The sequence below is a fragment of the Gigantopelta aegis genome, chromosome 6 (genome assembly GCF_016097555.1).
Source record: "Gigantopelta aegis isolate Gae_Host chromosome 6, Gae_host_genome, whole genome shotgun sequence".
Lineage (NCBI taxonomy): Eukaryota > Metazoa > Mollusca > Gastropoda > Neomphalida > Peltospiridae > Gigantopelta > Gigantopelta aegis.
In genome coordinates, this window is record NC_054704.1 from 13,758,626 (window position 1) to 13,902,804 (window position 144,179).

Consider the following 144,179-nt stretch of genomic DNA (forward strand, 5'->3'; position numbering starts at 1 on the left):
GCACATTTATTAGATATATATTGCAAGAATGTCTCATGCGTTGGTGGGCATCATGCATCATGACTGGTATATCAAAGGCCGTGATATGTGCTATTATGTCTGTAGGATGGTGCATATAAATGATCCCTTGCTACTAATGGAAAAAATGTAGCAAATTTCCTCTCTAAGACTATATATTAGAATTACTAAATGTTTAACATCCAATAGCCGATGATTAATAAATCAATCTGTTCCAAACAAAACAAAAATCTCGTTTTTATGTCTCGTGCATCAAAGAAAACGAATATCTGATTAACGACACCTCATAATATTTTAAACCTCGGCTATGTGGTGTTTAACATAATGTTTAGTTTTACATTTCGTTGAGAGGGAGAGTAGCACCCGCCTCACATGCAGCTTCCGTGTGTCTGTGTGCTAATCTACTATGGAAAAGTACATAAAATGTATATCTGGCTTCTTGATGGGTCCAATAGCCCATATACCAACCGTGGATCCCCCTTCAAATGAAACCTTTAATTAGTCAGTCCAGACTAATAGCAAATAGTGTTTGAAGCCAAATCACAAAAAGCATTAATATCATTAGCATCGTCTTCATTGTACGAATAAAGTATTTTGTTTAAAGTGTCAATTGGCAGGATTCGAGCCTACAGCTCCCATTCGGATGTCATTTGACAGCGTGCGACCTTAACAACTCTGTCAAGTCTTCTTTACCATGACACAGTATCTCCAAGGTTCCACCGTACAAGGAAGAAAACGGTGTGTTCATTACATGCCTTCATACGTATCTGTGCAGTAGAATCGAACCCTAAGACAGTTTGTGTTTTTAAATATTTGATATATGTAGACGCAATAACGCAATAAAACCACACAATTTCCTTACATGTCCCCACGTAGCTGTGAACACAGCTTCTGTTGAAACCGTCATTAAGATGCAAACCCAGCAGCCATCCATCTTGAGTAAGACAGCTTACCCCTTTGATTTCTAGGACAGTACATAATATAAAATAATTAGTTTCTTGTTATTGCGGGAGTTTATGTTGATGCATTTAAATGATGAAATACCTGCATAATATCCATTACTGTAACTAAAACTGGTTGTCCGTCTTTAAGGTCATTGTAGATTCTAAATCCAAGTGCCACGGATCCTGCTATCAAAGCTAGAACTGTTGTAACTTGGGCAGTCCTTTCAAGAACTGAAAACTCTTCTTGTACTCTGAAAACAAATACACAAACAAATCTGAATATAGAGCATTAGTTTTAAATAAATGTAGTTTTTAAAGCCTATATTTGTACAAAAGCATGTTTTATATGGAATGGATATTTGAAATTAATATTGTATCATCACGTGTTTGTATTATACATTTTCAGATTATGTCACGGTTACAGACATTAAAATAACAATAAAAGTATTTGTACCTTTGTATTGAAACATAAAGAACACCAGAAAACCGTTGGCATGGATATCTCACAATGCAAAAATTAATGAAACTACATTAAGAGATACAAAGCAAAATAGCTGTCCTATCCTGTTCAGACCTACCGTTGAGTGGCCAGGTTCATTTCTTCTTCTGATGATGTGATGCTGGCTGATTCACTAGCTATGATCTCTTCCATTTGGACCCCTTCATTTACTATTCCAACCATATCTCGAGCTTCAGTAGCAAACAGTTCAATCACCTGTGGATCATCGGCTCCAGCAATTGCTCTCCTTGCAAAGTGAATGTTGTAGAAGCCTTTTCCTACTTCACTCAGTTCCTCAACAATTCCCTTCCAGCCGGATATGCTGGACACAGCAAAGTTAACGGTGTTGAAGATAGCTGCAACTTTCATTTCTGTAGATAGATCTTTCCACCCCATTAATGTCCTGATTGTTCCATAAAAAGCCATTCCCCAAGATCCAATAGCAAACGCGTTGCTGATGAGTTTTGCAGATAGAAATAACTTGGGATTTCTCATAAAAAAGGAGGTAATTGCCTCACTGTGCCTCCACCAGAGTGTGCCACCTTTTTCCTTCCAAATGCTAAGAAATTGAGACATCAGCCCATGGATTTGTTTGGATAACAACCATGCTACATCTTTTGGAGATTTGTCAGTTGTGTTAATTTTTAATTCTTTTGCAGCACCTTGTATAACTTTATCCATGTCTTCTACATATTCTTTACTGAACTTGGGATCTTTTGCCAAGACTCTTTCAATTAGGTTTTTGTTACTCTCATCTAAGAAAGCTAACATATCCATTGTGTTGCTTCCAATGAAGAAATTTGTTCTTTGCTGCACATTTCTAAGGATGAGCTTGGTGTAAAAGTCAGTTCCATATTTTTCTGTTGGTGCCAGACATTGAAGCACCATACAGTGCTTTTGCACAATAAGAGTTGTGTCTTCTATATTAGTTGCTGATGAAAATCTGTTCAGTTGAAGTGGTTGTGTAAGATAGTCATACAGCTTTTTTGCCCATCCCTTCGGGTCAGGCGAGTTAATGTAGAGTTTTAATTTTGGTGTCAGTTCTTGGAAAGCTATAAGAGACGTACGGAAATACATGTTTGAAAAATCTTTATTTTTTGACAAGCATCCATCTTCTGCACCTGCCCAGAAGAAAAGCACCTGGTTTCGTTCAACGTCAGAGAATTTTTCTTTTTCCAAAGGACTGTCGATAAGTCCGCTTGTTATATACCCAACCCCATATTTGTCAGTAAGCACAGTTTTGTATTTCTCGGCTACTTTATCCAAGCCGTGTAGTAAATCTGGTTTGGTAGCACCAAGGATATTTGTTCGCCAATCGTCCTTAATAACATAGAGCATAGATTGCTTGATATAGCTAAATGTCAGGTTGTGGGCCTCAACTTGAGAAGGAGGTGTGATACTGATTAAGTCTGTCAAACTTAATGCCTCATTAAGGCTTCCTGAAATAAATTCTATGTTAGGCGTCAGTGTCATTGCCACCGATTGATTGCTTAAAGGTGAAGCTGGGGCTTTCTGAAGGTTTGTAAGATTGCTGCTAGCCATGCTGCTATAAGCAGCTTTTGTTGGAGAGGAAAAGGACATGAACTCTGGACTAGATTTGATTTGCTTACTGGTAATTTCTCTTTTCGAAATATGTTTAAAGTGAGATTGCAAATCTCTGTTGATAGGTTGCTTACCCGTTGTCAGCTTTCCATTCCACGTAAAGGTTCTACCTTCGCCACCTAACATATTTGGATTATACTGAACAGCTTCTCCAGTAAAACCAGTATAGTCCTGGAAAAAAACGCCCGACAAACGAGAAAATCCAATCCATGATCTATACTCTACTGGAATTGAAACTTCAAACTTTGCTTTGTTGTATTTACTGACACTGAATAACATGTTCTGCCCAATGTCAAAAAGCTCAAACGCTGGATGCATCCCATCCACTTTGCCTGTCAAGGTATGGTGCATGGGACTTTCGTCGTGTCCAAAATGGAAGGATCGGATTCCCCCTTCACCTTCGTATTTTAATGTATCGCATGTTAACAGTTCGCAAATATAACTATGGGCTGACAAATGAGCATTAAAGGATATTACGTACGGCTGTGTTAAATCAAGACCTCCTGGTGACAGGATTAGTTTTCCATAGCCAGATAGCCTGTGAGGGTGAAAATGGATAACACCTTCTTCTATTCCTCCGTGAGGCAATTCTCTTGTCCATGCCAACTGGTTCTCGGTTATTTGGGAACTTGTCTCTACAATGACATCATCTATAAAGATTGTGGTGGTATCAACTCGAATGTTTGATGGAAGACTTTCTAATAACTGCCAATGGTCCTTTGGTATTTTTGAATGTTCGTCTGCATACAGTGGATATGTTATATTCATATCCTCAAGGTACACGGCATCCAGCTGGATAGAGTGCTTCGGTGGTGTCTTCAGTGGTTTTTCGTATATATCTTCATAGCTGTTCTCGTCAGTTGCTTTAGCACCAGCATAGCCTGGATAATCAACATACGCAACATATTTATTTGCATGACATGATGACAAGTCTTCGCGTATTTTGATTCCATAGACTGTACTTTCTTTTGGTAAACTACGAGACGATAAGTTGATTATCTTCTCCCACATATACGTCATACTGTGGGTGCGATTATCATAGTTGGTTAGCTTTTTGACACTATCTCCAACTTGAAGTTGACCAATACTCAGCGATGGATTGCCAGACTTTGCTGTTTGAGGATCAATGGCTTTCCACCCTTCCTGGGTCATGAATGGGTGATCTGCAGTAAAAAATGGTTCTTCTTCGTTGAAACCATATATTTTTCTGTTGGTTTTTGTTACAAGACTAACTTTGGTGGATACAAACCCCAAGCTTCTGGCATTACCGACAATAGTTTTGTTGTTTAGATTTTCTATCGCAACAGTTTCTCCACCTTCTACCACAATCTGTGTCCCTGGCAAAAAGCATCCACCAATCCCAGCCTTTGGGACAAACTCTGCTTTAAGTGACCCCGAGTCAACTGCCAATCCATATGCTTTGGGTCCTTCGGGATTAGATAACCACAATTTCACACTGGTGCCATATACTACAAGATTTGGTCCAACTGTTTCGGGAAGATTACAGACTTGTTCCACTTCTTTCAAAAACGCTTCTTCCCTGAAATCTGAGATAGCAAAGGTCGACAGGATATTTTCATCAATTACTTTCTGCTTAAACATTTCCATCGCTTTGACAATCAGTGGATCCCAAAGCTTGGTGTACGCAAAGTAAGGTTTGAGTTCATCTTTGTTCATCAGCCATTGCTTGAATATATCCATGAACATCACAGAAGCGTCAATGGACTTCAGTGCTGCCGTCCATTTGCCAAAGGCTAAATCTTTATTAGCATCCTCCTTTGCATCAAACACCTGCAAATATATGTGACCATTTTATTTTAATTTATGTTCGTGCAATAACTAACTGAAGTCTAACATCTTATCCTGGACAGACCATATATTTGTTTTCAGTAATAATATATATAATCGAATTTGGTCTAGCAAGTTTTGATTCGGCCCGACTGAATTTGTAGCTTGGTGTAGTGGTCTTATAATGTTGATGCAACTGTTCTGGACTTTTTTATTATTATTATTTTCGTTATATATGGAGGATAATTTACAATATTACAGGCATTAACCACACTGTAAAGTACACATGATACATACTTTATAAAATATATTAATACGTGCTAAATTAAGAAAGGGTCAAATGGGAAGGTCTAAGGTCATCTACACCCTAACCCCACCCCACACTAGACCCCCACCCCACACCAGACCATAACTACCACGCAAAACAACCTACAACGAATCGTTACACAACTGACAGTAATGACTATATCAACCAATAAAACAGGTACATGAGTAACAAAATGATCCCAAACACAAATCCAGATCTTAGTCCAGATAACAACCTTCATACAAGTAAGAATGTTACTAGTCTTCAGTTCATTTTTCCAATATCTCTCATTCGTGACACTAATATTGTAGCTGAACTGCATATGCAGTATATACGATGAAATGAAATATAATCACAAGGGTCAAATTAAAAGCAAGCCAAATGGTACGGACCTACAACACATTGCTGTAAATTGAATGATATTCATGGTTTTCAAATAAACATGGTATGGTATAAAAGAAAATACACAACCAGTCCAAAGCCTCGGTACTGTAGTGTTTAAGGCACTGGATTCGCATCTCGGTACCGGCTCTCAGCAGAGTGAGTTTAACTCAATGGGTAGGTTTAAGTTCATCACACCGACTTCTCACCTACTAACAACTAACCACTAACCCACTGTCCTGGACATTGGATTCCCATCTCGGTACTGACTCCCATACATGTCTCAAGCACAAGGTTACTTGATACAACAAACACACACACACAAAAATACACTCACGTTTGTCAGGACTTGTGGTATTAACTGCTCTATCAAAAGTCAGGGTGTACCTCGACCTTTGATCCAACTGGACATTATTTGGTTTAATACTACCTGTAAGGCCACTATACCGACTTCTCTTTCACTAACCATTAACAACCAACCACTAACCCATTGATAGCTGAGGAGTTTGCGCATGGCAGCGTGCTTGAACGTTAACTGGATATTAGTACGAAAATATCTATAAATAAAACAACAGTCTGAGTCCAGTCCTGATAGAAGTGCCTACCTGACAGAGCTTCCAAACCAGTAAGGGCACGGCAATGCTTGCAACAGTCTCCTTGTGGTCATGGTCTGACCAAACACACGAACATTCAGCATCATCGAAGAAAACGCTGGAAATCCCGGATATTTGGAGTCCTCTAATGGCGTCCTTCAGCATGGATACAAGCTCGTGTTCCATACTGGAGGAGAGTTTCTCCATACTGTCCATCAGGTCCCCTACAAACGGTTTGCTCTCATCATGGCAAGGTGTCCTTGGAGCACAAACAGTTGAACTTGTTGTTTCCATAGCTTTGTAATACAGTCAATGTTTTGGTAGATAAAATAACCAAGTAAAGTAAAGTAAACTAAGCGAAGTGAGACCGATACAATGAAAGTAAAGTGCACCTAAATAAATGACTGATATATGCGAACCGAAATCAAGTGATGTCGTTGCAAGCTAAGTGAGTATATATACTACATACACTGGATGTCAGTAAATTTAAACTGGCAGTCAATTAACAGATGCCGTCACGTAAACTGAACATAGGGTGATAGATTTGATTTATGTGTATCATTGTTTATTTGTTTACAGGTCTTTAGACATTTGCAATTAGTGATGTCGCCTCAGAGTGTTACACGCCGCTTAGTTATGATTAAACTACCAATGTAATTGTAAACTGGAATTTATGAGTAAATTTATTACAGATAATTAATTAACGCTGTATATATGTAAATTTGTAAGTACATATATCATTGTTAATTGCAGAATACTATGTTCGCTACATGAACTTACAGTCTAGGTTAATGTTGGGAAGTAGTTATACAGTCTCAGAATCGTGGGTGGGTTTTTTTATTGTATATCTTCAAAAATATGTTCCTTTTTATTGATAATGTACTGATTCATTTGCTGTTTTAATAATAATAATAATAATAATAACAGTAGTGATAGTAGTAGTAGTAGTAGTAGTAGTAGTAGTAGTAGTAGTAGTAGTAGTAGTAGTAGTAGTAGTAGTAGTAGTAGTAGTAATAGTAGTTGTTGTAGTGATGTGAGTGGTAGTTGTAGTGGGAGTTGTGGGAGTGGCAGTGGTGCTATTGGTGCTATTGGTGGTAGTGGTGGTAGTAGAATTAGTGGTTTTAGTAGTGGTGGTATTGGCGAAAGTGGTAGTGGTAGTGGTTAGTAGATCTTGTGTCTACAATTTAACAGATATATACATTTGTATTTCTAGATTTTGGAATTTTAGAATATTTAGAATAATAGTGATGGCTACAGTTCATGGTCTCTCTAATAAAACATGCTGCTCTCTCTCTAATACACGTTTTTAAACGCTGTGGGTATTTTTAAACAATAAAGTATTTTTGTTGACAGCAATCCTTTTGTTGTACCGGCCTCGGTGGCGTCGTGGTTAGGCCATCGATCTACAGGTTGGCCGGTACTGGGTTCGGATCCCAGTCGAGGCATGATATTTTTAATCCAGATACCGACTCCAAACCCTGAGTGAGTGCTCCGCAAGGCTCACTGGGTAGGTGTAAACCACTTGCACCGACCAGTGATCCATAACTGGTTCAACAAAGGCCATGGTTTGTGCTATCCTGCCTGTGGGAAGTGCAAATAAAAGATCCCTTGCTGCTAATCGGAAAGAGTAGCCCATGTAGTGGCGACAGCGGGTTTCCTCTCAAAATCTGTGTGGCCCGTAACCATATGTCTGAAGCAATATAACCGTAAATAAAATGTGTTGAGTGTCGTTAAATAAAACATTTCTTTCTTTCCTTTTCCTTTTGTTGTTGTTTGAATCCTGTTAATATATAGCTACTACATTCATTTGGTTATGGTCGATCATTTGCAAGTATAACCAAAGCATACTAACATGTATATGCCACTAGATATTTGATGGCATTACAGAAGTCAATTTTGTCCATTTTCTTGAACAAATAATACTTAGTCACTTTGATGCCCACATAAATATGCTACCAGGTTTTTTGGTTCAAATGCAGCCTATACGCATACAGTATCGTTCATAATACATGCAAATAGTCAAGGGTGTTCTATACATTATTTGTAGTTAAACTCAGAACTTTTCAGTCACCCATAATATCACTTGTGATTTGCATGCATATGTCCATTTGTCACAGCAACTACTTGGTCCATGTCATGCAACTTTATATGTAGATATTTTTTAGACAAATAATTGGTTTACCATTAAAACTTAGCAGTTGGTTTCAAAATGATTGTTTTAGGTGATGCTAAATATATAAAGTGGTCACATATTTGTTTTTGCAACAATTATGGAATCTTAGATTCATGCAATGATACAATTTCTCTGGATTAAAACGTGAATGCAAAAATTGAAATGCTTAGTATATAGCAAACCCTGTTTTTAAACTATAGATTACTCTTTTGGGTAATATATAGAATTTAAGATATCGTCACTTCTTACTCTTGGCGGTCATTTTCATGACCATCATGGATTTAAATACCTCAGTTAGCACGAGGTCGTTATAAATGAATTCCTTTGCCCGTAAAATGAATTCATTAGCATACAAATATCTTCCTAGTTGATGTAAAATGCGATAAATTACGATTTCCTTGTTCTAGCTAATACATCGGGGGGCCATCTTGGATTAAACGATGCTGTGATGCCTTAATTAGCAGAAAATACTTCATAATGAATTCCTGGTGAATGTTGACAATCTCAGTTCAGTTTGCGTGATTAAAATTAGCTATATATGGACATACAGATTAATACAGAGAAACGTTATTAAATGTTCAGAAGAATACTCACTCTTTTCTAAAACTCAATCACGAATTCACTGTATGCTTGCACTATCTGGTTGCCACCCATTTTGGCATTAGTCAACTCTTGTGGTCATAACCGGTGTACAGGGAAGTTTAGTACACATTTTCTTTTACAGTTATGCGAAATGATCAACTTTTGAGTAACCGTTATATACGAATGCACAAAAACAAATGTCACTGGTGAAAATAATAGACGATTCATAACACATTGGCAGGGGATCACGCTGCTCATTTCAGAGATAACAGGTAGCGTCTATGACTATCCTAGTTCTACACAAAATTTGAGTATTTTTTGTACAGGTACCCCATACACAAGGCTACTTGACACAGTTGTACCAGATGAAATAAAATTGCATAAATTTTTTGCCCAGATGAAACTATTTTTTACAACCAAAACACTCACATTTATCACCAATCACAGGACTTGTGGTGTTAACGGCTCTATCAAAAGTTGGGTGCACCTCGAACTTTGATCCATCCAGAAGTTATTTGGTTTAGTACTACCGGCAGACGTGTTACATCCGAAAGGTTCAGATTAATATAGATTATCAGGTTACGGTTTGATATCGTGGTTATTTGGCGAGGTTTAGGTAACGGTGTAACAGGCTACCTTTAGCCAAATTTAGCCAAATAACCACAATATCAAAACGTAGTAACCTGATATGGTTTGGGTTTTTTTTTTATCATGCTACCCCTTTTAAGTTATATGTTTAATTCAAAACGCTGGCTAGTTCCGAATGGGAGAGAACAATGGAGAATTGGAAAAATAAGAGGTAATTTGATATTACGGGAAATGTAAATGTTATATCTATTTTGGCGGTTCAACAATTATTGCTGTAAATGGATCTTTGAAAAATTTGAAAATTACCTTAAAATTGAGAAAACGCACAATTCTTTCCTAGTAACATGATAACACTTCGAATTATCAGGTAGGAGTTATTAGGTCAATAGGAATCATAATTGCATGACCATTATTAATAATTAGGCACCTATTGTAATACAAAACCAGTTATTTTTCTTGAAGAACCGTGTCTTCGCTATAAAACAGCTATATTGGGATATGTAGAACGCGATGAGGCGATGGAATATGAAGTGTCACGCGAAGAGACTGATGCTCGCCAGATGTACCACTTCAGTGTTCTTTCAAAATCAGCATCCGGACAGAATGTTGTTGTCGGACAACATATGTTGATATTGTGGTCGTCGCACTGTTTTAATCCTGTCATCTAAACTCCAGTGTGTGGATGGACTTGGATGTCTACGATACTATTACTATAGCAAATTACAGGTACCGTGGTCCGGTTGTTGGCAATACATTGTCAGGTTGTTGATCCGACAGGATGACATGTGACTATAAATAGCACTTTCTTTGAAGAGACAAAAGTGAAGAATTGGCAGTTTTAGAGATAACACCATCGTTGTCGGTGGCAAGAGTTTTGTGGAAGAGGATGCATGTTCACTTCTTGATCAGTATCATCTATGAATGAGGCCAGGTTTAAAAGAATCTTACAAACAAATTAATACAAGCCGATTAAGCCAATCAGTTGACTGCAGAAAATACAACCATTTGATGCAGGCATGCTTCCGACATACAAACATGCTTTGTGCCAATGTTAACGTGTACAATCATGTAGAATATCTAAGTGGTCTACAAGAAGGAAGGAAGGAAATGTTTTATTTAACGACGCACTCAACACATTTTATTTACGGTTATATGGCGTTAGACATATGATTAAGGACCACATAGATATATAGAGAGGAAACCCGCCGTTGCCACTTCATGGGCTACTCTTTTTCTATTAGCAGCAAGGGATCTTCTATATGCACCATCCCATAGACAGAATAGTACATACCACGGCCTTTGTTACACCACTTGTGGAGCACTGCCTGAAAAGAGAAATAGCCCAATGGGGATCGATTCTAATTTGACGGCACGTCAAGCGAGCGCTTTACTATTGGGTTACTTCCCGCCCCTGGTCTACAAGAGGACATTCAACCCATATATAATGAAAGAAAGAAAGGAACAGACAAATAAATTAATTAATTAATTAAAATAAATAAATAAAAAATTTTAAACCTGATATCTACATATATTTGCGCAAGTTGCTGATTGTATTTAATTTTTGACACTCTAAAAATCACTATTATTGAAGTTTGAGATCGATTTTATCAACAAGTTTCTGCAGTCGAGCTTTTATTAAATTACATAATTTTAAGAAAACAAAATTAAACAAAGCTTCATTTTGATCGACTATTTCCAGGTGAGTGTTTGCTTAATTAGATATGTGATTTGTGTCTCAGTGTGAGGAGTGTGTCTATGGAATCAAGCTTGATATGATTGGCTGCCTGTCCGTCTGCATTCAAAACCACTAACAAAAGAAAAGACATTTTTTCGCGGTCCCCTGTGACGAAATGTGTATTGTCGAGCGTTTCTTAATTGCGAACTCCGACCAGTGGTAACAACAACAACAACAACAACACAACTTTCTGTGAACTCAGATCACATAAAAATGATACATGAGCAAATAACTACTACTGCATGTACAATACAAATTATTACAGCCCTACCTAATAAATAAATAAATAAATAAATAAATAAATAAATAATCGATTAGCTTGGGGATTTAAAGTTTTTAAACCACAGGCAATAAATTTACAGATATTATTTAGTAACTTAATATCATATTACAAAACAGTTTACGGTATTTAACAATATTTGGTCTAGTAAAGAAACACTTTTGTATATAGATGCATCTTGCTTTATTGAAAAAATGTATTGAAAGAAATAGTGATATTCATCACCAACGACATCTTCATTACATAAAAAAAACAAAAAAAACATTTACGTCCATCTCTAGGAATATTTTCCAACCTTCCAACATTGATTGGTAGATTATGTAGTACAATACTTAATAAAAGTAGATCTATTGTTTTCATTTAGTAGTTATAAATAAGGTTCCAAGTTAATGATGTCTTTAAAAATCCTGCAATTAGTACCTTTGCTTGAATGATAAATAATATCTTTCCATGTTTGCAAATACTGGTCCTTCAGTGTTTCATAGATAACGTTACTCAAATTACGATAGTTAACATAATTTTGGGATCACCATACAAAACTAAATCCTGTTTCATTAAAAATAGTTTCAATAAATGTAAACCGATTATATGAATAGGTTCCATTAGCATAATCTGAAAGTAATGCCTTATATATTCCATGAGATAACTTATTTACATTATTACCATATACCATATTACGCCAATAACTAATCATTCTAGCTTTCACACAGATAATAAGAGAAAATCTTCCAAGTTCACCATATATCATATACAAAGGTGTACTACGTTTTACGACAAGAATACTTCTCAGGAACCTAGTATGTACACTTTCGATAATGGAACAATTTTCAAAACCTCATATTTCACAACCGTATAATAAAATAAGAAAAATGGTCTGGTCAAAAAGTCTAAGTCGGCAATGAATAGGCAAACTGAGGTTACATATTCGAGATTTAAAGGGACAGACCCTAGGTTCAACCCATGAAAATTAACACTAAATTTATTTAATCTTCAAACCTGTAACACATTTGGATCAAGTTACAATTGAGAGAAACATAAGTTCGTGACTTTGAAATAGTGAAATACCCTCTAAAATAGACTAAAACTCGACTCCATAACTGTTACTTCTCAGACGCACGTGCGTTTTTAAAAATATAAGAAATGCATTTTGTGATGACCAAAAACACTTCGAATGTACGGAAATTGATAATCTAAACCATAGAATATAAGTAAGGTATGATTTCAGTTATCAAAAACTATAATAGTCAAACATATGCTTTAGTGTTTAAAAACTAGGGTATGTCCCTTTAAGCAAAAACATTGCTTTTGTGGCTTGTTCCACGATACGTTTCTTTACAAGTGAATATGTGTGGTTCTTTGAACAGTACAATCCAAGGTATTTATAACAATCAGTTACTTCTAACATGCTATTATCTATAGTAAACACAGAAGGTCTACGACTTTTTGACCCCAAAACAACAACTTTTGTCTTTGCTGTATTAACAGTCAGTTTCCATCTAATACAATAATTATGGAATACATTTGTCGAATTTTGCATATCAAAAATATATTCAGCAACAATAACAGTGTCATCAGCATAAAGTAGAATAAGTATTTTAAGAAAGTCTATTAAAGCATTATCATCTGTCTTAACACCATTGCAATTTTCATTATTTAAATAGCTTTCAGGATCATTAAGATAAATGGCAAACAATAAGGGAGACAGAGTTTCTCCTTGTCTTACTCCGAATTTTGAATGCTAAGAAATGCACCACAAATGTAGTTGTTTTGACAGAACTTGGAAGAGTTCCTTTAAGTATTATGCGAAAAATTAGAATAGTTAAATATTGGTTGAAATTACTACAAACCAGAAATTGTATCTTAAAATCGTTATATGAAGATATGTTAGAACACATGAATCCCTCTAATTGGCTATACCAGGTAAGATATTTACTACTATCAATAGGTTTCGGAGATGTTTGGTGTAGTCAGCATGTAGATAGTGCTAACTCATTTTTAAAATGTTTAGAAATACGTCTAACGGACCAGTTTATTCAAGAGAAAGATGCTACAATAGACAAATCTCCAAAATGTACATTATATAAACTGCTGACAGACACTTTTTGTTTGCAATATTATCTTAGAATATCAATTCCTGAATGTTATGCCACGCTTATTACAAAATTTCGTGTATCTTCCCATCAATTGCTCATTGAACAAGGAAGATATTATGGTATAGAAAGATCTGAAAGAAAATGTAAATTGTGCAATAAGGACGATATAGAAGACGAATATCATTTTATTCTGATATGTCCATTGTATACAGGTTTACGAATTACTTACATAAAAAAATATTATTGGTTCAAACCATCTATGTTTAAAATTGTACAATTATTATCAGTTCAAAACAGAAAAGAACTATGTAATCTCGGTAAATTTCTCAAACATGCAACCTTTTTACGTTCTAAGCATATATAACTGTCCATCCTCCAAATACACAATCACCCATTGTATATATACTCTTCAAAAGAAGAAACGCAAAACCACATTGTCGTAACATTTGGAGAATTGATTTAATTATTGAATGGCGAGTCCGATAATTACCAAATGCTGCAGGATTGTTCACAATTCACTCTAGTCCATTGTGAGTAAGTGATAGGACACACCACCAAGGTCAAGGTCATCTGGAGTCAATACCGGGTGTGGCCTCCGCGTGTGTTGACAACTGCCTGGCACCGCCTGCCCATTGAAGCAACCAGAGTACGGATGACGTCCCGGGGGATGGTGGCCCACTCGGCCTGCAAGGCTGCTGCCAGCTCGGGCAGGGTCTGGGGCTGTGGTTGTCGCTGTCGGAGGCGTCGGTCCAACTCGTCCCATAGATGCTCAATTGGGTTCAAATCCGGTGATATCGATGGCCAAGGAAGGACATTAATGTTGTTGTTCTGTAGGAAAGCCGTTGTGAGACGTGCTGTGTGAGACCTGGCGTTGTCATGTTGGAACACTGCGTTGGCGTTGGCCATAACTGGAACGATGTGTGGCCGGAGGATCTGGTCAATGTAGCCCTGTGCATTCAGGTTGCCCTGCACGTGGACCAGGTCAGTTCTGCCAGTGTGTGAGATGGCTGCCCACACCATGACACTACCCCCGCCGAATCTGTCCACTTCCTGCACGCAGTTTTGCCGCATAACGTTCACCACGACGCCTATACACGCGACATCTTCCATCATGACGTCGGAGCAGAAATCGGGACTCGTCACTGAACCACACCGGTCTCCATCGCAGTTGAGGCCATTGTCGATGAATCTGGCACCACTGCAGTCGGAGTCGACGGTGTTGTGGTGTTAAGATGACACCTCGAACTGGACGTCTGGCACGAATTCCTACCTCACGTAGGCGGTTCCGTACGGTCTGGTCGGATATCCTGCGCAAACCTGGTATTGCTGCGGCTGTGGAGGTGGCAGTAGTCAATCGTTCCCGAAGGTGGCGTACCCGGATGTAGCGGTCCTGCCGGGGGTAGTGACCCGTGGTCGACCGGATCTAGGGAGGTCACGTGTTGATCCATGTTGCTGGTAACGGTCCCACAGTCTGGAGATGGTGCTTGGGGACACATGGAATGCCCTGGCAACGGCCGTTCTGGATTCGCCTGCGTCTAGTCGGCCGATGGCATTGTTTCTCTGCGGTTCACTGAGACGTGGCATGTCCTGGATTGTCAAACTGTCGGCCAGATACAGAGGCCAGGCAAGCGAACACCCTGCACTTTTATACTGTCGGTGTTCATGTTGCACGCGCAGACAACGCACGTGCAGTGGTGACATGGTTTGCACGTGGCTGCGTTTTTGCGAATATTCACATTTTGGAACTTTATTGTACAGTAGCTGCGTTTTATCGAATGTAACCGTGGGAATGTGTTTGGGACATGCAATGACCTTATATTCACAAAGCATGAACCGGTAGGAAACATAAAATCGGAGTTATAACCCATTTGTACCCTTTTGCGTTTCTTTTTTTGAAGAGTATATTATCTGTTTGTATCATTGTTGATAACAAAACCAACCACCGAGGTGGTTCGATCCTGCGACGTAAGCACCTCGAGCGATAACTCAACCGACTGAACTAAACCCCGCCCATAGTAGAAGAAGACACGTTGTTTGATCATTGTGTCACATGCTTTACATAAATCATAGAACATAAATATATGAATATATGAATATATACAAAGGGTAGAAAGTAAAACATAATTTAGAATGTGTTTCTTATAAAATGCTGATGCTAAATTTCAATTGGGTTAATTAGTGTATGCGGACGGTTGTTCCATTTGAGTAGAAGACAATGGGATATCAGTTCTATTGTCTTCACTGATTGACGAGTGCTTCGGTAAATTATGAGTAATCATAAAAGTAATCGCTGATTACGATTCCATTATTACATTATCGATTGCATGGCATTTTCAAACATTGGAATCGATTACGATTGCGATTACCCCATCTCTGATATATATACATGTATATATGTATGTCACGGGGATCCTATAATACCCGTAACTGAATGAAACACGATTATCCAAATATCTCTCCTAACTGTATATCTATTAGATCTCTCTGTAACGGGCGGTTATACCCGCGTGTGGCTCGTCTAGGTATGATCAGAGATACGATCTTATATAAAGTATATATAATATAGCACGTTTAGTTCACTAGAAAACACAACAAAAACACAATACACTTTGGAATCTGTATTAACCGACGCTGACAAATGTACAGCCGCAGTAGTTAATTAACAACAACAAATAATAACAACCCAGAACTGATCACTTAATTAGTTAATCTCTAGGTGTCTAGTTTACACAATATGCTAATCACTTCACCTTGACACAACACACGTGTGATAATTGAGAAACGCTTCCAGGGGAACTTAATTAATAAAGGAATTACAACGCTATTCTTAACTGGTTAATTTTTAATTAACCCTTAGTACTCATTCAGTAACGTGTGATAATTGAGAAACGCTTCCAGGGGAACTTAATTAATAAAGGAATTACAAGTCTATTCCTAACTGGTTAATTTTTAATTAACCCTTAACTACTCATTCAGTAACCTTGTAACACAGAATTAATACTGGTACCTATCACAATAAAGACAATAACCTACAGTTTACCTAGGTCCTCTAGGATGACTGGCTAAGCCTTATATATATAGAACAGTGAGCCTACAGTTTACTGCGTCAGATGACCGGCAGCACCGTCTAAATAATATTGGTATAATACAGTATTAAAATATTTAAAGTCACATCAATCACATCAAGGTTATACAACAAAGCAGAAAATATATAATTACCAAGTCCAAACGGACGCACTCCCTGGAAGCCTTCCAATATGTTTCTCCCCAATATCTCTAAAACCCTAGCTATTTATCATAAAGCCGAATATCGCCTGGGGCACAACGCGGTATCTCACGTATCATGAGATATTTCCCCAACTCCCAGAGATGCCTTTTTCTCTTAGAAGACCAGACTGGCTGTCGCCATTCCGCGAGCAATCCCCTGGTCATAAACAGCACTACCGGAGTTATTACGTAACTACTGGCCACTTGGCCTCCACACCTGAGATAAGTGCATATTGGGATGCACGGTCGCGCGAAGGTATTACGTAACAAGGTGCCCACCTGGGCTAAGTGCATATTGGAACTGCACACGGCCCTCTAAAACAATTAATATCGCCACAGGCGAAAAGAAATTAAGAGCATGTTCCGTCACAATGTTTTTAAAACGTTTTGGTTAGTGGGTGTTGGAGTGGGACAAAATGTTAATCTTTTTTCTAAAAGTGTGTACTCTATATCCCGAGCTCACTGACTTACAATTATATATATATAATTATTTGTTTTACATTCATTTGATAATCCAGTCATTATGATCCCCCGTTTCTAATACTACTAGAGTAGTAGACAATGGGAGATCAGTTCTATTATCTGATTGACCAGTATTGGTACTAACTATACACACTGTTACTGGAGTTGATGCTAAACATATGTAAATTTAGTAAATTATCAGTAATCATGAAAGTAATCGCTGATTACGATTACATTAGCAATGTAACTGATTACGATTGCGATTACATGAAAACATGTAATCGATTACAATCGATTACGATTATTATTACGATTACCCATCTCTGATATATATATATATATATATATATATATATATATATGTGTGTGTGTGTGTATATATATATATATATATGTGTGTGTGTGTGTGTGTGTGTGTGTGTGTGTGTGTCTGTGTGTGTGTGTGTGTGTGTGTGTGTGTGTGTGTGTGTGTGTGTGTTTCCACTTCAAATAACAAGAAAAAGGGAATTTTTAAATATTGGATAAAATTACGTAACACTACAAATTGTATTCTAAGGGGTAAATATGAAGAAATGGCACACTATAACGATAATTGGTTAACTAACATTAGACACGAATTGTATTCACTTGGATTGAACTATATTTGGAATGTATCGTATGTTGACGACAATATCTACATTATAATCAAAGAAAGGATATTAGATACTTTTAAGCAATTATGTTACAGTAAAACAATGACAACATCTAGAGGACTTTTATATCAACATTTATTAAATGAATTTAGATTACAAACGTATTTAAGATTGCTAATGGAAACGCGTTATATAAAAGAAATTTTTAAGATTCTCATAAATTAAATGTAGAATCTTGCAGGTATCGAAACATTGAACGATCAGAAAGAATATGTACTCTGTGTAAAGCTAATGCCATAGAAGATGAATATCACTTTATAATAGAGTGTCCACAATACAAAGATTTGCGTTGTAAATATATAAAAATGTATTATTATAAGAGGCCCAGTGTGTATCGTTTTATACAGTTATTAACCACCGGTAACAATAAGGAATTGAATAACCTAGGCAAGTATTTAGTGCAAGCGAATACAATTAGAGATCGGTTAATGCAGGATAATAGTTAATGTAATAAATTTAACTTATATCACTTCATTTGTCCATGATTATATATAAACCATACCCACCATTGTTTTGCACGTGTGTATTTTGTATAACTATGTTGTATTATTTATGTTATGTATTCAGCTGATGAGTTGTAAAACTCAAAGCAAATAAAGAACTTGAACGTGTGTGTGTGTGTGTGTGTGTGTGTGTGTGTGTGTGTGTGTGCACACAGAGAGAGAGAGAGAGAGAGAGAGAGAGAGAGAGAGAGAGAGAGAGAGGGAGAGAGAGGGGTTGGGTGGTGGGGGGGGGGATATTACACGAGCTTCTATGTATTATCAAGTTTAGGTCCCGAGTGAAATACGTTTCCTTTGTCACGAGCTTTAGAGAGAAAGAAAGAAATGTTTTATTTAACGACGCACTCAACACATTTTATTTACGGTTATATGGCGTCAGACATATGGTTAAGGACCACACAGATTTTGAGAGGAAACCCGCTGTCGCCACTACATGGGCTACTCTTTCCGATTAGCAGCAAGGGATCTTTTATTTGCGCTTCCCACAGGCAGGATAGCACAAACCATGGCCTTTGTTGAACCAGTTATGGATCACTGGTCGGTGCAAGTGGTTTACACCTACCCATTGAGCCTTGCTGAGCACTCACTCAGGGTTTGGAGTCGGTATCTGGATTAAAAATCCCATGCCTCGACTGGGATCCGAACCCAGTACGTACCAGCCTGTAGACCGATGGCCTAACCACGACGCCACCGAGGCCGGTCAAGCTTTAGAGAGTGCCATGGAGTTTGTGTATGGTGACATGAAGAAATGTAAAATGTGGTATCAACAGAAGAACAAAGCAGCAGTGAAGCTCCCACCAGATAGCGATTCTCTCGGATAGCATTGCATGCACTCCAATTGTCCCCACCTTCATTCAGCTCTGCCATTCCTTTGTCACATAACCACTTGGTTATTTTGGCTGAGCTTAGTCAGTGCCGTGACGTTTGCAAGATCTGTCTAGTACTCTCACGAACTCTAACTGTGGGTCATCCAGTACACAGATGGTAATAGAGATGTTGACAGCACAGCATCAAATTATTATTTTTTTAAGACCGATTACAGTTATGACAAATGAAATTCAAGTTTGTGAAATAGACTAGGTCTTAGCTATGACCAATCGTACAACACGAACATTTCAATTCGAGGGTATATAAAATTATTTTGAAATACATTGCGCTATTTAATGTTTCAATACAGCTGTCATGTTCTCCGTATTAGATTTCAAGTTCAAAATGACCTAAGATTGCAAAATCAACCCATCTAAAACGACTGCGAATCTCCTGTTTGGTGTAAATAGATACCTTACTTATTATTTTATCCCAATTAGTTCAAAGGCTCCAGCATATTTAGCAGCGGCCATCTTGGATTTGAAGATCAATATGACCTGAAATTGTAGAAATGAATTCACCTAAATATTGTACATCCTCCCTTGTGTGCAGATAGTCGCCTCGTTTAGGATGTAGCCCAGATATTTCAAGAATTCCGGTATTTTTAATTATCAACACGATGGACAACGGCTATCTTGGATTTGAATGTCAAGATGACTTTGAAATTGCAAAAATAACCTCAGCAGAACATTAGGCACCCTGTGTACTGTGAATATACACTTTATTCATGATTCTAATTTACATAGTAAATGAGATATGGCTATTACGAAGTACATAGAGTCTAAAGATTTTTTCTATAGGTCCCAAAGACTTGAAATCCACTCTCAAACTTTGGTTCCCAAACAATGGTCACGAGGCAGCTAAATATGACCAAACTAATGTTATCGTGTAATGTGTTTATTGTGCACAATAAGACATATTTTCCTTTAATGCTATAACGTTCCTAATACCCGATTTTTCCGTCCGCCTGTCGCCCGTTATCTTTTGCTTTGATGTCCATCCTCATGGAGTTTTCAATGGATCGTTCTGAAATTTGGTACAATGATTCTCTGGAGCAGACTCTACAAACTAATAAATATTATATATATAAAAAATTTTTTTATTAAATTAACATTTCTGTTTACCATTAAAAATGTCAAAATCTATCCACTTCAAAAGTTTTGATTGTCTTCAATTTAACAGATCTAGATGGCCATTGATCTGACTCAGGACGAATATTGTGAAGGTTATGCAAAAATCTGTGTACAAATATATAGCAAATGTATATGTGTTACATACTAAAACTTACTCCAGCAACATAACATAGATTGTGCTATACAGTTTGTAACCTTCCTCACAGAGAGACTGGCACATTTGATTGTGATTTGGGTAAAAGGTATTGTGCAATGACTTTAAACAATACAATATTTTTTTGTTGATCATAGTGCAAAGTAGTTCCGTCCCCAAAATCAGTATTGTGCAGTGCAACAGTGTTCGAAATTAGCAGTATCCCGATATCCCGGGGATACCAGAATTTAAGTTTGGATACCAGACTTCAATAACCCAGTATCCCACCAGGATACAATATAATGCTGATTTTTCTTTTTTTTTCCTGCTTTTTTTTTTTCTCGCAAAAACAATGAAAGTCGTCATTTACTGGTGAAGTTTTAGAGCTCCTACCCAGTCTAATGCTGCACTGGATCAATAGCAATGTAGCAATAGACTGGGAACGAGAACAGTGTCGTCCAAGTTTGTTACGATGTAATTTATGAATTTCATTTAAGAGGGATACTAAATTCTCAGGTGGGATACCAGATTTTGAAATGTTAGTATCCATCTGGGATACTGCCCAAAATTTTAAATCTCAAACACTGGTGCAATGTTGGCTAATATGTAGCGGGTTTCATAAAAGAATAATAACCAACATTTTGACAGTTTTACATTTTGCCTAAAACACATCGACACTGGGTCTGGGTACTGCGAGTGTGGCAAACACACCGTTTCTATTTTGACGTCTGGGTTTGTAACTGGAAAGCGACAAAGTTGTGAAATAAAGCGGTTCATTTCATTATTTTCTCGCATTACGTGGGATTGCGTGATAAAATAATCGGTTATTGTTTTATGATATCGGTTTTATCCTGTTTTTCGTAGGATAAAAGCAATATAGCTTAAGACAGTAACCAGTTAATATCTATATATTTTTTCTATTAACACCGACAATAATTGTGAGAATTAATTCCACATTGAAAAAACAATCAAAACAATCAAACAAACAAAATTAAACTTTTTAAGTTCAGTAGAGGGCACATGTAATTGCAAATATGTATAAAACCAGGTTATTAAATTATCTATAGATGTTACCATCATTTTAGTATGTATAGTAGGTTATTAAATTATCTATAGATTTTACCATCATTTTAGTATGTATAGTAGGTTATTAAATTATCTATAGATGTTACCATCATTTTAGTATGTATAGTAGGTTATTATTTCACTTCAACTTATTTCCGTGCTTATATCTAATTGCGGTTCAAGTACGGTGTCCTGGGCAGACACATAACCTATCTGGGCTGTCTGTCCAGGACAGATGGTTAGTTGTTAGTTAGTAGTGGTTAATGAGAGAGAAGTTGGTGTAGTGGCCTTTTGGTTTCCAAAGTTCAGATTTAAGCAAAATAGTGCATAAAGAGTTCAAGAATTACCCATACACAAAAACGAAATGCATGTATAATATTTTACATACTATTCATATCGAGTGCAATATATTTAATATTCCTATGGCAAATAACCATTTGGGACACACTGTAATGGCGCATTCATGAGATTGTTATTTTTTGGCCATATCTAGACCACAAATTAGTATATTAAAATATTTAGAAGCTTTTTAGGTACAATATGGTAACATCATACCATTCATAGTTAATATCTCTGGTTTTGGTCATATTTGGCAAAAACATATTGGCCAAAATGGCAGTTTTATCGAATGTGGGATCAATAAAACTGCTATTTTAGGAATTAGCCCCACATTTTACATAAAATAGGCTTGTCAAACCTTCTTTACTAAAACTTCTGATTAAAGCCATCGACCTTTTAGACTATACGTTTTTTGCGATTTCTCGTTTTAAAAATAAGGTATTTATCAAAGTGAAAACTTAAATATCAATATACAACATAATACCATTAGTTATGTGGTTGTTTGACAGGGCGTACGGGATGGTACGCCCCTCCAAAATCTATATTCCCTAAGGCGCAGCCGAACGAAATACAGATTTTGGAGGAGCGTACCATTCCGTACACCCTGTCAAACAACCACATAAAGAGTGTATTACCTTTTAGATCTGTTTTATAACTAAACAAAAATTATACTAACAGTCAAACTTTTAAACAAAGTACACACACATTTGGGCTGTAGTATATTTTAATAACATCAAATTCCTCAAAATGTATTGGATTTTTTTCTAACAAATAAGATGCAAGGTATTTGCAGGGTTGTTTTTGTTTTTTGTTAGCAGACGATTTATAAACAATGGGGGACAACTCTTATCGCATTATCTTTCGTGTTTTAAACGTTTTTGATTATGCTGTAATTGTGTCGGAAAAAAATATTTGTCGGATTCTACTAACTTTTAGAACCTGTAAAAAAAGCATGTCAAGTTATTACTTGAAATATTTTCGTGATAATTAACCTAAGTTCTAACACGGTAACAGATGGCACAGTGATATAGGCTAGCATTAGCTTTTGATACGCGAAAAACTACAATCTAGCGCATGTTTGGGGTCAAACTCGCACAAGAAATCTTTAAATAAACAGTAAAAATAAAATTTACCTAGTTGTGGTATTCCGATTCATAATGAATTCAAAACTTTGAACATATTACACCAGTGAGGCGTATTGACCTCAGTTTGTATTTTCGTACAACCAGTCAAACAAATCACGTGACATTTCGTACAACCCGGCAAATCCTGTATTTTCCCTCAAATCCTGTATTTTCACGCAAATGACATTGTGTAATTGTGGTATGCATTAGCTTTTGACCAACCAAAACGCATGTAATTTATCGAAAAAGGTAATAAGATAGTTTCCTGGAAATTATTAGTATCCCGTGTTACGTATTTGCCCCGCTATTGGAGTCCAAAAAATGTGACGTGGTTGTTTTTGCGGTTTTATTTTTCCTCTTTTTTTTTTTCTTCTTTTTTTTGGAGGTGGTGGCTTTTTATGGTTTCTTGCTTTATTGTGTTTGTTGTTGTTGTTGTTGTTGTTGTTTTGTTGTTGTTGGGTCTCTTTCTTCTTCTTTTTTTTTTTCTTTTTTTTTTTTTGGGGGGGGGGGGGGGGGGGGGGGGGTATGTTTGTTGGGGCCGGTATGACTATTTGATACAATGTATGATTTTTATTTTGATAAAGGGTGTGGATCGCAGGAAATTATGATCATCTATGGCCTCAGGTTTTTCCTGTCGCAACTAGTGTACCATGATGGTTACAGGTATGGTTACAGGTATGTATTGTCCTGTCGATGGGAAAGTGTATATAATAGATCCCTCGCTGCTTTATCGGTAAGTGTTGCCGAAGTGACGGTAGAGGATTTCGCCCATCTCTTTCTGTCGATCAAATGTGGGAATATGTCAATATGTCGTAGTTTAAAAATGACCTGGGCCGAGTTCAGCCAGACTGAGGAGAAAAACGTCCGCTAGACTGGTGTATGCGCTTCACGTTAAACTAAATGACCACATCGGGAACCAGTCAAATAGTTCGCGAACGTTAGCTGGCTAAGCTTGGGTCTGATGTGCCTTTAAACAAATACTCCTTTCCTGCTGATAACCGTATTTGAATACGCTTCTGTATTGACACGCTATATAAATAAAGTTCACTTTCAAATAGATCAATAAAATCATCCAGTCTATTGATATTTTATGCTAAGTGAACGAGTCGTCCTCTTCGTAGCCATTTTGAAAGCGTTGTGATTTATTTTGTTTTGGGTGGGTGGGGGGGGGGGGGGGAGGGGCACCAAAAGCACATGATCACATGAATATATTAACTGAGCTAACTTTTTTGTGTTTTTTATCGCTACATTGTGCTCTGGATGGGAAATGGTACCGGGGTGCGAACTCAGTATCTACAAGCTTTATTACGTCCGATAGCTTAACCACTACCCTACCGACACTGGCGTAGCTTAACCACTACCCTACCGACACTGGCGTAGCTTAACCACTACCCTACCGACACTGGCGTAGCCAGGATTTTATATTGGGGGGGGGGGGGGGGGGGGATTTTATATTGGGGGGGGGGGGGGCAAACTACACTGTGTGTGTGTGTGTGTGTGTGTGTGTGTGTGTGTGTGTGTGTGTGTGTGTGTGTGTGTGTGTGTGTGTGTGTGTGTGTGATTTTATACAATTGAATAGGTTGTTATCTTTTTTAAAAGGTTTGATGGTGGGGCCATGCCTACCCCCCATCCCCGTCGCTACGCCACTGTCTGCCGAGGCAGATGTCGTACTAGTGGTGTCGTCGTTGTTTACCTATCGTATGCTAGGAATATCACACTGCACGACTACGTACGCTGTCGACGCCCTCGGTGGTGCAGTGGTTAAGCCATCGGACTACAGGCTGGTCGGTACAGGGTTCGCAGCCCGGTACCGGCTCCCACCCAGAGCGAGTTCTTAAAGGCTCAGTGGGTCACTACACCTTCTTCTCTCTCACTAACCACTAACCAACTAACAACTAACCCACTGTCCTGGACAGACAGCCCGGATAGCTGAGGTGTGTGCCCAGGACAGCGTAATTGAACCTTAATTGGATATAAGCACGAAAATAAGTTGAAATGAATAAATGAATAAATAAATAAATAAATAATGCTATCGACAAGCTGTTAACAATCGTCGGGCCTATCGGACGACAGGCTGATAAGAAGTCTGGTGATCGGGTGTTTTGTTGTTTTACCGGCCTCGGTGGCGTCGTGGCAGGCCATCGGTCTTTAGGCTGGTAGGTACTGGGTTCGGATCCCAGTCGAGGCATGGGATTTTTAATCGAGATACCGACTCCAAACCCTGAGTGAGTGCTCCGCAAGGCTCAATGGGTAGGTGTAAACCACTTGCACCGACCAGTGATCCATAACTGGTTCAACAAAGGCCCTGGTTTGTGCTATCCTGCCTGTGGGAAGCGCAAATAAAAGATCCCTTGCTGCCTGTCGTAAAAAGAGTAGCCTATGTGGCGACAGCGGGTTTCCTCTAAAAACAGTGTCAGAATGACCATATGTTTGACGTCCAATAGCCGATGATAAGATAAAAAATCAATGTGCTCTAGCGGCGTCGTTAAATAAAACAAACTTTACTTTTGATGTTTTGTTTGTTTGTTGGGGGTGGGGTGTTTCTCGTGGTGTGTTTTTTGTGTGTGTGTGGGGTTTTTTTTGGGGGGAGGGGGGTTTGTTTTGTGGGGGTTTTTTTAATTAGTGATCGTTATCATTACATATTTCATTCAATACAGATTCAACCATTAGAAGCAGATGGCACACTTGTACATGTCGGGCCGGCGATTCGGGGCATACCGCTAATAATGGCTCCTACTAACCGCCTAATTAATCCGTGGGCTCAGACCCCAAATGTGGCCAATTGGTGCCACCCGAGGGCATCAAACGTAACTAAGCTTTTTTGATAGGGTATGTATCTTGATCTCAAAACAGCATGATGGACTTTTCTGCAAGGTAGTTTAAGGTTAGAAACTGAGTTTTAGTAAAGAGGGGATATTTTTTCCTGAAAATGTAACAACGTTTCTCTGTATTAATCTGTATGTCATTATATAGCAAATTTTAATCACACAAACTGAAATACCCTTGTCAACATTCACCAGGAATTCATTATGAATTATTCCCAGCAAATTAAGGCATTACAGCATCATTTTAATCTAAGATGGCCGCCATTGCATTGGCTAGAACAATGAATGAATGAATGAATGAATGAATGTTTAACGACACCCCAGCACGAAAAATACATCGGCTATTGGGTGTCAAACTATGGTAATGCAAATAAATAAAGTGATGATCAACATCAATATAAAAATTCAAGGTTTAAACAAAAACAGTGTAAAGAACTGTGCAAAAATACAAATACAAATATCACAGAATTTTACGGACACCGAATCCTACTCTAGAACAAAACTTTTATCGCATTTTACATTTGTTTGTATGTTATGTATTGGCCATTTCTCAAAGAGAATGTTACACCCCAAAATCCATGATAATGGCTAAGAGTACAAGTAAATCTTACATACCCCCCCCCCCCCCCCCCCCCCCAAAAAAGAGAAGCAATTACACATAAAAAAAACCCCAGGGTTTTCTATATGGAAAGCGTTTCAATTCTCGCATTCTCGTTCTAATACAGAGACATTTTATCAATGCATGAAACCAAGATTCTATAATGGTTGCAAAAACAAAGAAATGACTACTGTATATGTTTACCATCACCTAAAACAATAATTTTGCTGACGGGAAACATCATTATTACTGATATGTGCCACTACATTAACATGGTGAATGACCTAAACTGCATGTTAATATCAGCCATATACTACAATTGGGCTCTGTTGAAACAGAACATGAAGATAACACGAGACACATTAGTTTAGCAAAGTGGCAAGTGCAAATGCATACACTGAGGTGACAAATCAATGTTATGAGCATTGTTTTAAATTTTCACCTTGAAGATGTATGTTATAATATTTCACTATTATAATGTATTCTATTGGATTCCTTGACCCCAAAACATAGGTATAGACTCCAAGATCATGGTAATCGGGGCACTTAGAGCCGTTTTATAGGCAAAAACGTGTTTTGTGGCGGCCATTTTGAATTTTCAAATATTTGGCGGGAAATGTTAGAATGACGTCGTGGTTCCCGCATATTCAACCCCCATGCATGAAAACTCTAGGTCAATAAAGAATTGAAATATATTTGCTACGAATAAAAACAACTATGTTGATTTCTTCTGATGATCATCGGAGTTACGAAATATAATATCTGACATCCAGTAGCCGATGATTAATGATTAATCAATATGCTCTAGTTGCGTCGTTAAAAATAAATAAACTGCAACTGTCATTTTGTTATTCTATCTGTATCTTGTACAGACCTCGGAGTATTGAAAATCTGCGTGACCCATTTATCATTTACGCAGAAATAAACCCAGATAACCCATTTCCTTTTTGCATAACCCGTTATATCCAAGTAAATGGTGATCCAAATTTTGCGCAAACAAAAAATTGGTTACGCAAATTAAATTTCTGCGAGCAACGCGTGAACGAAAGATTGCTCTCGCAATTTTCAGAGGCCTGTTGTAGGCTATATATAACAAACTGTAAAGCAACACCGTGCTGCATATCTTTTTTTATTTATTTTTATTTTTATTTTTTACCCCCAACGTATATTTGTACCTGAATTATTACTAAAAAGTCATCAATATACACACATGATAATATAAAGAAAGAAAGAAAGAAAGAAATGTTTTATTTAACGACGCACTCAACACATTTTATTTACGGTTATATGGCGTCAGACATATGGTTAAGGATCACACAGATTTTGAGAGGAAACCCGCTGTCGTCACTACATGGGCTACTCTTTCCGATTAGCAGCAAGGGATCTTTTATTTGCGCTTACCATAGGCAGGATAGCACAAACCATGGCTTTTGTTGAACCAGTTATAGATCACTGGTCGGTGCAAGTGGTTTACACCTACCCATTGAGCCTTGTGGAGCACTCACTCAGGGTTTGGAGTCGGTATCTGGATTAAAAATCCCATGCCTCGACTGGGATCCGAACCCAGTATCCACCAGCCTGTAGACCGATGGCTTAACCACGACGCCACCGAGGCCGAGTAATATAAAGACGAACTGCGCGTACATTTGCTTACTTTGGCAATTCCAGCAGGTGCATTCAAACCTGTTTCTAAAAGTAGATATAACCTATAAAATGTTATGGTAATTTGTTCACAAAGCATTTATTTTGTTTTACAATGTATATTAATAACCTGTATCTCAGAGATGACAATAAATCGTGTCTTTCAGTAGTTAATAGACAAGTAAATGTATTATTTCGTTCAAACTGGAATTTCCTATTCTAATTAATCCAAACCAAACTGGTGGCCATAAAATAGGGAGATTCGCCAAATTAGCGCCAGGGTGTCCTTATAAATCATGTGCTATCCGCTATCCTGTCTGTGGAATGCAAAAAAAACAAAACAACAAAAACAACAACAAAAACCCATTTCTTGCTACTAATAGAAAAATGCAGCGAGTTTCCTCTCTTAGACTATATGTGAAAATTACCAAATGTTTGACATCCAATTGGCGATGTGCTCTAGTGGTGCTGCTCTTCCGTAGGAGTAGTTTGACTCAAGTCTGAAAATAATGTGACTTACTTACTAGCAGTTTTTATTATTGTATCAAATCTACACAACTATGGTCCTTCCCACAGGGAATGCCTTTTTCATATCATGAAATTTACTACAAGTTATTTATTTCTGAGACGATTATTTTTCAAATCGTACCCAAAAATAGTTTGGTGTTTTTGTTGTTTTTTTCGGGGGTTTTGTGGGGGGTTGTTGTTGTTGTTGGGGTTTTTTGGGAGGAGGGTTGGTCAAAAACACTTTTACTTTTCTTCTTACGTCAAACTAAACTGAAATTATTTGCGAAAAAAAAATTGTAGGAGGATGGAATGAATTGTCGATTAACATGGGAGCGTAGTTCTGTAAATACAACGGGGCGGTACGTAGCCTAGTGGTAAAGGGCCCATCTGCCAATGGGCCTATTGGGCTATTTTTAGGCCCAGTCAAGACTAGTATATCAAAGGACGTGGTATGTGCTGTCCTGTCTGTGGGATGGTGCATATAAAAGATCCCTTGCCTTTCATGGTAAAACGTTGCGGGTTTCCTCTCAAAGAATATGTCAGAAATACCAAATGTCTGACATCCAATAGCCGATGATTAATAAATCAATGAGCTCTAGTGGTGTCGTTAAACAAACAAACTTTAACTGTAAATGCAACGTGAACGTGTTTATTTTTCCACAACTGTTTATTTAAAACTTTCTGAGATGTTATTCAATAAATAGTCCTTCCATATTAAACAAAAGGAAAACCTGAATCTTGATATGGCTTGGTTATCTATAATACAAAATGAACATCTAAATGAAAAGCCGTGTTGGTCATGTTGTAAAATTGCAGGATCGTGTTTAGCTGGGAATAAGAGGGTGGTCACCATCCCCTAGAACAAATGAAAGGGTGCTTTAAAAGTGCCCTTTTGTCAAGCTGAAGAACCCCCCCCCCCCCCCCCCCCCCGAGTCTTTCTTATTTCTTTCTCTTTTTTTTCTTCTTCCAACCCCTCCTGTTTTATTACTAATATTTTTAAAGCTACATAATAGCCCGAAGTATTGAGAGTAAACACAGAAGACACTACGTATTTAAATGATGTATTAATAACAGAAAATACATAATATTTATATATGCCCTTCAGTTAGAGCTTTGTTATATATTAAACTATATGTTATACGTGGTACTTCAGTTGAGGTACCAACATATGTAGCAAGATGTGTCGCTCCAACAGTAGCTATATCCGGTGTCTGTCCAAGGCAGTGGTAATCGAGATTGTGTCTTGGGGCGTTTGATTTTGGTAGTGGATCATTATTTGACTTTGAGATTAGTTATTTAAAATCTTTTTAAAAATGTGTTGAGGTATCTTTAATCAAACATTTCTTTTCATTCCTAAATTTTTAATGCAATTTATATACAGTGCTATAACCATTGCTATGAGGTTGATGGTAATGTGTGTGGGACTATCTTCTAATTATATCCTTACCACAGTCACTTACGGTTTAAAAACTGCAAATTTGACATGCCATAAAATTGCATTGAAAGAGTGGGGTGAGACTCTTAAACAAATATATATAGAGAGAGGGAGAGAGGTAGGTGTAATGCTAAATATCTGTAGTGGAGCTAACAAGAAAGGAATAAAATCAAAATATCGCTCCAAGGCAGTGATTAACTCAGTTACGTTCAACTGGAGTGTGCCTTGGATAGTCGATGGAATTTTCTATTCGGCGAGCTAAACTTCACGTTTGTCGACTGGATTCTCTCCAGAAAGTGATCCAGGTAACTGAACAGTGGTTGGTAGTGTTTTCCGCCCTGCATGTGGTGCGCATAGTGTTTTCTCGCGCCGCCCATCAATCGGAACGGCACGACGTGGGACAGACTCCAGGGAAAGTCGTACCCGATGTGGTTTTCGATGAGGAGCAACTGAAAGACGGGGACAAACACTGTCCGGGTCAGCGGATGGCTGTTGAAGACCTTCAGGGCCGTGTTGGCCGACAGAACCAGCGTGATCCGCTCCACGTGCGACAACTGGTTGGTGACGTGACACTCCAGCACGTCGTGGCTGTGGTGCCACTTGTGGACCGTCTTGTAAAGCCAGGGACTGCGATGGAGAGTGTAGTGGATGAAGAAGAAGAAAACGTCGTACAGGATCAAACTCGCCATTAGCTGGAACATCAGCTGCGCAAATGTCGGCGCGTCGACCGGAAGTGCACGAGTGTACTGGATGGTGGACTCCCGTTTTCTATCCCAAATCGAGGCTTCCACTCCACAATATTTCTTCACCATGAAAGTGTCTAAGAACATGAAAGGCACTGCGTAGGCTATCGCTTCTTGAATCATTCCTATAACCGTCTGAGTACGGTACTGCACACTTTTTTCAATTTTGTACTTGTCCAGAGTGCGTAAACAGTCTACAGAATAAGGATATAGGTTTAACAATAGATAGCATCCCATCGTTAACCATGTTTCGAAGTATACAGAATTGAAAAACCATAAAGTGAGTAAATAATTCCAAACACAATTGACGCCCAACTGAATGACGTCATAGTAATACACGGACAGTACAACCAGGACCAGAAGGAACAGTCTTATAACGTTGACTAAGGACGGGTTTCTGAGAGTGTTTTGTGTCGTCTGCATCTTGGAACCAGTTAGTCAGCCCGATTGGATAAGTGCGCACACCTGAAAAAAAGAAATAATATGTTTATCAATTATATTAGAAATCGCATACATGCCTGAAAAAGAAATAATATGCATATCGGTGATATTAAATATTGCGTATGTCTGAAAAAAAATGAAAAAAATGTCGCCATTATATTGTATGCATGGTATATAGGAGAGGGCCTAGTAAGTTGACAAACTTGTGCCCAATCCTTTTGTTGTTTATGCAATGTATTTCAATATTAGAAACTGCATATGCCTGAAACAGAAGTTATATTAAAGGTACCGTATATCAACGCTTACAAATCGCATTCATCTGGAAAAGAAATTATATGTACACACTGTATTTCAATTATATTAAAAACCGCATACACCTAAAAATTAATTTATAGCTAAAATAATTATATTAGAAGTGGATGTTTTGCATCAAATGCACAGTGGATTAAAGCAATTAGCCGTAATCGAATATTAGTCCAATACAAAATATAGGAAATGAATTAAAGCGTTAAAATTAAATCAATATGCTAGGCCTCCTTAAAAACACAAACGTATATAATCAATAACAAAATATGTCTTACGTACGTACGTAGAAAATTAACGATAAAGTATAATTATACTTGTCAAATATCACATAACTTAACCTACAAAGTTGTACTTTTACGCATTTCTAAGCACCCATCTAACTGTATAGCGAAAACCGGTCAATTGTCCGTACAAGCGTAACTTTAACAGTTCATTGAGCAGCGACCATGATTCAGCAATTCTACACAAAAGCCCTGTAATAAGAGGCTATGTTATCGCGGCTCACATTGTTTCGCCCAGTCAGCACATAGATTACCTTCGTATACATACATTTCACAGTGGAATAGTGGCTAAATGTTAGGATATAATAGTGATTACAAGACATATTTTATAGTTTGTGATTAAAATTGAAAAGTATATATATAACCTCTAACCCGAAGTGATAAGTTTATATTACAATATATATATATATATATATATATACACACACACACACACACACACACACACACACACACACATACATATATATATATATATATATATATATATATATATATATATATGCTCCTTAAAAGCTGTATTAAAATTATCTATTTTTATTATTATATTTCAAATCCCTTTACCTTTCCTTGAAGAAAGTTATTGTTTCGTGTGATGAAACATTAAAAAATCCCATTAATAGTGAGCATCTTGAATAATGTAATCCGTATCCCGTGCTGTATGTGCATGTTAAATGGGGTGCGCCGGCAGGATTTCACAATAGAACTGTACTGTGTGGCCAGTGCTAGGGGAGTTTGACTTGTATAGACGCTATCGGGCTGTGCACGTTTAATCGGCACCGGCAATCGCCAGCTGTGTAAACTAATATCGCATTGTTCAAGTATAATTACAGATGCTTGCATCACATTGCATAATATCTAAACCCAAACATATCGGGCGTCTACTCCATTGTGGCATGAGTCTTGACGCGGTGCATGTTTTGGCTAGATGTTTATGCATGCACAAGATTCGGCATGTCATACATTTTAAAGGACACCTTTGTGCATTAAAATTGCGAAAATACATATAAAGATGGCAGGAGAGTGTAGTCGACAGATTTTTAACAAAAGTGTGGTTCAATTCCCATCTGAGATTCATACTTTTATTCTTTCTCGGTAGATCCATTCAACTGGTTTGGTTTTTCTCGTTCCAACTAGTGCACCACAACCGGACAAAGGCCATGGTATGTGTTTTTCTGTCTGTGGGAAACTGCATATAAAAGGATCCCTTTCTGCATTAGGAAAAGTGTAGCGGGTTTCCTCTGAATTACCAAATAATTTGACATTCAATAGCCGATTATTAATTAATCAATGTGCTCCAGTGGTGTCGTTAAACAAAACAAACTTTTTACTTTTCTTTAAGAATTTAAGAATAAGACGTTTATTAGACAAAGGGGAAAGAATGCTGTGTAAATTTTAAACAAACTAGTGGTACAAATCCCATGACTACACGAATGAAGGAAAAAACAAGTAAACTGATCGATTCCGTTTTTCGTCGGAGTAACATATGTGGCAGCAGCGAGATTGCTCTTTCAGTACTAGACCGAATGTCGACATTATAATGTTAGATACCAAATAGCTGTAATTTAAAATGGGCTGAGGTTACAAGGGTTAGCAAATTTAACGGCATCTCAGCACATTTGTAATACGTTATTACTTTCTGAACAGGATACACAACACTATATGTTGGAGGGTGGGTTTTTTGCACACATCTATAGTAATACCATATACATGAATATAAAATGCATTGTCATGCTGGGTCACTATACTTTTAGTTTAGAACCTTTTTTCTCTTGTTTTGGTTTTTTGTTTTGCTGGAGAAGACACTGTATTATTAATATCAATATCACCGTGTGTCCAGATTTATTTACCCTCCCTCACTATCTTACGCACCCTCACCCCTATCCCACCCACCCTCACGCACTATCCTACGCACCCACCCGTTCCGTTATGTGTGGTTAGGTACGGCCTTGGGAGTATTTGGTGCTGTCGACCTATAAAACCATTGTTTACATCGGCTTAGCAACGAGCGGTACACAAACTGTCATCATCTATTATCTTGTCATAAATTCACTTGAACCGCCCCTGCGCGTGCTGTAACCTCACCGTAGTGCAGGGGTGTAACATTCTCTTTGAGAATGGCCAATACAGCACAAATTGAAATTTGAGTAAAAGTCAGTATCTATCTGTGATATTTGTATTTTTGCACAGTTCTTTACACTGTTTTTATTTAAATTTTGACTTTTTATATTGATGTTGATCACCACCTTATTTGTTTGCATTACCATGGTTTGACACCTAATAGCCGATGTATTTTTCGTGCTGGGGTGTCGTTAAAGGGACATTCCCGAGTTTGCTGCATTGTATGACGTGTCCGACTAATAAAATATTTTTACGATTAAACTTGCACATTATGTATAGTTTCTTGTTCAGAAAATCAGTGGCTGTATATTCAATGTGTTTCTGGTCGTCTTAAGAAGTCCAAACTGGATTTTGTCTTCAAATAATTTCGTACGTACGAAAAAAATCTTTTTAAGGAAATAAAATAATATTTAACGACCAGAAACACGTTTAATATACAGCCACTAATATTTTATGCAGAAAAATATATTTGATATGTAATTACAGTTGTGAAAAAGTCTTTGTTAATCGATAACATCTTAACAATTGCAGCAAACTCAGGAATGTCCCTTTAAACATTCATTCATTCATTCATTCACTTGAACCGTGGCAAGCGAATAACTTGTATATAAATTAATAAACAGATTTACATTTACGAAATACCTGTGATGCACTTTAGTTTACCCATGACACATACTTACCTAAATAGTGGTCTTTGTATACAGGCTTGTCATACATACGCAGGTGGTTCTTATACTTGCAGTAAATATTCAAATGTAAACAATGAGTTTAACAGACGAGTCATGTACAGCAGGTTGGCAGTGTTATAACTACATTGGTTTTGTATAGAAATCAAAATGGCTTGGTTAAGTCTGTCCGAGCGTGCCAGTGTAAGGACATCTGCTTTGAAATGGCAATATTAATAGTCGCGGTGTCGGTGTACTAACTTCCTGTTACACCGTGTCACGTGGAGCGCTATTTAAATTGCTTGCCCTTGGATATCAATGGCATATACAAAACCTAAAGGCGGACCACGCCCTAGTCCTTGTGGGGATGCCTCCGATCTCATGCGAATCAGTCTGTTTTCTTCTGTGTCTATTCCAGGTAGTCACCATTGGCGATTCCAGAAGAGGGTCCCGTTCCCCTTCCACCACGTCCTTTTGAAGTTCCCTTTTTAATGGGGGTTTTTGTTGCTGTTGTTGTTGTTGTTGGGGGGGGGGGGGGGGGGGGTCATAAGCTATAACACTAAACTGACCATAGAAACGCGTCTCTGAGCATCTTTATTTTAAAACTTTCCGGATAACATGTCCCCGAACTTGTCCTTTTTAGACACCCCGCCCCTTCTTTACCAAACTTGGATTTGTTCATGTAGTCTCTTTGCCAAACCCTCATTTTATGCTGAACCTTGCTATTCGGTACCCATAAATGTTTTTTTGTCGTTTTTGCAACTTTGGCAAGTGCTGACTGAGGTCCAAACATTCCACCACCTCAAGAATCTAAATCCTACACAGAATACAGAGGAAGGAAGGAGTCAGTGTTCTAGCTAGCAATAGAGGGGCGCTGCGCCCTGCCCCCGTTTTGTGCCGCCCTGCCGTGTGTTTTTTTCGCACCGCCCCTGATTATCGCCGCCCTGCCCTAATTCATTGTCAAACAAAAATACAAAATCTTGCTTTCCTCTCAAAGCGTGTACGTTTGACAATACATTGTTTGGCCACAATTGTGAAAGCCGACAGCAGTTATGTTTTTTTCGTTTCTATTGTTAGTCGATATGACTGCAGACGAGCGGACAGGCAGTCTTACAAAGCTTGAATGCGAAGTAATCCTCACACCGTCACGCACGTAACCACACACCACCTAGCAAACACCTAGTTGAAAGTATACCATCATGATAAACTTCGACAGAACGTCAAATGCGAAATTTATGCGAAGTAAATTTTTGAAAGTAATTGTTGCCTTTGCAAATACCCAGATCAAGATACATATAGTTTTAACTGATGTCAGTAGTCCTTATCAATGACACATTGATTGCATCTTTATAATATGGCACAGAGTAAACTAGCAACACTGGTTATTTGGTCTATGAAGGCATAACTGTGTTTTGTTAAAAGCATGTCTACAAAAGCTATTTAATAAAATCTATCTAGACCTCGACATGCAATAATAGCCGTTTTTAAATGCAGTGAGCAACTTGTTACAGATATATCCTTATGTCAATTTTTTAACTTGTTTGTTTTTTTATTTCTTTATTTCTTTTTATTTATTTCTAATCATTCTCTTTTTTTCATTTCTTGATTTCTTTTAATTTCTTTTAATTATTTCATTTATTTATTTTAAATTACATTTGGGCATGATATTAAATGGTATAAATACTATATATAATACAAAAAAGAATATGATTTTTTAGGTGATCCAACCTTTTGTAAAACATTTTAATAGTTAAAGTTTGATTTTATTTAACGACACCACTAGAGGATATTGATTTATTAATAATCGGCTATTGGATGTCAAACATTTGGTAATTTTTAAATTTAGTCTTAGAGAAAAACCCTCTACTTTTTTCCATTAGTTTCATCGTTTATATACACCATCCCACAGACAGGATAGCACATACCACGGCACATTCCAGTCGTGTTGCACTGGCTGGAACGATATTTTTTTAATAGTGTCTATATTTAGGACATTAGTACAATAATATTGCATATGGCGATGAATGTACTGTTTCATCAAACATCCAAATTTAAGAATAATAGATTTGGGTTTAGAAATTGATTGTCCCCCTCCGTCCAAAAACGTTTTGTAAATTAAAACCAGCATAGATATTCTTACATATATGATATTTATGAATGTAAAAAAATTCCAGATCATATCCAGCACTTGCCTCCAAAATAAGATTTTCGCGTTAAAAATGCCCTACAATTAAATTAGCGCCCTGCCCCATCAAAATCCTAGCTAGAATACTGAGGGAACTGTTTTATTTAACGACGCACTCAACACATTTTATTTTACGGTTATATGGTTACGGTCCACACAGATACTGAGAGATGAAACCCGCTGTCGCCACTTCAGGGGCTACTCTTCAATTAGCAGCAAGGGATCTTTTATATGCACCATCCCACAGACAGGATAACACATACCACGGCCTTCGATATACCAGTCGTGGTGCACTGGCTGGAGCGAGAAATAACCCAATGGGCCAACCGATGGGGATCGATCCCAGACTGACCGCGCATCAAGATTTAAATGTAAATGTTTCTTAAAACAAAATTTTCTTGAAATTATTTGGATTGGCTCCTAAAGTCCCACCAGGGGCGGATCCAGGGATTTTTATTTTTGGTGGACTAAGAGGAAAAGGGCACATGAACCAACTCATGAAAAAGGTAACCCAATCGGGGGGGGGGGGGGGGGGGGGGGGGGGGAGTTATAAAAACTGAGACATTTGAATATATTTAAGGGCGGGTCCCTGGTATAATATCCCATAATTATTTTTAGTTTGGGTTAGGGGTTACGGGAGGGGGAGGGAGGTACGGATATTTGTCCGGATCCCTTCCCTCTCTGGATCAATCTCTGTCCATCACTCATCTTTCTAAATTCTACTGACGCCCCATGTATTCAACTACACGTGTACTTCCTACAGCCGTCACGGATAGCTAACCTCGCTTCGTGGTCAGTTAAATGACCATGTACCCTGGCTGGTCGCTAAACATGATCGGGAAACAGTTATTATAGTCTTAATTTTCTTACCTTATCCTCAGACTAGCTCGGTCCACAAATAGATCAGCAAACTAGAGATACCGAGGCACAATAAAAGAGGGATTCCGTTCACAAACGACATGCTGTTTCGAGACCGGTGACATTTAACGCAGCGAGTTGCGACACTTCCTGGTCACGTGACTGTTCAGTTTACATTTGTCACCGGGTTTCTGCCGGATCTAACCTATTCCCCGTAAAGTTCGTTTGTTGCTATGGCGACTTCTTTATATATCAAACAGACCGCATGTATGACACTCAATAACGATATGTATAAGTGGTCAAATAGCGTGACTGTTCTAATAGTGCTAAACTAGCACGTCTAGATGGCGGTTCTGGGGTGGTGTGCCATCACCCCTTGTCGAGGGTTGTAGCTACTAATAAAAGTACAGTGAACGTACAACAAACGTGTGATCAATATTTATTGAAGCAAAAAACACCACAAAATGGGTGTAATAAAAAGGCAAATGTGAGTCGGTTGGTTGGACAAGCGTTTCCTGGGTAGAAATGCATATTATCGTCTGCACATGCTTATGGGTCGTTGTACGCTCTGGGCTCTCTTTTACACAGCTTTTACATTAAACAAAGATTGCTTCTTGAGTGACACCGTTTAAAGAATGTGTTGAACCAATAAATAATATATTGTGTGTGTGTGTGTGTGTGTGTGTGTGTGTGTGTGTGTGTGTGTGTGTGTGTGTGTGTGTGTGTGTCTGTGTGTGTGTGTCTGTGTGTGTATGTGTGTGTGTGTGTGATGTGTGTATGTGTGTTGTATGTGTGTGTGGGTTTTGTGTGTGTGTGATGTGTGTGTGTGTGTGTGTGTGTGGGTGTTGTATGTGTGTGGGGTTTTTTTGTGTGTGTTGTGTGTGTGTGTGTATGTGTTCTGTGTATGTATGTATGTGTTCTGTTTGTGTGTGTTCTGTGTGTGTGTGTGTGTGTGTGTGTATGTTATGTGTGTGCGCGCGTGTGTGTGTGTGGTTTGTGTGTGTGTGTGTGGGTGTGGGTGTTTGTGTGTGTGTGTGTGTGTTCTGTGTATGTGTGTATGTTATGTGTGTGCGCGCGTGTGTGTGTGTGGGTGTGCGTGTGTTCTGTGTGTGTGTGTGTGTGTGTTCTGTGTGTGTGTGTGTGTGTTCTGTGTATGTGTGTATGTTATATGTGTGCGTGTGTGCGTGTGTGTGTGTGTGTTCTCTCTGTGTGTGTGTGTGTGTGTGTGTGTTCTGTGAACATAGAACATAAATATATGAATATATTATACAAAGGGTAGAAAGTAAAACATAATTTAGTATGTGTTTCTTATAAAATGCTGATGCTAAATTTCAATTGGGTTAATTAGTGTATGCGGACGGTTGTTCCATTTGAGTAGAAGACAATGGGATATCAGTTCTAGTGTCTACACTGATTGACGAGTGCTTCGGTAAATTATGAGTAATCATAAAAGTAATCGCTGATTACGATTCCATTATTACATTATCGATTACAAGGCATTTTCAAACATAGGAATCGATTACGATTGCGATTACCCCATCTCTGATATATATACATGTATATATGTATATAAAAAGTTTTGGTTAGTGGGTGTTGGAGTGGGACAAAATGTTAATCTTTTTTCTAAAAGTGTGTACTCTGTATCCCGAGTTCACTGACTTACAATTATATGTATAATTATTTGTTTTACATTCATTTGATAATCCAGTCATTATGATCCCCCGTTTCTAATACTACTAGAGTAGTAGACAATGGGAGATCAGTTCTATTATCTTATTGACCAGTACTGCTACTAACTATACACACTGTTACTGGAGTTGATGCTAAACATATGTAAATTTAGTAAATTATCAGTAATCATGAAAGTAATCGCTGATTACGATTACATTAGCAATCTAACTGATTACGATTGCGATTACATGAAAACATGTAATCGATTACAATCGATTACGATTACTGAATACGATTACCATCTCTGATATATATGTGTGTGTTCTGTGTGGGGGGAAAAGGGTTTGTGTGTGTGTGTGTGTGTGTGTGTGTGTGTGTGTGTGTGTGTGTGTGTTTTCTGTGTGTATGTGTGTGTGTGTTCTTTGTGTGTGTGTATGTGTGTGTGTGTGTGTGTGTATATGTGTGTGTTTGTTTATGTGTGTGTATGTTTATGTGTGTGTCTGTTTATGTGTGTGTGTGTGTGTGTCTGTTTATGTGTGTGTGTTTGTGTGTGTGTGTGTCTGTTTATGTGTGTGTGTGTGTGTCTATGTGTGTGTGTGTGTATGTATGTATGTGTGTATTTACAAATACTAGTAAACCCCTTACACCCTTTCAAATTTCTGTGTGTATGTGTGTGTGTGTGTTTATGTGTGTGTCTGTATGTATGTGTGTGTGTGTGTGTGTGTGTGTGTTTATGTGTGTGTGTGTGTGTGTGTTTGTGTGTGTGTCTATGTGTGTGTGTGTGTGTGTGTGTGTGTGTGTGTGTGTGTGTGTGTGTGTGTGTGTGTGTGTGTGTGTGTGTGTGTGTGTGTGTGTGTGTGTGTGTGTGTGTGTGTGTGTGTGTGTGTGTGTGTGTGTGTGTGTGTGTGTGTGTGTGTGTGTGTGTGTGTGTGTGTGTGTGTGTGTGTGTGTGTGTGTGTGTGTTTACAAATACTAGTAAACCCCTTACACCCTTTCAAATTTTCGACAACCATCCTTGTTTATTGCACCGTACCGGACGGTTCGACTGACGACATAGGATCAATGTATATTGACCATAAGAAAACGCTTGTAAGAATGTAATCAAGTGTAATACTAAAACGTTTGGTGGAGGAAATGGTGGCCCAAGGACAAGGATTGCCGAGTCACTGGGTTTTATTAATGGCAAACACCAAGGATGTAGTTTTATAACCCAAATGACTAATTTGTTTTAAAAAATTATTATTTATTTATTTGTTTTGCTTAACGAAGCACATTGATTAATTAATCATCGGCTATTGGATGTCAAACATTTGCAAATTTTTAACTCATAGAAGAATGGATTACTTTTCTTTCATTCTTACATAATAAACTATTAATATACAAGAAGATAACAATATGACTGAAAAAAACATGCCGCTTTTAAATCAATGAACTATAATAATTATTATTATTATCAACATATCTACTTATATTATCTATTTATAGATCAGCTGAGCTGATTTCAGTCAGATTGTTATTCAGTTCAATTCAATTCAATTCAATTCATTTATTTGCCAAAGCAATTGCCTATAAGCATAAATATAATTTTACATCATAAATTTACATAATTACGAAAAAACATCACATCGGTTATATATTACAACCCCTGCGACGTGTATATCAAAGGCCGTGGTATGTACTGTCATGTTTGTGGGAATGTGTTTAATAAAAGATACTTTGCTGCTAATGGAAAAATGTAGCATGTTTCCTCTGAAGAATACTAGTAAAACTTACCAAATGTTTGACATCTAATAGCCGATAATTAATTAATCAATGTGCTCTAGCGCTGTCGTTAAAAAAAGAAAAAAACTTTTTCAAAATACCTACATAAATGTGTAATCTAGTGACCCTAAAGCTGCTTGTGCACAGATACTTGATGATATGTAATAAAACAGGCACGATAGCCTATAGACCATAGGTAATGATCCGTGAACACTAACGATTTTCTAACCCAAATCACTTTACATACCAGTGCAGTATTGGCTTAGTGTGTTACCTATGAGTGTTCAGAACTTTATTACGCTCAGGCCGTTACACAACGCCGTATGAGGAATATAATATATAAATACCAAATGCAATAAAATAATAAAGACAATAACATAATACAAATGGAATAAAGTAATGTAATGTCACATTATTGTAATTATTACCATTTTTTTGTCAAAGTTTATTGTCCCCAGAAAATAAATACGGTAATGCCAGGGACTGGGGACCCTGGTATCACTACCTTACATTAATGTTATAGGATACATTATATATATTATTACCAAAAGTGCTAATCAAACGCGCGCGCACACACACACGCACACACACACACACACACGCACACACCCCACACACACACACACGCATGTATAGCTGGGTAGTAAAAGTCATTGTAAATATATATATATATATATATATATATATATATATATATATATATATATATATATATATATATATATATATATATATATATATGCCAGTGTTCTTTTAGGGTTTACTTCCTTTATCAATAATTTCTTTTATTAATTTACATAATTTCTTGAGAATACTTATTTTGTTATTCGTCATTTGTTGTTTAAATTTCAGCGTACTTGGTTTATTATAATAATATGGCTTCAGCAAATGTTTCCAGGAGTTAGTGAAATACGTACATATTGTTACAAGGGGTCTTCTTCCTAGTTCTCCATATAACCTGAATAGTGGGGTTCCTTTTTTAACTGGTAGAATGTGTCTTAAGAATTTTATATGAATAGTTTCAATGATCTCGATGTTTTCGAACCCCATATTTCTCATCCGTATAAGAGAATCAGGAATACAATGTAGTCAAATAGTTTTAATTTGCATTCTACTGAAAAGTTAGATTTAGACAGAACAAAGTACATTGCTTTTGTTGCCTTTTTTGTTTGTATTCAATGTATTTAGTTTGGTAAAAGTAAGACCTAGGTATTTATATTCTTTTACGTTTTCGAGCACATGATTTTCCAAGTGTAAAAACGTTCTTGTATTATTACTCGTGTCATTGGAAATTATTATTTTAGTTTTAGTTGCATTTACTTTGAGTTTCCATTGCAGTATAGTGAAAAGACAGTTAGTGATTGTTGTAAGTCAAAGGCATTTGATGCGAGAAGTGCAGCATCTTCAGCATATAATAAACATAAAAAGTAAAGAGCTGTTTCAGAGAACGTTTCATCTGTATCCAGGAATACCCCAGTAAAAGTTTGGCTTTTTAAATAATTATCTAGATCATTTATTTTAAATAAAGGGAAAACAGGACAGGCGACAAATTTTCACCTTGTCGGACACCGATGTTCCATGAAAATGAGTCTGATACATTTGATAAATTATTTTAAAGAATTTATATACCACCTATAGTCCTTCCCACAGGGAACGCCTTTTTCATATTGTGAAATTCACTGCAAGTTATTTATTTCTGAGTCGTTTCTAAACTGCACACAAAAATAGTATTTTTTCGTTATTTTCAAAAAACGTTTACTTTTATTCTTACGTAAAATCAAACGGAAATTATTTTTTTAAATAATAATAAAAAAAATATAAGAATTTACGGATGATGAAAGTACTGTTATGTCTGTATACTATTAGTACACAATACGCACGCACACAATTGCACATATCGGGTGATTCATACAAGACACTCCACCACTTAAAGCTGATTAGCGGAAAACATATCTAACACAGAACCTTGTAAGTTAGTACAAAGTCACCATATTGTGTTGTCTATTGGTGGTAGAATTTACATTTTTATATACAGTTTACATATGCATATTACCAGTAGACACATATTGGTTGATTCAATAAAAATGTATGTTTTTAAAATGGTGCATGGTACAAAACCTAATATTAAAAATGTTATACTCAATATTTGCTACTTACTAAAATGATAGTCGTTTAATCCAACATTTTTCTACCATGGTTTTTTAACTGGGTTTTTTTTATAATAAACCTTTTTTCGAGTTTTTCTTTCTATGGGCGTTGGGGACATTGTAATTAGTGGGTCATGTCTAGTCAGCTTGCCATATCTTTTTCTCTAACACGGTGTAAATAAAAGTTCATATTGTGAGTGGCGAGTATATAAAAATAGCCGTCCCCGCTCTCTCTCTCTCTCTCTCTCTCTCTCTCTCTCTCTCTCTCTCTCTCTCTCTCTCTCTCTCTCTCTCTCTCTCTCTCTCTCTCTCTCTCTCTCTCTCTCTCTCTCTCTCTCTCTCTCTCTCTCTCTCTCTTTCTCCATGTGATTATTTGTAAAGCAGCCTGGATTATAAACTCGGTTCATTGACAGATATTTATTTTTGAGCCTAGTAAATATGTTTATTAATAGAAGGAGGAAATGTATTGAGGCATGTGCATGAAGAAGACAATCGCTCATCCGTGAAACTTAAGAATTTAGTATTTTATTTTATGACAAACATAAATTATAGCTATTTAAAAATATGGATCTTCTTAAAAGCATTGATCTAAAGTAAGAAAAGATATTTCTTAAATATTTCGCTTTAGCAGTTTTCTGCCCATTATATTGTAACTGAATCCTATTCTGCTTTATTATCCTGTCAATATATTTCTTGAGTCAACTTTTTTTTCAAACGACTTATTGGTTCAACATAAACACTTAGCTGTATATAAATAACTCAAGCAGAAACACATTTTAACTATCTATCTTAAAGCAAACCACAAAACACAAAAGGCTTCAATGAAAACGGATAAATACACAAAACAATGCAATCAACTTACACATTTGATGTTAAAGGTACACCTCTCAAATGGTTACAACACATTCACAATTGACACAAATGAGCTAAGTATGTTTCTTTGCTTCTGCGTCACGACCAATCTCAGTTTAGAGTACACACACGTGTATACAGCAGTGTGTATCTACATCACCTGACACGTTTGCCACTATTTCTGCAAACATTGCAATCAATCAATAAGCGTCTTGTGGTTGGAAGGAGAGTAATGCAATTAAATTATAGAGAACAGACTAATGTTGATTGGGAACAGTCTTAGCATTGATTGGGAACTGTCCTAGAATCGATTGATTGATTAGCATCACTTTTTACAGCAATATTTTCAAGGGAGAAGGAAAGAAAAAGAAAAGATCCATTAAGAACATGCCAGTACATCGTTAAATCGGTGACCGTGACATGTCTAACAGTTTGCAATTGTGTCAAGGGGTGGCGTGAGAAAACTTCAGGTGTGATGCTCGATGGATTAGTGGGAAATGCTGACAATTGTAGTATAGTATTATGCGCACACAAAATGTAATTGGTGTGAGGGCCTTGAGGGTTAGAAGAGTTAACAGTCGTTAGCATAGAGCCAGGGCGAAGATACCTACTGACACAGAAGTTAATTTTTTTTCATTTCTAAAGGTGGATGTGTTTTAATCTTCTATAAAGGTTATACTACATGTATATGTAGTTGAAGTGGCGAAGGCCGGACGCTGATTAGAATAAGCGTACGAGACGGGGGAGGGGGAGCAACACCCCACCCCACCCCACCCCGTCCTGGAGAAAAGATAATCTGAAATTTGGCAAAAACAATAGAGAAATTCGGACAAAATGAGCTGGCTTGAACACTTTTCATCATGTATTTTCATTATTTTACCCACACTATTAGTTGTAACCCATGTGAAAATGCATGACGATTTGTTTGCAACCCTACGTACATAGCTGTTTGGCAGTAATGCTGATATGAATAAACGTTGTGATCTAGATTCGGGTACATATGTTTAATTCGGGCAAAACTCAACCTGTTCCCCCTACAAAAATGGGCCTATTCTGCTCAGTGTGAATATCTGAGTATCGCGTAGTCAGCAGTTTACACCGTGCCGTGACAGACTGTAGGCATCAGTGGCAGTGTGCATCAGATCTCGTCTCGCGCTTATAAAACTTTAAAATGAAAGCTTTATCAAAAGTCTCACCCAAATAAACAGACTGTAATGAAAGTCTGGACATTTTGTTAAAATCCTGGGTCTGGGAAAAAACCCTATGAAAAAACTAATTCATAAAACATTATCATCGGCGAATTTATATATGTATGTATATATAGTGGATTCTGTGTAATCCGGATCTCTGCGTAAACCGGCCCATTTCTAAATCCCCGCCAGCTACCGTTTATCTCTTAGGTATACTACTCGGTCTATGGGCAACCTAGGGAGACACCACAGCATCGTAAAGGTCTCAAATTAACGAGCTACTCTCGATTCACTAATATCAAAACCTATATTAGCTCGGCCATTTACCTTTCGACCGACCGTTCAAAATTGCGCCAAATTCCCTCAATCAAAATTGCGCACCCTTTTCTCTTTGGCATTTAACTGCTCCATTCAAATTCCATAGCATCACCATCACCATCACCCCCACCCGCCAGATTTGATCGGGCTGCTGGTGCTCGCTTGCACCTGCCAGTGCAGGCGGTCCCTCCTCTCCCCTCCCCCCACCTTTCCTGTCATGGACGGATCTTGCGCCCACGACAGGCGTGCGCTACAACAGCTTGTTCTGAATGTGCACGTAAAACCCTATGACAGGACATGACATACTCGGTCTACTCCGTACTCTGGATCAAAAATCAAGAACGAAAGAACCGTTCATGCATTAATTACCTCTGTCGACACCGGATTAGGATTTGACTGAACGACTGGCTGCTTAATTAGTAAAACAATGATCGTCACTTGCCGAGTAATCAGGACGCCGTCGCAAGATCAAATACAAAATGTAATCACACTCGTGTGAAGTTTACACTTATTGCGGTAGGCCGTTATATCTGGATTTTGTATTCAAATAATTTCGTACGTCGAATAAATAATGTTTTAGGAAATAAAATGAAATTTAACCTAGTACAAATATTAGAACGACCACGTTTAATAAGCAGCCACTAATATTTTATGCAGAAATATATATTTGATATGTAATTACAATCGTTAAAAAGTCTCTGTTAGTGGATAACATCTTAAAAATTGCAGCAAACTCAGGAATGTCCTTTTAGGTATATTGTTTATGTCTGTGAAATAATCGATTGCAAGTCTGGCTTGTATGACTGTGTTTTCCAACCATCCATGGGTTCAAATGTCATTGTTGATCGCGAGTTGTCGATCATTCAAGAACCATCACTCTGGATGAACTCTATCTAAACCGGTCCTCTTTGTAAACCGGACTATTTCGGTTTAGACAGAGTCCGCTGTATATATATATATTATACTGACGAGAGTTGCCTCCCCTAAATTACCCATTCAAAGAAGGAGGTTGAAGCAATCTAATTAAAATTAGCTCCACTATTACATGTGGATCTAAAGACAGCCAGTTGGAGCTCATGTCCACCAATTAAAACCTTACTTGCAGAATCCTGCCAGTGATTTAAAAATAATTTGAAAACATTCCGAATTATCCTGAGGGTATACGACATGTTTCGTGTGAATTACGAATGCCTTAAAACATGTTTTATTTGATAAAATAAATAATTTGTAATGTAAAACTGAAGACTGATTTAGTTTTTTTTAATTTTATAAATAAATAAATAATTTTTAATGTAAAATTGAAGACTGATAACCCACCCCGTACGTATTGATATGGTTCGCTGTACTGCGGCCACTAAAATAGACCCGCCCGATATTTTTAGAATTTGTATGCTCCCAAATAACGTTATAAAAGGCGAAGTGTGATTGGTCAATATTTAAATTATTATTTACAGACGAAATGTTACCTGGACATTGGGGACTACGCAGTGTTGTTAGTTTTAAATCACTGGCAGGATTCTGCAAGTAAGGTTTTGATTGATGGACATGAGCTACAACTGGCTGGTGTTAGATCCACATGTAATAGTGGAGCTAATTTTAATTAGATTGGAGGTTGAAGTATTAAACACGTGCCTGAAACCGTTTTGGATATAGGCATGTTAATAAAGTTAAAAGAAAGAAGTATTAATGTTGCAGGTGTGAAGTGTCAATTTTCTTTTCTTAAATCATGTCACAAAGATTATTATCTTCTAATAAGGTATAATATTAAACCTATTGTTAATAATTTAATAAAGTACAGTACTTAGTTATACGTGTGTACTGTCGCCAAGGTATAATCAATATTGGTGTGATACGTAAACACACGTGCACTCACGTGGTTATTTCCCGTTCCAACTAGAAAAACTACACCGCGAGAGCACATTGTTTTATTAATGATCGGCTATTGGATGTCAAACATTTGGTAATTTTGACAAATAGTCTTAGAGAGGAAACCCGCTACATTTTTCTGTTAGTAGCAAGGGATCTTTTATATGCATCTTTTTATATTTACCATTTTGTGACACTCAATAGCCGATATATTTTTATTATTCAGTCATTCATTTATTTATATGCACTATCCCACAGACAGGATAGCACATACCACGGCCCTTGATATACCAATCGTGTTGCACTGGCTGAAACGAGAAATAGTCCAATGGGCCCACCGACGGGGATCGATCCTAGACCGACCGCGCACCAGGCGAGCATTTTACCACCGGGCTACATCCCGCCCAGTGGTAAAGCGTTCGCTTGATGTGCGGTCTGCCTGGGATCGATCCCCGTCGGTGGGCCCACTGGAATATTTCTCGTTTCAGCCAGTGCACCACGACTGGTATACCAAAGGCCACGGTATGTGTTATCCTGTCTGTGGGATGGTGCATATAAACGATCCCTTGCTGTTAATCGAAAAGAGTAGCCCACGAAGTGGCGACAGCGGGTTTCCTCTCTCAATATATGTGTGGTCCTTAATCATATGTCCGACGCCATATAACCGTAAATAAAATGTGTTGAGTGCGTCTTTAAATAAAAATTTCCTTCTTTGTTTTCTGTGACGCAGTTATATAAAAGATTCTTTGCTGCTAATCGATAAGAGAAGCCTGTGTATGTGTAAATAAACATTCATTAATGTAGAGCATGTGTCACTTGTATATGATCAACAACTAATGCTAGTGTCAGACTGTCAACTGTCACGACGAAGTGCGCTCAAAGTAAAAACTAATCGGTCGTAGGAGCTGTGTTACGTGTGCTGTATACACGACGAAAATGGAACTGTAATAGCGATTACACTAGAAACTGGGCAGTCGTAGAAGTCGTGACAGCAGAAACGAGGCAACTTTGTGCTGGCAGTCGGTAGTCATAATGCTCCCTTAACGAAGACTATGGATTATTGTAATAAGCGGACAACTATACACATGGATACATTGGCGTATTGATCTCTCATTAGCGTATCCTGCTGTAGATTTCTGGGTAAATGGGTTCTTACGTCATTCTGGGTAACTGGGTTCTTACGTCACATGTATGCACACACTAGAGTCCGTGTAAACACGGATAATACACAATGTAATCAAAATAGTCATTTTCTGATATATGAAACGGTACGAAATAGCATTTTATAAATAACATTCTGTGTAGCATGTATTTTTAAAAGGTATTTGTTGTATGTATTCTTCGTATCCACGGTGATCTGAGCCAATCTAATTAAAATTAGCTCCACTATTACATGTGGATCTAAAGACAGCCAGTTGGAGCTCATGTCCACCAATCAAAACCTTACTTGCAAAACAAACTTTAACTTTACTTTTTTTCCCGGGGGAGAGATATTTAAAGTTTTTGTTTTGTTTAAAGACACCAGTAGAGCACATTGATTAACCCATCATCGGGGGGGGGGGGGGGGGAGCGTAGGTGCAGGTATGTCTGACTACACAGGTTTCAATGTCTAGTGTGCGCTACATAACAACTGTACACTAGATAAACCTATATTAATTTATTGCGAATAGATAAAAATGGTATTTAGGGACATAACTTTGCGACAGTCGCATAAATTATTGCTACAAATCAAAGTAGCAATGTCTTTACTTACACTGGTTTCAATGTCTCGTGTACGCTGTAAACCAACTGTACACTAGATTAAACCTGTATTAATTTACTGCGAATAGATAATAGTATTTACCGACAGTCACTACCACAGCCACATAAATTATTGCTACCACTCAAAGCAGCAGTTGTTTTACGTTATAAATATTTGAACCATGATACGGAAGTTCTTGATTTAGTGTACCGCCACCTACAGTACTATTAGTGGAGCAAAAGATCAACAATTTTTGAGATAGTCCAACCGCGAGTTCAACAAAGGGTTGGCTACATTTTGCTCTGTATGTCAAAGCTAATTTATCACATTCTACAATGGTTGGTCATAAACTTGTCACACTTTGGTTATATACATGTATTTGTCATATTTTAGTTAATACTGAATTTATTTTGATTCTAAATCGCTTTCTGTATTCTTCAATGACTAACAATTTCATATTTTACTTCAAGAAGATTATTATATGTCTTAAATTTTAGTTTTGGAATACACATTTGTTGCTTGAAGACACTCCTTTAGTCGTATTATTTATTATATATATATATATATATATATGTATATATATATATATATATGTGTATGTGTATGTGTATGTGTATGTATATGTATATGTATATGTATGTATATATGTATATATATATATATATATATATAATTGTCGTATAAAGCATACAAAAGTAATAATTAAACGAGTTGTTTGCATATGATTTGAAATTTAGCATTTTTACTTTTTTGCGTATTTTTCACCTTAGTGGCATCCTTCCATCCAAACCCATGTCAAATTCACATCGACTGATCTAATTTCATGGCCCGTTCGGTCTGTATTATTAAGTTTTAAATTCATCTTCTTTTCATCTGCTCACCCGACCGCCTTCTTTTTATTTACTCGATGCTGCATTTCGCAAGTATCTTTTTGCGTTCAGGTACGCACACACCGTGTTCAATAGTGTTTGTTTGAGCACAACATTTGGTAATTCTGACTCGTAGTCATCAGATGAAACCCGCTATATTTCTTCTAATGCAGTAAGGGATCTCTTATATGCACTTTCCAACAGACAGAAAAGCACTTACCACGGTCTTTGTCCAGTTGTGGTGCACTGCACAATCAACTGAATGGATCAATCGAGGTGGTTCGATCCTGCGACTCAAGCACCTCAAGCGAGAACTCGACCGACTGAGCTAAATCCTTCCCTTGCTCAATAATGCGTACAAAGATAAATTCACAAATACAACCACAGTGAACGTCGCCATCTTTGTCACTTAAAGAAGTGGCTATACGGCGGCCGTGTGTATAGCCTCGTAGTTGGCTTTTTAGGGTTTTTTGGTTGGTTGATTTTGTTTGTTTGTAAACTGTCCCGTAATAAGCACGGGTTACATCTAGTGAGCTAATGTCAGCTGATGTTCACGACAGAGAGAGAGAGAGAGAGAGAGAGAGAGAGAGAGAGAGAGAGAGAGAGAGAGAGAGAGAGAGAGAGAGAGAGAGAGAGAGAGAGAGAGAGAGAGACACACAGACACACAGACACACACACACACACACAGACGAACATACATTACAATCGACGTATTATATCTAGGCAATGTAGCTTCAGTTAATTTTAAATCACTCTGAAATCGCTTGAGATATTTCCTTGTGACATGATTCAGTATTTCTATAAGATACTCGCACTTTGACCCTGGCCTTTTGGTCGTGCTTCTACTCAGGAAATGCTTGGTCAGCTATGCTTATCGCTGGTCATAGATAAAGTACTGACAATGTATAAGATACATAATATAGGATACATAATATAAGAAACCATTGTATATGAACTGTGTTGACCTGGTGTCAGGAAAAACATATTGCCACCCAGTTACTTCTCTATCTGTATCTAGGTCTGGGTTTTGCGAGTGTGGAACCAGTTAAAAACGAAACACACTGAACAGAATGTGACAGAACACACCGTGTCTGTGCTGGCGTGAACTGGCTGTAACAGACGACACGCGCCAGGCCCAGACCCAGCTCAGGTGTGTTTTGGGCTTAAGGCATCGAGGTCTTGCCGCTGGAATCAGTATCTAAGGACTGGTATTTCCAAAGCTGTGATACGTGCTGTCTTGTCTGTGACATAATGATTTGCGTTGTATAATACCAACCGTCTTAAGGTTGGTATAATCTGGCAGGAGCGTCGGAAGCAATTAAAAGTTGGTACGGCCATGAAAGCAATGTATATGGTGAGATCTCCTATGTGAGCGCCATAGGAAGAGAAAAAAAAAACGTGGTTCGATCATGGCCGTACCAGCCGTACAGCTGCCGACGCCCCTGACTAGCTTCTTTAAAATTTGCAACATTACTCCCAAACATAAAACCCTGGCTATGTTAATACTTCTAGTAGTGGCAAACATGTACGAAGACTTACCAAGTCGGGTGGGTGGGGCGTAGCTAATGTTTTTCTCTTGGTGAATACGACTGACCAATGCAAATAAAAAGGCAGTTTAATGTTATATAATGGCATGAATTGATCACGGGTTTTTTTTGGGGGGAGGGGGGGGGGGCAGGAAATATGTGTGTATACTGTTATATAATGGCATGAATTGATCACGGGTTTGGGGGGGGGGGGGGGGGGCAGGAAATATGTGTGTATCCAAACCACCCATTTGACTCAAAGTGTGCATATAGTTAAATATATAAATATTTAAAGTAGTAGATCCAGAAGACAAAACATTATGGTTGAAATTTACACAGAATACCTGAAGGATCTTAACATATGTATACCGATGGATGATCGGACAACGACGACCATACAGTGCCAGCAAGATGTTTGTCAGTCATCGAGTAAAAAGCTTTGGCGCTTTACTTCGCTTAACAGCATATCGCTGAAGAGCAGAATCGAAACAACCTCAAACGGCCTACTTGCCCACCTGCGCTATACAAGTGTGTACGTCAAATATGTATGTGTAAATCGCTGGCACCAGCTACTGTATATTATGTAACCAGTTTTGTATGTGATGTTTAAATATGTTCTATGGATCACTGTTCTGAAATAAAAATCTATTCTTCTTCTTCTTCTTCTTCTTCTTCTTAGTATTATTATTATTATTATTGTTATTATTATTATTATTATTATTATTATTATTATTATTATTATTATTATTAAAACTAATAATGACAGTGCGCCGATCCCCATGTGATTAGTAGTCATGATCATAGGGTTTAATGTGCACATTCAGAGCAAGCTGTTGTAGCGCACGCCTGTCATGGGCGCATGTGTCGACTTTCGCCGGCTCCTCCATCCAGGACAGGAAAGTGTTTGACGGGGTGGGAGAGGGGGTCGCCCGTACTTGCATGTGCAAACAGCCCGACAAGTCGGTAGCGGGCAAGGTAAGATTAATTTTAGGGCAATGGGTAATGGACAACTAGTTTTACGTGCTCATGTACCACTGGGGTTTTGAACACACCTCTTACGAGTAAAGTCTCTGATATGATCAGGGGCCTGACTCGGGACAGGAGGTTTAATTCTAGGACAGTTCTAAATATAGCCAGAAAAGTGTTTTTATTGCCATTTGAGCGGGTTACAGAAATTATATTAATGAAGGGAGATAATCCGTTCCTCCTTGCCGAACAGACAGACCAAGTAGTTACAAACGCTATAAGTATCGTATTGATATAGAAGTAAAGTTCTGTTGCTAAGTAATTTAACTCGAACACTATTCAAATATATAATTTATTCGTCAATATGCATATACATTGTAAAATATGTTAATAGCAAAATCAAACTCATAAGCTCTGCAATATAAACTGTAAGGAGTAATGGCAAAATAATGGTCTCCTTATGTTGACAATTGGTCTAGATAGGGAGGGAGGAAACCCGCTGCCTCCTCATGGATTACTCCTACCGAATAGAGCAGCGGATTTTTTAAATGCATAAACAGGACAGTGTGCCATAGACCGAGCAGCAACTAAAAGACGTGGTTACTTGTTGGATCCACCGAGAACGATCGATCCTCCAACCCACATCACTTAATGTGAAGCATTCCGCCGTTACACACCGATCTAAAACATTTTTATTGGCAGGTCCATTAAAGACTACTACTTCAGATTTAAAAAAATATAATAATAATAATAATAATAATAATAATAAAATAATAAAATAATAAAAATCAAAACCCCGCTAAAATGCACAAAATAAAATAATATAAAAATAAAATAAAATAAAAATAAAAGTAAACCACAAAAAAATGCTCAAAATTAAATAATATATCCTATTGTCCCCTTTTCTTTCTCTGCTTTGAATTCCGTCTCATATCTTCCTAATCTGGCAACTCCTCCTATACATCATTTCATTTCAACTTATTTTCGTGCTTATATCCAATTAAGGTTCAAGCACGCTGTCCTGGGCACACACCTCAGCTATCTGGGCTGTCTGTCCAGGACAGTGGGTTAGTTGTTAGTTGGTTAGTGGTTAGTGAAAGAGAAGAGGGTGTAGTGGCCTTACACCTACCCATTGAGCCCTTAAGAACTCGCTCTGGGTTGGAGCCGGTACCGGGTTGCGAACCCTGTACCTACCAGCCTGTAGTCCGATGGCTTAACCACTGCGCCACCGAGGCCGGTTCCTATACATCAACTTCTTTCGCTGTTCACCTTCACACCCCAGTCCTTGTCTCTCCAACCGCGACAGGTGTTTGTCTCTTGTGACTATACGTGCCATACACCTGTCATTCCCCATCAGCTTTTATCTGTGGGCTTAGTCTAACCACTTCGAGGAGTGTTCAGTAGTTACTTCTGGCATTGTTAAGAGGTACTTGTAACTACCTAATATACACCCCTACTACCGGCGGTCGTTAGTTAGTGCCGTGGGTCAGACCAGCTTTATTAGCAGCAGAAGACTAGGCTGCAGGGAAATACATAGAGACTGCACCTGTGGGTGAAGTTGACACAAGTAGGCGATGGTGTGGTCAGCTCAGAAGACAGAGTTTGAGGAAACTTACAGAAAGTGTCGAAAACTGATTGAAATCGTGGGAGTAATTTGTTAGCTATAGTAATTTTTTTAAAATCGTGTTAAACTTTAGACCTATATAATGTTTAGGAGACAAGAAGTAAAAATAAAATTCATCTTTCGATTTCTTATTTATGTAGGTCACGTCGTGATATTACGTACCTATTATGTTTCCTATCACTATCCTGGACTGACAAAAGGAATCCAAATGAAACGCTGAACATTCTGATATTATTTTTAAAAACACTGAAAGTCCTTGACCCTCTCTGTGCGTAGTTATTCCTTACCAATTATTTGATGGGTCATATTCGAAGTTATCAGCAAACGAAGGACGGGTTCTACAGTTCGTTCCACATTTGTTTTCATACTATGTAATTTACTACAAGTTATTTATTTCCGAGCCGATTGATTTGTAAGTTGCACACACAAATTGTATTTCTTTGTTATTTCCAAAACACTTTTTCTTTTCTTCGTACATCAAATCAAACTGAAATTATTTACAAAACACGTTTTAACAGAATGATGGGACGGACTATAGGTCAATCTTGTAGAGCGCTCGTCTGGGGTGCGTGCGTCGTAGGATCGAATTACCTTAGTGGACCCATTCTCGGATTGGGGTTTTCCCGTTCCAACTAATGCCCCACGACTGGTATATAATATGCTGAGATATGCGTTGTCATGTCTGTGAGAAAGTGGATATAGAAGATCCATTGCTGCAAATGGAAAAATAAAATGGGTTTCCTCTAAAGAGTACATACGAGTTAAAATGACCAAATGTTTGACATCCAATAGCGGATTATTAATAACCAATGTGCTCTAGTGGTGTATTTAAACAAACAAAAACCCACAATTATTAACTAAAATGATATTTGATGGTTTAAGATACACTTAAAACAAAAAAACTATTTTGGAAAATTGTTGGTCGCTTCCTTTGGTCTGGCCAAAATACATCAAAAAGGTCTGCAGAAAAAAAAAAGAGTAAAAATAAAGGCCTATCGTAACCTGAACCTAACCACGTGTATGACGATCATTTCGGGTTGAATTGTACCAAAATATTCAGGCCCGTACGCACCCCCCCCCCCGCACCCCCCCCCCCCCCCCACACACCCCATAGTCTTTCGAGGTCCGTCCTTGGATATGTAAAAAAGAAAGAAAAGTCATTTGACATATTTTGAGGCAAAGAAACATTTCAAATTTACTTCCCAGAATGCAGGAAAATGCATCTCCTGCATTCTAGATTTAAAAACATTTCGGGGGGGGGGGGGCATACCCCCGGACCCCCCTAGCAACTCGATTACGCGCACACACACACACACACACACACACACACACACACACAATATACATTTCTGCGTACGGGCCTGATATTATAAAAATAAGTATATCGATTCAAATCAGGTTACTATAACAACAACCACATTCACAAAAACATCGTAATGGTATGCAAAATAATTATTAAAAACATTTTAAACGGAATAATAAGTAGATGTATATAGATTTGCGCGAGTTTATTCTGCAAAGCAGAAACACAAACGCAGCGAAACACTATCAACAACATTTCCACAAAACAAATTATTTATCACAAATGTCACTAACAATACTTCTATATTCACAGAATTGTAGAACATTTTAATTCTTACAGGTTCTCTGCATCCAAATGAAAAGTTTTCACCCATGCATAACACAAATTATTTACCGAAAGTCAAACTAGTGGGTCCCAATCACACCGCCGTTTGCCGAAAAGGTCTGGTTTTAGATATATCATGGGCGTCGATTGTTGGAAGTTTCGATTTGTTTTCCAGATTTTCAGGATCAATTTGTGATGATACAACTTTCGGTGTGCTACAAACAATTGGTTCTGGCACCGAGGAAAAGTTTATGTTGTCCCCCGTGCTTTCCGTGTTCTCACAAATTGCAGTAGAGATCGATTCAAAACCGGACGTCTCATCTAAGTCGGCGGATATCCAACTTCCGTTTGAAACTATGCTGTTTCCGTGTCGGTTATGTCCCCTGGGAGAACTGGGAGGAGAAGTGACGTAACCTTCATCTGACGCAATGCTCAACATTTTCCGGTTGCATGACGCGTTGTCGTTTGAGCTAGAAATGGAAATGTTGTGATCTGTAGAACTCGATCCAATGTCACTGTAAGACGAAATGTCAAGATTTGTATCGTCTTCCGGTTTACGTTTTGAAATCACCGAAACGGTTAGTGGTGGGGAGGCGGGACTTTGTACGGGGATGCTTTCGATCAGTTTTACAAATCTGTAACTCGTGGAGCAAACAGGCGTAGCATTGAGACATCCTTGTCCCTTGTTCACAGCGTGGTTGCAGTCGGTCACTGCAGCGGAACAGACGTTGTTGTTGTCGTTGTTGTTCCGTGAATGTTCGGACTCGGATGAGCCGCTGACATGGACAGCATTGTCTGTAGCAGTAGCAGTCGAGCCCGACTGCCATCCGTTTTCGTTATACTCGAGACATTATCCAGTGAAAGACTTGGTCTAGTTTCTGAGATGTTTATGGAATCACTCGACGCAGTAGGGTTTAAACGGGTATTATTGTTTATTGCGTCACAACGTGTTATAGTAGCAGGCACACTAAGTCTTCGACCTATATTGTTCATATTCCTGTCGCGGTGGTCAGAAATAAGCGTTTTTGAGGATAAGTCCTTGTTCTCAGAAATAAGCGTTTTTGAGGATAAGTCCTTGTTCGATAAGGATGCTCGGGATGACCCTCCTATGGTTTCCGAAGAACCTCTGTGATTATGGGTGCTACGGGATTCCTTGTTAGTGTTATTCCTAGCATCATAATTTTTGTTATTTTTGGGACGGTCACCTGTTGAATTTTGTATGTTATCACAATGAGTTCCATTCAGCTGTTTATACTTGTCATACACGGGGTTACTTTCCGACTTTTTCGAATTGGGCACTTTAGCACTGGATTGTGAATCGGCTTCTCTTTGATCAGAGGTGTTTCTCTTCTGGACCTCCCTTGGTGGTTGGCTGTTTCCATACTGCATTAAGACAGCTCGTAATGGGTTTGGAAAGTTTCCTCTTAGACTGTTCAGATCTACGTCCTTAAAGAGTCCACGCTGTTTGCTGTCTACACTGGCACCAGACAACACCGCCTCACACTGGATGCTAGCACGTCGCAGCTTCGGTTCGATATTTTCACTATTGTAACTCTTTGCTTCTCTCGGAAACTGAAAGTGAAGACTTGAGTTGTCGCTGGCGACAGAAAAGGACTGACTCCTCCCAAGCTTCCCGCTCGGGTTGTGGACAGGGATGTCATCAGATCTGGATCGCCTCAGACACTCCGTTGATCGGGTAGACTCTAAGGCCTGAGGCTGGGAGCCGTAGAAGCTGTGCATCAGAGAGGTCCACGAATGGTGCTTCTTGAGTCTCTCGTCCTCATTATACAGCTCCTGTTCCAGGAGATCCGAGTCGGCTAGACTCAGAGGTCGTCTGCTCCGTGAATTCTGCGACTGCGCAAACGAGTGACGCCTCTGAGACGTCCAGCTACTGTTGTTGCTGATGCAGCTGCCTCGGTTGTTGTTGCTGTTGCCGATTACGCTGCCGCCGTTCTCGTTTTCGCTGACCTCCTCGCAGATTTTCGCCAGACTGGTAGATGAGGATCTTAAAGACGATACGGACATTCGTCTCTGCAGATTCTGAAACAGAAATAGTACAGAGTGATAATATGAACGACAAAATCGTAACCACAATCAACAATCGTATTTCTGCACAATACAGAATCAAAGGAATGTTTTGTCATATGTGCTTTGCCTATACGGCTTACTTTTGGACATTAAATCAAAAATAAAGTTTATTTTGTTTAATGACACCACTAGAGGAACATTAAATAATGTCTTCATTACATAAAAATTGTTGCTCTCAAATACATTTTCTTTACAAGACAGATCCATGGCATACACAGCATATATCAATCTCCAAAATATATATTTAAAAAACAAAAACAAAACAAAAACAAAAACAAACAAAACATAACAAAACAAAACAAAACAAAACAAAACAAAACAAACAAGAATAAAGATGCTTGAAACAAACAAATAGGTCTATGTCTGCTATAACAAACAAAAAAATATTAGTAATTTTTGAAAAACCTCGCACGTTGTTATAATAATAATGCATGCACGTTTGTTATTCGATGAGTGAATGTCACAACATATGAATTCAAATTGCTGTTATGACATGAAGTTGTTTGTATTATCCCAACCTTCAGAGCGCACTTTTGGAGTTTCTGTGTTGCTCAATATATAATACCAAATGACATATAGTTTATACATGTTATGGTTTCTGAAACATGTTCAATAATAAACATGTATGACATTTCATTAATAATTAATGATTTGTTGGCTAAAATATTGATGGTAGATTCAAATTCAACTCGGGGGAAAAGGGCTATCAAGAAACCAATAAAAATAGTCTTATTAAAGTACATTTTACGTAATTATTAATTTATATATGAATATATGCTAAAGAATATATTTTGAAGCGTGTTTTGTAGATAAGAGGGTGGGGTTTTTTTTAGGGTGTGTGTCTTTGTTGTTTGTTGTTGTTGTGTTTTTGGGGGGGTTTGTGGGGGGTTGGGGGGGTGTGTTAAGCTTGTCCTTAATAAAATGTTTTGCTGGAAACGAAAGGAAAGGATGATTTATTAAATGACATCTTAACACATTTGAAATTATGGCTATAGTTGAGAGAAAGACACAATGCCAATGGCTACTCATACCGGAAACAAACAGCAAGGGTTCATCCAAATGTGCTTTGCCTTACATAAAGCAGTACATACTACGGCCTTTAATGGGACACTGGCTTATATGGGACAAATCAGAGTCCATCATGTGTGATTTCTCTATCTCTGACCTACATCACGCCCCTTATAATTCCGCAAGCTTTGTAAACCTTAAATCTCGATAGCTGATATGGGTTTTTTTCATGTGACACAGGTTTTAAAATACTTAAAATCTTTTGTCGCTGTATTTACGTTTATGATCAAATAAATATTTATTTACAAGAAGATTCTCCGGGAAGACACGATGTATGTCTGTAGGAAGATCGGATAAATAAAAACCAGATTTAGGTATGACAAAACACGCGCGAACAAACACGTGCTTGAAAAAAAAAAACATTCCCTGATTTGTGACATTTTCTCATTTTAATCCCGCATATGTTACCGATTCTTTTCAAGTGTTTCTCGTCAACAGATAGGAAAAGGTCTACAGGGTGATACAAAGATATGTATGTTGCGGGGATAGACGTGTCCACACACACCGCTTTGCCAGCTATCAAAGCTGGTAATCCGCCAGTGACTGGGACTAAATTTGTGTCACGATGGGATTCGCCCGATTCTTTGTTCCGTTTGGGATGCCGTCCAACAGTAACACTCAGTGGTGTTCGGCTGTTTCATAGATCTCAGGTACACCAACATAGAGTAGTGCGTGGGTGGTGGCGGGTTTCCTGTGTGTGTTTGTGTGTGTGTGTGTGTGTGTGTGTGTGTGTGTGTGTGTGTGTGTGTGTGTTTGTTTCTTCTGTCTTTCTCTCTCTCTCTCTCTCTCTCTCTCCACCTCCCCCTCTCTCTCTCTCCTCTCTCTCTCCTCTCTCTCTCTCTCTCTCTCTCTCTCTCTCTCTCTCTCTCTCTCTCTCTTTCTCTCTCTGTGTGTCCTCTCTCGCTGTCCTTTTTTCTTTTTCCTTCTGTCCATCTCTCTCTTCTTTTCTATTTCTTTCTCTCTTCTGTATTCAACTGTCTATCTATCTCGGTCTTTTGTCCGTCTGTATGTGTGTATGTCTCTGTATGTCTCTCTCTCTCTCTCTCTCTCTCTCTCTCTCTCTCTCTCTCTCTCTCTCTCTCTCTCTCTCTGTTGTGTGTGGCTGTCTGTGTGTCTCTCTCTCTGCCTCTCTGCCCCCCCCCTCTCTCTCTCTCTCTCTCTCTCTCTCTCTCTCTCTCTCTCTCTCTCTCTCTCTCTCTCTCTCTCTCTCTCTCTCTCTCTCTCTCATTTTTTGAGAAAGTCTGTACACACTACGTTTAACTCATGGTGGCATACGTGTTATTGTTGGCTAAAATCTATTTCTGCCTGTTTGTGAATTTTTTTTCTTTTCAAGGCCAATATTCAGTAGAAATCGTTTATAGAACGCAAATACGCAGGCATAGTTAAAATTCATCATTTTGAAAAAACAGGTTTCTAAAGGCTTCAGGATGGATAAAAATATAAAAGAATCGTCGCGTTGCGTGTGTCGCATGCCTTCCGAGTGACTCGGCTGGTTTAACTGGGGAATCTGGAATTTCAATGAATCGTTATGTAACTGTCAAATTCCTCTTGTTTGTCGTTTTCTGAGTCAACTTGTCTCGATGGGGCTAAACACTAGCGTGGAGAGGTGATTTTCACATTTCAATGGACCTGTGCACACTGTATGTCTTTAAAACCCTTTTATTTGTGTGTATGCTCTTCTCTTTTTTCCTTTCCTTTTTTTTTACCTTTTTCCTGTTTTCTTTTTCTTTTTTGTTTATTTTTTTTACAAAACACCATCATAAGCGAAAGAGAAAAGCAACTTGTATGCAACTCTATATAGCTGTTTGGCGATATGAATAAATGTTGTTATTCAGATTCAGGCATTTTCGTTTAATTCGGGCAAAATTAACCTGCCTTCCCCCCCCCCACCCCACCCCCCACAAACACGCACACAAATACACAATGGGTGCCCGTACGCCTATAATCACTATTGTGACTGAAAGTGGGAAATTATATTATCAGTTCGCCTCCTATTATTCCCTGTTAAAATATATACTAGTAATACATCTTAAATATTAACTACCCTTGTTAGTGTTGAATGTTACAAGATACAGAGTGGAATAATATATACTAGTAATACATCTTAAATATTAACTACCCTTGTTAGTGTTGAATGTTACAAGATACAGAGTGGAATAATATATACTAGTAATACATCTTAAATATTAACTACCCTTGTTAGTGTTGAATGTTACAAGATACAGAGTGGAATAATATATACTAGTAATACATCTTAAATATTAACTACCCTTGTTAGTGTTGAATGTTACAAGATACAGAGTGGAATAATAAATACTAGTAATACATCTTAAATATTAACTACCCTTGTTAGTGTTCAATGTTACAAGATACAGAGTGGAATAATATATACTAGTAACATCTTAATATTAACTACCCTTGTTAGTGTTGAATGTTACAAGATACAGAGTGGAATAATATATACTAGTAATACATCTTAAATATTAACTACCCTTGTTAGTGTTCAATGTTACAAGATACAGAGTGGAATATTAACTACCCTTGTTAGTGTTGAATGTTACAAGATACAGAGTGGAATAATAAATACTAGTAATACATCTTAAATATTAACTACCCTTTTTAGTGTTCAATGTTACAAGATACAGAGTGGAATAATATATACTAGTAATACATCTTAAATATTAACTACCCTTGTTAGTGTTGAATGTTACAAGATACAGAGTGGAATAATAAATACTAGTAATACATCTTAAATATTAACTACCCTTGTTAGTGTTCAATGTTACAAGATACAGAGTGGAATAATATATACTAGTAATACATCTTAAATATTAACTACCCTTGTTAGTGTTCAATGTTACAAGATACAGAGTGGAATAATAAATACTAGTAATACATCTTAAATATTAACTACCCTTGTTAGTGTTGAATGTTACAAGATACAGAGTGGAATAATAAATACTAGTAATACATCTTAAATATTACCTACCCTTGTTAGTGTTGAATGTTACAAGATACAGAGTGGAATAATAAATACTAGTAATACATCTTAAATATTAACTACCCTTGTTAGTGTTGAATGTTACAAGATACAGAGTGGAATATTAACTACCCTTGTTAGTGTTGAATGTTACAAGATACAGAGTGGAATAATATATACTAGTAATACATCTTAAATATTAACTACCCTTGTTAGTGTTGAATGTTACAAGATACAGAGTGGAATAATAAATACTAGTAATACATCTTAAATATTAACTACCCTTGTTAGTGTTGAATGTTACAAGATACAGAGTGGAATAATATATACTAGTAATACATCTTAAATATTAACTACCCTTGTTAGTGTTCAATGTTACAAGATACAGAGTGTTCAATGTTACAAGATACAGAGTGGAATAATATATACTAGTAATACATCTTAAATATTAACTACCCTTGTTAGTGTTCAATGTTACAAGATACAGAGTGGAATATTAACTACCCTTGTTAGTGTTGAATGTTACAAGATACAGAGTGGAATATTAACTACCCTTATGTTACAAGATACAGAGTGGAATAATATTAACTACCCTTGTTAGTGTTGAATGTTACAAGATACAGAGTGGAATATTAACTACCCTTGTTAGTGTTGAATGTTACAAGATACAGAGTGGAATATTAACTACCCTTGTTAGTGTTGAATGTTACAAGATACAGAGTGGAATATTAACTACCCTTGTTAGTGTTGAATGTTACAAGATACAGAGTGGAATATTAACTACCCTTATGTTACACAGAGTGGAATACCCCTTGTTAGTGTTGAATGTTACAAGATACAGAGTGGAATATTAACTACCCTTGTTAGTGTTGAATGTTACAAGATACAGAGTGGAATATTAACTACCCTTGTTAGTGTTGAATGTTACAAGATACAGAGTGGAATATTAACTACCCTTGTTAGTGTTGAATGTTACAAGATACAGAGTGGAATATTAACTACCCTTGTTAGTGTTGAATGTTACAAGATACAGAGTGGAATAATAAATTTAAAAAACGTTTTTGTTCAACGACACCCTACATTTTGTTATATGTCTGGCACGTGCTAATTGTGACACGTATTGTAGCATGTCAGGTGAGAAACGCGCTGCAACTATACTCCATTAACAGCAAACGCTGTTAACCATTTACCACAAACGCTGTTAACCATTTATCACAAACGCTGTTAACCATTTACCAACCATTTACCACAAACGCTGTTAACCATTTACCACAAACTGCATAATTTGTATAGTCGTCCGTTTGCGACAAAATGGTACCAGTGAACTGGCATGTAATTCCACAATGAATAATGTTAAAACTCATATAAAACATATAAGGCCGAATTTACAGAAATAATAGGCTTCGTAAATTCGGCCCATAAACGTTTAAACCTATACCAAGTTGCAAAAAAAAAATTGGCAAAAAATATCAATGTAAAATTTTATTTTTTTAAGTTTCTTAATAATTGCTATCAAATTCTATAGGTTAAATCTCCATTTTTGATACTGGGGTGAAGGCAACTGATGGAACAGTCAGCAGTTCTATCTTTCGTCCCTGTGTAAACACTATTTATTATCGACTACTAGATTACTAGACGTGCTGTCCCTGTATTAAGCGTAATGCAGACAGACAGACAGACAGACAGATATTTTATACTTGCATTCAATAAAATACACGAGAAACATTCTTAACAAACAATATAATATTATGTGCATAATTGTAGTAATTTTGACGCCAACGTCTTGGAAGAGACGAACACAAAAATCGCACCCGTTACATGAACTTGTTTTATAACCTTGACCTGGTCACCCGACTCGACTGTCAGGACAGGTGCTCATTTTAGAGGAATTCCACTGTGACTACATTACTTATTCTTTTTACCGATAGGCGCTAGTACGATATTTCCAAATCACCTCAACCCTGATGTGGTCATATTGGTCTTGGGCTAATAAATATGATGTCGGTTTAGTTTTTTTAGTTGTTTAGTTGTTTTGTTTTGTTTTGTGTGGGTTTTTTTTTTTTTTTTTTGGGGGGGGGGGGGGTGTTGTTGTTGTTGCTGTTGGGTTGTTTTTTTTGGGTTGGGGGTTTTGGGGGTTTTTGTTGTTGTTTGGGGTTGGTTTTTTGGGGGGTGTTTCGTTTTGTTTTTGTTTTGTTTGTTTGTTAGGTTCGTTGGTTGTTTTTTGTTGTTCTTGTTGTTTTTATTTCTTTTGTTTTGTGGGGTTTGAGGAGTTTTTCGTTTTGTTTATATGTTGTTGTTTGTTTGTGGGGGTTTTATGGGGTTTTGCTTTGTTTTGTTTTTGCTTGTTTTTGTTTGTTCTTTGTGGGGGGTTTTTTCTGCTGTTGGGTTTTTTTTGGGGGGAGGCGGAGGTTTGGGTTAAGATCGCCATATAGAACAGTATATACCGTGGGGGTTTATATATTAATCATGAAGCCTAATTTTTGGTAATGGAAATAAATTGGACTCGACAAGCACAACTCCTACCACCCATCGAACAACACACACGAGCCATATCCTGCTTCAGAGTTCTTTTTAAAATTGTCAATGAATTTTTCTTCTTTAAAGATGTATTAAATTACCTTTGTGAACAGCATAACTGTTTTCCAGCCAACCAAATAATAACTCACAGTCTCTAAAAGATTACACACGTCGGTGGGTTGGATACAGGTAATTCATCTTTCAGAAATACTACTTTATATAGAGAATTCAGGTTTTTTCCCCGGAGTCCTTTTATTTCTGTTGTGTATATCTGGAGTACGTGGGAATGTACGTGAGTGTAGATATATCTTATGGGGTGTGTATTCAAAGGTTATTTATGGGCCGCAGCAAGGGTAGGTGGTCACCTCTGGTCATTTCTTGACAATACGCCAGGTAGACCTGTTGTGAAAGGTCAAAAGAGACACAAGAAACTTTCATAACATATTAAGGGCTGTTCCAGAAAGAATCAGATGGGAGGGTTGGGGACGGTTTATGGAGGGCAAGACTCATAAAATCCTATAGCTAAATACTACATGAGACATGTGGAGTGGGGAATGGAGCTAGACTCTACTACCAAGAATACAATTAAGTAAGTTGTCTTTGCTGATATGAAATTTGAAACAAAAGTAACAAAATCCAAACAAAAGTCAGGCCTAATCAATGATCAGTATATGCCGGTCTGATATATGAAGCCTTGGCAATAATCAAATACGAATACTGATTCTGGGCACATAAAATTGTGAAACACGGTATATATGATGCTGAACTCAAATACCCAGGTACATACTTATGATATCTTATCCAGCATTTGTGGAGGTCTGGCACCCTTAAGATGAACCTTTTTGATAATTATTTAATGGCACTAATGGAATGCCGCATCCCCTAGAGACTGCCCAAACTCCTACAATTAAAACAATGTCTACGGCCAAAAACATGCGGTGGAAAATAAGTGCGGAAGATAATTAAAAACTCCACGGCACTGCTGATAGCTGTTGGCAATTGCAGAGGTTTCTGTCCTGCACATACAGTTGTCAGACGTAAAGGTTCAGTTTTAGGAACAAATCTGCACAAGAGATCCTGTACGCTGGTCTTGTATTGATGCGGATGAAGTCCCTTTAAATCGAACAGTATCAGTAACAAACTGACGATAGCCTGTTGGTAAACAGTACATACAGCATGACTAACCATTGCTTTTTTTGTACAGTTATAGCCTCAGACATTGAATCAAAAGTCACAGCTACCCACTGATGCCACGCTTGACTAATTTAACCACACCATAACACCGCCAAGTCACAATGGTAGGTTATGTGGGTCAGTGATAATCTGTTTCGCCGCTCTTTGCCAAGTCCTGATGTTAAACTTGATAACAACAAGTGACAGATGATTTCAGGGTTATAAACCTCTTTGGGTAACTAGGAAAGATGCGTTGGAGTTAGACGCTCTACTGTGAATCATTAAAAAAAAAATCCTACTAGTAACAAGGAAAGAAAGATACACAAAGGGTCGAAGGTGCCCTTGGATAACATGGTAAGATTAACAGGTCATGTGTGTCTTTGGATATCATGATAAGATGCACATAGGGTCAAAGGTGCCTTTGGGTAACATGGTAAGATGCACAGACGGCCATAGGTGTCCATGAGTAACATGGGGAAATGCACAGTGTAAAAGGTGTCATTGGATAACATATGATGCACAGAGGGTCACGGGTGTCTTTGGATAACATGAAAAGATGCAAAGAGGGTCATAGGTGCCATTAGTTAACGTAGAAAATGCTGACAAGATCATCTAACATAACTCCGTGGTGAATATAAGTTGGGTTATATAGTATACAGATTATACGTACATACATATGTGCTATATATTATACCTGTATATCTGGTGTAGACAATTTGCTTCGAACATGTCGGTATGAAATTTAACTTACATTTAATACACAAAAATATAGTTCATTCCCTGCACCAAGTGCAGCCATGTTATACATCCAGTAGCAAAAAAAACAGCTAAATATTCATTTCTTCAAAATAGTAGCAACCATGAAAATAGATTTTATAATAACAGTAATAAAGAAATAAATATAGTTATGTCCCTGATGAAATAATTGTCATTGTCACGTGACAACTGAAAATTATTTCACGAGGGACATAAACATGATACGAAATGGAAGCTCGTTTAATATCCTATAATTATAATCCACAGAGACGTAATGGGGACATATCATATCCGGGTATCCAACATAATTAAAGAGCAAATGTCGGAAAATTGAACTAAGACCATTTGAACAAAATAAATTTCTGGTCTCAGTTCAGCGCGCGCGTCGATTTTGACCTTGTGCGTCAACAGTTTTATTTTATTTTATTTCTCGCGGTATGATGTCGATTTTCGTAGGAGTAACTTGTGGGTTGTACAGAATCCTCCGTGTTACTGTTTAGGAAAAATTAATATTTAGGATACCACGGCAAAAGAGGGGGCACCATGGCCATTGAGGATGGACCAAGGTAGATGAGGAAGATGTACAAAATTAAATATACCCTCCTTTTTTGTGCAATCCATGCTTTAAAAAAAAAAGCCGCATCACCGTATCAATTCTGGGACTTTGTTCTGAACAGAGATCGACTTTTTTGGGGCCTAATATTTAAAACAAAAAGTTGTGTATGTACAGCACTGGATCTAGGAATAATTACTAAATTACATAAGTTTGGATGATTGTCTTAGTTATTAAATTATTGACAATAAAGAGTGTTCTTAACGGGACAAAACGGAGACCCTTGTATGACGTGGCTCAGATTCAGTTAGGTCATCGTGGCTCAGTAACAAGAAAAAAAGAGTTGACATTTGAAAGCGACTGTGTGGGCTGGAAACTGGTATGTCTGGTTTGCGGGGCAACTCCTGTCGCAGGCCATGCATGAAAAGGTGCAGCAGGTTTTTAGGAAAATTTCTCAATTACACAACGGTAAACATGTCGGTCTAGCAGGACACTACACCGCCAGGGCTTGACAAACACAGTAGCGTTTGTTAATTGCAACACTGGCCAGAAAGATAGGTGATCTGCACATAACCTTACCCATTTGTCAACATATAACATATGTTTCGTCACTCTACAAGTAAAAACAAAAAGTCGTTAGCTCAACGTTTTGGCAGTAATACGTGACAGAATTGTTAAACACACGTGTACTGTATGCTCCTTGTTTTGAACAAATAAATAAGTACTTTTGAAGTGGGGTGAAAGAACTAAAATACGTACTTTTCAAGTATGGTTATGAGGGTATATATTACATTTTATTAGCAGGGTGTTTACTGCCTTTCAAAGTTAAAAGTTAAAGTTCGTTTTGTTTAACGACACCACTAGAGCACATTGATTTATTGGATAGCAAACATTTGGTAATTTTGACATATAGTCTTAGAGACCCGCTACATTTTCCCCTTAGTAGCAAGGGATCTTTTATATGCATCATCTCACAGACAGGATAGCACATACCATGACCTTTGATATACCAGTTGTGTTGCACTGGCTCGAGAGAGAAATAGCCCAATGGGCCCATCAGCGGGAATCGATCCCACACCGATCCCACATCAAGCAAGCGCTTTACCTCTGGGTTACGTCCCACCTCTCATTGTCTTTGAAAACGGGCGATTGTTAGACGGCTATATCTACTACGGGTAATAACGGAGGGTAGCAGCTACAAACTACTCCAAAAATGGACGCCTGTCGCCTGCTATAGATACTCCTCTTTGCCTTCTGAGTAACTTTAATGAAATAAATATACGAACGTTGAAATGCCAAAGCTTCTGTTCACACACGCACGCGTGCACATGTGCATCAAAATGTACATTGTAACTGATTCTTTGTTCATTATAATACATCGTAAGTGATGGAAAGAAAAATATAAAATAAATTTAACAAACCAATATCGTAACCAGTTGGTCTATAGGTAGATACACAAAATTAAGCATATTTCAAGAAACATGACGACGACGCCGGTGGCGATGATGATGATGATGATGATGACCATGAAGAGGCCAAGAAAGAGAACTATGAAAATTTATTATCCTCATGGTTCAATATAACCGAGTCAATAAAAACCATACCACGCACATGTGTAATAACAAGTGTAATGACGTAATATTGGGAAGCGACATCATAACATGACATTGCTTCTCCAGTCCTATCTCAGCCTGTGCATGTAAAATATGCTGTTATTTCGTCTCTCATTCTACTTGTGGTTAAAACATTTTGAGACGGCCCTTGTTATTCATACAAAAATAACAATAATAATAATATGGATAATAAAGAAATTATTACACTCGCATGTGTGTCGTACTGATTTTATGAAACTCGTGTAAGAATTTATATATTACATTCGTTCTCGCTTGGGCAATACAAAAACTTGACAATCGTTTCATAAAATCAGTACGACACACTCGTATAATAATATCCATATATTTACTATCAAATGGACTTTTGATCATTTAACTATTTTTCGGGAAAAAAAATATGAAGAAAAGAAACCCTCCAAACATATATCTTTAAACTAACTTATGTTAATCATCCATTGCCCTGAAACATTTTGCACGTGTTCTACAGACGATCGAGTCGATTACCCTGACGCTGGGAGGCAAGCCACTGAACTGAACGAAGCGGTTTGTACTTAAACCCATTTAATTGAACTGAAGACAAAAAAACTAGATCGTATAAAACGTAACACATATAAAAACGTTTATTTATAGTATGTTAATGTCAACAAACTTATGCATTTTGTTTCGTTTTCATAGTTCGTGTTTGAGAGGGTTTTGACTTTTGTTGATGTGTTACATTTGATGAACTATAACACTACAATAAAAACGTTTCGGACACAAAAGCTGCATCACTGACAAAAATGCATTGACAGATAGTTCAGATTTTTTACATATATATATATATATATATATATATATATATATATATATATATATAACGGATGTCCTTATATGTGGCTCTTGTTTTACAAAAAGGGTGTGGTTTATGTAGCAAACATATGTCCTAACGGACATTTTAAAGGTAAATTGTAGCAGAGAAGTACGGTGATTGCGTGAGATCTCGCGTGAGGTGAGTTTCGAAAGGAAAGGAAAGGAATATTTGTTTAACAACACCTCAGCACATTTTTAACTTGCTTTTAATTTGATCTCGGTTATTTTTGACATTTGGTCGAGAGAAAAAAAGGTGAAACCCGCAGCCACCACATAAATTACTCCTAACGACACAAACATCAAATTATCTTTTATATGCACTTTCCTATAGCAACGACAGTACATACCATGGTTTTTGTATACCAGTCGTGAAGCACCGATTAGGGCAGAGTTAAAACGATTCCCTCGAGGGCGATCGCTCCTGCAGCCTATAGCACCTCAAGCGTGCGCTCTAGCATTGAACTACATCCCGCTTCTGCAGTATGTGAGGGTTAAAGGAACGAATCCCTGTGGTGGACCCATAGGGTTATGTGTTGTTACAACCAGTCATGTGTGTCGGAGACTATACACAAAACAAAACAGTTCATCATGCTAATCGGTCTGAGTAGCATATGTAGCTGTTGCGGGTTTCTCGTTCCAACCAGTACACCACAACTGTTATATCAAAGACCGTGGTATGTGTTTTCCTGTCTGTAGGAAAGTGCATATAAAAGATCGTTTGCTGCTAATAGAAAAATATAGTGGGTTTCCTCTAATGACTACGAGTCAGAATTACCAAATGTTTGACATCCAATAGCCGATGATTAATTAATCAATGTGCTCTAGTTGTGTCGTTAAAGAAAACAAACTTTAACTTTTTCCTTCCTGATGCGAGGTTTTTTCTCTCACTTTTCACAGCAAGAGTTAGAATTTTATAAAGTGGTGGAATATCGTTAAAGACGTTACCTGCCTTGTATAGCAACAGTCTGTGTTTAAAGGTCACGTTAACTATATTCTTTCTGCATACAAATGTATGTATTTCCAGCTGAAGCCACCTGCTTGTGATTAAAAAAGAAGAAGCCATGAACACAGAACAGGTTAACGAGATTATGGACAGCCCAAACCGTATGATTGTTTGCAGTGTCAGGCCTATTCCAGAAACGACCGCATTACGAGGCGGAATTGGGAGGCAGCTCAATTATTTTTGTATGCCTGGTGGGTTTGTTGAAATTATTTGTATGCATGGGTGGTTTCGACAGAAATTCTTTTGTACAGGTGTAGTATAACAAAAACTGTGTAAAGAAACGAAAGAACTATTTGCTTAATGGCACCTCAGCACCATTTGAATGACGCTAGTTGAGGACTGAAATATCGTTGTTTCATCACTTGGTCTAAAGAGAGAGGAAATCCGCTGACGCCACACATAGGTTGCTCCTACCGAAAAGCAGCAAGGACGCTTTTATAAAAAAACTGTCCCATAGTTGGGACCCTGTGAGGTATTAGTAATGGAGAGTTTGCTCAAACGGGACGAGATTTTGCTCAAGTCGGTAGAGCGCTCGCTTGAAGTGCTTGGGTCGTAGGATTGAACCCTCTCGGTCTGTTTTCTCGTTCCAACCAGTGTCCTACGAACGGTATATCAAAGGCCATAGTGTTGCATTTTTCAATAAGCAGCAGGCGATCTATTATATGCATTTTGCCACATACAGAACAGCACATACCACGACCTTTGATATACAAGTTGGGACGAGAAAAAAATAAACAAGACAGTGCAGAAAACAAAGACTGGTTGTAAGCTTCATTTTAAATTGAATCTCTCACGAACATTGGCGTTTATCGTTGTCACTGAACACAAAGTTATCATTATTTTACTAAAAACCAGTTATTACCACATTTTTTTCGTATCCTGTTTGATTTACAGATGTAGACAAGGGCCATGATGTTGGACTTAGCGTGCTCGTGTGGCGACCAACCTCTGACAACACGGTTACACCTGATAGGTGACTGTTTATCACGACAGGTGTTTGTGACAGGTAACACCAGGTGTGAAAGAGACACTGTCAAACATTTCAACGCACTGTTATGGCTGGAATGAGAGCCCCAAATCACAATTAGGACAAATGTTTTAATAACAGAGTTATGTATGCCTCCAGGTTATTCTGTTCAATAAATGGCAAATATGTAAACTGAACCTTTTTTCCATGTAAGGGTTCCTTACGTTTAAAGGATTATATGAATTTTCCCGGAGTGGTCTTTATATACAGTGTTGATTGTATTGTCAAATGGTTTGAGTTTCTTACTTTAATACTTTGGATTCCATCTATGGTTCAAGTACGCAGTCCTGGGCACGCGACTCGGCTACCTGTGATGGTTGTCCAGGACTAAGTTAAAAGTTAAGGTTTATTTTGTTTAACGACACCACCAGAGCACATTGATTGATTGATTGATTAATCATCGCCTGTTGATTAATACATCAATGTGCTCTAGTGGTGTCGTTAAACAAAACAAACTTTAACAGTACAAAATACAGTCATGCATAAACCAAGAATGTAACACTGATACAGTTTGATTTAACACGGAGAGACATTAATCCGTCACAAATCGGATTTAGACTCATTCCTTGTTGCTTAAAATAGTGGTAGCTGATATTTCCGTGATCAGTCAAGTGTAAAATTGTTACAGTTCCTTGTGCTAACTCGATGACCTTAAGACAATTGCTGATGCAGGTTGTTTTGGGTTAGCTAAACATTACGGACGCTTGACAAAGTAAAAATCGGTCAACAACAGTATACACGACAGAATTCCCGTATTACTGATTTTAGGACCAGGTTTTGTTGTTTTGTTGGTCTTGGGTAATGTCCTTTTTGTTTTGCTTGTTTGTTAGGGTTTGTTGGGGTGTTGGTCTTTGTTGTGGAATGGGGAGGGGGGTGGGGTGCGGTTGATGATAATCTGTTGCCTCTTAAGTATGCATCTTTTTTACAATTATATTTGCAAACCATGTCAAACTACCATCATTCCCCCCACCCTGTGTCTCTTTTTTACTTTCTTTCTGTTTGTTTGCTTTTCTTTCTTTCTTTCTTTCTGACTGACTGACTGACTGACTGACTGACTGACTGACTGACTGACTGACTGCCTCATTGTCTCATTGTCTCTGTCTCTGTCTCTCTCTCTCTCTCTCTCTCTCTCTCTCTCTCTCTCTCTCTCTCTCTCTCTCTCTCTCTCTCTCTCTCTCTCTCTCTCTCTCTCCTTTTGTCTAGCTAAAGACGTTTCTATATCATTGACAATGGTTGTCTGCTAAAATGTGGAACTTTTTTTAAAGATGTTCCCTGAGAGAAAGTCATTTAGTACACATAAGGCGCGTTTTGACAGTGAATTGTTGTAAAGATGTTTAATGTATTGGGGTTGTGTTGTTTTTGTGGGGTTTGTGTGTGTGTGTGTGTGTGTGTGTGTGTGTGTGTGTGTGTGTGTGTGTGTCTGTGTGTGTGTGTGTGTGTGTGTGTGTGTGTGTGTGTGTGTGTACAACTGAATTACATTGTAAGCTTAAAAATGACATGCCTAGTTATGCGACTGACTGATCACGTCCTGTTTCATACAATAGATGCAATAGTAATGTTTTAAGCACCCAAATCGCATGTTAAAAATCGTTATTACAAGTCACACGATTATACCGTACCTTTATAAATTGTTTACAGTTAAATAGTGTCAGGACGTCACAACCCGTCGAATTATTCACCCTGTGCAAAACACAAAACTATCTTCTTTTTTTGACGTGCGCTTTAATTTTTTATAACATTTGAATACACCTGCATTGCTTTTTTGTTGAGTTTATCTTCAAAGTAGACTTTCTAGTTTGGTCCCCTTTCAAACGAACTCCTACGTCTTTGATTAATAAACACGGTAGCACAGTAAATTGGTTCCACATCACATAACAGTCTGACAACCAGACCTGCGCTCGTTGTGAAGTTCAATAATAGCTATAGCTATTTTTATATATTTACTAGTGCGTGTACCTGTATTTTGTGTAATAACGACACCCCCCCCCCCTCCCCCTCTCTCTCTCTCTCTCTCTCTCTCTCTCTCTCTCTCTCTCTCTCTCTGTGGGATGGTGTATATAAAAGATCCCTTGCTACTTATCGAAAAGAGTAGCCCATAAAGTGGTGACAGCGGGTTTCCTCGCTCATTATCTGTGTAACCATATGCCTGACGCCATATAACCGTAAATAAAATATGTTGAGTGCGTCGTTAAATAAAACATTTCCTTCCTTCCTTCCTTCCTCTCTCTCTCTCTCTCTCTCTCTCTCTCTCTCTCTCTCTCTCTCTCTCTCTCTCTCTCTCTCTCTCTCTCTCTCTCTCTCTCTCTCTCTCTCTCTCTCTCTCTCTCTCTCTCTCTCTCTCTCTCCATGTTTTATTTTCCGCGTGTCTGTCCCGTATGCGTGTGTAATATTTTGATATGCATGTATATGTCAAACATATGTTACATATACCAAACATTAAATTTTTGGCATATCACTATATGCTTTAAAGGGCTTAATTTAAATATATATATATATTATTATTACATATCTAATTTAATTTTATCAAAATGAAAAAAAAACTTTTTGAACAGTTAAATAAAGAACCTTGTATCCAACACACAGAGACCCAGAACTATCTCAAACTTTTTAATTTGCTGCTTTGTTTTGTTTTGTTGTTTTGTTGATTTCTTGTTGTTGTTGGGGGTGGGGTTGTGGGGGTGGGTGGGGGCATTTTGGTGGGGTTGTCGTTTTTCGGGGGTGTCAGCCTGTCAACAAGGTTGGAGGAGTATTTCTTTAATTGAAATAATAGCTACATTGTATGTATTAATACAATATAATATGTAATTATAATCAACACTATGTGTTACGTGCTGTAGGCGAACATATCATGTATATTTGAAACGTCCCAACAGGTGTAACTGGACGGTGGTCGAACTGTACTGGGATTTCCTTAGTTTATTAAATGTTCATATATGAAATATTTGTCACCACCGAAGAACTCACAGAATACAAATGAATCACTCGGAATTGATTTTAAATTTTCGAAAATCCAGTAGATCTATTAGAATCAATTTTTTTGTTTTTATTTTGCTACCTTTGACCATAATGACAAAACGTTTCGTATACAAAACTATTTTGAACAAAGACCTTTAAATTATTTTTATTAACTTTTAACAACCAACAATTTTTGGCGGACATAATAATTGTTTGAAACAACAAAGATGAGATCTGTTAATAGTTCTTATTTTCTGACCTACATTACTAAAGTGATTTTGTTTTCTAAATTCTTGTCTCTGTAGTATTATTAATACGAATTTAATAATCGGCCTGATATCAAAAAGAAAGGAAAACTGTTAAACCACAAAGTCGATACTGTGTTCCGCATTTGTGTTCACTTCTGACTGGGTCTCTGTGCGAGTTCGTTTGTACCCCATGAAATACGTTATTAAGGAACCGAATACTTGTTTAGCGACATCGTGTGTTATTAAAGAATATCCTATGTAAAAATATACCTAGCACTTGATCAATTCATTTCACAGAAATCATCGCAACAAAGATGTATATTGTTGGTCGTGCCTAAAATAGAAATATAATCCTGGTTTTGTACGTGACTTACTATCCTGCCTTTTATTTGTCAGTTAATGTTTTTCGCGTACTTGTAATCGTATAGTTGGTTTATTTTGCTTTCAGTGTTCTGTGAGCTTTTCTCTTCACAGCAGATGTTACAGAGATGATTCAAGAAGCATGCACTAATTTGTGCGCGTCACAGGTGCGAAACCTCTAATTACACTGTGTCACCATTCCACAGTTTCATCATGGAATGTCAAGCGATCAGTAAGACAAAAGATAGAATGTAACAAAGAGAGAAATAAAGGACAAAAAGGAGGAATGGGTAAAAGAGACAAGAAGAAAGATGTCTTGTGTTATTAACCTCGCAGTACTATGATCAGCTCTTACTGGGTGTCAAGGGGCGGGACGTAGCCCACTGGTCAAGCGCTCGCCTGGTGCGCAGTCGCTCTATGATCGATCCCCGTCGGTGGGCACATTGGGATATTTCTTTCCAGACAGTGCACCCCGACAGGTATATGAACGGTCGTGGTATATGCTATCCTGTCTGTGGGATGGGGCAAATAGAAGATCCCTTGCTGCTAATGGAAACAAATGTAGTCGGTTTCCTCTCTAAGACCATACTTAAAAATTGCCTTATGTTTGACATCCAACAGTTGATGATTAATATGTTCTGTGCTCTAGTGGTGTCGTTAAACAAAACTAACTAACTTTTTACTGGGTGTCAAATATTGGTTTACGTATCATAAACGGAGACAGTCTGTCTCTGTTTTGTTTCTGTTCTGTCTCTCTTTGAGTACACAATAATGTATTTAGCACAACCATCCTTTAAATAAATTTGCTTCTTAGAATTTTTGTCTGTCTCAAATATTTTTGTAGACTATCTGTTTAAGAGCTGCTACTTTCATGTCCATCGGTTCAGCTGCCACTTCAGACATACTTTCATTTGCATCGTTAGCTCGACTGCATGTCATAATATTATTATATTTGTTCGTGGGTGCAGACGTACCGATAAACGTAATGAGAAGCTGAACTCAAATACTGCACAGCGCTCTGTAGGCTTCTGGTGCAATTCTACGTTTGACGTTTTGAAGAAACAATATGTGCGTGTCATGTTTAATTTGTTTGGAAGACGAGGCTTTCTGAACAAAACCTATAGACATTAGTTGGAAATTAGTCGATCCCAGTGTGTTCATTTTCTCAGCTATTTACACAGCACGATAAATGTCGATTTATAACAGACGGGTTCATGCATTATATATTGTTACTAATTGCTGTCGTGTAAACAAATCGTTGGGTTAAATTAATTCATAAAACATTCATATTCGAGTACATGCTATAACATGTGAGCAGAGGATCCTGTGTTGTGATAGTCAGGCAGGAGTCGAAATTGGCTGAAATTCCTGTCCGGCCCGAGTCAAACCTTGCCGAACCAAGCATGAATATGTATTATAATCATAAAAGAAAAAGAAACACAAATAACTGAGGATCCGACGGGACGGCAAGTAAAAACATATTCCGGCCCGTGGTGATGTAAACCGGTCGGAACGGCAGTATTTCGACCCCTGTCAGACACATTTGTGAAATCCGCACTGGGAAAATATAAAACTTGTATACAAGTTAAAATGTATGCATACGAAAGCAAAAGAGACATATGAGGCGTGTTCAAGAGGACGAGCGCTCGCGAAGAATTTGACTGATACCATCGTCTTCTGTCACATCACATTCATTTAATGTTAGGTGTAAAGACCAGTCTATCAAAAGACAGCGAGCGCTCGCCAACCTGAGCATACCTCCAGAAGTGTCTTTTAAAACAGTGAACCAATCAATCAATCAATGTTTAACTAAACACTAAAATACATCTGCTATTCCTTTAAGACAAAGGAAAAGGACAACTAGATTTAACGAAATATCAGCACATGTTAACCAATGCTTATTTGTTGTCTGCCAAGTGGTTATTTTGATACCTTTGTCTAGATAGTGATAAAGGAATCCACACACAGGAAAACTACCGTAAAACAGTAAGGCGTCTTTTATAGGCATTTAAGGTGTCCTTTAAATAAAGGTGGTTGACAATATAAGGTGTTCTTTTATCTATAACCGATGAGTCATGCTTTTTGCTAAATCTCTTTCACGACACCGCAAGGTTACCATTTCTTTCCTATTGCGTCTGTGGAATGTGTCAACATGTTGTAGGTTTGATATGCACTTTAAGAGTACTTTGTAATATTAGCATAGTATATCCCGATTAAACACCTGCAGCCAGTGTACATTGATTCGGAAAACACATACTATGCATTTTATTTCTGTTTTCTTTACCTAAAGGCTGTGCCAGAAATTATTACGCGTTTAAGGAAAAGGGAAGGCGGCAAAAAAAAGAGAAAAAAAAAGACCCATACACCTATTTCTTCTGTTTAAACTGTGGAATGTATTTTTAATGAAAATAAATTAGATATTTAGGTTTATTCTAGAGGTGGCGAGTACAGACATGTTGTTTCAAATGTTAAGGGAGGTATCAAACTCGTTTGTGCATGTAATCACATAAAGGGGGAATGGTACCGAATTCGTTTGTATGTGGTGTATTTATATTACCAAACAGTTAATACATTTAAATTCTTGATTTTAATCTATCTCTTAGTATGTTTTTAGACATAATTCTCGCTGACCCTTTTGAAAAAGCCCCTACATGTCACGTTTATGTCATTTGAACTTCACAGCGTCTAAAGAACACATTGTATAATTTCCAGGGTAGACCGTGTAATGACGGGACCGAGTCGCCAATCCTCTGTCTGACACTAAGTATTGACAACATCGCGATAAAAGCGCAAATACCTGAAAGAGACTTTATTTTCCTATTCAGTAATCTGAAGACTTCAAACACTTGCAAATAGCTTCAAACTTACAAATACGGTTCCGGTTTGCCTGTACGCACAACATAACTGTCGGCAAATAAGGAGACACAAAGAAATTGGTGAATCTATCTTTAAGCACCAGAAAAATGCAAAGAGCAAATTACCAAGTATTTGCGCATAACCTTTGACAAATTGAACAAGGTGAGTGTGTCTCCGAAAGCGACACAAAAGCACGTTTGTACCTTTCGTTGCAAATTACAAGCACGCGCCCTGGCGACACAGGCATCTCCGCCTTGTCAACATAATAATAGTACTGACACGATACCACATATATTTCGCATTTTGGGAATCACTGGGGGCACAAAAACAAACTAAGTTAGGGTGTGATCGTTTACTCCGATTAATTGAATGACGCGATTACGTGTTGAGTAATGGTTGGTTAATAAAAAGATAGGATATTTTGGTCATACAAAAAGAAGTTTGTTTTGTTTAACGATACCACTGGATCACATTGATTAATTAATCATCGGCTATTGGATGTTAAACATTTGGTAATTCTGACACGTAGTCATCAAAGGAAACCCGCGACATTTTTTCTAATGCAGCAAGGGATCTTTTAAATGCAGTTTCCCACAGACAGGACAGCACATACCACGGCCTTTGATATACCAGTCGTGGTGCACTGGCTGGAACGATTTTGATCATACGTCCCAGTCTATACAGAGAAAATTGTCGGCCTCGGTGGTGTCGTCATTAAGCCATCAGACTTGAGGCTGGTAGGTACTGGGTTCGTATCCCTGTACCGGCTCCTACCCAGAGCGAGTCTAACGACTCAGTGGGTAGCTGTATGGCAACTACTCCGATTTCTCTCTCACTAACAACCAACCACTAATCCTCTATCCTGGACTGACAGCCCAGATATATGAGATGTGTGCCCAGGACAGCGTGCTTGAACTTTTATTTAATATAAGCATGGAAATAAGTTGAAATGAATGAATGAAGAGAAATGTATACATGATTGGCCGTTAGATACCACTTATCTTATAACGAGTTGTTTTAAAATGTATCTAACGAGCGAAAACAACGAGTATTCTATTTCTTACATATCTTACAAACGCGTTTTCCAGCTAAAACCTCTTTACGGCTCTAGCGCTTGTAGTTAACGTATGCGTCACATACAAGTCAATGTCAGGTTAACTTGTTCGTCACAGGGTGATCAATTTCGATCATGATGTGTTTGGGGTTTGCTGGGTTTTTTTTGCTTTTTCTTTTTTTTGTTCATTGGATGGTATGCCATTGGCGACGTGGGCCCCGTTCCGCGATACAATCTTAGCAATGATGTCACCTTAACTATATAACGACATTGTGCACTTAAGGTGATCTTAGAAATATACGACGATTCGTGCCCATTTTGTTTCGTCCCTGGACGTTTCGTACATACTACCGTTTTATACCCTAGACGATTCGTCTTATGTTGAATTGCACAATGATAATGTTCGTGGAACGGGGCCCAGTTTGGTGCTCACCCAGGAGTATATCTTTACATTGTTATTGCACGTTAACAGTAGCTTTAGTGTTATATTAAAAAAAAAAAAAAAAAAATGTTCTCACCAACGGGTGTGTAAGAAAACTGTTTTCTGAGAGAGAGGTAAAAACGAAAGCCATTATATATAGTATATAAAATTATTTCAGTATATAAAATTATTTCTCTGAAGTGATTGTTTTGGTTTTTATTTTTATTTTGCTTTTACGTTTATTTATTTCACATCATCATCATCATCATCATCATCATCATCAAGGTCACATCATTATTATTATCATCATCATTATGATGATGATGATGATGATGATGATGATGATGATGATGATGATTATAATTATTATTATTATTATTATTACCCAACCTTTCAAAATATGCTATCTGTGAGCACAACCACTGGTATAATGTAGAATCAATAGATTTAAACGAAGAGTTGATTTGTTTTTAAATACATTCCCGTCCCGATCATTACATAGTCGATATTAAATGGCGTAGTGACAAGTCAAACGTTTTATTTAAACGCACTGTTAAAGAAGATTGGGACTGAAAAATCCATAATCATTGGCTGGTTTCTTAAAATGAGCTTATTGATGCAGTAAATGAATGTGAAAAACGCAGAAAGCAACAAGACAGCCATTGATCATCGTGCTGATTACAGACTGCTGCAGGTAACAAAAGTGAACTTAAAGAGCAACTCTCATCCTATATTGATCTAGAACTATTGATTATCTTTCAATAATATAGCGATGACAACCGTCGTCATTACATAATGGCATGGCACCGATTTAAATGGATTTTTTTCCAGTTACACTTCTTTTATAATTCTTGTCGCAAAAAGGCAGATAATAATAATTTATTACCTAATTATCAAAATTGTTATATGCACATATAGGCCTATGTGCATTGTTGCATTGTTTTGTGTACATTCATACATTTTTGTTTTGCCTTGTGATTGTCTGTAACAAATATGATAAATATATTATATAAACTGTTTATCTTGTTAGTTAATTATTGCTTAATGATCGCAAGTCTTTGCAAAATGCCCGTGCCGTTTTGAAATCAATTTCCGTTAAAAATGGCGTCATGTCATATTGAAAACGTTGGTAACCACACAAGTAGAATGGATACACAGGCCACTGACGCTACATTTGCAGTGTTTGTCATTTCTACCCCACAGCCGTGATAAATTCCATTCTGTCTGCATCAAAGAGCATACAAAAGATTATTTTGTTGTTAATCGCTATGAATGGTATTTGTGAAAACGTGTTTCTTAAGAATCTAGATCAGGGGTAATCAACCTGACATGGAAATAGGAACCAGCAATTGTATCAAGCCGACAATATAAATATTTTAAAATTAACAGCTACAGACACTGATTTAACGGTCTCAGATTAACGACCTTGGGATGACCGTGACAATATCAGCATTTGACGTACTTTATAAAAAGCATAAAATAAGAGCAGCAACTTACGAGTATGTAAATGTTCTGAAATATTAAGCATTTGGTCGTTATTTACGTTTCCACAAATTGTGTACAAAACAATATCTCTTTTTATTAAATGAATGATTTTTAAAAACAAACAATGTCAATTAATTTCTGAAGCCATATTTTTTTAGTTAATATCTCTGACAGAGCAACTTAATTAAACTAAGTTCTACCCCCTCCCCCCCCCCCAAACTGTTTTTTTTTAATAATAATAATAATCATCATCATAATAATGATACAATAAAATAAAGATAATGTGTTTAAAGTATCATTACCCATGTTATGCTATCCGTGTTAGAAGTATATCCTACATGTAAAATTCCTCGAAATATGTCCAAAATAAGTAATTTTATTTCTTGCTTTGAACTATAAAACATATACATTCATGTTGGTAAACAATGTATGAAAGGAGCAATACCCATTTGCTTCTTTGATATTTAATGATCTCACAATGAAGGATTAAGATGTTATAAACTTCACATGGATGCATCATGGTTTTACCCCAAAGCAGTACTTGTGTCTTTGAGCAAAGGTGCAGATACGTCACATAACTGACAACTTGTTTTGTAACCATAAAATTCAGAAAGCTCACTCAGTCGTTTCCTATTCTGAGAATGTAGCACAATGTTTGTTTGTATACAATGTAAGGACTAAGAAACTGCGGAGACTGTGAAGACGCCATGGTGAGTCCCGGTTACTGCCTCAATGAGTTTCTCAAACATCGTCCCTCCACTTCTATACAATCGTTTATCACATGCGGGCTGTATCTAGGGCGTGCCAACATCATCATCCACACACACACACACACACACACACACACACACACACACATATATATATGTGTGTGTGTGTGTGTGTGTGTGTGTGTATCTAGGGCGTGCCAACATCATCATCATCTATATATCTATATCTATATCTATCTATCTGTCTATATATATATATATATATATATATATATATATATATTCCGTCACATGGTGTACATAATCTGTTTTCGACAGGGGTTCTATTCCAGCGTCCTGTTTCTATTGGTAAATAAGTGGTACAGGTTCCGAATTTCCTTTATTGATATTAAATTATTTTTATATTTGTTATTAGGTATGGCAACAAGAAGAAAATTGTGTTTAGCTATACAACAATGAAAAATGATGTAACAGATTTCCATAATACGATTATGTCACTATTAACTGTTTGTGCTTATTCAGATCAGTCATATGTCTTCGTGCATCATCTGTACACATTTAATCTGTACACATTATAATATTGTATTAGGTATATTTTGTTTTCATTGAAATATATTGAGTTGATTTTCATTTTGGTCTAGTTTGGTTTGTCCTGTTGTTCGGTGAGAAGGGTGTTTTGTTTTGTTTCAATATTTTTACATGGCTGAACACAGAAACTGTTATAAGCAATGAGAAATATTAATATTAAAATTCTCCAAAAACCTATTTATATAAATAATACAGCGAAACACTGGATGTTTTACACAGTCCCTTTTGAAATATCAGTACCGAACAGAACCTCTCTAAACCGGATACCCCTTTAACTCGGAATGTTTACTTAACCTGTGGATATTTGGTTTTGAAGGGCTTCCCTGTATTATTTATATAAATAGATTTTATTCTTGAGGTTTTTTGTGTGTGTGTCGTTGGGTTGTTGTTGGGGTTTTTTGGGGGGAGGGGAATATCGGGGGAAAACTTCCACCTTGATATCTGTTACAGAGCGAGAAATCATCTGGTAAGCAGTTTTAATTCTTGGATTTTATAACGTCAGTTACATGACGTTGCCCACTTTATAACTTAAAATTAATTTCAGACAAACACTTTCTAACCTGCAAACCTTTTGGATTTTCTTACTGTACAGGCTTTGAGAATTAAACTCTTCTCTGTATAATTCAGTTTGTGTTTGCTTTATGAAACCTTTGACAATTTGTGGATTGCTGTTGTTCATTTGAAGACGTCTGCGGTATTTCGTGGCTCTGTTTGTACTGACATGACAAACTCGGAAATATTTGGAGGAATTAACCAAGTATTTAGTTCATGCGCAAGACAACGATTGGGGGCAGATCTAGGACATTTTAGGGGAGGGGGCTAAGGGGAAATGGGCATATTGAACAATTCGTGAAAAGTGCAAGCAAATGAAAAAACCCTTAAAGGTCAGTAAAAGAAAGAGGTACTTTAATACGTTTAGGGGGTGGATCCCCTGCTCCCGTTTTGGGATCTGTTTCTGACGATGAAATTTATTGAGAGATATGTTAAAGCTGCTCTCTTATTGTCGAATCATTTAGAATAGATCATCAACATTTGTTTTCTTACAGTCTTTATTCTTCCACAACCTTTGGTGAAAGTTCCTTATTTACGTCAATAAAAATCATAAATGGATTATTCTTCATGTTAATCGTGGCAGGCCATCGGTCTACAGGCTGGTAGGTACTGGGTTCGGATCCCAGTCGAGGCATGGGATTTTTAATCCAGACACCGACTCCAAACCCTGAGTGAGTGCTCCGCAAGGCTCAATGGGTAGGTGTAAACCACTTGCACCGACCAGTGATCCATAACTGGTTCAACAAATGCCATGGTTTGTGCTATCCTGCCTGTGGGAAGCGCAAATAAAAGATCCCTTGCTGCCAATCGGAAGAGTAGCCCATGTAATGGCGACAGCGGGTTTCCTCTCAAAATCTGTGTGGTCCTTAACCATATGTCTGACGCCATATAACCGTAAATAAAATGTGTTGAGTGCGTCGTTAAATAAAAAAATTCTTTCTTTCTTTTCTTCATGTTAAACACTGACCCCATTTTACTGTTTTGTGTTACAATGAGAAGAAGAATCAGACTAAAACACGGAATAAATATTCGACCACACGTCTCTATTCAATCATTACGCAGTTTCTTCCTCTTTATGCAACTTGTATTGCTTTGTTCATAAAAAGCTGTCAGGAAACGTAGATGAACTAATAAGGAAATCTTTCCAAAACAATAAAATACATGTTTATGTTATTACACTTATTGACTGGTCTATGAGGAAGTGAGGCTACAATAAAGTAAACCAGCCCAGTGCTAAAGCGCTCGCTTCATGCGCGGTCGGTCTGGGATCGATCACCATCGGTGAGGCCATTGGGCTATTTCTCGCTACAGCCAGTGCAATACGACTGGTATAGCAAAGACCGTGGTATGTGCTGTCCTGTCAGTGGGATGGTGCATATAAAAGATACCTTGCTACTAATGAATTTTTTTGTATTGGATTTCCTCTCTAAGACTATACGTCAAAATTACCTTTTCTTTTGACATCCAATAGCCGATAATTAATATGTTCTCTGCTCTAGTGGTGTTGTTAAACATAACAAACGTTTTCTCAAAGACTATATGTTCGAATTACCATATAGCCGATGATAATTAATCAATGTCCTCTAAAGGTGTCGATAAACAAAATAAAGTTTATTCTTTCACACACTTTGGTCGTAGTTGCTTATTTAGAAGGAAGGAAATGGTTTATTTAATGACGCACTCAACACATTTTCATACGGTTATATGGCGTCAGACATATGGTTAAGGTCCACACAGATATAGAGAGAGGAACCCGCTATCACCACTTCATGGGTTATTCTTTTCGATTAGCAGCAAGGGATTTGTTATATGCACCATCCTACAGACACAATAGTACATACCACGGCCTTTGTTACACCAGTTGTGGAGCACTGGCTGGAACGAGAAATAGCCCAATGAAGTTGCTTATTTACGACACATAATAAAACATGTATTATTCTCCATGTTAAACAAGCCTGGCGTCATTTTACTGTTTTGTGTTGCATAGCGAAGAAGAATCAGACTAAAACATGGAATAAAAGTTCGACTACACGTCTCTATCCGATCATTACGCGGTGTCTTCCTCTTTATACAACTTTTATTGCTTTATTCATAAAACAAACTGTCACGAAACATAGATGAACTAATAAGGAAATCTTTCCAAAACAATAAAATACATGTTTATGTTATTACACTTATAGGCTGGTCTATGAGGAAGTGAGGCTACAAATAAAGCAGACTTAAGCAGTCATCAAGGTGGCTTCTTAACTCGGATGATTACTTACAAGAGGTGGTCACATGAACAGGTTTAACTGTAAGCGAATTTGTTTCCAATTTTAAGAACTAGCCGCCTATAAACAGAGTAACAACCCAATTGATCACAGCTCTGTTGATCTTCAAATGGGCGTTTCAATAATTCGACAAACATGCTGCGAAATCGAGAGCAGCCTATAAAATGGACATTAAAAACTTGGCTAGTAAATAGCTAGAAGGGTGTGCACTTGTCTTGCATTAAAAAGATAAGCCACAAGCGACACACGCTGAACAAGCGAAACAAGGCTGTCGTTTCTGTATTGGCAGTTGTCAAAGTGTCAGTTGGTGCAGCGTGTGAGTATTGCGTCTGAGGGACAAACCACCCGTGTGTGTACACATTAACCAGTTGTCATGTGAAAAGAGACCACCCTGCCGTAACCATTCTACCGAAATGTATAGACACCACAAATAATGGCTCGTTTGTTCTGTATAGTTTTAGTCACATATTATATAACAAAAACAGATTTCAGCACGATTAGACGTAGTATGAATAAATAGTATTCGTAAAGGGACACACCTCACTTTAGATAGTTAATATAATTTCCTACCCGTTAAAATCCATTACACATATTGGTATTCCATAACAATATAAAAACTGCGAATAACAGAGAAAAATAGGACTAATTAATTTCAGAAAACTCTTGGCATAGTTATTAATATTAATATCTGAATTTAAAGAATGTTAAGAGTTTTAAAAATCGATGTTTTGTTTATAAAATATTAATACTTGAAATTATTTCATAAGCATGCGGATTTATGGGTGTAATAATTTGAAATACGTGGATATTAATATTTGTTTGTGATTGTTAAATTCGTGAAAATTAGTTAAACAATATTCAGATACAACATAAAATAACAATAATTGTTTCCTTATATTAAATGTACACCTGGAAGTGAAAAACGTTCTGCGCGCACTAATATCGTTGTTGGCAGTCGATAAAGAAAATAATAAAATAGAAGAATACCTTCTTAACGATCAGTAGGCCTATTATGTTGCTGATGGTTGTCAACAGCGAATAAGGAGCATGGTGTTTTTTAGAAGTGTGAACTACGGTCAGATAAACTTATACACATTTATAATAAATCTTCGATGGAAGGAAAGAAATGTTTTATTTAACAACGCACTCAACACATTTTATTTACGGTTAAGGACCACACAAATATTGAGGGAGGAAACCCGTTGTCGCCACTTCATGGGCTACTCTTTTCGATTAGCAGCAAGGATCTTTTATATGCACCATCCCATAGACAGAATAGCACATACAACGGTCTTTGATGTACCAGTGGTGGTGCACTGGTTGGAGCGAGAAATAGTCCAATGGGCCCACCGACGGGAAGCGATCCCAAACCGACCGCGCATCAAGCGAGCGCTTTACCACTGGGCTACGTCTTGCCCCGAATCTTCGATGGTGTTAGAAGTGAGATTTCACGTACAAGAACATTCAGTGGAGATCAAATCGCAATAGTTAACGTGAAATTCAAAGTTCTGACTATCGTCTCTCAAATCAAATTTAAAGCAGGATTCGTTGTTGAACCGTCAACCAGAAATTGATCCTTACATATTGTTATTTCATTCAGGTCAACAGCGGTTCGCTACTGCCTTAACGACATTATAATTAATAACCTGCAGAGACTGCTTGTAAAATATTATCAGCTGAATCGACGAAGCCTGTTTTTCTTAAACGCAGGTGTTTAAGCATTGTAAATGTATATAGCGTGTAGGACATAAATGAGCTTTGTAAATTCGGCTCCCTGTTTTTACTACAAAAAATCATCTGCTACAAGGATTGATGGGGGTATTTAGGATTTTAAAAATAAATTATTAAGTTTTAAAACCCATTGCTTAACCAAATGTATTACTTGCGCATTTGTGTTTTACAAGCGAATTGCGTTTGTCGCTAAATCGGTGTAAAAATGTGGATACCGAAGGCTCTGTTAGCAGCGACGATAACACCATCAAATATCATGAGGGGTTAACTTCAAAGTGGAGCCTGCCGAAAGGTGTTTCTTTGGATTAACGTGCGTGTGTGTGTGATATTCAGCCGTGGCCGGCCCACGACACGCACTAGAAGCCTCTGTTGACGCAAAGATTGTACATTGTACCCGGACAAAAAACCGAATAGCGGAGAGACAAGGAGAAGTCAAATACAATTAATCGTCTGTTTGAAACGAGATATTTCCAATGAGATTAGCAACGCCATTAAAATTGTTTTGTGCTCAGTGTCTGTTGACTTCGGTGTGTGTGTGTGTGTGTGGTCTGTATGTTGTGTGCATATACAACCATCCATTCATCCACCCATGCATAACACATGCATACGTAACGTATGAACATATATACATACACACATATATCAATACATACATACATACATGTCGCTACGTACGTAGGGCGGGAATGGATGGATGTATATGCACACAACATGAAGTTATTGCGGTGGTCTGGTTCGAGACCCAGCAACGACATGAGGGACAATTTGTAAGGAGTTTATCCCTAGTGCCAATGCGTTAATATCTATTTATCATATAGTAGTCAGGTTTTTATTTTTATTATTTCCCCCTTAAAGAGTAAAAAGAAAGAAAGAAATGTTTTATTTAACGACGCACTCAACACATTTTATTTACGGTTATATGGCGTCAGACATATGGTTAAGGACCACACAGATATAGAGAGAGGAAACCCGCTGTCGCCACTTCATGGGCTACTCTTTTCGATTAGCAGCAACGGCTCTTTTATATGCACCATACCACAGACAGGGTAGTACATACCACGGTCTTTGATATACCAGTCGTGGTGCACTTGCTGGAACGAGAAATAGCCCAATGGGCCCACCGACGGGGATCGATCCCAGACTGACCGCGCATCGAGCGAGCGCTTTATCACGGGGCTACGTCCCGCCCCCCTCCCCCCCCCCCTTTAAAGAGCGGTGTGACACTATTCTATGACACACTTTTTAAAAATGACTATTTATCAATGTGTATACAAGTATGTATTGCTGTCCTCCCCATTGTCATATATTTGACATGTAATCGTAACATACGGAAATATTAGATTTGTCGTGTAAACTTAAAGACTGACTTCCACCAAGAGCGTACTTGAGATCACAATGTTTATTTGTATGCGTACCTGTGTGTGTTTCATAGCGGGTGATCGATTACCAACATATTGAACTGATTAACTGTCAGCCATGTGATACACGACCGTCTCGATACTTTATTATTTTACAGCGCCGGTGTCTGTACTGATACTCGACTTCTTTGTGTGTGTCCCTATCGTGTATTTGGAGGGTGCACATGGCGAGATTAAACATGTCTGCAGTTTCTCTTGGCAATGAAATATTTACGACAAGAAGTTTTGGCCAGGACGTAAGAAACAATATTGCGTGTACCAGACAAACGGGTGCCAAGTATGTCCGACTTAAGAAGAAATAAATATAGGCTTGGACCAACATGTTAGGAAGAAAATGTTTGTTAAACTTGACCGATTGATAAAAACTGTCCTTTTTTTCTCTTTTTTTCGGGGGATTTTTTTTTTTTTTTTTTTTTTTTTTTTTCAGTTTTCCTTTTCTGTTTTTTTCAAGGCATAACATGTTTTGTGAACACTATATAACATAGGCGTACGGGCTTCCATTTTTACAAGTGTGTGTGTGGGGGGGGGGGGGGGGGGGTAGGCAGACTTTTTCCCGAATCTGGATAACAACATTTATTCATATTAATATTACCACCAAACGGTAAACGAATCACTACGCATTTTACTAATTTTGAGGGTAGAATGATAGAAATGTATAATAAAAAGGTCTAATATTTCCAGAATATCTGTACCATTTTTGACTGAATTTGAGGTTTTCCTCCAGCACTAAGGGGAGGGGGGCAGTTGACTCCACCCCACCCCCACCCTTGTTTCGTACGCTTATGCTATATACAAACGGGTGCCAGTTTTCCCATTATATAAAAAAGAAACAGATATACGTCCGAGTCAAAAGAAATGGTTTACAAAAATATTGTGAGGTTTTTTCTTTAAAACAGAATAATAAAAATGTTGACGATAATAGGAAGTTAGTGTACAAAATGATCGTATTTATAACGTGAAATAAAAGTTAAAACCGTTTTGAAAACTATATCCTTGACTCGCACGTATTTATTCTACAACATGGACATCCTACTATCCTGTGAGCCGAGCGGTGTCGTATTGTAGTTTTGTTTTAATTGTTTACATCACGGTGTTTCGTTCAGTGTTGTCACAGCAGATTCGTGTCTATAGTTTAACACACACGTCAGCACGGGTATCGAATTGCTAGTTAACTAGGACATTACTTAGATGAAAAAAATGGTATTAATGTCCTGAGCAGTTGTACTCATTTGTATACTTTAGACTCCTAGATAAAGGTCGTGCACTTCCTTTCAGTATGCCACGTTTACAAGCAATACATTATACCTGTACAACTACCACTGTCACCATGATCCGTGCCAGGATTTTACTTCAATGACTCGGTGAAATATCCAAGCTTTACGTGTTAATAGATGTGTAATTCTTAGCTTAATTTAAAAGAATTGTTGCCACTAAAACCACTCGAGTTAAAAGTATAATTGTAAAAGAACAAACCCACATCTTCAGGAGAAGAAATAAAAGAACATGGTTGGAAAGTAAGCCAGTAAGGCATAAAATAGAATAAAAAACTAGCTTGGAAGTTTAAAAAATACTAATTTTAAAATATATGTACTCTTTCACTATGTGCTATTATAGAGAATCACTGAGTAGTAGTAGTGGTACACTGGCAGTAGCCTATACTGGCAGTAGTTCTGAAGTTTTCTGTTTCAACTTCGACTTATTTTAACATGCTCATATACCACTAAGGTTTCGAGCATCTCTCTCCCGGGAACCGCCCCTGGATAGTCAGGGGCATGATCCGGGACAGTAGTTTCTTGTTAGCTCTTTTCGAATCCCCCTATGAAGGCTGATTTATCCATTGTATTTATGAAATGGACATTCCTTTCACTTGTATGAAAATTACTATGAAGCTAATTATTGCATATCTCAACAAATAAATAGGTGTGTAGGTCATTTTGACAATAGTGTGCATAATGCTATCGTCATTTTAATATGCCATTTCGTATATCATGTTACACATTTGAATGCATATGTATTAGTTAATATGTTACGCAAGAAGCAATAAACTTATTCGTTTTGCTTTGTTGTTATTTTGTATGTTTGTGTGTCTGTGTTGTTGAATTGAGCCCTAGTCTGGTTGCGTGTGATATCATGGTAAATAGAACACCACGCATCACTAAAAGCAATAACTGGGGGAGGGTGGGGTCAGTAAAACTGCAAAATTTATTATGCGAAGGTATTACAGTAAAACATATACCTGGCCGTACCTAGCATACAGTAGATTGGGGTTCTCAGATAAAATGGTTCAGAGCAAAGTAATATATATGGCTTCAACAGCTAAATAACAAGGGCACATCTTCGCATTTTTCGGGTGGAGGAAACAACTACCAACCCTGACACAGTACCCCACCCACCAATGTTAGGCACGGCCTACCTACCAACGAATTCGCAAATATATATATATATATATATATATATATATATATATATATATATATATATATATATATATATATATATATATATATATATTCAAATAACAGAATATTCTGTAACCCACCTGCTGAGTGTTGGACCGTCCCGTTCTCTGAAGCGATGACGTCATGGCATCATCTATGATCTTTCTCTGCTGTTCCTTGAGAAGCTTCAGTTCATCCAGCCCCTGCATGCTGGCCTCCAGTCTGGCGCGCATCCTGTCCGAGTCGGTCCGCCTGAGAATCGGAATCCGGATACTGCCCGGTAACTCACTTAAAGACCTGCTCCTCCTGATCACAGGCATGGTAAGATTCTTCGAAGGAAGAAAACTCGTGTCTTGTTCCTTGGTCATTTCTGCTGTCATACTGAGCACTGCTGAAATTTAAACTCGCGTTAGGGCCTGGGCAAAAAAGCACTCCATACACTGCAGCTACGATGCTTCCTACCTTCCTGGTGTTCCATTATCAACAAACATGTATGATATCCTTATAGAAAATAAGGAATGTGATTACGGTAGACATGTTGATAGGCAGGCAACATGTTTCATTACACGCACGATATCCAAAATTGGATACGGGTCACAACGGTTTTTGACACAGGTTTATTTACAGGGTGTAACAAAAGGTAGATAAAAGATAAGTCATCCCCGTGTTTTGTGTCACTTGGGAATGTTACAAAACAAAGTCGGTAACACTGCAAACATTATCTCGTAACGCGCAATTTGTTATGGAGGTTTTTGTGATAAAAGTCTTGGTCGAATATAACGACAGCTAAGTAGTCGATGGGGTAATACGAAAACGTGTCCTATGATTAGACACAAAACAAATGCACGTTATCTGTCAAGTTGTACACTTTTCCTGGAAACTCCCAGCACATCAGTGGAGAAATCACAGAAAACAGCTGACATCATTACAATGTTTAATTGAGACGGAAACGTAAAACTAGAAGTTGTCAACTTGCACGAACCACCTGTATATTCACCTCAGTGGTATAGACTTCACGTAACTCACAGCGGTAGTGCAGTACTATAGAACTGCAACCAATCAGCTGTGAGGTTAGAGATAAATATAAATACATACATGTATCCTTCTTCTTTATACGTGGAAACAAATCAATCATATTTTTCTTCTACTTTCTTTTCTCCTCCCTCTCGGGAACGCACCGCAGCCCCCATTTGCCGCGCCGAAGTCTCACTGAACGAGTCACAGACGTCTGCTAGCTGTCTAAGCTAAGTGTACACTTGCTTTTTTTTTGTTGTCCAGATCAGCTGAAGTAACGTCAAATTTGGACACACCGACACGGAGCGGGTTTGACTCCGTATTGACACAACACGACTCGCCGGGGACGGTGAAAGCACAAGCGCAACGTATCGTTGCCTTTAGTTTATCCGCCACAAGCGCCGGATGGGCAAACAACTGCTACTGCTGCCCCGCAGTCATTGTAGAATATTTGTGCACTGTATGTACTTCATTAGATTCAGCCTTTTATTACGAGTCACCTACACGGCGGACGGACCCGCTCTACTTAACCGAGCGGAGGTTTAAATGAACTTTGATTTTTCTGTGGGTTTGTGTGTGCGTGTGTGTGTGTACGGATGTGTGTGTGTACGTGTGTGTGTGTGTGCGTATGTGTGTGTGCGTTCACCTGTACGTTTGTGTGTGTGTGTGTGTGTGTGTGTGTGTGTGTGTATGTGCGTGTAGATAGATGGCTAGATAGATAGACCACATGTACATGTACACGTATATAATATAATATGAAGGTTCAGGCATGTCCTTCCAAGGCAAAATGTCTAGTTTGTGCCCGAATACCTGCTCAGGCCTGCTTTAGTTTGTCTATGGTGGGTTGTTTCTTGTTTTGTTTTGTGTGTGTGTGTGTGTGTGTGGGGGGGGGGGGGGGGGGGGGGTTCTTTCTTTCTGGGTGGTTTTATATATGTGTATGTGGTTGTTTTTCCCCATAATATTATATATATAGTGAAACCTACCCAAGTGAGTCTGTTTGACGGTCACCTGTCTTAAGAAATCATGGGATATTTCATTCTGTTCTTATTTAAGTGTGTAAATATATAAATGTCTTATTCTTGCCAATATTATATGTAAATGCATTACAAAACGTTCAATACATTTGGTGGTTTTTAATGCAAAAAAAAAAAAAAATTCAATCAATCAATAAATTAATGAATCAATAATTAACAGGTGACCTTCTTCAACTGTGAAATGGTCTGATATAGTCCAAACCAACCTGCATTAGGCGGGCTCCTGTCTAAAGGTCATCTTTTATTGACCTCATTTGCTGGCTGCTTAAATAACACGGGTTTCACCGTATACATACTTCATGTGAAGACTGGGAGGTACACACCATATAATTGTCGTTTCGGCAGCTTTCCGAAGACTACCACTGTTGTGGTTTAACAAAAGCCGGGTCCCCTCTGTATAAATATATTCTCTCAGTCGCTAGGTACCAGCGAGGTGTCAGCTTAATTACGACGGGGAATCGAAGTGGGAGTTATCGCACGTTCCTATGAAGCTTTTTCTTCGTCGCTAGATTGTAAAAACAGGTGGAAAACAGAGTTTTAATTGTCACCAGAACACAACGGCTGATTGTCAAACCGCAAGCATAGGTGTTCTTTCCGAACTTAGTAGCCATTAAATATCAATAACCAAAAGAATGTCAACATGTGAATACTGGTATGCTGGTTTTGGCGGTTCTGTAACTGCGTTAGGAATTTAAAGAAAGAATTTTGTTTATTTTACGACGCACTCAATACATTTTAATTACAGTTATATGGCGTCAGTCGTATGGTTAGGGGCAACAGAGATAAGTAGATAGGAAACCCGCTGCCGCCACTTCATGGGCTACTCTTTCGATTAGCAGCTTGACACAAACGGGGTAGTAGGCCTACATACAACGGCCTTAGTTACAACAGTTGTGGAGCACTGGCTGGGACGAGAGATGGCCCAAAGGATCCACCGATGGGGATTGACCCTATGTATGTGTTGTCCTATCTGTGGGAAAGTGCATATTAAAGATCCCTATTCACTAATGTAAAAATATAGCGACTTTCCTCTAAAAATCATGTGCAGAATTACCAAATGTTTGACATCCAGTATTAATTTATTAATGTGCCCTAGTGTTGTTAAACAAAACCGATTTTAACACGCACTGATGCACGCACGGACACAAATACCGCGGACAGATTGACACAGCGGGAGAGATAGTTTATCACAGATCTATATATGATATATGTGTGTGTGTGTGCTGAATTACCTACACGTCAGGGTTCAAATTAGTGTCACGACCTATCAAATATACATGTGTGTGAAGATTAGTCTGGTTTCATTTAATCTTCACTACAACCACTAAAAAAGTGTGCAGTTTTGTTTCTATTACATATGTTTGTGTGTGCGAGAGAGAGAGAGAGAGAGAGAGAGAGAGAGAGAGAGAGAGAGAGAGAGAGAGAGAGAGAGAGAGAGAGAGAGAGAGAGAGGGGGGGAGTAAAGAGAGACAGGGGGCCAAGACGGGGAGAGCGAGGCGGGAGAGATAGGAAATATTTTATTTAACGACGCACTCAACACATTTTATTTACGGTTATATGGCGTTGGACATATGGTTAAGGACCACACAGATATTGAGAGAGAAAACCCGCTATCGCCACTTCATGTCCTACTCTTTTCGATTAGTAGCAAGGGATCTTTTATATGCACCATCGCACAGACAGGATAACACATACCACGGCCTTTGATACACCAGTCGTGGTGTACTGGCTGGAGCGAAAAAAATAGCCCAGAGAGAGAGAGAAATTTGATAACTGACATAGAGTCGTAGAGAGGAAACCCGCTTCATTTTTCATTGGTAACAAGGGATCTTTCATATGCACTTTCCCACAGACAGGAAATCACACACCACGGCTTTTGACCAGGTGTGGAGAAAAAAAAACAATCAACTGAATGGATCAACCGAGGTGGTTCGATCCTGCGACGCAAGCACCTCGGGTGAGCGCTCAACCGACTGAGGTAAAATGCTGCCTCAATACGATCTAATGCAGGTCAGTAAAGAAGGGTGGGATGTTAGTTAACCATAATAGGCTATGTTTTTTATATTATTTAATTTCTTTTACGACTTTGTTTTATATATACCAGTCGTATTCAGACAGGGCACCACATACCGAATAATTTTGGAATTTCTGTATCGACCATCGGTTATAATCGATTTGCACCATCTGATCAAGTTTCGATTATAAATCGGTTAAAACTGTATAAATCAATGTTTTAATTATTAGGACTAGGTACCTAGTGTCGTGTTGGGGACAGGACGTAGCCCAGTGGTAAAGCGCTCGCTTGGTGTGCGGTCGGTTTAGGATCGATCCCCATGGGGCTATTATTCGTTCCAGCCAGTGCACCACGACTGGTATATCAAAGGCTGCGGCATGTACTATCGTGTCTGTGGGATGGTGCATATAAAAGATCCCTTGCTACTAATGGAAAAATGTAGCGGGTTTCTTCTCTAAGACTATCTATTTCGGAATTACTAAATGTATGGTATCCAATAGCCGATGATTAATAAATCAATGTGCTCTAGTGGTGTCGTTAAACAAAAAAAAAACACACTGTTGTCGTGTTCACCGGAAAAGAATGTACAAATCGATAATTTTGTATTTAATATCTATTCACTGTGTATCTGTTTTCCGTACATACAAATGAAAACAAACGTAAACTTTGGTAGAGCCTACCCGATCAATTTTCGATTATAATCGATTATTGGAACATCACTAATACCGACATTAGTATGAATGTTATTGTGTGTGTGCGTGCGTGTGTGCGTGCGTGTGTGTATATGTTGTTGGGGGTTTTTTGGAGGGCGGGGACGGGAGTGTTTTTAATGTTTGTTCGTTTCTTGATTTGTTGGGTGGTATTTTGTGTATGGTGGGGTTGTTTTTGGTGGGGGGTATTATTTTATGATTTATTTATTTATATTTTGTTGTTGTTTTAGGGTTATATGGGTTTTATGTGGGGTTGTTGTTGTTGTTGTTGTCGTTGTTGTTGTTGTTGTTGTTGATGTTGTTGGTTTGTTTTTATTTGATTGTTTTTACTTGTTTGGGTATGGGGGATGTATTTTATTTTATGTTCATACCCGAAGGTTTAGCACTGTTGTTCTTAGTTCAACGTCTGACCCCGCCAGAGGTTCAGGTAAGAAAGACTGATGGAACCCTAGCTAGGCACATTAAACTTCACAGCCAACGCGTAGCATATGATTGTACGCTTAAATTCTCCACAATTTACATATTAATATTTGCACAATTGACGCATGCACCCACTATACACGCCAGGTGAATGGTCTGGAAACAACTGGTGTGAATTCAATACCTATACATGCATACAGACAGACAGAAATAGCATGTGAATGACGCATCACACATGCATTTGTAATATCTAATCTAAAGAAGGCGTAAAGAAATGGAATTGAATTCAACGGGCGATCCTATCATAATATAAGTGGGGTGGCAGCATAACAAGAATTAGAGCAGAGTAATAAAGGGTGTTCGTCTAGTAGACCAAATTGGTTCTTTTAACCGCCACCCCACCCCTCCTCGCCCCCACCCCAGTAGGTACTGCCCTGTTGAATAAATATATGGGATACATTCCAGTGGTTAAAACAAACACTATTACAATAAAATGTGAAACGAGTTTTACGAATTGACACGTGTAATTTTCTCTTGCTGAGGAATATAAATTTGACGCTCAGATGATAAATATTAATGGAGGATGTAATTTATGTTGGTGTAAGTATGCTGCCATGAGCACGCAACAGGGCTGTAATAGATATCTGTCTAGTAGGAGAGATGTCAATAATTATAATGGGTGTAATATTTTGAGATACAAGTCAAACATATATTACATATACTAAACTGTACATTTATGGCATATCGTCTGTCTCTCTCTCTCTCTCTCTCTCTCTCTCTCTCTCTCTCTCTCTCTCTCTCTCTCTCTCTCTCTCTCTCTCTCTCTCTCTCTCTAACCCGTAAACTTGTGAATTGGCTGGGATCTGCTTTAAATCTATTCCACTAAATAAAATGAATATCAATAATTTTTCAGAGTTAATTTCACGTCACAAAATAATTTATCAACATAGCTGGTCGGCAGTTTGTGTTTCTACAGCAAGTTGTTCCTCATTTCAATACGGGTTTACTGTGTTTCTACAGCAAGTTGTTGCTCATTTCAATACGGGTTTACTGTGTTTCTACAGCAAGTTGTTGCTCATTTCAATACGGGTTTACTGTGTTTCTACAGCAAGTTGTTGCTCATTTCAATACGGGTTTACTGTGTTTCTACAGCAAGTTGTTGCTCATTTCAATACGGGTTTACTGTGTTTCTACAGCAAGTTGTTGCTCATTTCAATACGGGTTTACTGTGTTTCTACAGCAAGTTGTTGCTCATTTCAATACGGGTTTACTGTTAAACCTTTGATAAACATAAACACATAATTGTAGGCCATAAACACTTGTGTTTGACTATCTACGTACATGTTTGGCTGAAATGAGTTTATTTATCAGTTCTTGTGTATACGGTCGAACAGTGCACGGCTGTGTGGTAGACCCAATGACGGCTGTCACCACCTCGACCTCGTCATTTAACATATTCTGGAATGTCGCAGTGAACCTTCATAAAATCAAATTGCAAACAACACATTCCGTTAGATACAAACCTGCAACCAACACATATGGTTTGTCTTCAAACAATAAATTAATAGCATATTTTGCAATGTTCGAATTGCAAATAATATATTCTTTACATATTCTAATTGCAAATTAAGGGGGAAAACATTGTCATCAAATTAAAAATACATTTGTTGTTAAATTACAAAGCTAAAGCATATTTTGCTGCTTTTAGATTACAAACAGTACATTTTGTTGTGTTCTAATTGTAAATAAGAATTTGTAGACTGTCACCAAATTGCAAACAATAGATTATTATGTCTTCAAATTACAAAAACAACACATTGTGCTATTTTCAATTTAACAGTACGTTTCTTATCTTCATCTTTAAAACAATATATTGTTTCTGTCGTCAAATTGTAAACAGTAAAATATATATTTAAATTGTAAGCATCACATTTTGTTATATTCAAACTGTAGTTAACAAATGGTGTTGTCTTCAAGTTGAGAGAAGGGGTGGGACGTAGCACAGCGGTAAAGCGCTCGCTTGGTATGCGGTCAGTCTAGCATTGATCCACGTTGGTGGACCAATTGGGCTATTTCTAGTTACAGCCAGTGCTCCACAACTGCTATAACAAAGGCCGTGGTATGTACTATCCTGTCTGTGGGATGCTGCGTATAAATGATCCCTTGATACTTATGGAAAAATATAGCTGGTTTTTTCTCTGTGACTATATGCTAATCGGAACGAGTATCCCATGAAGTGGAGTCAGCGGTTAACCATATGTCCGATACATATAACCGTAATTAAAATGTGTTGAGTGCGTTGGTAAATAAAACATTCATGTCTTCCTTCAAACTGAGAGAAGTTACGCGTATAAATTGTCATGTGGTTAAGCGGGAGTTCATGGATATACTGAGGTCGTAAGATCGATTCAACTTCATTGACAATTTAGGGTTTTCTGGTACACTTAAGCATCAGCTATACCAAAAGCCGTGGTATCTGATATCATTTTTTGCTGACAAAGTTTGTTTTATTTAACAACGTCACTAGAGCACATTGATTTTTATCTTATCATCGGCTATTGGACGTCAAACATATGGTCATTTTGACACTGGGTTTTTTTTTTACAGGAAACCCGCTGTCGCCACATAGGCTACTCTTTTACGAAAGGCAGCAAGGGATCTTTTATTTGCGCTTCCCACAGGCAGGATAGCACAAACCATGGCCTTTGATGAACCAGTTATGGATCACTGGTCGGTGCAAGTGGTTTACATCTACTCATTGAGCCTTGCGGAGCACTCACTCAGGGTTTGGAGTCAGTATCTGGATTAAAAATCCCATGCCTCGACTGGGATCCGAACCCAGTACCTACCAGCCTGTAGACCGATGGCCTAACCACGACGTCACCGAGGCCGGGTTTTTTTGCTGACAAATGCAGCTAAAGGGCAAAGTGTTAACAGAAGACAAAAATGTATTGAGCGGAAGCGGGTATAATTTTTTACATTTTAGACCAAAACTATGCCACAAAAGCCACAGGGTACCAAAGAGAACAGAAGAGAGCCTTATTTCTGTGAGATCACCGAACGGTGATACACTGAGGTGATTTACAGCCAATCATTGAAATATATTCCTAGGAGTCATTACACAAACATGTTTCTTGCATAACACCGTAAGAAACCTCTACCCTGTATTACCACTGCGTGACACGTGCTTCGCGAAACACTTTGAAACTTGTTAAGACCTTGTCGGTAAATACCACACTTAAATGTCACACAAATTCGCCTTTCCTAAAAATAAAAAATTAGTTTCAACGTCAACACTGTGGACGGTAACAGCAAAAGTGAGTCAGCTGACATACCTCCGCGTGGTACATTAAAAGGAAAAGCTAGTAAAGGAGAAAGTCCGTCAATATTGACGCCGCAACTTAGATCTGCGTCCCCTCAATATTATTAAAGCGCGGTCAACTTAGATACATTACACGAACACGTGAGGCGAAGTTGAGGTCCCGCAACCCGGCTTAATGCGACTTGACCGTTACCTTAAACAAAAGGTAGACGGCGATTACATTTCAGACGATTTCAATGAAAGGTATACTTCAAAGAGTTCGCACCCGGGGTGTGATGTCCTCCTGCTGTTTGGACAAACACGTTCCTAGTGTTAATTATATACTAGCATATTCCTGTCTATACTAACATCACATTTCATAAACCTGTCGCTCTAGCTATTCATGGCTACATGCCTGTTCGTCTGCCTGTATGTATTTTGCTGCAACCTAGGGGTTTTTCCGCCTTATGTTACTCATAAAATTGGCCTGTTCCACGGCACTAGCCTAAACTTAAAGCAAATATTGACGGGTGTGGTAGGTGTGTATCACAAATAGCTACACCATATAAACATATAATCGTTGTTTTAGATACCAGTAACTGATGATGATAATGATGATGTAAAGTTGAACAGACAAATAGAAGTTGAAAGATATGTGATGGTGGTGGATTGGAAAGAAAACAAACGAAGCTTAAAGTTTAGAGAAAGAAAATAGATAGACTGAAAACTATTGTGAAGTATTACCAAGAGCACAACTGACAAGAATTAATGGACTGATGTAAAGAAATAATGTAACACACAAATGTATAATAACAGCAAATATTGACTGTAACCAAAACTCTCATTCATAATATCAGAAGGTTAGCTGTGTTGCTGGCAGTCGGTCTCACAGTACTGACATTCAATCCCACATTACATCTGTGTGTTTTATACAGGCATATCTTATGTAAGAGTGAATTAAATTAGGTCTTAAATGTCATGCCTTCCTTTATTTATTTCCATTATCAGATTGCGGGATCTTCCGCCGCCTCTGTACATTGTAATATGCCTGCTTAGGAAGCGGTAAAACCTGCTAGCCGTGTATGGTATATTCTTTTTACCGATTGTCAAAACGGGATCTTTTCGTAAAAGTTAAAGTTTGTTTTGTTTAATGACACAACTAGAGCACATTTATTTATTAATCGACTATTGGACGTCAACCATTTGGTAATTTTGACATAGTCTTAGAGAGGAAACCCGCTACAGTTTCCCGTGATAAGGGATATTTTGTATGCACTTAGTCTTTCCTCGCATACGAGGCAGCATATAACACGGCTTTTGATACACGAGGCGTGGAGGACATGGTTCGTGTGGCTTGTATTCGTGTTGGATTTCTCGGTTGGTCGGGAGGTTAACGTCACAGACCATCAACAGTCACGCAAATCAGTGCAAAAACCTGTGTTTTATTATCGTACCTTATCCACTGATATGATACTAGTGTTGCAGAAACTCCAGGGTTTGAACCCAGTACCTAGCAGTTTTAAGTCGAAATTAAATTAAAGTTTGTTTTCTTTAACGACACCACTAAAGAAAATTTATTGATTTATTAATAATCGGCTATTGGATTTCAAACATTTGGTGATTTGGACATACAAGGCCGAATTTACAACGCCTGTTTTTGACTTAATACATTTATAATGCTTAAACACTTGCGTTTAACGGGACATTCCTGAGTTTGCTGCAGTGTGTAAGATGTTATCGACTAACAGAGACTTTTTAACGATTGTAATTACATATTAAATATATTTTTCTGCATAAAATATTAGTGGCTGTATAGTAAACGTGTTTCTGATCGTTCTAATATTTGTACTAAGTTAAATTTCATTTTATTTCCTAAAATATTGTTTGGGCTTCTTACAAATATTAAGACGACCAGAAACACATTGAATATACAGACACTGATATTCTAAAAAAGAAAATATATTTAATATGTAAGTTTAATCGTAGAAATATTTTATTAGTCGGAAACGTCTTACAATGCAGAAAACTCAGGAATGTCCCTTTAAGAAAAACAGGCTTCATAAATTCAGCCCAATGTCTTAGCGAGGAAACCCGTAGTATCTGTTTTATTTCTTTCTTTACTTATTTTCCTGCTTATATCCAATTAAGGTTCAAGCACGTTGTCCTGGGCACACACCTCAGCTATCTAGGCTATCTGTTCAGGACAGAGGATTAATTTGTTAGTGGTTAGTAGCAAGGGATCTTTTTCATTAGCAGCAAGGTATCTTTTATATGCACTATCCCATAGACAGTGGTTTTGAGAGGAATAACATGACAGCAGCGCTATGAAGGTCGGTTACTGGTGACCTATGAAACAGTTCACGTGAAGCCCGGGGACAGGAAATCAAAGCCCACCGACTCTCCTCGCATGTACATTCAGGAAGATTGTAATAAAATTAGTCAGATACGACCGTACGAACAGATAGCAGAGGCTTTGATGTGGGTAGACGTGTAGGTATGTTGTCACGCGAGTACACTTTAAAGTGCAGTTTTCACGTCCAGAAACAAAGCATTGGTACTTAAGGGTAGCTTCAAATATTTGTAATATTTTGTTGCCAATTACTTAAATTAGAACATACTCCGTGCCACTTCCTTGACCCTTGACCGTGTCAACTTATTCCCGCTGAGTTTAAAATATACTTACGTTTTCGGAATATCAGCGAAAACAGGATGTAGTGTAGTGGTGAGCGCACCGGTCCGAAGTGTAAGAGACAGGGGCGTATCAAGAGGTGGGGGTCCATGCCCCCCCATCAAACATTTTTTTACTGTATTAAATTTTATAAAATCATACATTCATACATATATAGTGTGGGTCCCCCCCCCCCCCCCCCCCTCCCCCTATAAAATCCTGGCTACGTCAGTGGTGACTGATCGCTCTATAAAACTATTAGACAATGTTCCCTTCCATGATTAAAATATCAGGTTTGTTTGTTGCAAGGACATATTGAAATTCTTTCTTGCTAAGCTGTGCGGTGGAAGCGAGTTCACAAAGTAAACATTTCCTTAATTACTAATCTACCTATTAGACTACTTCCAGGACACCCAATAGCCAGTAGATATTTTTTTTGTGCTGAGGAGTCTATAATATTCATTCATTCGTTCATTCATGCATTCATTCATTCATTCATTCATTCATTAATCCATTCGTTCGTTCTTTCGTTTGTTCATTGATTGGTTGACTGTTTCATTCGTTCGTTCGTTCCTTCGTTTGTTTTTTCGTTCATTCGTTCTTTCTTTCTTTTTCTTTCTCTCCATCACACAGTTTGAGTCACTAATTATTAACTATATTTTAAAGTACATGGCAAATAATTAGCCACCTCAAACAACAACGTCCTCCTTTAAACCTATCAGACAGATAGATTTTCCAAAAGAATTTAGGGTTTACTTTAAAAAGTGTTCAGTTACCCATAATATGTTTACTTTAACATAGAAAGGTCAGCCAACACCAAGGGATTTGGTATGGCATGCGTGGAGCATTAGTTGATATGGGAAATGACCCCCCTGGGACCACTGCTGTGGGAATCGACCTTACGGTCTATTGCACCTCGGGCTTCATTCCTGTCCTTAGCCTACTTCCACAGCAGAACATGTTGCCCTTTCACCCGAGTCGAACACATCCTACATATTTCAATGGTTCGGGGTCAGCTATGTAAAGTATCCCCCGGGGCTGTGGACTAGTGAAAGTGTACTAACAATCTCGTGTCAAATGGGGTGGAAATGATCGTAATGGAGTTACGGAATTTGTCACAAAAGGTGTTATCTTAATCATTTAGGATATCTAGGCCCGAATTTCAAGTTCAGTAATGACGGGCGTTCGTGAGCTGAAGTAATACAAACATAGCCATACTGTTTGGACTAAGTATATAGGATTTAGATTTAGGCCACTCACAGATTAGTAAAAGGAAAGAAACTCGTAGATCAGAAATTATAAGTTGTATATTTGGATTGCGGTTTAACGTTTGATACAGTAATTGTTTGAGTAAGATCTATATTTATTATAGTAGTGAAATGCACGTTTTTTTAGACTCTCAATACTTGTGGGGTCCATAACCATAATTATGTCTGACACACAATAACCGCAAGTTAAAAAAATGTGTCGACTGCGTCGTTTAAATAAAACATTTCTTCATCATACCACATTCCACTTTTTTATTTATAAGTACCTACGTTCTGAGGTGACATAAATGAATCCAATCAATCTTACTGAAAGATTCTCCGTATGTTTTCGTTTTGCATAATAATGTGATAGGTGTGATTAGATTACAGAGAGAAACAGCATGTAAGAGAAAGAGAATTAAATTACACCACACGCACACACATACGCACGCACACACGCACGCACGCATATACACGCACACACACACATACACACACACACACACAAACATACACACACACAAACATACACACATACATACATACATACATACACACACACACATACACACACACACACACACACACACATACATATACACACGCACGCACACACGCACGCATGCACACACACACATATACCCTCTAATCATTTAACCATATCATAAAAGAACACCCCTGATAACTGATTAAAGAAAGAAATGTTTTATTTAACGACGCACACAACACATTTTATTTACGGTTATATGGCGTCAGTGATAACTGATTAAAGTAGTTTTAGCTCCAGCCTGTAATGAAAATGGATTACTCTACCAAATTAATAAATTAACGAAATAACATCCACCTACAATGATAACTAAATACATCTAAGACCAATATTAATATGTTATCGCATGACTACAATGTAAAGGCAACTTTCATTAAACGTTGGAAGGGACGATAGTGCTCTGTAAGTATAATAAACATGGGTTTCTCTTTCCAAGTTAGTTTTTTTCCTAGAAATATTTGTTGCTTCTTTTCTTTTTTCTTTCTCTCATTTCTTTTTTTTTTTTTTTTTTTTTTTTTTTTTGAACCAGTTTTTAGTATATTCATTTACTTACCTTTATCGCTGATACAAGTAGTACATTCATTTAGTACAGAGGCATTCCACATGCGTACACTGTGAATTTACTAAATATTTAGTGCCGAATTTACAAAGCCTGAATTTATTCCGTGTTACTACAACACCTACGTTTAAAAAATAGACCATAATGTATATCAGTATCAGTTCTTCGAACAGTTTTGGAATCAGATAAAGTTAAAGTTGGTTTTGTTTTTTTGGTAATTCTGGTTCGTAATCACCAATGGTAAAGCGTTTGTTTGATGCGCGGTCGGTCTAACATCGATCCCCGTCGCTAAAACCAAATATTGAAAAAACTACTGTTATATGGATTGGAGCAAACGCACAAAACAGGTTTCAAATTTGTTAGGAGAAAAACCTGAAATGGTCGCAGGATAACTTTACTTTTTTAGGAATAAAATTCAGTGTAAATTTAGAAGAAATTGTAACATTAAATTATACAGAAAAGGTTAATGAAATTTCAAAATTATTGAAAGCTTGGTCAAAAAGACATCTCACTTTATTAGGAAGGATTGTTGTTATCAAAACCTTAGCGCTTTCCAAATTGGTTCATTTGATTATTAGCATTCCCAACCCTAATTGTGAAACATTTGATTATTAGCATTCCCAACCCTAATTGGGAAACATTTGATTATTAGCATTCCCAACCCTAATTGGGAAACATTTGATTATTAGCATTCCCAACCCTAATTGGGAAACATTTGATTATTAGCATTCCCAACCCTAATTGGGAAACATTTGATTATTAGCATTCCCAACCCTAATTGGGAAACATTTGATTATTAGCATTCCCAACCCTAATTGGGAAACATTTGATTATTAGCATTCCCAACCCTAATTGTGAAACATTTGATTATTAGCATTCCCAACCCTAATTGGGAAACATTAAAGGGACAGACCCTAGTTTTTAAACACTATGGCACACTTTTCACCTAGACACTAGATTCAACCCGTACAAAATGGACACTATAAGATAAGATACAACAGAATGAAACAACAGTCTGTGACGTTGAAATGCCCTTAAAAAACATAAACTAAACGCGACTCCATAACCCTTACTTGTCAGACGCACGTGCGTTTTTTTAAAATATGAAAAATGTATTTTGTGGTATTAGAAACTCCAGGATACCAGAAACACTTCGGATGTACGGAAATGGATAATCTAAACAATAAAATATAAGTAAAGTTTGATTTCAGCGATCATAAACGACTCTAATAGCGAAACATGTGCCTTAGTGTTTAAACACTAGGAGTCTTTGATCATAAACGGCTCTAATAGCGAAACATGTGCCTTAGTGTTTAAAAAGTAGGGTCTGTTCCTTTAAAACAAAAAAATCAAATGTTCTATTCTTATATTTGGAAAAAAAATCTGTTGATCGCATAGCCAGAAAAAACGTTAAAACTAAAAATTGAAAATGGAGGCTTAAATATGATTAATTTGGAATTTTGTATTAACGCTCTTAAATTAACCTGGATAAGGAGATTAATCAATTGCTCGGAGTCGTCGTGGGTTAATCTCCACTGTCAACTTCCTAACAAACATATTTTAATCACCAGTGTTGGGGACGATTACCATAGACTCTGCGGCAAACAAAAATGTCTATGCACCCTATAAACATCAAGTAGACTTATCCGAAGATGACATACCCTCTAAACCTGTTGGCATAACTCATTAATGTTAATTAACAATAAAAGCATTTATTATAAAAATTGAAATTTATTAGGTATTACTAATATACATTATATATTCGATATGGGCGGAAATTTATTTAACTATAATACATTTGTGATTTTTGTGGTTTCCGTCCTCCTTTTACGATTTTCGAAGGGTAATACTAAACAGATGGCCCAATCTTTCCAAAAAAAAACTTACTTCAGAGTTCTTATTTTGGCCAAAATGTATACATACAATACTGTATAACAAAAAAGGATCAAAACATATATATAATACATACTTAAGTTCATCTTTATGTGCTCCAAGATATATTTCAAGATGGGATAAGGAGCTCAATACTGAAAAAGACTATGCTTGACTGTTAATACTACTGTGTTTAATATGACAAAAGATACTAAATTAATATGCTTTCAATATCGAATAATTCAAAGAATTCTTCCAACAAATAATTTCCTCTTTAAAATTAAATTGATAACCAGTCCAAATTGCAGCTTTTGTAATAAGTATATAGAAACATATTCTCATTCATGTTTTTTTAATGTTCTCATGTACAATGCTTAATTAAGGGAAGTAGCAGGTACTGACATTACCATGGTCCCAACAAAGTTTCTCTTAGGGTACCCTGATGGAAACACTGTTATAAATATCATTACATTGGCAAAACAATATATATACATGTATAAATATATATATATATATATATATATATAGAGAGAGAGAGAGAGAGAGAGAGAGAGAGAGAGAGAGAGAGAGAGAGAGAGAGAGACACACACACAGACAGACAGACAGAGAGAGAGAGAGAGGGTGTGTGTGTGTGTGTGTGTGTGTGTGTGTGTGTGTGTGTGTGTGTGTGTGTGTGTGTGTTCATAATTTGACAAGAAATACTTAGTCAAAATAAATGTCTATTATAATTTAGAAAAAGCAGCAAAATTGCGGGAGGGGGGGGGGCCCATTGAGCTATTTCTCGTTCCAGCCAGTACTCCACGACTGGTATATTAAAGGTCGTGGTATGTGCGTGTGAGATAATGCATTTTAAAGATACCTTGTTGCATTAGACAAAATGTACCGGGTTTCCACTGATGACTACGAGTCAGGATATACCACGGCCTTTGACCAGTTGTGGTTCGGTGTTTGGAACGAGAAAAAAACAATCAGTTTAATTAATCACCCGAGGTGGTTCGATCCTGGGACACAAGCACTTCAGGCGAGCGCTCAACTGACTGAGCTTAATCCCGCCCTTGGAATGAAATAAATGTCGGAGAGCTGTATTTTATGCTCACAGGAGTTGTCTCCCTCATTCGTTGTCTGATCTATTTTCTTCACTCATTTTCAAACATTATTTTCGTAAGGGATTTCCTTGCAATGCATTTCTATTCCAATATGACATAATGTTTGGGGCTTTTTTATTTAACGACGCACTCAACACATTTTATTTACGGTTATATGGCCCAATATGACATAAATTCACGATTATACAATGGCTAATAAAATTTAATATAAGTATAATTTCTCATATCGTCATAGGGTAGTTGGAATTACTGGCCTCATTCCATCAGAAAACCACATATAAAATACGCATACCCATACACAAGAAAAACCATGTGGTAAAACCCGGTTTCTTCTCTTTCTCTAAGTCTATCTTCTAGCTAAGATCATAATAGATTAATCATTAAATGTTAATACAGTTTTTGGGACTTTTTAAAATACATATGGATGCTTCAATAAGAAGATGGTATAATTATTGTTAATCGGCATTTAATAATCAATATCTTATGTTCATATAGATTTCCTGTATATTGTTATTACAAAAAGAAAACAAAAAATATTTAAATTTTCAAACATTTATTTTTAACATGTTAAACAATATGAAATAACAGAAAACAAATATATTAAATAATATTCTGGTAAAAAACATACCAAGTCCGAACAATTGTTTATCACAGTCAATGAGATATAGTCGTTGATTCAGTCCTGCATACAATCATACACACACACACGCACACACACACACACACACACACACACACGCACATGTATATATATATATATATATATATATATATATATATATATATATACAAGTTCATTATGGAATATACGTTTTAGTCCACTTCTTCAATGGTTGGTCCACCTTTAGAACTGGCTCCTGAGTTAGAATTAAAGCCAGGCTGTCCATTGTTCTGTGCCTGTCCGTGAAGTTTGGCCATGATGGGCGAACAAACTTTCTGTAGCTCCTTGTTCCTGTACTCGTATTCTTCCTTCTCCGCTAGAGAGTTGTTGTCGAGCCACTGCACGGCCTCCTCACACGCCTTCACGGCCGCCTCCTTGTCGGAACTCTCCAGTTTGTCGCCTGCCTCGCTCACCGCGCCCTTCACACTGAACAGGTAGTTCTCGAACTGATTCCTGGCGCCGATTCTCTCCTTGTGTTTGTCATCTTCGTCTCTGTACTTTTCCGCCTCGTTCACCATTCTCTCGATCTCCTCCTTGCTCAGTCGACCTCTGTCGTTCGTTATCGTGATGGATTTCGACTTCCCAGTGCTCTTGTCGGCAGCAGAGACGTTCAGGATTCCATTGGCATCGATATCAAAGGTGACTTCGATCTGAGGAACTCCTCTCGGCGCTGGGGGTATCCCAGTGAGATCGAATTTCCCAAGGAGGTTATTGTCTTTAGTTAAAGCTCTCTCACCCTCGAAGATGCGAATAGTGACAGCTGGTTGGTTGTCCGAGTACGTTGTAAACACCTGCGAGGTTTTCGTTGGCACCGTGGTGTTTCTCTCAATCAGTTTCGTCATCACCTCTCCGGACGTTTCGATACCCAGAGAAAGAGGAGCGACGTCAACGAGTAAGACATCTTTGATGATGTCACTGCTGTCTCCGCTGAGAATTGCCGCCTGTACTGCCGCACCATATGCCACAGCCTCGTCCGGATTTATAGACTTGTTCAGGTCCTTGCCATTCATGAAGCTCTTCAACATGTTTTGGATTTTTGGAATCCTTGTTGATCCTCCAACGAGAACGATTTCGTCAATTCTAGATTTGTCCATCTTGGCGTCTTTTAGAGCTTTCTCCACGGGTTCTAAGGTGGCCCTAAACAGATCCGCACACAGCTCCTCAAAACGAGCTCTTGTCACTTTGGTGTAGAAATCTATTCCTTCGAAAAGTGAGTCGATCTCAATGCTGGCTTCAGAACTAGTGGACAAAGTACGTTTGGCGCGCTCACACGCAGTTCGCAGACGTCGAACTGCACGTGCACTGCCGCTAATGTCCTTCTTGTTCTTTCTCTTAAACTCTTGGATGAAATGACTCACCATTCTGTTGTCAAAGTCTTCTCCCCCGAGGTGGGTGTCTCCAGCGGTGGATTTCACTTCAAATATAGACCCCTCGTCAACAGTCAGAACTGACACATCAAACGTGCCGCCACCAAGATCAAAGATGAGAATGTTTTTCTCACCTTTAAGGTTTTTATCCAGTCCATAGGCGAGAGCTGCCGCTGTGGGTTCGTTGACGATTCTGAGAACATTGAGTCCGGCGATTACCCCGGCATCTTTCGTCGCTTGTCGTTGGGCGTCGTTGAAGTACGCTGGAACCGTTATTACCGCAATCTGTGACTTTCTGTCCCAGGTAACTTTCCGCCGTTTCCTTCATCTTGGTGAGCACCATAGAGCTGATTTCTTCAGGTGTGAACACCTTGTTTTCACCTTTGTATTCCACCTGAATGACCGGCTTACCGGCGCTGTTGATCACTTTAAACGGCCAGTGCTTTATGTCGCTCTGGACGGAATAATCGTCGAATTTCCTCCCGACCAGTCTCTTGGCGTCGAACACAGTGTTCTGTGGATTCATGGCCACCTGGTTCTTAGCGGCGTCACCGATCAGTCTCTCTGTGTCTGTGAAAGCCACATAGCTCGGGGTGGTTCGGTTTCCCTGGTCATTGGCGATAATCTCGATTTTCCCATGTTCAAAAACTCCAACACACGAGTAGGTCGTCCCCAGGTCAATTCCAATAGCGGGTGCTTTGTTGTTTGCCATATTTTCCTGATAACTGACTTCTTGTTGCTTCTTCTGTAATAATATAACCTTCTGCTTCGTGTAGCAAAATGCCTCGTGTTAATTCTTCTAACACTTTTATAACAAAATGGCTCGTGTTAATTCTTCTAACTCTTTTATAAGTGTCTCGTTAAAGCTTTCGAATAAACTAACAGCATGCAGTGGGCGCCGTTTATATACTGTTCGCTGGCGCAATCGAACGTTCCAGATTCCAATGTTCTAGAACGCACTCGGTCGTTCTCGGTTGTCCTCGTGGTCTTGTTTACGTTCGTGGTTACTGCAAGGCTATTTTTACCGTCTTGCTATTCTAACATACATCGTGTATAGTCTATTTATAAAGAGGAATTTGTGTTTGGTATGTTTGTGGTATTATACCAAGTTAATTGTTACCTTCGACTCAACATTACAACAGAAAATAACATTTCTGAGCAGTAAAAATCATTATTGTATTTTCGGGTCGATTCTAGGTTAATTATATGCAGACTCCGCCCTGGCTAACACATGCAACGACTGAGTTGATCAAAACAAGGCAATTGTAACTGAAGCCTTTTTTATTTGCAGTTTTTGTTTAAATGGGAATGTGTGTCCTGTTATTGAATGATATTAATTTTAGCAAAACAGATACATGAGAAACACAGAATAAAAGTTGACCCTAACCCTAATCCTAACCCTAACCCGTTCCAGCAAAAAAATAAAATAATAATAATAAAAATAAAAGGTTGTTTTGTTTTGTTTGTTGCGTTTTTGTTTGTTTTTGTTTTGTTTTTTGTTTGTTTGTTTGGTTGTTGGATGTCGTTAGTTTTTTGGGGGATTCGGTTTTTTGGTTGATTTTTTGGGAGTTGGAGGAGGGAAGGGGTTGTTATCTGGGGGTTTGTGGATTTTTTAAAACTTTGGCTTGACATGAACAGTAAAACATGCAATTTGTAAAAACATTGGTAAAGTAAAAATACGCATGTCGAAGAATATCGTCTGAAAATATATTTTCGTGATTTTTTAATTTATTTCTATTTTATTTTATTATTATTATTCCATTTGTATACAAAACGAATATCAACTAGTAGAGACAGATTAAGTAAAGAATAATCAAATTTACAGTTCAACAGGATATAAACTAATTAACAAAATATAAATGTTTGATTCCAGGAACAGACAACATTCTTCACTAAGGGTTTTAATATCAACGTGTATTGTGACCATTGATTTTGTAAATGGCACATGAAAATAGAAAATGTTCATCATTGCTTCCAAAACATTTTTCCTTTTATTTTTTTTTTCTCCTTTTTCACATTTAAATAAAATGGAATTATTGACCAACAAAACTTCAAATTTTAGCTAGTAGTGTAGTACGAACAAACATCAAGTTGGGATGGGGTGAGGAGCACTACAACCCATCCAGTCCCCGCCCTCCAATTCTAGGTCAGTTAGCCAGAATGATGCATACAGACGCGTGTGTATGCGGGGAGGGGCGGGAGGGTTCGGGAGGTCACCCCCAACTCAAGCAAATTTTATTTTTTTAAATATAAATTTCCGAAAAACAAATCGACCGTAGACACGCGCCTGCTCTCTCTCTCTCTCTCTCTCTCTCTCTCTCTCTCTCTCTCTCTCTCTCTCTCTCTCTCTCTCTCTCTCTCTCTCTCTCTCTCTCTCTGCTTGGTCGATTTACCACTGCTGTTACAAAGTCTTCGATTTTCATTAGCAAATATTCATGCTAATATTTATTTATACAATGCTCATATTTTTCAGTACCTGGTAGGAGGTAGTAATAATAGCAACGCATCTCGAACACATAATTATAATCTCACTTTTTAATCACTGGCATTTGCGCTGACGTACCCAGGATTTTATATTTGGGAGCCACCCATATTTGGAGGGATACAATGTTGTGTTTTATATATGAAAGGTCGTCTGGAAAAGGTGTAATGAGGGGTGGGGGGTGGGGGGAGGCTATCGTTCTATAGGCCTATCTCCATTACTTCAAGCAAAGTAAATGTTTGTTCTTTTCTTCTTTTTTGTCTTTTCGTTTTTTTGTTGTTGTTTTTTTGGGGGGTTTGGGGGGTTTTCTGATAGATCAGTTATTCACTGGTATACATCAGATGTACTTAAAGTTAAATAAAATATTACTTTTTGTTTTGTTTAACGAACATTTGGTCATTGTGACACGTAGTTTAAGGAAACCCGGCACATTTTTCCATTAGCAGCAAGGGATATATTGTATATACACTTCCCCACAGCACATACCGCGGCCTATGATATATATACTAGTAGTAGGGCACTGGTTCGAGTAGGAAGAAACTCATCAGAGAATGGGTTCGTCGAGGGGAAAGATGTTGCATTCAGCTGACCAAGATAATAAATCTTACTGGTTAAAATGAAAAACATTCACCACATTAGTCTGTTAAATACTGTCTTTTCAGGGAATTTCCTAGTTTCGAATTATACTCCCCTAGAAACCACATTTTGTATACAGCATATTATTTTTTAAATGTTATGCTATAAAAATGTAATTTAGTGCGTTAATTGCGATCATAGGCGTACTGGCTCCACGTTTTTAGGGGGTAGGCTGAATTTTGCACGAAATAAACGAAAATATCCGAATCTGAATAACAGCATGTATTTATATTAGATTTACTGCCAAACGGCTATATACGATTGCAAATGAAAAAATACGCATTTTTACATGGATTACAACTAATATTGTGAGTAGAATGATGGAAATACATGGTTTTAGGCAAGCTCATTTTGCCAGAATATCTCTATCGGTTTTGCCCGAATTTGAGGATTTGCATCAGCACTGGAAGGATGCAAACCAGGTGCTCGACAAAATGAATCGAAAACTTTTTAACAGCACTTCATTGCAAAATCGATTTCTTATCCCTTGTTTTTTTATACCGGCCTCGGTGGTGTCGTGGCAGGCCATCGGTCTACAGGCTGGTAGGTACTGGGTTCGGATCCCAGTCGAGGCATGGGATTTTTAATCCAGATACCGACTCCAAACCCTGAGTGAGTGCTCCGCAAGGCTCAATGGGTAGGTGTAAACCACTTGCACCGACCAGTGATCCATAACTGGTTCAACAAAGGCCATGGTTTGTGCTATCCTGCCTGTGGGAAGCGCAAATAAAAGATCCCTTGCTGCCTGTCGTAAAAAGAGTAGCCTATGTGGCGACAGCGGGTTTCCTCTAAAAACAGTGTCAGAATGACCATATGTTTGACGTCCAATAGCCGATGATAAGATAAAAAAATCAATGTGCTCTAGTGGCGTCGTTAAATAAAACAAACTTTACTTTTTTGTTTTTTTATTGTTTGTTGCTGATTGTTTTGGTTTGTGTGGATGGGTTTTTTGTTCTTGTTTGGGGTTTTCTTGTTGTTGTTTTGGGGGGTCGGGGTGGGGGGGGGGGGTCTTTGTTGTTTTCTTTTTCTTTTTTGTCTTTCTCTTCCTTTTCTTCTTCTTCCCCCCCCCCCCCCCCTAAAGGCAGGAAGGTGGGTGGCTTTCTTTTTTGGTTTTATTTTAACACTACTATGGGCGATTTTTATTTTTGAGTGGGAAGGGTGCATCAAGCTAATAATGTATTTAAAAGGAGTAGAATTGTTTTTCTATAAAATAAGAAATGGTTGTAGACTGAGTACATGTTTGCTTTATAAATAAAAATAAGACATCGTTGTGAAGACGTTGCAGAACTTTTAACTACTACCCCAGGACCTCATTGTTTTTCAATACATACCACCTCTCTCTCTCTCTCTCTCTCTCTCTCTCTCTCTCTCTCTCTCTCTCTCTCTCTCTCTCTCTCTCTCTCTCTCTCTCTCTCTCTCTCTCTCTCTCTCTCTCTCTCAGAGCGTTACACAATTGTTGAACGGTCCTATGTTCTGGTTGGGGCGGAGTTTGCATCTCATTAACCTAGAATCTGCTAGAACGAACGCGATTTCATATCATGATATTATTATGTCTGTTAATTACAATTGTTAATTATTATTAGTAATATAAACATGTATTCATCAATATCACAGAATCAAAAACATACATTCCTATTCATACTGTAACTCTTGTGGAAGATAGCCAACAAAAACTAAACGATTAAAAATAGCATAATAAAACAAAAATGCGAGGCCATGCAAAAAGCCGAGAAAGACCGAGTACGTTCTGGATTTTTCGGACTGTACTGTTCTGGAACGTTCGATTGCTCCTCGGAACAGTATATAAGCGGCGTTCACGGTATGGCGGTCAGTTTATACAAAAACTTAACGAGACACTTAGAAAAGTGTTAGAAATATTAGCACGAAACATTTTGCTACAAACGACGTTACGAGTAGCAGAAGATTATATTATTACATAAGTACGAAGCAAGAAGACAGTTATCTAGGAAAAGATGGCAAACAACAAAGCACCCGCTATTGGAATTGACTTGGGGACGACCTACTCGTGTGTTGGAGTTTTTCAACACGGGAAAATCGAGATCATCGCCAATGACCAGGGAAACCGAACCACCCCGAGCTATGTGGCGTTCACAGACACAGAGAGACTGATCGGTGACGCCGCTAAGAACCAGGTGGCCATGAATCCACAGAACACTGTGTTCGACGCCAAGAGACTGGTCGGGAGGAAATTCGACGATTATTCCGTCCAGAGCGACATGAAGCACTGGCCGTTTAAAGTGATCAACAGCGCCGGTAAGCCGGTCATTCAGGTGGAATACAAAGGTGAAAACAAGGTGTTCACACCTGAAGAAATCAGCTCTGTGGTGCTCACCAAGATGAAGGAAACGGCGGAAAGTTACCTGGGACAGAAAGTCACAGACGCGGTAATAACGGTTCCAGCGTACTTCAACGACGCCCAACGACAAGCGACGAAAGATGCCGGGGTAATCGCCGGACTCAATGTTCTCAGAATCGTCAACGAACCCACAGCGGCAGCTCTCGCCTATGGACTGGATAAAAACCTTAAAGGTGAGAAAAACATTCTCATCTTTGATCTCGGTGGCGGCACGTTTGATGTGTCAGTTCTGACTGTTGACGAGGGGTCTATATTTGAAGTGAAATCCACCGCTGGAGACACCCATCTCGGGGGAGAAGACTTTGACAACAGAATGGTGAGTCATTTTATCCAAGAGTTCAAGAGAAAGAACAAGAAGGACATTAGCGGCAGTGCACGTGCAGTTCGACGTCTGCGAACTGCGTGTGAGCGCGCCAAACGTACTTTGTCCACTAGTTCTGAAGCCAGCATTGAGATCGACTCACTTTTCGAAGGAATAGATTTCTACACCAAAGTGACAAGAGCTCGTTTTGAGGAGCTGTGTGCGGATCTGTTTAGGGCCACCTTAGAACCCGTGGAGAAAGCTCTAAAAGACGCCAAGATGGACAAATCTAGAATTGACGAAATCGTTCTCGTTGGAGGATCAACAAGGATTCCAAAAATCCAAAACTTGTTGAAGAGCTTCATGAATGGCAAGGACCTGAACAAGTCTATAAATCCGGACGAGGCTGTGGCATACGGTGCGGCAGTGCAGGCGGCAATTCTCAGCGGTGACAGCAGTGACGTCATCAAAGATGTCTTACTCGTTGACGTCGCTCCTCTTTCTCTGGGTATCGAAACGTCCGGAGAGGTGATGACGAAACTGATTGAGAGAAACACCACGGTGCCAACAAAAACCTCGCAGGTGTTTACAACGTACTCGGACAACCAACCAGCTGTCACTATTCGCATCTTCGAGGGTGAGAGAGCTTTAACTAAAGACAATAACCTCCTTGGGAAATTCGATCTCACTGGGATACCCCCAGCGCCGAGAGGAGTTCCTCAGATCGAAGTCACCTTTGATATCGATGCCAATGGAATCCTGAACGTCTCTGCTGCTGACAAGAGCACTGGAAAGTCGAAATCCATCACGATAACGAATGACAGAGGTCGACTGAGCAAGGAGGAGATCGAGAGAATGGTGAACGAGGCGGAGAAGTACAGAGACGAAGACGACAAACACAAGGAGAGAATCGGCGCCAGGAATCAGTTCGAGAACTACCTGTTCAGCGTGAAGGGTGCGGTGAGCGAGGCGGGCGACAAACTGGAGAGTTCCGACAAGGAGGCGGCCGTGAAGGCGTGTGAGGAGGCCGTGCAGTGGCTCGACAACAACTCTCTAGCGGAGAAGGAAGAATACGAGTACAGGTACAAGGAGCTGCAGAAAGTCTGTTCGCCCATCATGGCCAAACTTCACGGACAGGCACAGAACAATGGACAGCCTGGCTTTAATTCTAACTCAGGAGCCAGTTCTAAAGGTGGACCAACCATTGAAGAAATGGACTAAGAGTCAAATATTCCATGATGGACATGTATATATGTGTATATAAATTGTGTGTATGATTGTGTGTATGTGGACTAAAACTAGTCACCAAAACTGACAAACATTTTCTTGAACAAATGCTTTATGTCTTTTTACAAAACTGTTAATATTATACATTTGTTGTCTTATTTTGTTTTGAAAAAATAAATATGTTTACATTTGAAATATAACATTGGCTTGTTTTTGTTTTTAGTTATATTACTAATTGTTATGAACGTCGATTAGATCATAGTATATGATTTATTAGACTGTTTTCCCAACATATTTGTTTTAGAGGGCTACAATTTGCACCGAGATGCTACCAAAGAAGGGGGTGGGGAATATTGGAGATATTTTTTATTATTATGACTGTTGTGGTGATTAGGTGATTATATTAAAATGTAGTTATTCATCTTCTTGGCCTGTCTTTATCTTGGGTTGAAGGACTAGTGTTTTCGTTGTTTCCAACATATCAACTGTGATGGGTTTTTAATGTTTAAAGTTTTGTTTTGTTTAACGACACCACTAGAGGACATTGATGTATTAATCATCGACTATTGGATGTCAAATATTTGGTAAGTTTGACATATAGTCTTAGAGAGGAAAGAAGGAAGGAAGGAAGGAAGGAACATATCAGCTGTGCACTGTTTGTGTATATGTTTTGCATCCAGTTCCGTATGTGGAATGTTTATATGCAATAAAGTTTTTATCTTTTGTCTTTTTTCTATTAAAGGGACATACCCTAGTTTCAACGCGTGAAAATTAACACTAAGTTTAGTTAATCTACAAACCTCAAACACATTTGGATAACGTTACAATTGAGTGAAACATCAGTCCGTGACTTTGAAATGGTGAAATACCCTCTGAAAACGGACTAAAACTCCATTCCATAACTGTTACTTCTCAGACGCACGTGCGTTTTTAAAAATATGAGAAATACATTTTGTGCTATTAAAAGACACTTCGAATGTACGGAAATTGATAATGTAAACCATAAAATCTAAGTAAAGTATGATTTTAGTTATCAAAAACAGGTATAATAGTCAAAACTGTAACTTAGTGTTTAAAAACTAGGGTATGTCCCTTTAACTACAGAGGAAAACAAATTACGTTCATTCCTGAACTACAGAATCGAACGCGTTTCTCAATAAACATCTAGGTCATGAATCCGATTAGGCTACTCCCGGGGCACGAAGCTTCCCGTGTTAAGTAGGTTTTGTGAAAAAAATATTATTGATACACAAATGTTTTGAACACTAAAATATAAAATTAAATTTGAAGTCCCATTCTTAGTTAAATATTAATAAACAGAACAACATGTTGTGATTAAAACATATTAATAGCAATGATTTCGATTACTGTCGGGGAAAATTCGAGAAAGTTAAATATAGGACCAGAAAGTAAACAAAACCATGTGGTATGTAGTTAATGGCTGAGGAGACTTTTCTTTGTAGAATCGTTTTGATATATATTATATAAATAATGTAACTTCGCTGTATATATTTACGTGTACTATACTTGTCGTGGAGTAGTGTTCCACTACTCTAGTTAGTAAATCAAACGTCGTGACGTGATTTCCATTTCAACTTATTTTCGTGCTTATATCCAGTTACGGTTCAAGCACGCTTTCCTGGGCACACACCTCAGCTATCTGGGCTGTCTGTCCAGGACAGTGGATTAGTTGTTAATTGTTAGTGAGAGAAAAGAGGGTGTAGTGACATCACACCTACCCACTGAGTCGTTAAACCTCGCTCTGGGTGGGAGCCGGTACCGGGATGCGAACCCTATATCTACCAGCCTTGTGTCCGATGATTTAACCACGACGCCACCAAGGCCGGTCGTGACGTGATATATCTTTTCTTTGTGGGCAGTAGCGATTGTCACAATAGAACGAGCAAGGACAGCATGCTTGAACCCAAGTTGGATATAACCATGAAATTAAATAGGTACCTTTGTCTTCTTTATCATAGTTCTGGTTGGAATGGGATATTGTTAGTGATCGTCCGTGTATATAATACAGATGTATTCGATTAATTTATTATATTTAAGGGACACAACTCTTGGCCTACTAGTAATTATGTTATCACGTTGGTTGTCTACAAATTGATTGTTACGCTATTTTTTAAGGTAAACGACGGAGGGGAAGGAGATACGTTTGGTCTGGGGGAATTGGGGGGGGGGGGGGGTACGTTGTTATTTGTTCTTCAGATGCTAGGAAATCGTGTTTGAGGTCATCCAAAAATAAACTTTCGCACAAACCCATCCTGTTATATCTCAGATCACAAACTTCAAATATTCTTTCTTCTGGTCCTGTGATCGTTTTTAAATGTTTAAACTTTGATTTTGTTTAAATGTAGTAGCATCATCGTTTTGGAATAAATGACAACAACTGCATTGTTTAGGGTTAAAGGCTCTTTAATGGCTGATAGTCATTTCCTTTTTTATCACCCTGTAACAATATAATTAAAATACAATATAACAATACATTAATTATGCATATATAAATCTCAGGACACACAATACGTAATATTTCATTATTTAAATTATAATATTTAACATGACATATAAAAGTAATTAATGCATAAATTGCCATAATGCACAATATGTCTTATGATTATAACAGACATAGCTATAATACATACATAATATACATTATCACGCACATGTCCAAATAAATGATTTATCATATGTCTCCATTATAACGAATACACAATACACAATATACAAGATATTCTCAATAATGTGAAATACATAAATATGTCCTGAAATAAGAATTATATTATAAAAATACATATACAAATATATTACATACCAAGTATATGACACCAGCGTTTAATGGAACTGGTCGACACTTAAAGGTTTGACGTATCTGCATAAAAAAATTACAATAATAAATAACCACGCAGACACGTTATGCTTGATAAAATATATAATAAAATACAACAATCTCTAAAGTGTACATCACCACAAACACACACTAGCACACATTGTATTCATACTAAATTATGCTTATCACATATTTAGATTTAGATTAATCAAATTACTGAATTAACAAGAATTAATATTACACTGTACAGGTTATAAAGATATACAGAAAGATATAATAATTACTTATTATAAAGCATGATTTAGTCAATTACATTTACATAAAAGTAGATGTTATTATAGCCAAACAACCAACATGTAGTGTTAACTCTGGAAGAGCGAAATATGATGTGGACCACAATACTAGACGTACACCAGTATTTAAGCAAACAGTGAACTGTAGTAAGCTAGCAGTTGACAGGAGACGGAACCTACGGGAAACATCGGGACTCGCCGACCTTACCTCCCAGTCATACAGACTTGCATTATATATGCACAATTGCGTTGAGTCTCCCCTGGGTTGTCATTCCACAATCGGAAGAGATCAGGCCCTTTCTAAGGGCCCTACGGGCAACCTAGGGAGACATCTCATCATCCGCAGGTCCTAATTAACGAGCTACTCTCAGTCTACTAAAATCCAAACCTAAACGTAGCTCCCTACCTGTTATTTTTTAGAACGACAATCAAAATTGCGCCAATTTTTTTTCCTCAAACTGCGCACCCATTTCCCTTTGCCTTAATCCTACGGGATATTTCAAATTACATAGCACCATACCACCCTCTGCCTGTTACCGGCAACGGTCGGACTGCAGGTGCTGCCAGTGCAGGCGGTCCCTCCTCCAACCACCCCAACCCTTGTGCCCAGGACAGGCGTGCGCTACAACAGCTTGCTCTGAATGTGCACGTTAAACAATTTTCTATTCCATTTCAGTAGTAAGCTATCACTTCAGACAAGGAAACTAAAACCACATCAGCTTACACTGTACCCAAGCTACCGGCCTCGGTGGCGTCGTGTCAGGCCATCGGTCTACAGGCTGGTAGGTACTGGGTTCGGATCCCAGTCGAGGCATGGGCTTTTTAATTCAGATACCGACTCCAAACCCTGAGTGAGTGCTCCGCAAGGCTCAATGGGTAGGTGTAAACTACTTGCACCGACCAGTGATCCATAACTGGTTCAACAAAGGCCATGGTTTGTGCTATCCTGTCTGTGGGAAGCGCAAATAAAAGATCCCTTGCTGCTACTCGGAAGAGTAGCCCATGTAGTGGCGACAGCGGGTTTCCTCTCAAAATCTATGCGGTCCTTAACCATATGTCTGACGCCATATAACCGTAAATAAAATGTGTTGAGTGCGTCGTTAAATAAAACATTTCTTTCTTTCTCTCTGTATCCAAGCTAGAAACAATAGGACAGGCGCGGTGCATGGGTGATAGTGCTATTGTTACTAAGTTGTGCAAGGTGTCACACATGCTTGTGCAATTTATAACAAGTCAAAATACCTAAAAATAGTAATCAACTTGTCATTATTATATTACAAGAATAAAATAATTAAAGGTACACAATCTGTTGTAATTCATTACCTGTTTGTGGAAATAAAATCATTAATTACATGAAAACAAATAAAACCAATGCATTAATATAAAACAATAATTATATATAAATATCCACAAGTCAATATTATTACATAAAGACACCACTAGAGCACATTGATTTATTAATCATCGGCTATTGGATGTCAAACATATGGTAATTGTAACATATTGTCTTAGAGAGGAAGGAGACCGGCCTCGGTGGCGTCGTGGCAGGCCATCGGTCTACAGGCTGGTAGGTACTGGGTTCGGATCCCAGTCGAGGCATGCGATTTTTAATCCAGATACCGACTCCAAACCCTGAGTGAGTGCTCCGCAAGGCTCAATGGGTATGTGTAAACCACTTGCACCGACCAGTGATCTATAACTGGTTCAACAAAGGCCATGGTTTGTGCTATCCTGCCTGTGGGAAGTGCAAATAAAAGATCCCTTGCTGCTAATCGGAAGAGTAGCCCATGTAATGGCGACAGCGGGTTTCCTCTCAAAATCTGTGTGGTCCTTAACCATATGTCTGACGCCATATAACCGTAAATAAAATGTGTTGAGTGCGTCGTTAAATAAAACACTTCTTTCTTAGAGAGGAAGGAAGGAAGGAAATGTTTTATTTAACGACGCACTCAACACATTTTATTTACCGTTATATGGCGTCGGACATATGGTTAAGGACCACACAGATAATAGACAGAGAGAAAACCCGATGTCGCCACTTCATTGGCTACTCTTTTCGATTAGCAGCAAGGGATCTTTTATATGCACAGTCCCACAAACAGGATAGTACATACCACGGCCTTTGTTACACCAGTTGTGGAGCACTGGCTGGAACAAGAAATAGCCCAATGGGCCAACCGACGGGAATCGATCTTAGATCGATCAGGCATCAGGCGAGCGCTGTACCACTGAACTACGTCCTGCCTCCTTTTAGAGGAAACCCGCTACATTTTTTAATTAGTAGCGAGGAATATTTTATATGCACCATCCCACAGACAGGATAGCACACACCACGAACTTTGATATACCAGTCGTGGTGCACTGGCTGGAACGAGAAATATTATGAATACAATGATGGCGGTATATATGAATTAGTGCAGGCTATTGCCCCCCTGAGAATCTCCCTTTTTTTTTCACTCCAGAAGATAGCATACACATCTCAGGGTTTAATTTATATATTGTTTCATTTGTTTATAAAAAGTAGTGCCCGTGCCCCCCCCCCCCTCCCCCCTCCATGAATATATCTGACCTGTCAGTACAGGTTTCAATGTAACTGTCCACTTAGAACTGAGTTGTTTTGTTTTGTTCAAAGTAACTATTAAAGAGGCATTCTCAAAGTTGCTAATTAAAACACCAAAAATATTTATTCATTTTCCTTGGAAATGTAAAGTATTACATTGTACAAAAAGAATGTGACCATATTGTCCAATCAAGAGATGTGCTTTTCCAAGAGTAAGTGGTGTAATGATTAGTATGGTGTACTAGAGTTGTGACATATAGTAGTAAAATAGTGCTTAAATGTGTACTAGCATGCCAAATATTGATATAGTACCAACCCCTATTGGCCAGATGGCGTCACAGTTCAAAATGGCCGCCAATTAACTATTTCTTACTCGGTTTAAAAGTACAAGCTATAGAATATTAGCTCCAATGACAATATAATTACTAATTTTATGTGTTGAAGAAAAAAATGAATATACTGACAAAAACGAAATGCGTCTAATCACAAATGCCTTTCATTAGCCCAGTTGCCAAGGCATAAATATCAATGAAACTTAGCACATATGTTCTGTATCATAGTGGAGTCAATTTAAAATCAGGACATAAAAATTAATATCTCCCCACTGGTAGCCGCTATTTTGAATTTCAAAATGGCCTTCATTAGCTTCAATTTGTATTGAAACTCTTATTCTAAATCACATAAAACCATCATAGGCCCTACCAAAAGCTATACTCATGTTTTAAGGAACTATGAATCTAATGGTGCATATAAAAAGAAAGAAAGTATATATATATATATATATATATATATATATATATATATATATATATATATATGTTTACTATATTGGCCCCAAAATATGGATATACTGAACAACAAAAGAAACGCGTCTAATTACAAATTCCCTGTGTATAATCTTCACCGTGTTAATTATCACATGATACTAATTAAAACAAACTCTCTTTCTTAAATTCTGATAAAGTACCTGGAAATCACAAAAATATAGTGTTCTATTTCACACAACAACCTAAAACAAAACAATTCATATTATTTTCACCACACAAAAAAATGGGGATGACCATCTGGACATTTTGGAAGTGTCTCTAATGTGTACAGGGAGCCAACGAGAATAGCTGGAATGGTACATTTCAAACAACCTGAGTACTAATACTTTCATTGACTTTTCATATATATTGAAGTTGGATACCAGTAGAATCGACACAAACATCAATACAGTTATCATTAAGTCAAGAAACGTGGACCAATATATGAACATGACGTGCATTATCTACCCTCACGAATGTCTTCTTTATTTTGAGATTATGAGTGTAACATGTTTTCTTCTGCAAACTTTTGTTTAACTGTACATGTATTGGTATTGAATAAAGCTTTCCTCAGTTCCGTTTGTAGCAATATTTACTTTAATAGTTGTATTGGATAACACACGTCCATCCATGGAATCACTTTTGATCTGCCGTATGTCCTTGATGGTTAATTGTGCAGATTTCCACTGTATTTGTTTTCATAAAGTGGTATCAGTACATAATATTCATCCCAGGAAGCAAACTTATCAACATCTACTTTTCATTCCTAAAACAATTTATTCATGTTAAGCTTTTTGTATTTTTGTTCTGTCTTCTGACTGTTTGCTTGTCTGCGGTCTCATAGGACCATTGGTAATAAAGCTTCTTTTAGTATTGGCTCTGCGAGTAACATGTTCGTGTAAGTCAGGGGAAGAAGACTAACTTGCTTTTATGTAATTGTCACTTCTAAGGCAATCCTTTCTTCATCATATTTGAACTTGTCATCTATGGAATACAATATTTCCAAACTGTTACAGCAACTTAGCAACGGAAAAATTCCCATATCGGGTTTTCGGGTAGGAACTGTTTATTAACAGCAATTGTTCCTTTAAAATAATGGAATTGACTATTAACTTATTATTAGAACAAATCTTTCTAATGTTCAGGGGCCCATTTCATAAAACATCGTAAATTTACGTCTGCGACTAGCAGTTATATCGGACGTACGTTTACACGCGTATGGCATCTATTTCACGCAGAAAAATTACATGATTATGGAAGATTGAGCATTTTAAGGACAAAAGAAAATGAATATGTGTACAATGTACTTATAACTGTATTTATTGTACTATAATAGTAATAGGAATTGTGGTTTAGTCGTAAATTTACGTTTATGTGCAAAATTAGGTTTACGATGTTTTTTTACATGGGGCCCAGAATGTTCAAAAACTAGTCATTAAGCCACAAAAGAAGCACCGCAGCTTCTACCAACCTAATTCCACATGTAACAATATCAGTTGCAACACTAGGGTACAAGGCAAATGAATTATTATTTTCAGTATTGTGTATTGACTACATGCATAACTGATGGTTATCTGTTTTAAACAAAAATCAGCAATTCATTTCTGGTCACCCGAATTTCCAAGTGCCACCTTTGCCAATATGTTTGTGTTAATTTGTGTAGTAGTAAGAGACACTGATTTATCGAGTCCAAAGGTAGAAGCTCGAGTATATACAATGTAGTCCTACTGGTCCAGCAACGTAATCACATGCACATACACTTTTGTAATAGAATTAGTCGCTGACAATATCAGAGGCCATGTGCAGGGTTGGTGTGCGTCAACCTTAATCGGATATATGCACGTTAAACAAATGTCCCTTTTACCAATTACCATGACTCAGATAAGGTCTTTTAATAAACTACTGTGAAATCCTTTATTTTAGCTGGTTTATTTGTCATTATTTTCCGCACACACACACACATACATACATACACATACACATTTAGTTGGGTACTTAAATTTGTGGATCTAAAAAATAAGTTCTATTATATGTATAGGTGTATTATATTTTCATTGTGTTCTTAAATTCGTTCATTGCACTAGTCCACGGATTACACAAACATTTGACCACCACAAACACACGTGAATTCACAATATGCATAAATCTCAATTTGAAATACTTTAGCGTCTTGTTATATACATGTTAGCAAACTACACACCTGAAAAAAGATGACTTAATTAGTTGAATATAATTTCAACATGATGCATTTTAAATTTTGCTTTATTGTAATTTTATGTTGGTAAATATGTATACAAATATTTACATTATAGTTTGTAAACTATATATTATAGACTTTGGAACCACGGTCCTATCTGCTTTAGATTTCGAGATTTTTTATTCAAAACGTTTACATATGACAGCCATCTTTAAATCCAATATGACGAACATATTACGTACTTTTCATACGCACTGGTAGATTCGCAGCCCATTAAAATACTCGTTCCAGCGAGTGCTCCACAACTGATGTAACAAAGGCCGTGGTATGTACTATCCTGTGTGGAATGGTGCATATAAAAGATCTCTTGCTGCTAATCGAAAAGAGTAGACCATGAAGTGGTGACAGCGGGTTTCCTCTCTCTATATATCTGTGTGGTCCTGAACCATATGTCTGACGCCATATAACCGTAAATAAAATGTGTTGAGTGTGTCGTGAAATAAAACATTTCCTTCTTCTTGTTCTTGTAATTAAAGTCTTACGTTAATGATATGATTTGTATATTATGGTCGATCCCCTCTCACACCCACCCTCTACACTTTCCTGTCCTGGACGGATGAGCCGACACCTGCTCCCATGACAGGCGTGTGTTACAACAGCTTTTTCTGAATGTGCACGCTGAATCCTATTACCTAACCTGATTAGGGTTAGAATCATACCACCCCGACGGACCGTTCAAACATGCGCCCAACGTCCTTTATTGATATTGCGCACCTCTGTTCCCTTTGGCATTAAACCTACTGGACATTCCAAATTACAAATTCCATAGCACCAACCCCCCCCCCCCCCCAGTCTGTTACCGATTCCGGTCGGGCTGCTGGTACTCTCTTGCACCTGCCAGTGCAGGCGGTACCTTCTCCCACTCTCCCGGCACCTGCGCCCATGACAGGCGTGCGCTACAACAACTTGCTCTGAATGTGCACGTAAAACCCTCTGACCTGACAACCCTTCGCCTTTTTAATCACACAAACTAATGTTACGTCCATACTACGACTGGTCTGGGAACTAAATTTTGTCGTAAATCTGGACATTTACACCTGTCCTAGGTGAGGAGTAAAATTAAGGGCAGTTCGTAAAGGCGGTTCTGGCGGGGGGGGGGGGAGCAGGGACCCGGGCGCCCCCTAAATTTTGCGACAGTTATAATTTTATTATATATTATTTTTGTTTTCTTTTTTTTACGATCCCCCTCCAGACCTCCCCCAAAGTTCCCTTGGCATTCCGCCACATGTCATTGGGCCCTCCCCTTAAATGGATTTTCTGGATCCGCCACTGGTTCGTGTTATACACTTAACTTTTTAGTATTGCTTTCCGACTATTGTAAGTTCAGTAGGCCCTTCAGACTGCTTCTGGTTACAAGCCCCAGTTCACTAGAAAGTCCATCGGGATATATTTTATAACTCACCAGAAGAAGAATTATATATATGATGACATTAGGACATTTGTTCATAGTTAGCGCATCACGCTTTGACACATCTTTGGAGGGAAGTCAAACGTTTTGCCAAATCAGATTAAGCTGTGCCGTTACAAATCTCCGACTTTCATTAAGAGACATTTATGTTAATATTTATTTATACTATGTTAATATTTTCCAGTAGCTGGTGGGCAGGGGTGAGAATTGGGTAGAAATAATGGCAACGCATCTCGTTCACATAATTATAATCTTGTTAATAACTTGGCGTAGCCAGCACTTTATACTGGCGAGGGAGGGGACACCCATATTGAGTGGGATACTCACAATGAGTTGTGTTATACCAAAAAAAACCCCAAAAAAACAAACAGACAAACAAACAAACAAAACAAAACAAAACAAAACAAAACAAAACAAAACAAAACAAAAACAAAAACAAAAACAAAACAAAACAAAACAAAACAAAACAAACAAACAAAAAACAACAACAAACAAACAAACAAAAAACATAACCCTACTGAATACAGAATTATTTAAAACGTATAGGGACTGTAACATTGATATTTCATAACCATTACTATATGGATATTTGCCACATTCAGTGAAACGTTTAGGCCCGTAGGTCAAATATTGTTTAAAAAACAGCAACAGATTCAAAGCTGTAAGTACAAAAATGCGTCACATAAAGCAAAGTGGCCTCCAGAAAACGATAACCCTTCTTAAAGGGACATTCCTGACTTTACTGCATTGTAAGATGTTTCCGAAAAATAAAATATTTCTACGATTAAACTTACATATTAAATATATTTTCTTGTTTAGAATATCAGTGTTTGTATATTCAATGTGTTTCTGGTCGCCTTAATATTTGTAAGAAGCCCAAACTGGATTTTATCTTCAAATAATTTCGTACGTACAAAAAACTATATTTTAGGAAATAAAATGAAATTTAACCTAGTACAAATAGTAGAACGATTAGAAATACGTTTAATATACAGCCACTAATATTTTATGCAGAAAAATATATTTGATATATAATTACAATCGTTAAAAAGTTTCTGTTAGTCGATAGCATCTTAAATATTGCAGCAAACTCAGGGATGTCCCTTGAATATGGAATGCTTTTTAATCGCTTCACAGTAAAATCGATTTCTTTCCCCTTGTTTTTGTTCTGTTTGTTGCAGTTTGTTTTGGTTTATTGGTGGTTGGGTTTTTTGTAGGGAGTGAGTTTCTTCTTCAATTGTATTTTATCTTACTATGGGCGATTTTTATTTTTGAGTGGAGAAGGAGGTTAGGCTAATAATGTAGGCCTAGTAAAAAGAACTCAGTAATTAAAATGTTGGGGTTTTTGGGTTTTTTTTAGAAAAATTGGTTTAGACTGACAACGTTTACTTTATATATAAAAATGATACATTGTTGTGAAGACTTTCAGAACTGTTAACGACTATGTTTTGTAGCGTTACATAACTGTTGAAAATCCAATTCTGGTCGGGGCGGAGTTTACGTGGCATTAATCTAAAAATAGCATATATTTGAGGTCATGCAAATAGACGAGAAAGACTGAGTTAGTTCTGGTCTGTTCTGGAACGTTCGATTGCTCCTCGGAACAGTATATATAAGCGGCGTTCACAGTATGGCTGTCAGTTTATACAAAACTTTTAATGAGACACTTAGAACAGTGTAAGAAGAATTAGCACGAAACCTTTTGCTACAAGCGACGTTACAAACAGGAGATTATATTATTACATAAGTACAAAGCAAGAAGACAGTTATCTAAGAAAAGATGGCAAACAACAAAGCACCCGCTATTGGAATTGACCTGGGGACGACCTACTCGTGTGTTGGAGTTTTTCAACACGGGAAAATCGAGATCATCGCCAATGACCAGGGAAACCGAACCACCCCGAGCTATGTGGCGTTCACAGACACAGAGAGACTGATCGGTGACGCCGCTAAGAACCAGGTGGCCATGAATCCACAGAACACTGTGTTCGACGCCAAGAGACTGGTCGGGAGGAAATTCGACGATTATTCCGTCCAGAGCGACATGAAGTACTGGCCGTTTAAAGTGATCAACAGCGCCGGTAAGCCGGTCATTCAGGTGGAATACAAAGGTGAAAACAAGGTGTTCACACCTGAAGAAATCAGCTCTGTGGTGCTCACCAAGATGAAGGAAACGGCGGAAAGTTACCTGGGACAGAAAGTCACAGACGCGGTAATAACGGTTCCAGCGTACTTCAACGACGCCCAACGACAAGCGACGAAAGATGCCGGGGTAATCGCCGGACTGAATGTTCTCAGAATCGTCAACGAACCCACGGCGGCAGCTCTCGCCTATGGACTGGATAAAAACCTTAAAGGTGAGAAAAACATTCTCATCTTTGATCTCGGTGGCGGCACGTTTGATGTGTCAGTTCTGACTGTTGACGAGGGATCTATATTTGAAGTGAAATCCACCGCTGGAGACACCCACCTTGGGGGAGAAGACTTTGACAACAGAATGGTGAGTCATTTCATCCAAGAGTTCAAGAGAAAGAACAAGAAGGACATTAGCGGCAGTGCACGTGCAGTTCGACGTCTGCGAACTGCGTGTGAGCGCGCCAAACGCACTTTGTCCACTAGCTCTGAAGCCAGCATTGAGATCGACTCACTTTTCGAGGGAATAGATTTTTACACCAAAGTGACGAGAGCTCGGTTTGAGGAGCTGTGTACGGATCTATTCAGGGCCACCTTGGAGCCCGTAGAAAAAGCTCTGAAAGACGCCAAGATGGACAAATCTAGAATTGACGAAATCGTTCTTGTCGGAGGATCAACAAGGATTCCAAAAATCCAAAACATGTTGAAGAGCTTCATGAATGGCAAGGACCTGAACAAGTCTATAAATCCGGACGAGGCTGTGGCATACGGTGCGGCAGTACAGGCGGCAATTCTCAGCGGTGACAGCAGTGACGTCATCAAAGATGTATTACTGGTTGACGTCGCTCCTCTTTCTCTGGGTATCGAAACGTCCGGAGAGGTGATGACGAAACTGATTGAGAGAAACACCACGGTGCCAACGAAAACCTCGCAGGTGTTTACAACGTACTCGGACAACCAACCAGCTGTCACTATTCGCATCTTCGAGGGTGAGAGAGCTTTAACTAAAGACAATAACCTCCTTGGGAAATTCGATCTCACTGGGATACCCCCAGCGCCGAGAGGAGTTCCTCAGATCGAAGTCACCTTTGATATTGATGCTAATGGAATCCTGAACGTCTCTGCTGCTGACAAGAGCACGGGGAAGTCGAAATCCATCACGATAACGAACGACAGAGGTCGACTGAGCAAGGAGGAGATCGAGAGAATGGTGAACGAGGCGGAGAAGTACAGAGACGAAGACGACAAACACAAGGAGAGAATCGGCGCCAGGAATCAGTTCGAGAACTACCTGTTCAGCGTGAAGGGCGCGGTGAGCGAGGCGGGCGACAAACTGGAGAGTTCCGACAAGGAGGCGGCCGTGAAGGTGTGTGAGGAGGCCGTGCAGTGGCTCGATAACAACTCTCTAGCGGAGAAGGAAGAATACGAGTACAGGTACAAGGAGCTACAGAAACTTTGTTCGCCCATCATGGCCAAACTTCACGGACAGTCACAGAACAATGGACAGCCTGGCTTTAATTCTAACTCAGGAGCCAGTTCTAAAGGTGGACCAACCATTGAAGAAATGGACTAAGAGTCAAATACTGGATGATGGACTTGTATATATAAATTATGTGTATGATTGTGTGTATGATTGTGTGTATGTGGACTAATAACTAGTCACCAAACTGAGAAACATTTGTTCAAGAAAAGTTCGTACGTCTTTTTACTAAACTATTGATATTATACGATTGTTATTTGTTATCTTGTTGTTTTGTAAAATAAATATTTTATTACATTTGAAATATATTTGTTACTTGTTTTTGTTTCTAGGTATGTTAGTAATTAGTATAAATATTTCTAAAAGTCTATTAGATCATATTAAGTGATTTACTAGATTTTTATTCCGACAGTATTTGTTTTAATACTACAACTGTTATATTCATTGATATGTTTCAGATGAAGTGAGTTAAATAATATTATTTGAGAATATTTTTACTATAAATGTTAGGGTCAAATATTAAAATTTAGTTGTAGTTATTAATATGTGTGGCCTATTTATTGTTTAGTGTTGAAAGAGTGACTTTGTTTTTGCACATTTAGAAAGGAAAATATTACTATTTTCAAAACATAATAATTATATCAACTACACGAGATAACAAATTACTAGAACGTTCGTTCCCGAACTGTAGAATCGAACGCGTTTCTCAATAAGTATTTAGGTCATGAATCCGATTAGGATACTCCCGGGGACACACGAAGCTTCTTTTTAATTCGGTTTTGTACTAAAATATTATTGATACATAAATATTTAGAAAACTAAAATATAAAATTAATACCAATTATATTCTTAGTAATAAGATTAACGAAACACAACCTGTTGTGATAAAAACACACGAATAGCATTGATTTCGAGTACTGTCGGGAATATTCGAGAAAGTTAAATATAGCACCACACAGTAAACAAAACCATGTGGAATAGAGTCCACGACTGAGAGAACGTTTTCTATGTAAAATCGTTTTGATATCAGTATGTAAACAATGCAACTTCCCTGTGTATATTCACGTATACTATAATAATTGTAGCAGAGTAGACTGGTAAAATAAAGGCCGTGGCATGTGACATATCCTTTCTGTGGGCCAGTAGGGGTTGTCACAACAAGCCAGGCAATGACAGCGGCCTTGGACCCAAGTTGAATACAACCATGAAATTAAATTGTATAGATCTTTGTCTTCTTTATCATCTTTCTGGTTGGAATGGGATATTGTTAGTCATGGTCTCTGTTGAAGATATGTAGAATGTACTAATTATATTTAAGGGATACAACTCTTTGCCGACTATTAAATATTTTATCACATTAGTTGTCTACAAATTAATTGTTGCGCTATTTTTTTCACGGTAGACGTCGAAGGGGAAGGAGATAAGTTAGGCCTGGGAAAAACTGGGGCGTGTTCTTCATCTGATGCCAGGAAAACGCATTTGAGGTCTTCTATCCTATTATATCTTGGACCACAAATTTCAGATATTCTTCCTTCTGGCCTTGGGGTGGGTTTTTTAATGTTTAAAGTTTTGTTTAGTGACACCACTAGAGCACATAGATTTATAAATCACCGATTACTGGAGGTCAAACATTTGGTAATTTTGACATAATAAACTTAGAGAGCAAAGCCACAACATTTTTCCATTAGTAGCTAGGGATCATTTACATGCACGATCCCACAGACAGGATAGCACATACCACGGTCTTTGATATACCAGTCGTGGTGCACTGTCTGGGACAAGACATCATATGAGCGGTACAGTACAATGATCGCGGTATATATTAATTTAGTTTTTGTTATTGCAGGTCCGTCGGAACGATATCTGGAGGTGAAGGCTCAATCTCTAAGGGGAGTGGCACAAGCATTTTTATCCTGGGACAAACAAATACAACGTACATTTTCGTCCTCAGGTAGATAGGATCTTCCTTCGACGACATCTCCCCCCCCCCCCCCCCCCTCCCCTTTCACATTTCTGGCATGTATTGTCGAGTGTTATAACATATTTATAAACGTCAGTGACGAAATCTTGAATATTGTGGCATTCTACCACGTACTGTCACAACTTTACAAACTGCTATACCAAACATCTTTATCTCGTACGTGGTATACCACTTTTTTCACATATCATTTCATTAACTTATTTTCGTACTTATATACAATTGAGGTTCAAGCACACTACCCTGGGCACACACCTCAGATATATGAGCTGTCTGTACAGGACAGAGGGTTAGTTGTTAATTGTTAGTGAGAGAGTCGCTGAACTCACTCTGGATGGGACAAAGTACCGGGATACGAACCTAGTACCTACCAGCCTTAAGTCCGATGCTTAACCACTACACCACCGAGGCTGGTCCCTTTTAACGTCCCACTGAGGCATTTTTGCGTTGAAGGGCGATATTTAGCTCAGTCGGTTGAGTGCTCCCCTGAGGTGTTAGCGTCGCATGATCGAACCACCTCGGTGGATCCATTCAACTGATTGGGGTTTTTTCTCGTCCAACCAATGCACTATAAAGCTATGATATGTGCTTTCCTGTCTGTGGGACAGTGCATATAACAGATCCTTCACTGCTTATGGAAAAATGTAGTGGGTTTCCTCTGATGACTTCATGTCAGAATTACCAAATGTGTAACATCCAATAGCCGATGATTAATTAATCAATGTACCCTAGTGGTGTCGTTAAACAAAACAAATTTCTTTTTCGTTTTCCTTTGAACATAATAAATGTCCAAGCAGCACTGCTTTGAATATAGGCTACCTGACCAGTCGGTACAGTTTTGAATGTAACTGCCTACTTTTATGTAATTACTAACTATTAAAGAGCATTATCTAAGTTGCTAATAAAAATACCAAAAATATCTATCCATTGTTCTTGTGAAATGTTGCAGTTGCGGGTTGCGGGTAATTATAACATGCTCATATACCATGAAGGTTTCGAGTATGTTTATCCCGGGTCCCGTTTCTGGATAGCCAGAAGCCCGAACCGGGACAGAAGATTATGAAATGTAAATAATTACATTGTACAAAAAGAACGTGACCGTAATGTCCAATCGACAGACAAGCTTTTCCAAATATAAGTCGTGTAGCGTCGGTGGTGTAACTGTAACAGTTAGCATGGTTGAGGACTTCCGGTTTGGGTTTTGTCGATGGAGGACATGTTTCACTTCGGTTCCCGTTTTGAAAAGTTTTGAAAAGTGTTTTTTGAATTGATAAAGTGTTTGATTTCTAAAAAATTTGAAAACCAGTGGAGATGAGTATGAGTGGCGATATGGAGAAGGAAGAAGTGAAGAAAGTGATCTATAACAAGGAGTGCACGGTCGTCGTTGATGTTGGTGACAATAGGAAAATGGCGGCTGTCGACTTGATAAAATTTCTTAGTGAGCAGGTTGGTGATGTGATTCATACGTGTGAATCAAAGGGACCTGACAGGTATGAAGTGACTGTGGATGATGTTGTGCAGGCGAGGATCATTTCGGATAATGATTCCCTGGAATTGAATGGCATGAAAATGAAGGCGAGGTTGTTACATTCGGGCAGTATTGTTGTTTCCTTTTTGCACTTGCCAGCATATATTTCGGACGAAGAGATAGAGGAGAAATTGAAATCGATGAACACTGAGTTAATAACACCTATTTACAGGCGATTCTACAAGGGTACTCGCATTGCGGATGGAACCAGGTACGTGCGTGTTAAATTTCCACCTGATGTAAAGAAAGAAAGAAAGAAATGTTTTATTTAACGACGCACTCAACACATTTTATTTACGGTTATATGGCGTCAGACATATGGTAACGGACTACACAAATTTTGAGAGGAAACCCGCTGTCGCCACTACATGGGCTACTCTTTCCGATTAGCAGCAAGGGATCTTTTATTTGCGCTTCCCACAGGCAGGATAGCACAAACCATGGCCTTTGTTGAATCAGTTATGGATCACTGGTCGGTGCAAGTGGTTTACACCTACCCATTGAACCTTGCGGAGCACTCACTCAGGGTTTGAAGTCGGTATCTGGATTAAAAATTCCATGCCTCGACTGGGATCCGAACCCATTACCTACCAGCCTGTAGACCGATGGCCTAACCACGACGCCACCGAGGCCGGTCTGACGTAAAGAGTTTACCGTATTCGATGAAATTTAATACTGTCGAAGGTGTGGAGTTTTTTCTTGTTTTGCATGACAATCAAATAAAGGTGTGCTATAACTGTATGTCGGATAGTCACGTGATTCGGGATTGCCCGAATATCACTTGTAATTTCTGCAAAGAGAAGGGACATATTGCCAGAAATTGTAAGAAAACATTTCTGTGTGAAAAATGTGGAAATAAAGAGGATGTATGTGTATGCAGTGTGAATGAATACAACAGTGAGCATGTGGATGGCAGTGACAGCAACAGTACTGATGATGATAGAATGCAAGACGAAACCCAGGCAAGCCATGAACAAGTCAAAGTAAGCAAGGGTAACCAAGCTGAGTGGAGAAATGCTCACAAAGATGCAACACCGAGTTCGAGAACTGACAACCCGCACGCAAACTGTAAATGTGGAGGAATCAGTGAAGGGAGTGAAAGCAGTCGACATTCGTGACAAGGACGCGACACCATGACAACTGAAACAAAACGTTCAACTGCGAAAGTTACGGCGTTAGTCACAGTTGATCAAACGCCCAGCGGATGAATCGATTCGTCATGTTGTGCTAACCAGAAAACAAAAGAGACAAGCTATACGTGCAAAAGGTGTGGAAGAGAGTGAATGAAGGAAGAATGAATGAGATAATGTTATTAAATTTACAAATGATAACATGTGCTTATTTAATTACTTTCTTTGTATTATAATACACTCAACTGTCTTTTTCTTTAGATTTTTACTTTAAATATTAATAGAATGAATGGGATTGATTAATTAAATATAGCTTTTGTAATTATTTAAAAGTAAATAGCCTTTAGTATTCATTTTTCTGCACAAATGTATTTTTGAATGATTAGTTTATTTAATATACATAAACACTTATGGGAGGGAATGTCAGTTTAAAACAGGTGTGTGTATTTTTGATATAATAATATTAAATATTGTTTAATTATGTTTTAGGTTTAATGGCTGTCATACTAAAGGACAATATGATTTTAAGATGTGCAAAAATAATTTATTATATTATGAATATTCTTATAGTTTGGAATTACATATGTGTGTATGAATGTGTGTCAAGGGTGTGTGTGTGTGTGTGTGTGTGTGTGTGTGTCTTGTGCGTGTTTATTTTTAAATTGTGTTTTTATATTTATATTGTTATACATGTATGTGTGCTATATTAATATCTTGATGTTCTTAATAAAAAAAAAAAAAAAAAAAAAAAAGCATGGTTGCCTTCCAAGTAGTCGATCCGGGTTCGACTCCCGGCCGACGCACTATATATTTTTAGTTTTTAATAATGCCCATAAAAACATACATTCAAAAATGATTTTTACTTATTTATTTTGTTTGTTTTGTTTTCTGGGTTTTTTACGGATAGACCGGCATATTCACTGTAAAAACAACAACGAACTACACACGCACTGTTGCAACTTTAATGTGAAGCTTGTTCACTTTCTACAAACTCGGCTCCACCAAACGGTCGATCCTGGTTCGACTCCCGACCGACGCATCATATATTTTTGGTTTATAACACAAAAAATTACATTAAAAAATGTTTGGGTTTCTTTTTCTTTCTTTTTTTTTTTTTTTTTGGGGTGGGGGGGGGGGGGGGGGGGGGGGGGGGGGGGGTACTATTTTATAAAAAGCTTGTTGTATTTAACACCACCACTAGAGCACATTGAGTTATTAATTATCGACTGTTGGGTGTCAAACATTTGGTCTTAAAAAGCCCGTTACGTTTTTCCATTGGTAGCAAAGACTCTTTTATATGTCCACTCCACAGATAGGACAGCACATACCACGGCCTTTGATATATCAGGCATACTGCACTGGCTCTGTAGAAAGTGTTATCTTCACTATTAAAAAGCCGGAACTATTTTGCTGCTGGCATTTAAAAAATAAAGGTAAATTACCAAGTTATATAATAAATAGAAAATTTCTTCTTTTTTGTCAAATATGATTTATATCTCATCTCGTGAAGTTTGCAATCATATCACACTCGTGAAATATGATTGCAAAGTTCACTCGATGAGATATAAATCATATTTGACCAAACAAAATGAAATACCCTCTATATATTGTATTCTGTATTTTGGGGCAACTTCGAAGTTTAGGAGAGGGTGATTCGAATATAATTTGTCTAATGTTATGGAGAACAGACTTTTGATTTCGTCTCCCCCATCACTCCACCATTAGACATCTCATACCCGCTACGAAAATATAATTAGGATAGCAAGTATTTTTCCAAATTTAATTTAGTGCCTTTAGAATGAGATAAATTAATGCAAATAAGTGCTCGATTTCTTTTCCCTTGTTTTTGTTCTGATTGTTACAGTTCGTTTTGGATTATTGGTGGTTGGGTTTTTTGTAGGGGGTGAGTTTCTTCTTCAGTTGTGTTTTATATTACTATGGGAGATTTTTATTTTCGAGTGGAAAGGGAGGTTAGGTTAACAATGTAGGCTTAGTAAAAAGAGGTAGAACTCAATGATTAAAATGGGTTTTTTAAAAATAAAAAATTGGTTTAGATTGACTACGTTTACTTTATAAATAAAAATTATATATTGTTGTGAACTTTCAGAACTATTAACGACTATGTTTTGTAGCGTTACATAACTGTTGAAAAGCCAATTCCTGTCAGGGCGGAGTTTGCATCTCATATCTAAAAATAGCATATATTTGAGGACATGCAAAAAGACGAGAAAGACCGAGTTAGTTCTGGTTTGTTCTGGAACGTTCGGTTGCTCCTCGGAACAGTATATAAGCGGCGTTCACAGTATGGCTGTCAGTTTATACAAAACCTTTAACGAGACACTTGGAACAGTGTAAGAAGAATTAGCACGAAACCTTTTGCTACAAGCGACGTTACAAGCAGCAGATTATATTATTACATAAGTACGAAGCAAGAAGACAGTTATCTAGGAAAAGATGGCAAACAACAAAGCACCCGCTATTGGAATTGACTTGGGGACGACCTACTCGTGTGTTGGAGTTTTTCAACACGGGAAAATCGAGATCATCGCCAATGACCAGGGAAACCGGACCACCCCGAGCTATGTGGCGTTCACAGACACAGAGAGACTGATCGGTGACGCCGCTAAGAACCAGGTGGCCATGAATCCACAGAACACCGTGTTCGACGCCAAGAGACTGGTCGGGAGGAAATTCGACGATTATTCCGTCCAGAGCGACATGAAGCACTGGCCGTTTAAAGTGATCAACAGCGCCGGTAAGCCGGTCATTCAGGTGGAATACAAAGGTGAAAACAAGGTGTTCACACCTGAAGAAATCAGCTCTGTGGTGCTCACCAAGATGAAGGAAACGGCGGAAAGTTACCTGGGACAGAAAGTCACAGACGCGGTAATAACGGTTCCAGCGTACTTCAACGACGCCCAACGACAAGCGACGAAAGATGCCGGGGTAATCGCCGGACTCAATGTTCTCAGAATCGTCAACGAACCCACAGCGGCAGCTCTCGCCTATGGACTGGATAAAAACCTTAAAGGTGAGAAAAACATTCTCATCTTTGATCTCGGTGGCGGCACGTTTGATGTGTCAGTTCTGACTGTTGACGAGGGGTCTATATTTGAAGTGAAATCCACCGCTGGAGACACCCACCTTGGGGGAGAAGACTTTGACAACAGAATGGTGAGTCATTTCATCCAAGAGTTTAAGAGAAAGAACAAGAAGGACATTAACGGCAGTGCACGTGCTGTTCGACGTCTACGAACTGCATGTGAGCGCGCCAAACGTACTTTGTCCACTAGTTCTGAAGCCAGCATTGAGATCGACTCACTTTTCGAAGGAATAGATTTCTACACCAAAGTGACGAGAGCTCGTTTTGAGGAGCTGTGTGCGGATCTATTCAGGGCCACCTTGGAGCCCGTAGAAAAAGCTCTGAAAGACGCCAAGATGGACAAATCTAGAATTGACGAAATCGTTCTCGTCGGAGGATCAACAAGGATTCCAAAAATCCAAAACATGTTGAAGAGCTTCATGAATGGCAAGGACCTGAACAAGTCTATAAATCCGGACGAGGCTGTGGCATACGGTGCGGCAGTGCAGGCGGCAATTCTCAGCGGTGACAGCAGTGACATCATCAAAGATGTCTTACTGGTTGACGTCGCTCCTCTTTCTCTGGGTATCGAAACGTCCGGAGAGGTGATGACGAAACTGATTGAGAGAAACACCACAGTGCCAACGAAAACCTCGCAGGTGTTTACAACGTACTCGGACAACCAACCAGCTGTCACTATTCGCATCTTCGAGGGTGAGAGAGCTTTAACTAAAGACAATAACCTCCTTGGGAAATTCGATCTCACTGGGATACCCCCAGCGCCGAGAGGAGTTCCTCAGATCGAAGTCACCTTTGATATTGATGCTAATGGAATCCTGAACGTCTCTGCTGCTGACAAGAGCACGGGGAAGTCGAAATCCATCACGATAACGAACGACAGAGGTCGACTGAGCAAGGAGGAGATCGAGAGAATGGTGAACGAGGCGGAGAAGTACAGAGACGAAGACGACAAACACAAGGAGAGAATCGGCGCCAGGAATCAGTTCGAGAACTACCTGTTCAGCGTGAAGGGCGCGGTGAGCGAGGCGGGCGACAAACTGGAGAGTTCCGACAAGGAGGCGGCCGTGAAGGCGTGTGAGGAGGCCGTGCAGTGGCTCGATAACAACTCTCTAGCGGAGAAGGAAGAATACGAGTACAGGTACAAGGAGCTACAGAAACTTTGTTCGCCCATCATGGCCAAACTTCACGGACAGTCACAGAACAATGGACAGCCTGGCTTTAATTCTAACTCAGGAGCCAGTTCTAAAGGTGGACCAACCATTGAAGAAATGGACTAAGAGTCAAATACTGGATGATGGACTTGTATATATAAATTATGTGTATGATTGTGTGTATGATTGTGTGTATGTGGACTAATAACTAGTCACCAAACTGAGAAACATTTGTTCAAGAAAAGTTCATACGTCTTTTTACTAAACTATTTATATTATACGATTGTTATTTGTTATTTTGTTATGTAAAATAAATATTTTATTACATTTGAAATATATTTGTTATTTGTTTGTTTCTAGGTATGTTATTAATTAGTATAAATATTTCTAAAAGTCTATTAGATCATATTAAGTGATTTACTAGATTTTATCCCGACAGTATTTGTTTGAATACTACAACTGTTACATTCATCGATATGTCGAAGATGAAGTGGGTTAAATAATATTTGAGAATATTTTTACTATAATTGTTCGGGTCAAATATTAATATTTAGTTGTAGTTATTAATATGTGTGGCCTATCTATTGTTTAGTGTTGAAAGAGTGACTTTGTTTTTGCACATTTAGAAAAGAAAATATTACTATTTTCAAAACATAATAATTATATCAACTACAAGGGGTAACAAATTACTAGAACGTTCATTCCCGAACTATAGAATCGAACGCGTTTCTCAATAAGTATTTAGGTCATGAATCCGATTAGGATACTCCCGGGGAAACACGAAGCTTCTTTTTAATTCGGTTTTGTACTAAAATATTATTGATACATAAATATTTAGAAAACTAAAATATAAAATTGATCAAAATTATATTCTTAGTATAAGATTAACGAACAGACAACCTGTTGTGATAAAAACATACGAATAGCATTGATTTCGAGTACTGTCTGGAATATTCGAGAAAGTTAAATATAGCACCACAAAGAGTCCACAACTGAGAGAACGTTTTCTATGTAAAATCGTTTTGATAAACAATGCAACTTCCGTGTGTATATTCACGTATACTATAATAATTGTAGCAGAGTAGACCGGTAAAATAAAGGCTGTGGCATGTGACATATCCTTTCTGTGGGCCAGTAGGGGTCGTCGCAATAGGCCAGGCAATGACAGCGTCCTTGGACCCAAGTTGAATACAACCATGAAATTAAATTGTATAGATCTTTGTCTTCTTTATCATCTTTCCGGTTGGAATGGGATATTGTTAGTGATGGTCCCTGTTGAAGATATGTAGAATGTACTAATTATATTTAAGGGACACAACTCTTTGCCTACTATTAACTATTTTATCACATTACTTGTCTACAAATTAATTGTTGCGCTATTTTTTGACGGTAGACGTCGGAGGGGAAGGAGATAAGTTAGGCCAGGAAAAAACTGGGGCGTTTTCTTCATCTGATGCCAGGAAAACGCATTTGAGGTCATCTATCCTATTATATCTTGGACCACAAATTTCAGATATTTTTTCTTCTGGCCTTGGGGTGGGTTTTTAATGTTTAGAGCATATTGATTTATTAATCATCGATTATTGGATTTGGAGGTCAAACATTTGGTCATTTTGACATAATAATCTTAGAGAGGAAAGCCGCAACATTTTTCCATTAGTAGCTAGGGATCTTTTACATGCACGATCCCACAGACAGGATAGCACATACCACGGTCTTTGATATACCAGTCGTGGTGCACTGTCTGGGACAAGACATCATATGAGCGGTACAGTACAATGATCGCGGTATATATTAATTTAGGGTGTGTGGATTATTGCAGGTCCGTCGGAATGATATCTGGAGGTGGTGGCTCAATCTCTAAGGGGAGTGGCACAAGCATTTTTATCCTGGGACAAAGAAAGAAAACGTACATTTTCGTCCTCAGGTGGATAGGATCTCCCTTCGACGACCCCCCCCCCCCCCCCCCCCCCCACCCTTTCACATTCCCGGTTCCTACAGGCATGTATTGTCGAGTGTTATAACATATTTATAAACGTCAGTGACGAAATCACGTACTGTCACAACTTTATAAACTCTGCTCCATCAAACATCTTTATCTCGTACGTGGTATGACACTTTTTTCACATATCATTTCATTAACGTATTTTCGTGCTTATATTCAATTGAGGTTCAAGCACACTATCCTGTGCACACACCTCAGATATCTGAGCTGTCTGTACGGGACAGTGGGTTAGTGGTTAATTGTTAGTGAGAGAGTCGCTGAACTCGCTCTGGGTGGGACCCGGTACCGGGATGCGAACCTAGTAACTACCAGCCTCGAGTCCGATGCTTAACCATTACACCACCGAGGCTGGTCCATTTTAACATCCTACCGGCCTCGGGGGCGTCGTGGTTAGGTCATCGGTCTACAGGCTAGTAGGTACTGGGTTCGGATCCCAGTCGAGGCATGGGATTTTTAATTCAGATACTGACTCCAAATCCTGAGTGAGTTCTCCGCAAGGCTCAATGGGTAGGTGTAAACCACTTGCACCGACCAGTGATCCATAACAAAGGCTATGGTTTGTACTATCCTGCCTGTGGGAAGCGCTGCCAGTTGTAAAAGAGTAGCCTATGTGACGACAGGGGTTTCCTCTAAAAAAAACAGTGTCATAATGACATAGCCGATGATAAGATAAAAAAAACTCAATGTGCTCTAGTGGCGTCGTTAAATAAAACAAACTTTACTCTTTTTTTACTTTTAACATCCCACTGAGGCACTTTTGCTTTGAAGGGCGTGATTTAACTCAGTTGGTTGAGTGCTCCCCTGAGGTGCTTGCGTCGTAGGATCGAACCACCTCGGCGGATCCATTCAACTGATTGGGTTTTTTCTCGTTCCAACCAGTGCACCTGCAGCGGGTTTCTTACCAAATATGTGACATCCAATAGCCGATGATTAATTAATCAATGTGCTCTAGTGGTGTCGTTAAACAAAACAAACTTCTTTTTTGTTTTGCTTTGAACATAATACATGTCCAATCAGCACTGCTTTGAATACACCTGACCAGTCGGTACAGGTTTGAATGTAACTGCCTACTTAGAACTTGTTTTTATGTAACTATTAAAGAGGCATTCTCTAAGTTGTTAATAAAAATACCAAAAATATTTATCCATTCTTCTTGTGAAATGTAAAGAATTACATTGTACAAAAAGAACGTGACCGTACTGTCCAATCGACAGACAAGCTTTTCCAAGAGTAACTCATATATGGCGTCGGTGGTATAACGGTTAGCATGGTTGCCTTCCAAGCAGTCGATCCGTGTTCAACTCCCGGCCGACGCATTATATAGTTTTGGTTTTTAGTACTAGTAATGCCCACAAAGAAAAAAAATTACATTAAAAAGTGTTGTTGTTTGTTTGGGGTCTTTTCGAGCACATTGGCTATTGGGTGTCAAACATATGGTCATTTTGACACATAGTCTTAGAAAACCCGCTACGTTTTTCCATTGGTAACAAAGGATCTTTTACATGTCCACTCCACAGACAGGATAGCACGTACCACGGCCTTTGATATATATCAGGCATACTGTACTGGTTCGAGTAACAAATAGCCCAATTGGCATCATTGGCCCACCGACGTGGATCTATTCCAGACCTACTACAGAGATACGTCCTGCCACGTACTATTTTATACATTTATATACAATAAAGTGACTGACATATTAAAGTGACAGACTCTAGTTTCAACCCGTGAAAACTAACACTAAGTTTAATTAATCTACAAACCTGTAATACATTTGGATAAAGTTACAATTGAGTGAAACATGAGTCTTTGACTTTGAAATGGTGAAATACCCTCTAAAAATAGACTAAAACTTGACTCCATAAATGTTACTTCTCAGACGCACGTGTGCGTTTTAAAACTATGAGAAATGCATTTTGTGATAATAAAAACATCAGGAAGACCAAAACATTTCAAATGTACGGAAATTGATAATCTAACAGTAAAATCTAAGTAAAATATGATTTCAGTTATCAAAAACGGCTCTAATAGTCAAAAACATTCCTCAGTGTTTAAAAACTAGGTTATGTCCCTTTAACACGTGATATCAGGATATTAATTTCTAGTTATGGATGTACACGTGGATGTAAAAATAGCGAAATGTTACACTTGCAACTTCGAGAAAGTTGTAACAAACGGATAGACAGACATATCCACTGTTGAAAACAAAATGCAACGCCCCCCACCCCCCAAAAAAAACCCCCCAACAAAACAAAATCAAACAACAACACAAAAAAACCCTGTACTATTGCAACTTTAGAGTGAAGCTCGTTCGCTTGCTACAAATTGTGCTATATTTTCCTTGTGAAATGTAAATATACTTTGAATTACTATGTACTTTTTGTACAATATCGGCCATATTGTCCAGTTAACAGACGTGCTTTTCCAAATAGATCTCGTATAGCGTCGGTGGTGTAACGGTTAGCATGGTTGCCTTCCAAGCAGTCGATCCGGGTTCGACTCCCGGCCGACGCACTTTATATTTTTCTTTCTTAATAATGTCCACCAAAAATTAAATCCAAAAACAGTGTTTAACTACTATTTTATAAAACCTTTGTTTTGTTTGACGACACCACTAGAGCATACTGATTTATTAATGATCGGCTGTTGGATGTCATACAATTTTTTATTAGAATTTGAACTGTTTCCGTGTTTGTACATGCCCCTATTATACCACTAGGGTTTCAGGCATGTCCATCCCGGGTCCGGGTCTTTGGAAAGGCCAGGGGCCTGACCCAGGACAAGATTTACTTAACATGGGGCAAATTTGATATTAACAAAATGGGGGAAGGGGTTTTCATTAGAAGCAAAGGATCTGTTATATGCATCACCCCTCAGAAATGACAGCACATACCACGGCCTTTGATATAGCTGTTATAGTCTACTGGCTGGAGCGAGAAATAGCACAATGGGCCGACCCACAGACGGGGATCGATCCCAGACTGACCGCGCATCAAGCTACGTTCCGCCTTTAACTATTTTATAAATGTACATTATTGAAAAAAAAGGGTGACCGACAGATTAACACGTGATGTCAGCATACTAATTTCTAGTTATATATCACACGTACATGTGAAATATTATACTGTAACAAACGGATAGAAAGGCATAATGATATTCACTGTAAAAAAAAAAAAAAAAAAAAAAACGAACGAACTAACACGCACTGATGCAACTTTAATGTGAATCATGTTTACTTTCTACAAACAACCAATTTTTTTTACCTCGTATGTGGTATAGCACCATTTTCACATTTTATTTCTAGTTATTTTAGTGCGTATATCTAATGA

At 38.2% G+C, this 144,179-nt stretch overlaps 5 protein-coding genes, 1 non-coding gene and 1 pseudogene across 8 annotated transcripts; 4 read left to right on the top strand and 3 right to left on the bottom strand.

The window, feature by feature from the left end:
* Positions 1–29,784: 29,784 nt before the first annotated feature.
* Positions 29,785–44,429, bottom strand: LOC121375390 (cholesterol 25-hydroxylase-like). Of its 3 annotated transcripts, none has more exons than XM_041502814.1 (2): positions 44,213–44,429; positions 29,785–31,379 (listed from the first exon to the last, which is right to left on the bottom strand). In XM_041502814.1, exon 2 carries the CDS (start codon positions 31,335–31,337, stop codon positions 30,381–30,383), a length of 957 nt encoding a protein of 318 aa, XP_041358748.1. In that variant the 5' UTR covers positions 31,338–31,379; positions 44,213–44,429; the 3' UTR covers positions 29,785–30,380. The 3 variants fall into 3 exon arrangements, with proteins under 3 accessions (XP_041358748.1, XP_041358747.1, XP_041358749.1); XM_041502813.1 differs by lacking the exon at positions 44,213–44,429 and adding an exon at positions 37,784–38,005; XM_041502815.1 differs by lacking the exon at positions 44,213–44,429 and adding an exon at positions 34,744–34,886.
* An 11,436-nt stretch (positions 44,430–55,865) lies between these two features.
* Positions 55,866–92,092, bottom strand: LOC121374163 (LIM domain-containing protein A-like). Its single transcript, XM_041501131.1, has 2 exons — positions 90,744–92,092; positions 55,866–57,969 (listed from the first exon to the last, which is right to left on the bottom strand). The coding sequence occupies exons 1-2, from the start codon at positions 91,020–91,022 to the stop codon at positions 56,638–56,640; spliced, it is 1,611 nt and encodes a 536-aa protein (XP_041357065.1). The 5' UTR covers positions 91,023–92,092; the 3' UTR covers positions 55,866–56,637.
* Positions 92,093–107,670: 15,578 nt separating this feature from the next.
* Positions 107,671–110,036, bottom strand: LOC121374865 (annotated as a pseudogene).
* Positions 110,037–114,113: 4,077 nt separating this feature from the next.
* LOC121374307 (heat shock protein 68-like) lies at positions 114,114–116,379 on the top strand. Its single transcript, XM_041501364.1, has one exon. It carries the CDS (start codon positions 114,254–114,256, stop codon positions 116,177–116,179), a length of 1,926 nt encoding a protein of 641 aa, XP_041357298.1. The 5' UTR covers positions 114,114–114,253; the 3' UTR covers positions 116,180–116,379.
* An 11,593-nt stretch (positions 116,380–127,972) lies between these two features.
* On the top strand, positions 127,973–130,262 carry LOC121374339 (heat shock protein 68-like). Its single transcript, XM_041501408.1, has one exon. It carries the CDS (start codon positions 128,126–128,128, stop codon positions 130,049–130,051), a length of 1,926 nt encoding a protein of 641 aa, XP_041357342.1. The 5' UTR covers positions 127,973–128,125; the 3' UTR covers positions 130,052–130,262.
* Positions 130,263–136,933: 6,671 nt separating this feature from the next.
* On the top strand, positions 136,934–139,176 carry LOC121374308 (heat shock protein 68-like). The gene has a single exon (XM_041501365.1). The coding sequence runs from the start codon at positions 137,049–137,051 to the stop codon at positions 138,972–138,974; it is 1,926 nt and encodes a 641-aa protein (XP_041357299.1). The 5' UTR covers positions 136,934–137,048; the 3' UTR covers positions 138,975–139,176.
* Positions 139,177–143,292: 4,116 nt separating this feature from the next.
* Positions 143,293–143,364, top strand: Trnag-ucc. Its single transcript has one exon. It is a non-coding gene; the product is annotated as a tRNA-Gly (tRNA).
* The last annotated feature ends 815 nt before the right edge of the window (positions 143,365–144,179 follow it).

Coding starts and splice junctions, on each gene's coding strand:
- LOC121375390 (XM_041502814.1), bottom strand. CDS start 31,337: ATGCAGACGACACAAAACACTCTCAGAAACCCGTCCTTAGTCAACGTT.
- LOC121374163 (XM_041501131.1), bottom strand. CDS start 91,022: ATGACAGCAGAAATGACCAAGGAACAAGACACGAGTTTTCTTCCTTCG. Junction 57,970..90,743: donor GACGGTCCAACACTCAGCAG/GTGGGTTACAGA, acceptor TTTCTGTTTCAG/AATCTGCAGAGACGAATGTC.
- LOC121374307 (XM_041501364.1), top strand. CDS start 114,254: ATGGCAAACAACAAAGCACCCGCTATTGGAATTGACTTGGGGACGACC.
- LOC121374339 (XM_041501408.1), top strand. CDS start 128,126: ATGGCAAACAACAAAGCACCCGCTATTGGAATTGACCTGGGGACGACC.
- LOC121374308 (XM_041501365.1), top strand. CDS start 137,049: ATGGCAAACAACAAAGCACCCGCTATTGGAATTGACTTGGGGACGACC.